We start from the raw sequence: 128,498 nt of genomic DNA, 5'->3' as shown, positions 1-128,498 counted from the left end.
GTGCTTCCTCAAAAATTATCCGGAGTAACCAGCCCTGCTCCTGAAGGTGCGAAGACTTTGCTCGCACGTCCGCCGGTCGCCTGTACACTCCAGCCGTATGCTGAACCATCAGCGATTGCTGAATCTTCCCCAGCACTGCCTCATAATTGACATTGCAACAAGGTGGAACTCCACCCTGCACATGGTTCAGAGGCTGTGCGAACAGAGGCGTGCTTTCACTAATTTGTGGGAGGTGTAGCGTGGCTAAAGGTCATGTGATTAATGGACGGTATGTATCGCAGAGGTGCGTGGCCCTGTGATGGAAGCCTGGGTATGTTTTGCTCAAGCAGATCTACTGCTGAGGGATTTTTTTACATTGGGAAGGCTTCCAAGTGATTGGAGAGATGGGTGGGTTCAGTCACCTACAAACCCACCCTAAGAGGCGTGTTTGAATACCTAAGATGGTTTTGTGTTGAAGGACCTGTGGTGATGTCACACTCACCTGACTGGCCATGTGACAGGTATCTGGGTGTGGTTACACTTATGTAAAGAGGTGTGTGTAGCCCATGTGGTGAGTGTGTTTGGGAGTCTGCAAGAGTGGACAGACTTCCATGTGTCCTGGCTCAACACTGCAGAGTGGCCTGTGTGTTGGACGGTTCCAAGTGGGGACAGACATCCTGAACAGCACACAGAGACCATATTTAGGCTGGAGAGCCTACGTGCTGGACATGGCACAGCCTGTATGTCTACAGGTCTGAGAGAGAGCGGAGCTCTAATATGGACATTGAGGATTCAACTGTCTGAAGTAAGACTGTTTACCTGTTGTTCCTGTTGCTATGTGGTTTATGGAGCAATAAACCTGTGTACTTTTAATGAAACGTGTCATCCACCGCACCTGAGCGAGTACAATCCCTACAGAGGATGCAAATACACAAAAAGGCACTTGGATGGCAGACATGGAGTTGTTTGGTGTGCAGTGATCGAAGCTACAAGACCTCTGTCAAGTCCTTCAGTGTTTTGAGGAATGCACATGGCTGGTAAGTGCAGACAATGCCATCATAAGCATGAGCATCCCACTAATGCGTCTGCTGATGCAACGTTTGACGCACATTAAGGAGCTGGCGTCTGCAGCCGAGGAGGAGTGAAGCCTTGATGACAGTCAGCCATTGTCGGCTCAGGGAACTCTCCTTGGCGAGGTGGTGGATGAAGAGGAGGAGGATGATGGGGATGAATATTTATGGGAGGAGTATGCTTCTCAGGGGCAATACAAACTGGTCAGGTACAGGGTTGTTGCGGTACTCAAGTGATGTTGATTTGCAAGAAAGTGCTCCTGAACCCAGCACAAGCAGTGAATTGACACCTGGAACATTGGCCCACATGGCGGAGTATGCCTTGCATATCCTAAAAAGGGACCCCCGCATTATTAAAATGATGACCGATGACGATTACTGGTTGGCCTGCCTCCTGGATCCACGATATAAAGGAAAATTACAAAATATCATGCCACATGAGAACCTTGAACAAATATTGGCTACCAAACAAGCAACTCTTGTAGACCGTTTGGTTCAGGCATTCCCAGCACACAGCAGCAGTGATGGTTCTCACACAAGCCGTAGGGGGCAACATGACAGATGTGTTAGAGGTGCACAAATCCGAAGGTGAGTTGGACAGAAAGGTTTTATGACCAGTTTGTGGAGTGATTTCGCAATGACCACTGACACAAGAGGTACTGCTGCTTCGGTTCAAAGTGACAGGAGACAGCATTTGTTCAGTATGGTTACAAACTACTTTTCCTCCCTCATCGATGTTCTCCCTCACAGGTCATTCCCCTTTGATTACTGGGCATCTAAAATAGACACCTGGCCTGAATTGGCAGAATATGCAGAATATGCATTACAGGAGCTCGCTTGCCCTGCTGCTAGTGTGCTATCAGAAAGGATCTTCAGTGCTGCTCTTTTAATACTGACCGAAAAAAGGACACGTCTGGCTACCCAGAATGTTGATGATCTAACCTTCATTAAAATGACCCAATCATGGATTTCAAATTATTTTGCCCCACCTTCCCCTGCTGACACGTAGCTTGCCGGAAAAATGTCTTGCTTTTGGCCTCCTCTTACTGACTTCTCCAATTCCTCCATTTGCAGCTGCTGAATGTCCACCATAGGCCATTTTTATACCTTCCTAAATGGGCTGACTCCCCCCATAGTGCCGTGGTCACCACCTGGAGCAAGCACCCGTGCGTGTGCCGTTTGCCTGGACAGGTGGGTGGGCCCACTCTTGGGCAACGGTACTGGCACAGGGTCCCTCATAGTACAATGAAGTGTCTCTGACAGTGGTGGTGCACAACCAACGTTAGACACACTGTCGTAATATGAGGGGCCATGTGCCAGTACCACCGCCCAGGAGAGTGTTCCCCCCCAGCTCAAACAGTGCTCTACCACTTGCAATACTTACCTCTCCCTGCTCCACCACTGTGTAGTCTGTGCTGTTAAATCCTTCAATGGCACTGCCAATACAAATTTGTTGAAATGATAGATGATAATTAAAATATACAGGGGCCCTGGCCTCCATTTAGACCAGTTAATACTTTGCGCCTACTACCACTGTCTGCTACTCAGCAGAGGAGCCCACCCCTGTACCTACCTATGCCACCTGTTTAGTCCTCCATGTAGCCTACTTTATTATTTGGGCCTACTAACTGTGTCTGCCACTCATTACAGTTGTCCTCCACTGAACAAAGCAATGCCGCCTGTTTAATCCTGTTACCAATTTTGAACTGCATTTAGCCTACTTTATTATTTGGGCCTACTAACTGTGTCTGCCAATTATTACAGTTGTCCTCTACTGAACAAAGCAATGCCGCCTGTTTAGTCCCGTTACCAATTTTGAACTGCTTTTAGCCTACTTTATTATTTGGGCCTACTAACTGTGTCTGCCACTCATTACAGTTGTCCTCCACTGAACAAAGCAATGCCGCCTGTTTAGTCCTGTTACCAATTTTGAACTGCATTTAGCCTACTTTATTACTTGGGCCTCCTAACTGTATCTGCCACTCATTACAGTTGTCCTCCACTGAACAAAGCAATGCCACCTGTTTAGTCCTGTTACCAATTTTGAACTGCATTTAGCCTACTTTATTATTTGGGCCTACTAACTGTGTCTGCCACTCATTACAGTTGTCCTCCACTGAACAAAGCAATGCCGCCTGTTTAGTCCTGTTACCAATTTTGAACTGTATTTAGCCTACTTTATTATTTGGGCCTACTAACTGTGTCTGCCACTCATTACAGTTGTCCTCCACTGAACAAAGCAATGCCGCCTCTTTAGTCCTGTTACCAATTTTGAACTGCATTTAGCCTACTTTATTACTTGGGCCTCCTAACTGTATCTGCCACTCATTACAGTTGTCCTCCACTGAACAAAGCAATGCCACCTGTTTAGTCCTGTTACCAATTTTGAACTGCATTTAGCCTACTTTATTATTTGGGCCTACTAACTGTGTCTGCCACTCATTACAGTTGTCCTCCACTGAACAAAGCAATGCCGCCTGTTTAGTCCTGTTACCAATTTTGAACTGCATTTAGCCTACTTTATTATTTGGGCCTATATCTGTGTTTCCGCCTCATCCTGCCCATTGCCCAGCCACTGCTAGATGAGTCTGCTGGTACATTGACCCAGACCACTACATTCCCCTTGCACTGTACACAGCCAGAATCTGACCCTGCTGAAAGTCAAGTTCCCTTCCCGCATACTATACCACCTTACATGGGGACAAAGAGGAAGGTGCAGATGAAAGTGCAGATTCCTTCATCAGGTGGGGGGGGCATACTCGTTGGAGATGTCACAGGCACAGGGCCCCTCATAGTACGCAAAAGTGTCTCTGCCAGTGGGAGGCACCACCCGCCGTCAAACACACCGCCGTACTATGAAGGGCCCTGTGCCAGTGCCACCGAGTGGGCCCCCCCTGCTTGCTCAGGATCACAGCACTTGTAAAGTTGAAATACTTACCTCTCCCTGCTCCATTGCCGTGATGTATTCCGCGTTTCCTGGGCCCACAAAAATCTTGAGCCAGCCCAACCCCCCACAACTTTAGCCAAATGACCACCAGTTTTCAATGCCTAAATATTATTATTAAGTAAATTAAGATTGACAAGCTTAAGTAATAAGAATTGATGTTTTTGGCATTAAAATGGGCACTGTAGGTGTTTTCCTGTCCTCCACTCACTGCCGACTTTGATTCCCCATTGACTTGCATTGGGTTTCGTGCTTCAGTCGGCCCCCGACGTTTCCCAATAATAGGCCGATTTCACCCAATCCGACTTTTGACAAAGTCGTGTTTCGCGAAACCCGACTCGATCCGAAAAAAGTAAAAGTCGCTCAACTCTAGTCGGGACTAGTTGTAATATCAGCCCTTTTCAGGGTAGGTTACAGCAGTTCATAGCACTGTTTGCTAGGCAGGTCTGTGCCAGTACTGTGCAAGTGTTTGTCACAGCATTTGGTGTAATCTAGCTCAGCCAATCCTTTTGGGTTAGTAGCATTGTCAGATAGTCATCTGAGTAGCCCGCCTGTGAAGCTAGCTACACCGCCTGTGTATCTCAATTTTTACTGCACCTAACCCAGTTAATAGTTTTGGGCCTAGGAGCAGTGTCTGCACATCAGCAGAGAAGCCCGCCTGTGAAACTAACTATACCGCCTGTGTATCTCAATTTTTACTGCATCTAATCCAGTTAATATTTTTGGGCCTAGGAGCAGGGTCTGCACGTCAGCAAAGTAGCCCGCCTGTGAAACTAACTATATCGCCTGTGTATCTAAATTTTGACTGCATCTAATCCAGTTAATATTTTTGGGCCTAGGAGCAGTCTCTGCACGTCAGCAGAGTAGCCCGCATGTGAAACTAACTACACCGCCTGTGTATCTCAATTTTTACTGCATCTAACCCACTTAATAGTTTTGGGCCTAGGAGAAGTGTCTGCACGTCAGCAGAGTAGCCCGCCTGTGAAACTAACTATACCGCCTGTGTATCTCACTTTTTACTGCATCTAATCCAGTTAATAGTTTTGGAGCTAGGAGCAGTGTCTGCACGTCAGCAGAGTAGCCCGCCTGTGAAACTAACTACACCGCCTGTGTATCTCAATTTTTACTGCATCTAATCCAGTTAATAGTTTTGGGCCACAGTTTGGCCACTCAGTTCTGCTCGGTTTTCATCCATCGGTTGTTGTGCCAACAACTACAGATACATTGGCTTGCTGTCTGCGGCGTCACAGGGGCTATAAAGGGGCGTTCCCGCCGACCGCCATCTTACTGCTGCTGATCTAAACTTAGGGAGAGGTTGCTGCCGCTTCGTCAGAAGCAGGGATAGCGTTAGGCAGGGTCCATTAACCACCAAACCGCTTGTGCTGTAGCGATTTGCACTGTCCAACACCACCTTCGGTGTGCAGGGACAGTGGAAGCTACATTTTTTTTTTTCTCAGCGCTGTAGCTCATTGGGCTGCCTTAGAAGGCTCCCTGATAGCTGCATTGCTGTGTGTACGCCGCTTTGCAAACCAACTGCTTTTTTCAAAGCACAAATCCTCTTGTTCCTTCCTTTCTGCACAGCTATCTTGTTTGTTTGTCCACACTTTTTATTTAATTTGTGCATCAGTCCACTCCTTATTGCTGCCTGCCATACCTGGCTGAGATTACTGCAGGGAGATAGTAGTTGAAGGACAGTTCCTTTTTTTTTTTTTTTTTTTTTTGTGGGACATTAAGATTGGCATTTCTGCTAGAGTGCCATCCCTGTCTGTGCCATCTCTCACTCAGTGGGCCATAGAAAGCCTATTTATTTTTTTGCTTGATTTGGGTTCTAAAATCTACCTGAAAAAATCACTACATCAATCAGTGGGAGAAAAATATTGGCCTCAGGGCTTGTGTGCCACTCCTGACTCCTGTGTGTGCCATCTCTCAGTCAGTGGGCCATAGAAAGCCTATTTATTTTTTTGCTTGATTTGGGTTCCAAAATCTACCTGAAAAAATCACTACATCAATCAGTGGGAGAAAAATATTGGCCTCAGGGCTTGTGTGCCACTCCTGACTCCTGTGTGCATCATCACTCACGCAGTGGGCAATAGAAAGCCTATTTTTTTTTTTGCTTTATTTGGGTTCTAAATTCTACCTGAAAAAATCAATTAATCAATCAGTGGGAGATTAATATTGGCCTTTGGGCTTGTGTGCCAGTCCTAAGCGTGCCATCTCTCTGACAAATTGTGGGCCATAGAAAGCCTATTTATTTATTTTTTTTTGGTTTTATAAATTCTTCCTGAAAAAAAAAGGGAGATTAATATTGGCCTTTGGGCTTGTGTGCCAGTCCTAAGCGTGCCATCTCTCTCTCTCAGATAGTGGGCCATAGAAAGCCTATTTATTATTTTTTTTATTGGGTTTATAAATTTTCCCTGAAAAAAAAAAAAAAAGTGGGAGATTAATATTGGCCTCTGGGCTTGTGTGCCAGTCCTGAGCGTGCCATCTCTCTCACAAATAGTGGGCCATAGAAAGCCTATTTATTTATTTTTTTTGGTTTTATAAATTCTCCCTGAAAAAAAAAAGGGAGATTAATATTGGCCTTTGGGCTTGTGTGCCAGTCCTAAGCGTGCCATCTCTCTCTCTCAGATAGTGGGCCATAGAAAGCCTATTTATTATTTTTTTTATTGGGTTTATAAATTTTCCCTGGAAAAAAAAAGTGGGAGATTAATATTGGCCTCTGGGCTTGTGTGCCAGTCCTGAGCGTGCCATCTCTCTCACAAATAGTGGGCCATAGAAAGCCTATTTATTTATTTTTTTTTGGTTTTATAAATTCTCCCTGAAAAAAAAAGGGAGATTAATATTGGCCTTTGGGCTTGTGTGCCAGTCCTAAGCGTGCCATCTCTCTCTGTCAGATAGTGGGCCATAGAAAGCCTATTTATTATTTTTTTTATTGGGTTTATAAATTTTCCCTGAAAAAAAAAAAAAAAAAAAAAGTGGGAGATTAATATTGGCCTCTGGGCTTGTGTGCCAGTCCTGAGCGTGCCATCTCTCTCACAAATAGTGGGCCATAGAAAGCCTATTTATTTATTTTTTTTTGTTTTAGAAATTCTCCCTGAAAATAAAAAGGGAGATTAATATTGGCCTTTGGGCTTGTGTGCCAGTCCTAAGCGTGCCATCTCTCTCTCTCAGATAGTGAGCCATAGAAAGCCTATTTATTTTTTTGGTTGATTTGGGTTCTAAATTCTACCTGAAAAAATCAATAAATCAATCAGTGGGAGATAAATATTGGCCTCTGGGCTTGTGTGCCAGTCCTGAGCGTGCCATCTCTCTCACAAATAGTGGGTCATAGAAAGCCTATTTTTGGTTTTATTTGTTTTCTAAATTCTCCCTGAAAAAATAATTTTATTTTATTTGGTTTCTAAATTCTTCCTGAAAAAATCATTTTATTCTAAAATTCTCCCTGAAAAAATAATTTTATTTTATTTGGTTTGTAAATTCTTCCTGAAAAAATCATTTTATACTATTATTTTTTTTTTCTAAAGTCTCCCTGAAAAAAAAAAAAAAATCAGTGGGAGATTAATATTGCCCTTTCTGCTTGTGTGCCAGTCTTGACTCCTGGGTGTGCCATCTCTCTCTCTCTCTCCAATTGTGGGCCATAGAAAGCCTATTATTTTTTTAGCTTGATTTGGGTTCCAAAATCTACCTGAAAAAATCACTACATCAATCAGTGGGAGATAAATATTGGCCTCTGGGCTTGTGTGCCACTCCTGACTCCTGTGTGCGTCATCTCTCACTCAGTGGGCCATAGAAAGCCTTTTTTTGTTTTATTTGTTTTCTAAATTCTCCCTGAAAAAATCATTTTATGTTATTTGGTTTCTAAATTCTTCCTGAAAAAATCATTTTATTCTATTATTTTTTTTTTTCCGAAGTCTCCCTGAAAAAAAAAAAAAAATCAAATCAGTGGGAGATTAATATTGCCCTTTCTGCTTGTGTGCCAGTCTTGACTCCTGGGTGTGCCGTCTCTCTCTCTCTCTCCAATTGTGGGCCATAGAAAGCCTATTATTTTTTTAGCTTGATTTGGGTTCCAAAATCTACCTGAAAAAATCACTACATCAATCACTGGGAGAAAAATATTGGCCTCTGGGCTTGTGTGCCACTCCTGACTCCTGTGTGTGGCATCTCTCACTCAGTGGGGCATAGAAAGCCTTTTTTTTTTTTTTTTATTTGGTTTCTAAATTGTCATTGGAAAAATCATTTTATGTTATTTGGTTTCTAAATTCTTCCTGAAAAAATCATTTTATTTTATTTTGTTTCTAAAGTCTCCCTGAAAAAAAAAATAAAAAAAACAGTGGGAGATTAATATTTACATTTGTGCTTCAGTGACAGTCCTGCGTGTGTGGCATCTCTCTCATTTGGTGCCACCAAAAACAAAGTGTGTAACATTGTGCCTGATTTTCGTTGTGGTCTCACCCACCTGTAAAGGGGTAGCTAAATCATACTGAAGTTATAGCTCACCGTGTAAGTTGTGTGACAGCAACAAATACCGTTAGTTTGGTTACGTTTTTAAAACAATGAGGAAGTCTGGTGGAAGAGGTCGTGGCCGGGGGCGTTCATTGTCAGCTGGTAATGAGGGTAGTGGTAGTGGTGGAGCATCAGGTGGTCGTGGGAAAAAAATATTGCACCTAAGTCTGGAGCTGTGGAGCCAGGTTCGTCGTCTGGCTACACAAGGCCTCGAACGCTCCCTTTTCTGGGAGTAGGAAAACCGCTTTTAAAGCCGGAGCAGCAAGAGCAAGTTTTGGCTTATCTTGCTGACTCAGCCTCTAGCTCTTTTGCCTCCTCTCGTGAAACTGGTAAATGTAAAAGCAGCGCGTCGTTAGTGGATGTTCACGGTCAGGGACAAGTCGCTTCCTTGTCCTCTTCAGCAAAAACAACAACAGAGAAGAATGCAGCAGGCGACACAACGGGTTACTCCATGGAGCTCTTTACACATACCGTCCCTGGCTTAGAAAGTGAAGCAGTTAACAGTCCATTCCCATTACAAGTTGAATCTGACATGGAGTGCACTGATGCACAGCCACAGCCAGACTACTATGCTGGTCCTTTGACTCAGACCACAACATTGCCCTCGCAGGGTAATGATCAAGAATCAGACCCTGATGAGACTATGTTGCCCCATCACGAACGCTATACCACCGACCGCCACGGTGACACAGACGAAGTTGCACACGAGCTACAAGAAGAGGTAATAGATGACCCAGTTCTTGACCCCGATTGGCAGCCATTGGGGGAACAGGGTGCAGGCGGCAGCAGTTCTGAAGCGGAGGAGGAGGGGCCGCAGCAGGCATCAACATCGCAACAGGTTCCATCTGCCGGGCCCGTATCTTGCCCAAAACGCGTGGCAAAGCCAAAACCTGTTGGAGGACAGCGTGGCCATCCGGTTAAAGCTCAGTCTGCAATGCCTGAAAAGGTATCCGATGCTAGAAAGAGTGCAGTCTGGCATTTTTTTAAACAACATCCAATTGATCAGCGCAAAGTCATCTGTCAAAAATGTTCAACTACCTTAAGCAGAGGGCAGAATCTGAAAAGTCTCAATACAAGTTGCATGCATAGACATTTAACCACCATGCATTTGCAAGCTTGGACTAACTACCAAACGTCCCTTAAGGTTGTAGCACCCTCGGCCAATGAAGCTAGTCATCAACGCAACATCCCTTCCAGCAGTGTAGGGCCACCATTTTCCGCACCACCTGCAGTATCTGTGCAGGTTTCTTTGCCAGGCCAAAGCAGTCAGGGTCAGGGAATCACCAGTTTCGTAGTAGGAAACACTGCATCTAGGGCACCGGCGGCAACAATACCATCTCCCACCGTCTCTCAGTCTGCCATGTCCACCGGCCCCCCCGCTAGTTCCACGATCTCCAGCTCTCCAGTCCAGCTCACCCTACATGAGACTATGGTTAGAAAAAGGAAGTACTTAGCCTCGCATCCGCATACACAGGGTTTGAACGCCCACATAGCTAGACTAATCTCGTTAGAGATGATGCCCTACCGGTTAGTTGAAAGCAAAGCTTTCAAAGCCCTGATGGACTACGCTGTACCACGCTACGAGCTACCCAGTCGACACTTTTTTTTCCAGAAAAGCCATCCCAGCCCTCCACCAGCATGTTAAAGAGCGCATCGTCCATGCACTCAGGCAATATGTGAGCACAAAGGTGCACCTGACAACGGATGCATGGACCAGTAGGCATGGCCAGGGACGTTACGTGTCCATCACGGCACACTGGGTGAATGTTGTGGATGCAGGGTCCACAGGGGACAGCAAGTTTGGGACAGTTCTGCCTAGCCCACGGTCTAGGAAACAGTTGGCTGTAGGCGTTCGCACCCCCTCCTCCTCCTCCTCGTCCTCCTGCAGAAGCGAGAGCTCGTCCACAGACCGCAGTCGCACAACCACTCCATCCGCAGCTGCCACTGTTGCACACCAGGTCTCCCATTATGGGGCAGCTACTGGCAAACGTCAGCAGGCTGTACTGTATTGGCTATGAAGTGTTTGGGCGACAACAGACACACCGCGGAAGTTCTGTCCGAGTTCTTGCAGAAAGAAACGCAGTCGTGGCTGGGCACTGTACATCTTGAGGCAGGCAAGGTAGTGAGTGATAACGGAAGGAATTTCATGGCTGCCATCTCCCTTTCCCAACTGAAACACATTCCTTGCCTGGCTCACACCTTAAACCTGGTGGTGCAGTGCTTCCTGAAAAGTTATCCGGGGTTATCCGACCTGCTCCTCAAAGTGCGTGGACTTTGCTCACATATCCGCCGTTCGCCCGTACACTCCAGCCGTATGCAGACCTATCAGCGTTCTTTGAACCTTCCCCAGCATTGCCTAATCATAGACGTTGCAACAAGGTGGAACTCAACACTGCACATGCTTCAGAGACTGTGCGAACAGAGGCGGGCTGTTATGTTTTTGTGGGAGGATACACATACACGGGCAGGCAGTAGGATGGCAGACATGGAGTTGTCAGGTGTGCAGTGGTCGAAGATTCAAGACATGTGTCAAGTCCTTCAGTGTTTTGAGGAATGCATACGGCTGGTTAGTGCAAACAACGCCATAATAAGCATGAGCATCCCCCTAATGCGTCTGCTGATGCAAAGTTTGACGCACATAAAGGATCAGGCGTCTGCAGCTGAGGAAGAGGAAAGCCTTGATGACAGTCAGCCATTGTCTGGCCAGGGCAGTGTACAGGACGAGGTAGCGGGCGAAGAGGAGGAGGAGGACGAGGAGGATGATGGGGATGATTATATTTTTAATGAGGAAGCTTTTCCGGGGCCACTGGAAATTGTTGGCGCGGCAAGGCTGGGTTCTGGTTTTTGGAGGGACACAAGTGACGTGGATTTGCCTGAAACTGCCCCTCAACCAAGCACAACCGCAGATTTGAGAACTGGAACTTTGGCCCACATGGCGGATTATGCCTTACGTATCCTCAAAAGGGACACACGCATTACTAAAATGATGAACGATGACGATTACTGGTTGGCCTGCCTCCTTGATCCTCACTGTAAAGGCAAATTGCAAAATATAATGCCACATGAGAACTTGGAAATAATATTAGCAACCAAACAATCAACTCTTATTGACCGTTTGCTTCTGGCATTCCCTGCACACAGCGCCCGTGATCGTTCTCACACGAGCTGCAGGGGCCAGCAGACCAGAGGTGTTAGAGGGGCAGAAATCAGAAGTGGCGTTGGCCAGAGGGGTTTTCTGACCAGGTTGTGGAGTGATTTTGCTATGACCGCAGACAGGACAGGTACTGCAGCATCAATTCAAAGTGACAGGAGACAACATTTGTCCAGTATGGTTACAAACTATTTTTCATCCCTTATCGACGTTCTCCCTCAACCGTCATTCCCATTTGATTACTGGGCATCCAAATTAGACACCTGGCCAGAATTGGCAGAATATGCATTGCAGGAGCTTGCTTGCCCGGCAGCTAGTGTCCTATCAGAAAGAGTATTCAGTGCTGCAGGTTCAATACTAACAGAAAAAAGGACTCGTCTGGCTACCCAAAATGTAGATGATCTAACCTTTATTAAAATGAACCACAACTGGATTTCGAAATCTTTTGCCCCACCTTGCCCGGCTGACACCTAGCTTTCCTATGAAAAGGTCTTGCCTGTGGACTATTATGAATGACTTTTCCAATATCGTAATTTGCTGCACCTGATTGTCCAGCATACGACATGTTTACACCTCCCTAAATGGCCAAACTCCCCACACGGGGCCGTGGTATCGCCACTTGGCGCCAGCACCCGTGAGAGTGCTGTTTTTTTTCTGAAGAGGTGGGTGTGCCCGCTTTTGGTCGACGGCACTGCCACTGGGTCCCTCATAGTACAATAAAGTGTCTCTGGCGGTGGTGGTGCGCACCCAACGTCAGACACACCGTTGTAATATGAGGGGCCCTGGGCCTGTACCGCCGGCCACAAGACAGTTCCCCCCCCCCAGCTCAAACAGTGCTCTACCACTTGCAAAATTATCTCTCACAGCTCCACCAATGTTTAGTCTATGCGCTGACATCCTTCAATGCCTGGCACTGACAATACCATTGTATTGACATTTTTGTTATGTTAGGCCTTCGAAGCCTGTCTGCGGTCCCTCCTTCCACTAGGCCTCCACTGACCATTGTACTGCTGCCCGTGTACCCCTGGAACCAATTTTAAATTGCCAACAGCCCAATTTTGCTATGTTAGGCCTTTGAAGCCTGTCTGCAGTCCCTTCTTTCTACTACTACTACACTGACCAGACCACTGCTGCCCGTGTACCCCGGGAACCAATGTTAAATTGCCTGCACCCCTATTTTTGTTATGTTAGGCCTTCGAAGCCTGTCTGCGGTCCCTCCTTCCACTAGGCCTCCACTGACCATTGTACTGCTGCCCGTGTACCCCTGGAACCAATTTTAAATTGCCAACAGCCCTATTTTTTTATGTTAGGCCTTCGAAGCCTGTCTGCGGTCCCTCCTTCCACTTGGCCTCCACTGACCATTGTACTGCTGCCCGTGTACCCCTGGAACCAATGTAAAAGTGCCTACAGCCTGTCCAATTTGTTATGTTAGGCCTTTGAAGCCTGTCTGCGGTCCCTTCTTTCTACTACAACTACACTGACCAGACCACTGCCGCCCGTGTACCCCTGTAACCTATTTTAAAGTGCATACAGCCAATTTTTTTTCTCTATTTTACAATTATAAAGCCCAGATGGACTACGCTGTACCACGTTAAGAGCTACCCAGTCGTCACTTCTTTTGCGAGAAAAGCCATCCCAGCACTACAGCATCATGTAAAAATCTGCATTGTCCATGCTCTCTGGCTATCTAATAGTAGAAAGGTGCACCTGACAACAGATGCATGGACCAGTAGTCATGTCCACGGAAGGTTAGATGTCCATTACGGCGCACTGGGTTAATGTTGTGGATGCATGGTCCACAGGGGACAGCCTACAAAGTCTGTCTGCAGTCCCAAATATAAATTGTCCTCCGCTTACCACACCAATGCTGCCTGTGTACCCCTGGAACATTTCATAAACTCCATTGACCAAAATTTGGGGTTGACAGCCTACTACCAGTGTCTGCCGCTCCAAGGTGTTCCCCGGGTTGCCTTTTCTGAGCTTTGATCTTCAGGCTCTTCTTAAGTAGTTGTTGAAAACAACACTGCATTCGGCCTACAAGTTGGGTCTGGGGTGTAGAGATGGTGTGTTCCACTCCAAGGTGTTCCCCAGGTTTCCTCGTCATTGCTGCGATCTTAATGCTCTCGTTTAGTAGTTGTTGGAAACTACAGTGCATTAGGCCTACAAATTGGGTATGGGGTGTAGAGAGATGGTGTGTTCCACTCCAAGGTGTTCCCCAGGTTTCCTCGCCATTGCTGCGATCTTAATGCTCTCGTTTAGTAGTTGTTGGAAACTACAGTGCATTAGGCCTACAAATTGGGTATGGGGTGTAGAGAGATGGTGTGTTCCACTCCAAGGTGTTCCCCAGGTTTCCTCGCCATTGCTGCGATCTTAATGCTCTCGTTTAGTAGTTGTTGGAAACTACAGTGCATTAGGCCTACAAATTGGGTATGGGGTGTAGAGAGATGGTGTGTTCCACTCCAAGGTGTTCCCCAGGTTTCCTCGCCATTGCTGCGATCTTAATGCTCTCGTTTAGTAGTTGTTGGAAACTACAGTGCATTAGGCCTACAAATTGGGTATCGGGTGTAGAGAGATGGTGTGTTCCACTCCAAGGTGTTCCCCAGGTTTCCTCGCCATTGCTGCGATCTTAATGCTCTCGTTTAGTAGTTGTTGGAAACTACAGTGCATTAGGCCTACAAATTGGGTATGGGGTGTAGAGAGATGGTGTGTTCCACTCCAAGGTGTTCCCCAGGTTTCCTCGCCATTGCTGCGATCTTAATGCTCTCGTTTAGTAGTTGTTGGAAACTACAGAGCATTAGGCCTACAAATTGGGTATGGGGTGTAGAGAGATGGTGTGTTCCACTCCAAGGTGTTCCCCAGGTTTCCTCGCCATTGCTTCGATCTTCCTGCTCTCGTTTAGTAGTTGTTGGAAACTACACTGCATTAGGCCTACAAATTGGGTATGGGGTGTAGAGAGACGGTGTGTTACACTCCAAGGTGTTCCCCAGGTTTCCTCTCCATTGCTTCGATCTTCCTGCTCTCGTTTAGTAGTTGTTGGAAACTACAGTGCATTAGGCCTACAAATTGGGTATGGGGTGTAGAGAGATGGTGTGTTCCACTCCAAGGTGTTCCCCAGGTTTCCTCGCCATTGCTTCGATCTTCCTGCTCTCGTTTAGTAGTTGTTGGAAACTACACTGCATTAGGCCTACAAATTGGGTATGGGGTGTAGAGAGACGGTGTGTTACACTCCAAGGTGTTCCCCAGGTTTCCTCGCCATTGCTTCGATCTTCCTGCTCTCGTTTAGTAGTTGTTGGAAACTACAGTGCATTAGGCCTACAAATTGGGTATGGGGTGTAGAGAGATGGTGTGTTCCACTCCAAGGTGTTCCCCAGGTTTCCTCGCCATTGCTTCGATCTTCCTGCTCTCGTTTAGTAGTTGTTGGAAACTACACTGCATTAGGCCTACAAATTGGGTATGGGGTGTAGAGAGACGGTGTGTTACACTCCAAGGTGTTCCCCAGGTTTCCTCTCCATTGCTTCGATCTTCCTGCTCTCGTTTAGTAGTTGTTGGAAACTACAGTGCATTAGGCCTACAAATTGGGTATGGGGTGTAGAGAGATGGTGTGTTCCACTCCAAGGTGTTCCCCAGGTTTCCTCGCCATTGCTGCGATCTTAATGCTCTTGTTTAGTAGTTGTTGGAAACTACAGTGCATTAGGCCTACAAATTGGGTATGGGGTGTAGAGAGATGGTGTGTTCCACTCCAAGGTGTTTCCCAGGTTTCCTCGCCATTGCTGCGATCTTAATGCTCTCGTTTAGTAGTTGTTGGAAACTACAGTGCATTAGGCCTACAAATTGGGTATGGGGTGTAGAGAGATGGTGTGTTCCACTCCAAGGTGTTCCCCAGGTTTCCTCGCCATTGCTGCGATCTTAATGCTCTCGTTTAGTAGTTGTTGGAAACTACAGTGCATTAGGCCTACAAATTGGGTATGGGGTGTAGAGAGATGGTGTGTTCCACTCCAAGGTGTTCCCCAGGTTTCCTCGCCATTGCTTCGATCTTCCTGCTCTCGTTTAGTAGTTGTTGGAAACTACACTGCATTAGGCCTACAAATTGGGTATGGGGTGTAGAGAGATGGTGTGTTACACTACAAGGTGTTCTCCAGGTTGCCTTTCCTGAGCTTCTATCTTCAGGCTCTCATTAAATTGTGGTTAAATGGAACAACTGCATTTGGCGTACTAGTTGGGTTGGGGCCTACTGTCGGTGTCTGCCACTCCTTGCTGTTCTCCTCCACTGAACAAAGCTGTGCCGCCTGTTTACTACGGTTGCCAATTTTGAACTGCATTTCGACTACTTACTGATTTGGGCCTACTCTCTGTGTCAGCCTCTCATTCCAGTTGTCCTCCACTGCAATGCCCCCTGGTTAGTCCTGTGTTACCAATTTTGAACTGCATTTAGCCCACTTTATTCTTTGGGCCTATATCTGTGTTTCCTCCTCATCCTGCCCATTGCCCAGCCAGTGATAGATGAGTCTGCTGGTACATTGACCCATAACGCTAAATTCCCCGTGCACGCTACACAGCAAGATTGTGACCCTGCTGAAAGTCAGGTTCCTCTTCCCGCATACCATACCACCTTACACGGGGACAAAGAGGAAGGTGCAGATGAAAGTGCAGGTTCCTTCATCAGGTGGGGGGAGGAATACTAGTTGGCGACGTCACTGGCACAGGGCCTCTCATAGTACGCAAAAGTGTTGCTGCCGGTGGGAGGCGCCCTCGCCGTGCAAACACACCGCTGTACTTTGAGGGGCCCTGTACCAGTGCCAGTGCCAACGAGTGGGCCCCCCCTGCTTTCTCAGGATCACAGCACTTGCAAAGTTGAAATACTTTCCTCTCCTTGCTCCACTGCCGTGACGCGTTCCAGATTTCCTGGGCCCACTAATTACTTGAACCAGCCCTACCCCCCACAACTTTAGCCAAATGACCCCCAATTTCAAATGCCTTCCAATTATTATAAGCTAAATTACGATTGACAAGCTTCAGTAAAAAGAATGGATGTTTTTGCCATTAAAATGGGCAGTGTAGGTGTTTTCCTGGCCTCCACTCACTGCCGACTATGCTCCCCCATTGACTTGCATTGGGTTTCATGTTTCGGGCGATACCCGACTTTTCACGATAATCGGCCGATTCCACTCGACTCGACTTCTAAGATAGTCGGGTTTCGCGAAACACGACTCGACTCTAAAAAGGTCAAGGTCGCTCAACCCTAATCTGCACTGATTCCCAGAATCTTTGTGAGTCGGATCCAGGCCCAGATGTAGAACGTTCTGAGCATAATGTAGACCCTAGTTCCCAAACTGTATCTCCTGTTGGTGGAGACAATGAGGAAGATGATGATGAGACAGAGATACTTGATTGGAACGAAAACTTGAGTTTTCGGTCAGGGCAGGAAGAGCTTGGCTCTGAGGACGACGGGTGTGAGAACACACAGGATGATGATGATGAGGCTGTAGACCCCACTTACTGTCAACCCCCAGTCCGCCAGTCCATGCGGTCAGCAGAGGAGGTGGAGGAGGATGCTAGTGACGAGTCTGACAACGAGGTAACATTGCGCCTTCCTGGACAGAGACGGAGTACTGGAAGCACATCAACAACTGCATCCTCAACCCCAACTGTGCTTCAGACCAGAAGTCGTGGTGGCTCTTCAGGTCACACAGGCTCTAAGCCTTGCACAGCCTGGGCATTTTTTGACATTGCAAAGGATGACCCAACTCATGTTGTCTACAAGAATTGTCAACAAAATCTCAGTAGAGGACAAAAAATGACTAGCTTGAGTACTTCATGCATGAACCGTCACATGGATATGAGGCATAAGTTGCAGTGGGAAGCTCACTGTGCTACAATGCTGCCTAGTGGGCCGGGTCAACCACCATCTGCCCCATCAAGTGCATCCGCGTCCTCTTCATCCTCTGTGACTGTGGGGACAGCAGTCGCAAATTGTTTTGGATGCAGACCTTACACCTTTTTACCCGCAACAGCCAGTGTGATTGGCAGGTCGTCAAGACATTTGCAAGTGGAAACACCTGCTATTGTTGAGCGCTCTTCGACATCGACACCCCATTTTGATCAATGCAACATAACATCTCCGCCTGCATCTTCCTCATAGACCAGCAGTTTGCCAGGGACACCCTACTCAACTCTGTCTAAGCACGGCAGCCAGCCCTCAGTCCCTCAGATGTGGACAAGTAAAAGACCATTTCCTCCTAGCCATGACAAAGCTAAGAGGTTGAATTTCTCCATCTGCAAGCTGTTGGCTACATAAATGCTGCCTTTCCACCTGGTGGGCACAGAGGATTTTCGAGACCTTATGTCCATCGCAGTGCCCCAGTACCAGATGCCCAGTTGCCACTACTTGTCACAGAAAGCTGTGACTGCACTACACCAGCATGTCGCACATAACATCACCGCTTCCTTGAGAAACTGTGTGTGTGACAGGTTGCATTTCACCACAAACACTTGGACGAGTAGACATGGACAGGGGTGTTACATGTCGGTGACTTGGCACTGGGTAACTATGGCGACATCAGGAGAAGGGGCTGCTGTCAAAGTCTTGCCATTCCCACGAGTTGCTCATCAATCATCTGTATCTAGAAGTTCCTCCACTGCTTCTGCCTCCTCAACCTCCTCTCGGTCCTCCACCTGCACCCAAAGCCTGTCTGGTAATGTCACCCACATTGTAACTACGCAGAAGGAATCCTGCACACCTCCTCACTATGCTGTCACCAGGGCTCAACGGCATCAGGCAGTGTTTACATTGAAATGTCTGGTCAGCTCTGGAGACTGAGTTCCATCAATGGTTGTCTCCACTCAACCTGCAGCCAGAGAAAGCTGTGTGCGACAATGCTGCAAACCTGGGTGCGGCCCTCCGCCGGGGCAATGTCACACACGTGCCTTGTATGGCTGACATTTTGAACCTGGTTGTCCAGCAATTTTTATCCCACTATCCCGGACTAGATGGGCTTTTGTAGAGGGCAGGGTCACTGTGTGCTCACTTCCACCATTCGCATCCCGCAGCTCAACGACTTACATCTCTACAGAAGTCGTTGGGCCTGCCAGTTCACCGGCTGAAATGCGATGTGCCCACACAATGGAATTCAACTCTGCACATGTTGCAGCGACTGTGGCAGCACCAACGAGCCCTGGTGCAATACGTTATGACGTACAGCCTGGGCAAACGAAATCAAGAGGTGGGGCAAATCACGCTGCAGGAGTGGTCTCAGATCAGGGACCTATGCACCCTTCTGCACAGTTTTGAAATAGCAACAAAGATGTTTAGTGCTGATGATGCCATTATCAGCATGACCATTCCGGTGATTTACATGCTGGAGCACACCTTACACAGTGTTCGGAGTCAGGTGGTGGAACAAGAGGAGGAGGAGGAGGAGGAACAGGAGGAGTCGTAAGCGGAAGGGATAATATCTCCAAGGTCAAAAAGGTTGGCAGCACCAAGGCGGCTGGCATTGGAGGTTGGGGGAGAGGGATTACCGAGGGCGCATGGTAGCAGCCAAACTGTTGAGGAAGGTGCAGGAGGTGAGGAAGAAGTGGAGGATGAACTGGCGCTAGGCATGGAAGACTCATCAAATGAGGGAGACCTTGATCAAATTTCTGTTGTGCGAGGTTGGGGGGAGAGGGCAGACGAAGGAAGCATGATTTTCACCTCGCCACCACCAAGACAACAAGGACTTGGTCCTCCTGGATGCGCAAGACACATGAGTGCCTTCTTGCTGCACTACCTGCAACATGACCCTCAGATTGTCAGAATCCGAAGTAATGCCGACTACTGGGTTGCCACACTCTTAGATCCCCGGTACAAAAGCAAATTTGGCAAAATAATTCCTGCCATAGAAAGGGATTCACGCATGCAGGAGTATCAGCAGAGACTGTTACAGAATCTAACATCTGCTTTTCCACAAAACACCAGTGGTGCTCGAAGTAAATCTCTGAGTTCTAACTTGCCAACCGTGGGACTATCGAGTCATCACTCAAACCGTAACAGTAACATCGTATCTGGTGGTAGCAGCAATTTTTTCCAATCGTTTCAAGATTTTTTTAAACCATCCTTTGCAAGGCTACAGGAGACATGAAGTCTGACGCACAGCCAACGCCTAGAGAGGATGGTACAAGAGTATCTCCAAGTAAACATCGATGTCATGACTGTGGAACTGGACCCTTGCTCATTTTGGGCTTCCAATCTTGAAAAATGGCCTGAGCTCGCCACTCATGCCTTGGAGATCTTGTCGTGCCCCGCAGCCAGCGTTCTCTCTGAACATGTGTTCAGCGCTGCTGGTGGTGTGCTGACAGATAAGCGCATGCGGCTGTCCAGTGACAATGTAAACAGATTAACGTTCATCAAGATGAACAAATCCTGGATTCGCAAGGACTTTTTATACCCCTGTGTCATCTTAGGGAGACTAAAAACTTGATGATTGTTGAAAATCACCTCACCAACTGTTTTAAAAAACTCTGGCGAAATTGATGCCACTTAAGTGGTGCCTGTAGCCGATTTTTGGGAAAAAATGGAGACTCTTTATTTAGTCCCCTTGCTGAGTGTTAGATGACGTTGCCATCATCAATTCCAAGTGGGTGGGGTTGCCTGCAGAGTTGTTTACTCATACTATGGCGTGGGATTCAGAGGTCTGCTCCAAAGTTTCAGTGTGTGCTAGAGAGCAGAAAAGCCCAGCCACCCACCGCCTGTTTACCTAAGTACTATTTTTAATGGCATCTGGCCCAGGAAATCCTTTTGGGTCTAGTAGAATTTAGTGCTACTCAGCAGCGTACCCCACCCATGAAGCAAGCTACACCGCCTGTTTACCTAACTACTATTTTGTAACGACATCTAGCCCAGGAAATCCTTTTAGGCCTAGTAGAATTTGGTGCAACTCAGCAGTGTACCCCACCCATGAAGCAAGCTACACCACCTGTATACCTAACTACTATATCATCACAGAGCGGATTTAAATTCAATTCACCGCACGAAGAGATCCATACAATATTAAAAAAACCTTTATTATTGAAATTACAGTATAAAAACATATACAACAGACAGGATTCAATATACACCAAACAAAGTGTCCTACTGGGGGAGAGACTACAACCACATCCACCATTGGATATAACACACTGTAATCAATACATATGAGTACATACAACTCTGACCACCCTAGAGGCTGCTGAAATTTAACAAAGAGGAAGGGATGGGCAAACCAATGCAAATGCCTAGAATAAAGTGCAGGAAGGAAAAATCCAAGGAGGAGCTAAAATTCTCCCACATACCAGCGAAATGTCCTTGTCCAAATACCTAGCACTATGTAACATCCCCAAGTATCCTATCTATGTAGACAGCAGCAAACCATGAATGAGTGGAATGAGTAAATTACCTGATGGTGCGGTGTGTCTTAATTCCCCCAAGCGCCCCGACGCGCGTTTCGCCCAAGCTTCTTCCGGGGGCGTGGTTAATGTGAGGACGTAACTGGCCTTATAAAATGCCCACCACCAATGGCAGCACGGAAGGATAAATAGGGGAAGTGATCACTCTCGACGTGCCGACGTCCCCCTTAAGCGACGGCGCATGCGGCCCTGGTCCACTCCGGATACAGAAACAGGCACTTCCGGGTCAGCGCTCACTGGAACGCAAGCTGAATCGCAAGCGTCTCCAGAGTAGAGCGCACCCGGAATGCACAGAGTGGTAACCATATGGCGCATGCGCACAGCCCCGGGGAACGAGGCAAACTACTAGCGGAGAAGCATAACGTTTATAAGGCTTCATGGAGTAAACGGAGCCATGAAAGAAACAGCAGCCTACCTGTTACTATATAGGAGTCATAGCAATGGAGTAATAAAAATGGGCTCCTAATGACCGACTATTCAAGGTGACATTAATTCCAATGAAATATAATATAAAAAAGAAGAATCATGTATTATTACAATGTGGGACATAAATGAATAATAACCATCTATTTTACAATGTAGGACATCAATAAATAAATATGTCAGCAACTATATTATGGTGAGGGCCAATAGAGAAAAACTGCCAGAGAAGAAACAGATCCATATAGAAAAGAAGTGGTGGCAATACTGCCACTGTGAATAAGCTCTAAAAGAGAACTATATAGAGGATAAAGTGCATATAGGCAAGGTGTATCGCTAAGGATAATACCGTGATAAAAGTGATAAAAAGATCATATGAGCCATTTAAGCTCACTGTAGTGGATAAATACATAATGTATAGATTAATATAAAGTGACGTGAGAATTCATTTTCATGCCACTATCTCAATTAATATAGAAAAAACCGTGAGGACATGACAAAAATAGATACCAACTATAAGTGAACCAGTTAAAACAAGAGGTGTACATTAATAATAAAGTGATGTCTAAAAAGTGAATTGTACAAAATAAATTTTATTATATAAAAGAGTGATGTATGACAGTCCTGTATAAAGTGCCAACGTGCATACATTAGAAAAGTCATAGAATTATCCTAAAGTACGGTTCTAATTCAGACTAAAGCCCTCATATCCCAAGTAGAGAGTTACCAAAAAATAGATATACCCCAAAGATCACAGTAACCATCAATGTCCTAATGCATATACTTAATAACAACATGTGGAATACAGATAAATCCTACCATCAATGTCCTAATGCATATACTTAATAACAACATGTAGAATACAGATAAATCCTACCAGGTCTCCATAGTGAGAATACCACTTCCTTACAGACGAGACCTAAAGAAACCCTCCATATATAGATACAAAACAGACGAAAAAAACACATACAGCGGAAATAACCCTATATATATAGCATATTCTTGTTCTTGTATGGGGCTTCGACTCTTCATATGTGTCTACAGGGAAGGAACTAGTTCCTCTCCATAGTGCTTCATCAGGGGGACAACCATCCTCAGGCTGTAGGGGAAAAGAAAGTGATCATCACACTGCATATCCTATCCGAATTATCTATAATAAAAAGAAGAAATAAGAAGTTAAAAACACATAATATAACATACAATATTAGACGATTAAAAACCTCACTAAAAAGGAATGTCCACATGGAAACAAACTATCGAATAATATATCTAAAGAAATGCCGCAAAACCAAAACTCTCATTAAGGCCCTGTGGACTCATGGCACCCAGGCGATAGATCCACCTACTCTCGAGTTGTGCTAGAGCCCGACTGAGGTCGCCCCCTCTCGTACCCATATATACCTGGTCTATGCCTCTTATTGTCAAATCCCGGCTCGAACAACCATGGTATTTTGTAACGGCATCTAGCCCAGGAAATCCTTTTGGGCCTTGTTGAATTTGGTGCTACTCAGCAGCGCACCCCACCCATGAAGCAAGCTACACTGCCTGTTTACCTAAGTACTATTTTTTAACGGCATCTAGCCCAGGAAATCCTTTTGGGCCTAGTAGAATTTGGTGCAACTCAGCAGCGTACCGCACCCATGAAGCAAGCTACACCGCCTGTTGACCTAAGTACTATTTTGTAACGGCATCTAGCCCAGGAAATCCTTTTGGGCCTTGTAGAATTTGGTGCAACTCAGTAGCGTACCCCACCCATGAAGCAAGCTACACCGCCTGTTTACCTAAGTACTATTTTTTAACGGCATCTAGCCCAAGAAATCCTTTTGGGCCTTGTAGAATTTGGTGCTACTCAGCAGCGTACCCCACCCATGAAGCAAGCTACACCGCCTGTTTACCTTACTACTATTTTGTAATGGCATCTAGCACAGAAAATCCTTTTGGGCCTAATAGAATTTAGTGCTACTCAGCAGCGCACCCCACCCATGAAGCAAGCTACACCGCCTGTTTACCTAAGTACTATTTTTTAATGGCATCTGGCCCAGGAAATCCTTTTGGGCCTAGTAGCAATTTCTGCTACTCAGCAGAGTACCCCACCCATGAAGCAAGCTACACCGCCTTCTTTCTTTCTCAATCTAACCCCTCGGCTCTGGGGTGTCCACTCTCCCTCCAGCTCTCTCCTTCTCACAGGTGGACTATCGCGTGTTTTCAAACTGTGGCATATCTTTTGGGCCCAGGCATAAGAAGTCGCCGAGGTAATTGATAATATGTGCCGCCTTACAAACGTCCATGACAACACATTCGAGGAAGCAACTAAACGCCTCAAATAGTGAGCAGGATATGGAGCACCACATGGGTAAACAGCGATCTATGTAGTATGCTCCTTCACAGAAGCAGCCCAATGGGAGGACACTATTCGGAGGCACAGGTAGTAACCGAAACGCCCCCTCAATGTCTGTTTTGGCCATTAGGGTGCCCCTTACCAACTTCTTGACCCACCTGATTGCCTCCTCAAAGGAGGTACAGTACATAGTACTGTACTTGGTTCCGCGTCGATGTTGTCATTTACTGACCTGCCCCTTGGATATGGCAAATGGTGGATTAGTCTGAAGGTTCATTTTTTGGCACAACTCCCAAAGGGGGTACCACTACATCTTCTAAGGAAAATGTTCTAAATGGACCCACCGCCATTCTACCTAAAGATATTTATTTTATTTTTTTTGTCAAGACGTCTGAGTGTTGGTATAGTGAGTTTAGATTTTTACTCCAGCCTTTCTTGATTTTAGAAGGGCATGACATTCCTATATCTGTGTCTCCTCCTCCTTTTACTCCTCCACCTCTTTTTTTTCGCATGACTATATGTAGTTGTGACTTTTCCACATTTGTTGTGTCTTCTGAGCAGTTTGCCAGCTTTTGGACACCTTTTAAGGTGTTTTCTATGTGTTTTCCATGTGTTTGTATGCGTTTGTGTTTGCCTGCCATTGGTTTCAATGGGGTTCGACGGTGTTCGTCGAACGTTCGACGAACAGTTCGGCGAACACCTCCCTGTTTGACGAACCGAACCGAACCCGAACACTAGGGAGGTGGCTCAACACTACTATTGACATGTATACTGTAGAACCTTCTTTATGTGAAATTTCAATGGTTTGAAAAAAAAAAAAAAAAATTGGCCAGCTACAGGTGTACACTTTATTAATATTTTAATGAAGCCATCCAGTTGTTGCCTTCAAGGATGTATGAATGACCATGCTTCTAATTTTTGACAGGCTTTGCACTGTGCAGAACCTTTATGAGTGGAGGAGTACCACAAGTATACTTTGCTCACAATATTTGAATGAGGTACTGCAGTTGGTGCCTTCAATGTTGTATAGATGACTATGCTTTTTGTCAGGCCTTGCACTTAGTGCATAGCCTTTATGAGTCTAGGAGTACCAGTACATGACAATTTGAACAGAAAGTGTATGAGGCCCTCCTTTATGCCTAATACAGGGTGTATCTGGGTCCCTATTGCATTACATTTATGACAGTTGTTGCTTCTCTCATAAATTACACTGAAATTACCCATTTTTTACTAAAAAATTCAATTTTGGTTTACTTAAACTATTATTTAATACAAATCCTTTATGAATTTTGTCTTATCTAAAAGTAATTATATTATTATCTCACCCAGGTGGATGTACCCAACCTGTTGCAATCTTCTAGCTTGGTTATTTCACTGCCATTATGGCCAAACAATAGCATGTAAGGCATGTACCCAGTTATGGCATGGGCTCGATTGTTGTATATCCACACCAATTCTTGAACAAATTCAGGGTACTTCATCTTCTGATCCTCTTCCAATGTCCTTAACATCTGTAACAATGCTCTTTTGAAGCGTTTGCAGGCTCCATTTCCATGAGAGGGATAGGGCATTGTCCTGAACTTCTTGATGCCATAGAGTCAGTGCAGTTTTTCCTTGACTCTCCCCTGGAACCATGCCTCTTGATCCAAGTGACATCTCTACAGGCACCAATCAAACACCAATCGTAAGATGGCACAACCTGCTGACTCAGCCATCTGATCCAGGGTCGGGTTATGACTGTGAATTATGATAAGTGGTCTAGCATCACCAGGCAATATTCACACCCATTATGGGATGAGCCGATCATGAAGTAATCCACTATTAACACTTCCAGTGGCTCAGATGTTTTTATCACTTGAGTGGCTGCCCTCCGTTCTAGAGGCTTGGCCAACTTACACTGCTGAAACCTCCAACAAACTTCTTCCACCACTCGACCTAGTTGGGACCAATACATGAGCTGTTGCAACAATTGGAACGTCTTTTCCATTCTAAAGTGTGCCCCTCTCATGGACCTCCTTCACCACACTTGCCACCATCCATTTTGGAATCACTACTTGCTGCATATTCAGGGGTAACTGTAACCACCTGTATAACAGGCCATTCTTCATACAGAGCCACTGCCATTGCCCTAGCATATGTAAGGCACGAATATACAAGACTGCCCTCTCTTCTATGTTGGGCTTCTGGCCTAGGGTCATCCCTTTTCGTAACTTTGATAGTTTTGGGTCTGACTGTTCTAGTTGTACCCATTCGTTTCTGGGGCGTCCATGCAAGCATTCAATCGTTGATAGTCCACACAGAACCTCACTGTCATGTCCTTCTTCCTCGCCAACACAATGGGACCAATCCAGACCAACACAGGGGCTCTGGCTTTTCTTATCACTCTGTTCTGTAACATGTGGGCCAACTAATCCTTCACTTCCTTCCTTTCCTTTACAGCCTGCTCACATCACTCTAAAACTGGCTGAATCATGTGATGCAGCCAGATTCTAGCTGGGCTTTTAAATTGCAGCAGAGGCAATGCTGCCTCTATGAGCAAACTAGGATAGAGCAGCACAGTTCAGACTTTATATATGACCATGCCGCAAGTCTGACCTATCTCTTTTCACATGCGCATCACCCCAAACAGGAATCTGAGGGGCAGGAGTGATGCGAGCTCTTGGAACTACATCTCGAGATGACCTGTTTAATAAAGGCCCAATTAATGATCTAATAAAGCAAAGCTGGGCCTACATAGTAATGCAGCTGTGGTGACGCCACGCAGGGGCTTCAGCAATAGTTGGGCTGCACTGAGGGGTGAGTGCAAATCTCTGAATATTGTACGGCTACATATGTAAAAAGTATATTTAAAAATTCTAAACTCAGAAAAGAAAAGCACATATGAATGAACAATATGTTATGGATGCTAAATGAGTAACAAATAGGTGATAAATTCTTTTTTATGTTGTTCACATCTAATGACAGACTGAGTTGTTTTCCTCATATATCTATTTCAGTGGAAATAATTCTGTAAAGTGAAACTAACGCTAACAGGACTGAATCCCAGGGAAGCCAATTATAATGTTTTCATCCTTTCAGTGTATACAATATTATGGCTCCAATAATAAGATGTCCCAGTGGAATATACTTTGTGTATGATTCCGGGACTTCAAGAACAGCTCCTCGGGGAAATTCATTTCTGTTACATTAGTTTTCCAGTTTAGACGGCTGTTTCCTTCAACAGAGACTTTAAACACTTAATGGCCAAAATATTGATGTACATGGCACATTAAAAAATAGCACAGATATTGGGCACTTCCAGTAAAGAAATGTCATGGTGAGAAGTGTTAAATGCACACCTCAAACTCATAATAAAAATTTCTCAATCAATGCTTGACGTTGTTAGGACTGGCGGAACGCACCAAGAGAGATGATATAGATGCGTTCGCAGTCCGGGGTCCACCGTGCAGGTGAAACCTGCTGCTAGGAAATGACAGACAATATGGCGGTATAAAAAAGTATACACGCGTGGGTTAAACCTCACCTAGCGTGAAGAAAGCGATCCTGTTGCGTCACAGGACCGCGGTACCGCACATAGAGCGCGAGCAAGTGGTCAGCGAACTAAACCCCAACAGGGATTGTAGTCCGATTAGACCCTTGCTGGCACTACACCGCAACTGGGTGTGAAAGGAATTATATAATTAAGGCACCGAAGTGCGAACTGTGCCGTGCTAGCAGGCACCACTAAGCACCCAGACGTGGGTCAGGAAGCGCACACTGGCGCGTGGCACCGCACTGGCGGTCACAGCAGTAGACGCTGACACGTGTGTGACACGTTGAGTGATAAGTCGGGCGCTAGATAGCAGCCATACTCCATACGCGAACAATCATACAATAGGGTAGGGGTATTTAAAGAACGACTTGCACTCACAACAAACACACGTATTAAATTGTACACTAGCGCATGGCCGTGCGGTCATGCGCAGTTTACATAGTTGCAGGACAGGAAGCGGCCACAGAAACTTTGCCCTTCCAAGACCTGCCAAGAGGACTAATAGAATGCGCTGCAGAGTCTGAGCACATGACCCTCGATCTCCAATGGGAGATCTTGCCCTGGGCATGCTCAGTGTGCGCAGACAAGGACTTAGTCCCAGAGAAGTCCACTCGCTGCTGACCAGTATAGGCTTTACAGGCAGAAGCTGGAGAAGCAGCAGTAACTCTTCTCACAGTGTCAGACTGAGCGAGACGCTGGGATCGACGTCCCTGCTGAGCAGGCTCCACTGCGGCTGGAGGAGAATGGGAGACCGCAGCGGAGACGGATCGAGATTCCCCCTGTGCAGCAGAGGAAACTCGACTCCTAACAGACATGTGCTCCTTTTTTAATTCTTTGCAGTGTCATTCCTCTGCACCCCAGTCCCTCTTCGTATATATGGCTGCCTGCTTCCTCTATGCAGAAAGTTCTCTGGAGGTCTGAGTAATTCCTCCTCCTATGGTATGATGTATCTCAGATGAACAATGTGTATAGTTGGGCTTCAGATATGCCTCTCTGCACTTAAATGAATTAACTCAGAGCAGGGAAGAGCTTAAACTCCTCATACATTTTAATCTAATGTCAGCTGAACAAGACAATATTGATGGGTTTTGCAAATAATCTAATGTGTATGTGGGGCCTTGGAAGATAATAGCTGGGAAGGATCGGGAATGTCTGCTGATTCTTTTGATAGTTAAAGTTGTCTATCTCCTTGAGAACACAGGAATGTTTGGCAGAGTGAGTGCTACTGTAAGGAGGTGAAAGAAAACAGAGTATAGTGCTGGGAGACATGTGTGAATGGATGAGACCAACTAGAGGCCAAAGACAAAAGAGGTGAGAACCACAAACAGCTTAGGAACCATAGAGAGATAGCTATGTATACAGGAGGGAGCAAGAAGCCAGGTACAGTACACAGAAACATGTGATCTACTGTGTCACAGCAAGAAAATATAAAATCCCATAGCCAGGCCAAGGCCTCAGTCATCACCCAAATTTGTACCAAGCTGAATGTGAAGTGAGAACTGCTCTGGCTTACAGCTGAATGCTAGAAGAGTATGACAAAAGACTAATAACTATCATTGGTAGTGGAGTTGTCCAGGGGTGCAGAGCCTTCTAAAAGAGCAAGGAATTATAGCTGGCCTAATCAAAAGTATGGAACCACCTAACAGTGGGCACTGAAGATTTATGTTGGCAGTGGATTGATTTCTGCACTGTCCAGTCGATCAATAGTGTATATATATTTATCCAGGAACAAAGATAACACAGCTTACAACTGGTATTTCTTATAGCTTGGGATCTTACCATCTTGTCTGTCAGCTTGCAAATTGAAAGTTAGTGAACAGGAACTTCCTGGTTCTATTTTTTTTCATTTTTAACAGTGATTTACACGTAATATTACACTATTGCTGGAGACAGAAGCTCATGCACAATTAAACAATAGTAAATTGTAGTTGATGCAATATATACAACAGTAAGCTGTATTTCAAACCTCCACTCAACAAGACTTATCCAGGTAGGGCCATAGTGGTTCTGAATTTTTCAAATTTGGCTCTCAGAAGAAGCTGTTTTATAACATCGGCTATCATCTGGTCAGTAGAGTTGAGCGACTTTTACTTTTATAGGATCGAGTCGGGTTTCGTGAAACCCGACTTTGTCAAAAGTCGTGTCGGGTGAAATCGGCCGATTATTGCGAAAAGTCGGGGGCCGACCGAAACACGAAACCCAATGCAAGTCAATGGGGAGGGGAATCAAAGTCGGCAGTGAGTGGAGGACAGGAAAACACCTACAGTGCCCATTTTAATGCCCAAAACATCAATTCTTATTACTTAAGCTTGTCAATCTCAATTTACTTTAAAATAATAGTTAGGTTTTCAAAACAGGGGCTCATTTGGCTAAAGTTGTGGGGGGGGGGGGGGGTTAGGGCTGGCTCAAGATTTTCGTGGGCCCAGAAAACGAGGAATACGTGGAGGAGAGAGAGGTAAGTATATCAGCTTTGCAAGTGCTGTGATCCTGAGCAAGCAGAGGGGGCCCACTCGTTGGCGCTTGGCACTGGCACAGGGCCCCTCATAGTACGGCGGTGTGTTTGACGGCGGGTGGCGCCTTTCACTGCCAGAGACACTTTTGCGTACTATGAGGGACCCTGTGCCAGTGATGTCGCCAACAAGTATGCCCCCCCTACCTGATGAAGGAACCTGCACTTTCATCTGCACCTTCCTCTTTGTCCCCGTGTAAGGTGGTATAGTATGCGGGAAGGGGAACCTGACTTTCAGCAGGGTAAGATTCAGGCTGTGTAGAGTGCAAGGGAAATGTAGTGGTCTGGGTCAATGTACCAGCAGACTCATCTAGCAGTGGCTGGGCAATGGGCAGGATGAGGAGGAAACACATATATAGGCCCAAATAATAAAGTAGGCTAAATGCAGTTCAAAATTGGTAACAGGACTAAAAAGGCGACATAGCTTTGTTCAGTGGAGTACAACTGTAATGAGTGGCGCAGACACAGTTAGTAGGCCCAAAATAAAAAAGTAGGCTAAATGCAGTTCAAAATTGGTAACAGGACTAAACAGGCGGCATTGCTTTGTTCAGTGGAGTACAATTGTAATGAGTGGCGCAGACACAGTTAGTAGGCCCAAAATAAAAAAAGTAGGCTAAATGCAGTTTAAAATTGGTAACAGGACTAAACAGGCGGCATAGCTTTGTTCAGTGGAGGACAACTGTAATGAGTGGCGCTGACACAGTTTGTAGGCCCACAATAAAAAAGTAGGCTAAATGCAGTTCAAAATTGGTAACAGGGCTAAACAGGCGGCATAGCTTTGTTCAGTGGAGGACAACTGTAATGAGTGGTGCAGACACAGTTAGTAGGCCCAAAATAAAAAAGTGAGCTAAACTCAGTTCAAAATTGGTAACAGGACTAAACAGGCGGCATAGGTTTGTTCAGTGGAGGACAACTGTAATGAGTGGCACAGACACAGTTTGTAGGCCCACAATAATAAAGTATGCTAAATGCAGTTCAAAATTGGTAACAGGACTAAACAGGCGGCATTGCTTTGTTCAGTGGAGGACAACTGTAATGAGTGTCGCAGACACAGTTTGTAGACCCACAATAAAAAAGTAGGCTAAATGCAGTTCAAAATTGGTAACAGGACTAAACGACTAAACAGTCGGCATAGCTTTGTTCAGTGTAGGACAACTGTAATGAGTGGTGCAGACACAGTTAGTAGGCCCAAAATAAAAAAGTAGGCTAAATGCAGTTCAAAATTGGTAACAGGACTAAACAGGCGGCATAGCTTTCTTCAGTGGAGGACAACTGTAATGAGTAGGGTTGAGCGAAACGGATCGGAAAAATTCAAAAATCGACGACTTTCGACAAAGTCCTAGTGTGGGATCGGCCATGAGGTTGGTGATCTTCGCGCCAAAGTCACGTTTCGTATGACGCTTTCAGCGCCATTTTTCAGCCAATGAAGGAGGACGCAGAGTGTTGGCAGTGTGATGACATAGGTCTCGGTCCCCACCATCTTAGAGAAGGGCATGACAGTGATTGGCTTGCTTTCTGCAGCGTCACAGGGGCTATAAAGGGGCGTGCACGCCAACCGCCATCTTATTTCTGCCGATCATAGCATAGGGAGAGGTTGCCGCAGCTTCATCAGAAGAAGGGATATAGTTAGGGAGGGAAGATTAACCCCTGAAACGGCTTGTGCTGTAGCAATTTCCACTGTCCAACACCACCATTTGTTTGCAGGGACAGTGGAGGCTATATTTTGTGCATCAGCTCTGTAGCTTATTAGGCAGCCTTATAAGGCTCCCTGATAGCTGCATTGCTGTGTGCATGCTGCTGTGCAAACCAACTGCTTTTTTAAAAGCAAAAATCCTGTTGCTCCTTTCTGCACAGATATCTTGTTTATTTGTCCACACTTTTGTGTGCAGCAGTCCTTTTTATTGCTGCCATACTTTTCCTGAGATCATTGTAAGGAGATTGAAATTGTACTACAGTCCTTGTATTTTTTCATATATCTTCCAGCCACTTTCTGCCACTTAGATTGCATTGTTTTATTCACTGGGCCTGAGTTTTGGGTCAGTCTCCCCCCAAAAAAGGGGAGATTCAAATTCTCACAAAGTGGATCGACTGCAGTCCTGTTAGTTTGGTCTATGTCAGCCAGACACTTTCTGCCACTGAGATTGCGTTGTTCTATACACTGGGCCTGACTTTTGGGTCAGTCTCCCCCCCAAAAAAGGGAGTTTCAAATTCTCACAAAGTGGATCTACTGCAGTCCTGTTAGTTTGGTGTATGTCAGCCAGCCACTTTCTGCCACTTAGATGGCGTTGTTTTATACACTGGGCCTGAGTTTTGGGTCAGTCTCCCCCCAAAAAAGGGAGTTTTAAATTCTCACAAAGTGGATCTACTGCAGTCTTGTTAGTTTGGTGTATGTCAGCCAGCCACTTTCTACCACTTAGATTGCGTTGTTTTATACACTGGGCCTGAGTTTTGGGTCAGTATCCCCCCAGAAAATGGAGTTTCAAATTCTCACAAAGTGGATCTACTGCAGTCCTGTTAGTTTGGTGTATGTGAGCCAGCCACTTTCTGCCACTTAGATTGCATTGTTTTTTACATTGGGCCTGAGTTTTGGATCAGTCTCCCCAAAAAAAGGGAGTTTCAAATTCTCACAAAGTGGATCTACTGCAGTCCTGTTAGTTTGGTGTATGTCAGCCAGCCACTTTCTGCCACTTAGATTGCGTTGTTTTATACACTGGGCCTGAGTTTTGGGTCAGTCTCCCCCCAAAAAAAGGAGATTCAAATTCTCAACAAGTTTTTATACACCTTCTACCTTGTTTTACAGTACCATATAACAGTTGTTATTTTGGTTAGATTTTCCAAAAAATGAGGAAGTCTTGTGGAAGAGGCCGTGGGTGGTGGTTGCCAGCTGGTACTGATGGTGGTAGTGGTGGTGCATCTGGTGGTAGTGGCAAAAGCACAATAGTACCTAAGGCTGGAGGTGTTGAGCCAGCATCATCGTCTGGTTACACAAGGCCTCGAAGGCTCCCTTTTCTGGGAGTAGGAAAACGGCTTTTAAAGCCGGAGCAGCAGGAAAAAGTTTTGGCTTTCATTGCTGACTCAGCCTCCAGCTCTTTCGCCTCCTCTTCAGAAAGTTCCAAATATGAAAGCAGCGAGTCGTCAGTGGATGCTCCCGGTCAGGAACAAGACGTTTCCTTGTGTCCTTCACCCAAACCAAAAGAGAAGGATGCGTCAGGCGACTCTACAGGTTACTCCATGGAGCTCTTTACACATACCGTGCCTGGGTTAGAACGGGAAATTGTTAAATGCCCATTACAAGATGAATCGGACATGGAGTGCACTGATGCACAGCCACAGCTAGATTATTATGCTGTTCCATTGACTCTGATCACTACATTGCCCTCACAGTGTACTGAGCCAGAATCTGACCCTGATGAAACTATGGTGCCCCGTCCTGAACGCTATAGCACCTTACACGGTGACACAGAGGAAGGTGCACATGACATTGAAGAGGAGGTGATAGATGACCCAGTTGTTGACTGTTATGACCTGGTGGTTAGGACAATAATGGACCTGGTGGTTAAGAGCACACGGAATGACCTGATAGTTACTAATAATACAGGACAAGCTCTGGGACGTGGGAACTCTGCTGACCGCAATCCCTAATCCTATCACACACACTAGAAATAGCCGTGGATTGCTCCTAATGCTCCCTATGCAACTCGTCACAGCCTAAGGAACTAGCTAGCCCTAAAGATAGAAAAATAAAGCCTACCTTGCCTCAGAGAAATTCCCCTAAGGAAAAGGCAGCCCCCCACATATAATGACTGTGAGTTAAAATGAAAATTACAGACACAGAGATGAAATAGATTTAGCAAAGAGAGGCCTGACTTACTGAACAGACAGAGGATAGGAAAGGTAACTTTGCGGTCAGCACAAAAACTACAAAAAACCACGCAGAGGGCGCAAAAAGACCCTCCGCACCGACTCACGGTGCGGAGGCGCCCCTCTGCATCCCAGAGCTTCCAACAAGCAAGACAAAAATCAAAATAGCAAGCTGGACAGAAAAATAGCAAACAAGAGAAAAACAAGCAGGAACTTAGCTTCTGCTGGGAAGACAGGTCACAAGAACGATCCAGGAGCGAACTAGACCAATACTGGAACATTGACAGGTGGCATGGAGCAATAATCTAAGTGGAGTTAAATAGAGCAGCCAGCTAACGAATTAACTTCGTCACCTGTGGAAGGAAACTCAGAAGCCGCAGCCCCACTCACAACCACCAGAGGAAGCCCATGGAAAGAACCAGCCGAAGTACCATTCATGACCACAGGAGGGAGCTTGACAACAGAATTCACAATAGTTGACCCAGATTGGCAGCCATTGGGGGAAGAGAGTGCCACTGCCAGTAGCTCTGAAGCGGAGGGGGATGATCCACAGCAGCCAACTTCATCGCAACAGCTGTCATCTGGTAGGTCCGTATCAGGCCAAAAACATTTGTCAAAAACAAAAACGGTTTTAGGACAATGTGGCCATCCGGTGAAAGAAGCACAGCGTGCAATGCCTGAAAAGGTATTCCATAGTAGGAAGAGTGCAGTGTGGCAATTTTTTAACCAAGATCTGAATGATCAGTCAAAAGATATCTGTAAGAAATGCTCAAAGACCTTTAGCAGAGGGAAGAATCTTCAAAATTTAAATACAACGTGCATGCTTAGACATTTAACCAGTATGCACTTGCAAGCCTGGACTAGCTACCAAACGTCCCGTACCGTTGGTGCACCTGCTCAGAATGAAGGTAGTCAGCAACGCTACATTGCTTCCCTCTCTGTAAGCCCACCGGTTAGGACACCACCAGCAGCAAATGTGGAGGCATCGTCGCAAGGCCAAAGCAGTCAGGGAATCACAAGGTTATTGGTAGCAAACACTGTATGTAGGCCAACATCGAGAATACCATCACCAACCCTCTTTCAATCCACCATGTCCACCAGCACCACCACCACTAGTTCCACCATATGCACCTCTCCAGTCCAGCTCACCCTACAAGAGACTTGTTAGGAAAAGAAAGTACTCATCCTCTCATCTGCGTACACAGGGTTTGAACGCCCACATTGCTAGACTAATCTCGTTAGAGTTGATGCCCTACCAGTTTGTTGAAAGCGAAGCTTTCAAAGCCCTGATAGCCTACGCAGTACCACGCTATGACCTACTTAGTCAACACTTCTTTGCCAGAAAAGCCATCCCAGCCCTCCACCAGCATGTCAAAGACCGCATTGTCCATGCACTGAGGCAATCAGTCAGTAGAAAGGTGCACCTCACAACAGATGCATGGACCAGTAGGCATGGCCAGGGATGTTATGTATCCATCACGGCACACTTGGTTAATGTGGTGGATGCAGGGTCCACAGGGGACAGCCATAGTGGGACAGCTGTGCCTAGCCCACGGTCTAGGAAACAGTTGGCTGTAGGCGTTCGCAACCCCTCCTCCTCCTCCAGAAGCGAAAGCTCATCCACAGAGTGCAGTTGCACGACCACTCCATCCGCAGCTGCCAGTGTTGCACACGAGGTGTCCCATTATCGAACAGCTAGTCGTAAGCGTCAGCAGGCTTTGTTAGAAATGAAGTGTTTCGGCGACAACAGACACACCACGGAAGTACTGGCCGAGTACTTGCAGCAACAATCTCAGTCATGACTGGGCAGTGAACATCTTGAGGCAGGCTAGGTAGTCAGTGATAACAGAAGGAATTTTATGGCTGCCATAGCCCTTTCAGAACTCAAACACATACCTTGCCTGGCTCACACCTTGAACCTGGTGGTGCAGTGCTTCCTCAAAAATTATCCGGAGTTACCAGCCCTGCTCCTGAAGGTGTGAAGACTTTGCTCGCACATCCGCCAGTCGCCTGTACACTCCACCCGTATGCTGAACCAACAGCGCTCACTGAATCTTCCCCAGCACCGCCTAATAATCGACGTTGCAACAAGGTGGAACTCCACACTGCACATGGTTCAAACGCTGTGCGAACACAGGCGTGCTGATTAATTTGTGGGAGGATACACATACACGGGCAGGCAGTTGGATGGCAGACATGGAGTTGTCTAGTGTGCAGTGGTCAAAGCTCCAAGACCTCTGTCAAGTCCTTCAGTGTTTTGAGGAATGCACACGGCTGGTAAGTGCAGACAACGCCATCATAAGCATGAGCATCCCACTAATACGTCTGCTGATGCAAAGTTTGACGCACATTAAAGAGCTGGGGTCTGCAGCCGAGGAGGAGGGAAGCCTTGATGACAGTCAGCCATTATCTGCTCAGGGAACTCTCCTGGATGAGGTGGCGGATGAAGAGGAGGAGGAGGAGAAGGATGATGGGGATGAATATTTATGGGAGGAGGATGCTTCTCAGGGGGCAATAGAAACTGGTGGCGTTGCAAGGTCAGGTACAGGTTTTTTGTGGGACACAAGTGATGTTGATTTGCTTTATAATAGCTCTCAAAATGTGGTAAAGCAAAAAATATTTTTTGCAATGAAAAGCATATTTCAGTGTGCGTCGGCTGCCAATCATATAAATCCACTAAAAAAAACGCTATAAAAGTACATCAAACCCCCCTTCATCACCCCCTTAGTTAGGGAAAATTTAAAAAATTTAAAAAATTTATTTATTTCCTTTTTCCCATTAGGGTTAGGGCTAGGGTTAGGCTTAGGGTTAGGGCTAGGGTTAGGGCTAGGGTTAGTGTTATGACCTGGTGGTTAGGAGCACCCGGAATGACCTGATAGTTAAACCTCATACAGGATGAGCTCTGGGATGTGGGAGCTCTGCTGACCGCAAGCCATAATCCTATCACACACACTAAAAATAGCCGTGGAGCGCTCCTGACCAGACCTAGGCACCTCGTCACAGCCTAAGAACTATCTAGCCCTAGAGATAGAAAATAAAGCCTACCTTGCCTCAGAGAAATTTCCCAAAGGTAAAGGAAGCCCCCCACATATATTGACTGTGAGTAAAGATGAAAGTCACAAACGCAGAAATGAAACAGGTTTGAGCAAAGGGAGGCCAGACTTACTAAATAGACAGAGGATAGGAAAGGTAACTTTGCGATCAGCATAAAAACCTACAAAAGACCACGCAGAGTGTGCAAAAAAGACCTCCGCACCGACTCACGGTGCGGAGGGGCCACTCTGCATCCCAGAGCTTCCAGCTAGCAAGACAATATCATGAAAACCAGCTGTACATAGTAACATAGTAACATAGTAACATAGTTAGTAAGGCCGAAAAAAGACATTTGTCCATCCAGTTCAGCCTATATTCCATCATAATAAATACCCAGATCTACGTCCTTCTACAGAACCTAATAATTGTATGATACAATATTGTTCTGCTCCAGGAAGACATCCAGGCCTCTCTTGAACCCCTCGACTGAGTTCGCCATCACCACCTCCTCAGGCAAGCAATTCCAGATTCTCACTGCCCTAACAGTAAAGAATCCTCTTCTATGTTGGTGGAAAAACCTTCTCTCCTCCAGACGCAAAGAATGCCCCCTTGTGCCCGTCACCTTCCTTGGTATAAACAGATCCTCAGCGAGATATTTGTATCGTCCCCTTATATACTTATACATGGTTATTAGATCGCCCCTCAGTCGTCTTTTTTCTAGACTAAATAATCCTAATTTCGCTAATCTATCTGGGTATTGTAGTTCTCCCATCCCCTTTATTAATTTTGTTGCCCTCCTTTGTACTCTCTCTAGTTCCATTATATCCTTCCTGAGCACCGGTGCCCAAAACTGGACACAGTACTCCATGTGCGGTCTAACTAGGGATTTGTACAGAGGCAGTATAATGCTCTCATCATGTGTATCCAGACCTCTTTTAATGCACCCCATGATCCTGTTTGCCTTGGCAGCTGCTGCCTGGCACTGGCTGCTCCAGGTAAGTTTATCATTAACTAGGATCCCCAAGTCCTTCTCCCTGTCAGATTTACCCAGTGGTTTCCCATTCAGTGTGTAATGGTGATATTGATTCCCTCTTCCCATGTGTATAACCTTATATTTATCATTGTTAAACCTCATCTGCCACCTTTCAGCCCAAGTTTCCAACTTATCCAGATCCATCTGTAGCAGAATACTATCTTCTCTTGTATTAACTGCTTTACATAGTTTTGTATCATCTGCAAATATCGATATTTTACTGTGTAAACCTTCTACCAGATCATTAATGAATATGTTGAAGAGAACAGGTCCCAATACTGACCCCTGCGGTACCCCACTGGTCACTTCGACCCAGTTAGAGACTATACCATTTATAACCACCCTCTGCTTTCTATCACTAAGCCAGTTACTAACCCATTTACACACATTTTCCCCCAGACCAAGCATTCTCATTTTGTGTACCAACCTCTTGTGCGGCACGGTATCAAACGCTTTGGAAAAATCGAGATATACCACGTCCAATGACTCACCGTGGTCCAGTCTATAGCTTACCTCTTCATAAAAACTGATTAGATTGGTTTGACAGGAGCGATTTCTCATAAACCCATGCTGATATGGAGTTAAACAGTTATTCTCATTGAGATAATCCAGAATAACATCCCTCAGAAACTCTTCAAATATTTTACCAACAATAGAGGTTAGACTTACTGGCCTATAATTTCCAGGTTCACTTTTAGAGCCCTTTTTGAATATTGGCACCACATTTGCTATGCGCCAGTCCTGCGGAACAGACCCTGTTGCTATAGAGTCACTAAAAATAAGAAATAATGGTTTATCTATTACATTACTTAGTTCTCTTAGTACTCGTGGGTGTATGCCATCCGGACCCGGAGATTTATCTATTTTAATCTTATTTAGCCGGTTTCGCACCTCTTCTTGGGTTAGATTGGTGACCCTTAATATAGGGTTTTCATTGTTTCTTGGGATTTCACCTAGCATTTCATTTTCCACCGTGAATACCGTGGAGAAGAAGGTGTTTAATATGTTAGCTTTTTCCTCGTCATCTACAACCATTCTTTCCTCACTATTTTTTAAGGGGCCTACATTTTCAGTTTTTATTCTTTTACTATTGATATAGTTGAAGAACAGTTTGGGATTAGTTTTACTCTCCTTAGCAATGTGCTTCTCTGTTTCCTTTTTGGCAGCTTTAATTAGTTTTTTAGATAAAGTATTTTTCTCCCTATAGTTTTTTAGAGCTTCAATGGTGCCATCCTGCTTTAGTAGTGCAAATGCTTTCTTTTTACTGTTAATTGCCTGTCTTACTTCTTTGTTTAGCCACATTGGGTTTTTCCTATTTCTAGTCCTTTTATTCCCACAAGGTATAAACCGCTTACACTGCCTATTTAGGATGTTCTTAAACATTTCCCATTTATTATCTGTATTCTCATTTCTGAGGATATTGTCCCAGTCTACCAGATTAAGGGCATCTCTAAGCTGTTCAAACTTTGCCTTCCTAAAGTTCAATGTTTTTGTGACTCCCTGACAAGTCCCCCTAGTGAAAGACAGGTGAAACTGCACAATGTTGTGGTCGCTATTTCCTAAATGCCCAACCACCTGCAGATTTGTTATTCTGTCAGGTCTATTAGATAGTATTAGGTCTAAAAGTGCTGCTCCTCTGGTTGGATTCTGCACCAATTGTGAAAGATAATTTTTCTTGGTTAATAGCAGAAACCTGTTGCCTTTATGGGTTTCACAGGTTTCTGTTTCCCAGTTAATATCCGGGTAGTTAAAGTCCCCCATAACCAGGACCTCATTATGGGTTGCAGCTTCATCTATCTGCTTTAGAAATAGACTTTCCATGGTTTCTGTTATATTTGGGGGTTTGTAACAGACCCCAATGAGAATTTTGTTACCATTTTTCCCTCCATGAATTTCGACCCATATGGACTCGACATCCTCATTCCCTTCGCTAATATCCTCCCTTAAAGTGGACTTTAGACAAGACTTTACATAGAGACAAACCCCTCCTCCTCTCCGATTTTTACGATCCTTTCTAAACAGACTGTAACCCTGTAAGTTAACTGCCCAGTCATAGCTTTCATCTAACCATGTCTCGGTTATTCCCACTATGTCAAAGTTACCTGTAGATATTTCTGCTTCTAGTTCTTCCATCTTGTTTGTCAGGCTTCTGGCGTTTGCGAGCATGCAGTTTAGAGGATTTTGTTTTGTTCCAATCTCCTCGCTGTGGATTGTTGTAGAAATGTTCTTACCTCCCTTCTGAGTATGTTTTCCTGGGTCGTCTTTGTTCGAGTCTAATGTTTTTCTTCCCGTCCCCTCTTCTTCTAGTTTAACGCCCTCCTGATGAGTGTAGCGAGTCTTCTGGCGAATGTGTGTTTCCCAGGTTTGTTGAGGTGTAGTCCGTCTCTGGCGAGGAGTCCATCATACCAGTAATTCACACCGTGGTCCAGGAATCCAAATCCTTGTTGTCTGCACCATCGTCTTAGCCAGTTGTTTGCATCAAGGATCCTGTTCCATCTCCTGGTGCCATGCCCGTCTACTGGAAGGATAGAAGAAAAAACTACCTGTGCATCCAGTTCCTTTACTTTCTTCCCCAACTCTTCAAAGTCCTTGCAGATTGTCGGTAGGTCCTTCCTTGCCGTGTCATTGGTGCCAACATGTATCAGAAGAAATGGGTGGACGTCCTTGGAGCTGAAGAGGTTTGGTATCCTATCGGTCACATCCTTGATCATCGCACCTGGAAGGCAGCATACTTCTCTTGCAGTTATGTCCGGTCTGCAGATGGCTGCTTCGGTGCCTCTCAGTAGTGAGTCTCCCACCACCACCACTCTTCGTTGCTTCTTGGCTGTACTTTTTGCTGTCACTTGTTGCTGTGTGCCCTTTTCTTTTTTGCTTGCTGGTATTGCTTCATCCTTAGGTGTGCCATCTTCATCCTCTACAAAGATTTGATATCGGTTCTTCAGTTGTGTGGTTGGTGATTTCTCCATGGTCTTCTTGCTTCTTTTGGTCACATGCTTCCACTCATCTGCTTTTGGAGGTTCTCTGACACTTTTTTCACCTTCTGTGACCAGTAGAGATGCTTCTGTTCTGTCTAGAAAGTCTTCATTCTCTTTGATGAGTTTCAAAGTTGCTATTCTTTCTTCCAGACCCCGCACCTTTTCTTCTAAAAGGGCCACTAGTCTACACTTCTGACAGGTGAAATTGGATTCTTCTTCTGGTCGATCTGTGAACATGTAGCACATGCTGCAGCTCACCATGTAGGTTGTCACATCTGCCATGTTGCTCCTAGATCCTGCTGACTTGCTGTGTGTTTTCCTTCTTGTGTAATCTACTCAGCCAAGCTCTCTTGCAATAATGTCCTACAGGCAAAAATTCGCGCGCCGTAAGGTTTGGTGATGCTTTCGAAGCAGCTGGTCCCGGCTGTACCCAACGATCTTCTAGCTTAGGGAGACTTCGCTTCTCCCAGAAGGCACCTGGAATATGCAAATTAGCCTCCTGAAGCTTGAATCCCTGGTTTGGTGATGCTTTCGAAGCAGCTGGTCCCGGCTGTACCCAACGATCTTCTAGCTTAGGGAGACTTCGCTTCTCCCAGAAGGCACCTGGAATATGCAAATTAGCCTCCTGAAGCTTGAATCCCTGGTTTGGTGATGCTTTCGAAGCAGCTGGTCCCGGCTGTACCCAACGATCTTCTAGCTTAGGGAGACTTCGCTTCTCCCAGAAGGCACCTGGAATATGCAAATTAGCCTCCTGAAGCTTGAATCCCTGGTTTGGTGATGCTTTCGAAGCAGCTGGTCCCGGCTGTACCCAACGATCTTCTAGCTTAGGGAGACTTCGCTTCTCCCAGAAGGCACCTGGAATATGCAAATTAGCCTCCTGAAGCTTGAATCCCTGGTTTGGTGATGCTTTCGAAGCAGCTGGTCCCGGCTGTACCCAACGATCTTCTAGCTTAGGGAGACTTCGCTTCTCCCAGAAGGCACCTGGAATATGCAAATTAGCCTCCTGAAGCTTGAATCCCTGGTTTGGTGATGCTTTCGAAGCAGCTGGTCCCGGCTGTACCCAACGATCTTCTAGCTTAGGGAGACTTCGCTTCTCCCAGAAGGCACCTGGAATATGCAAATTAGCCTCCTGAAGCTTGAATCCCTGGTTTGGTGATGCTTTCGAAGCAGCTGGTCCCGGCTGTACCCAACGATCTTCTAGCTTAGGGAGACTTCGCTTCTCCCAGAAGGCACCTGGAATATGCAAATTAGCCTCCTGAAGCTTGAATCCCTGGTTTGGTGATGCTTTCGAAGCAGCTGGTCCCGGCTGTACCCAACGATCTTCTAGCTTAGGGAGACTTCGCTTCTCCCAGAAGGCACCTGGAATATGCAAATTAGCCTCCTGAAGCTTGAATCCCTGGTTTGGTGATGCTTTCGAAGCAGCTGGTCCCGGCTGTACCCAACGATCAAGAAAACAAGAAAACAATGAACAAATAATGACTATCAGGAACTTAGCTTCAGCAGGAGAAGGCAGGTCACCAGAGAGATCCAGGAGCGAACTGAACCAATGCAAAATCATTGACAGCTGGCATGGAGTAACGATCTGAGAGGAGTTAAATAGAGCAGTCAACCAAAGGATAAACCACGTCACCTGTGCAAGGAACCTCAGAAGCAGCAGCTTCTCTCACAGCCACCAGAGGGAGCCCATAGACAGAACTCGCCGAAGTACCATTCACGACCACAGGAGGGAGTTCGACAACAGAATTCACAACAGTACCCCCCCCTTGAGGAGGGGTCACCGAACCCTCACCAGAGCCCCCAGGCCGATCAGAATGAGCCAAATGAAAGGCACGAACAAGATCGGCAGCATGAACATCAGAGGCAAAATCCCAGGAATTATCTTCCTGACCATAACCCTTCCACTTGACCAGGTACTGGAGTTTCCGTCTCGAAACACGAGAATCCAAAATCTTCTCCACCACATACTCCAACTTCCCCTCGACCAACACCGGGGCAGGAGGATCAATGGAGGGAACCATAGGCGCCACGTATCTCCGCAACAACGACCTATGGAAGACATTATGGATGGCAAAAGAAGCTGGAAGATCCAAACGAAATGACACAGGATTAAGCACTTCAGAAATCTTATATGGTCCAATGAAACGAGGCTTAAACTTAGGAGAGGAAACCTTCATAGGAACGTGACGAGATGACAACCAAACCAAATCCCCAATATGAAGTCGGGGACCAACACAACGCCGGCGGTTAGCGAAATGTTGAGCCTTCTCCTGGGACAATGTCAAATTGTCCACCACGAGTCCAAATCTGCTGCAACCTGTCCACCACCACATCCACACCAGGACAGTCCGAAGGCTCAACCTGCCCTGAAGAGAAACGAGGATGGAAACCAGAATTACAGAAAAAAGGAGAAACCAAAGTAGCCGAGCTGGCCCGATTATTAAGGGCGAACTCAGCCAAAGGCAAGAAAGACACCCAATCATCCTGATCAGCAGAAACAAAGCATCTCAGATATGTCTCCAAAGTCTGATTAGTTCGTTCGGTTTGGCCATTAGTCTGAGGATGGAAAGCCGAAGAAAAAGACAAATCAATGCCCATCTTAGCGCAAAAGGACCGCCAAAACCTCGAAACAAACTGGGAACCTCTGTCCGAGACGATGTTCTCTGGAATGCCATGCAAACGAACCACATGCTGGAAAAACAATGGCACCAAATCAGAGGAGGAAGGCAGTTTAGATAAGGGTACCAAATGGACCATCTTAGAGAAGCGATCACAAACCACCGAAATGACTGACATCTTTTGAGAAACAGGGAGATCAGAAATAAAATCCATGGAAATATGCGTCCAGGGCCTCTTCGGGATTGGCAAGGGCAAAAGCAACCCACTGGCACGAGAACAGCAGGGCTTAGCCCGAGCGCAAATCCCACAGGACTGCACAAAAGAATGCACATCCCGTGACAAAGAAGGCCACCAAAAGGATCTAGCCACCAAATCTCTGGTACCAAAGATTCCAGGATGACCAGCCAATACTGAAAAATGAATCTCCGAGATAACTCTACTAGTCCATCTATCAGGGACAAACAGTTTCTCCGTAGGACAACGGTCAGGTCTATCAGCCTGAAACTTTTGCAGCACACGCCGCAAATCAGGGGAAATGGCAGACAAAATTACCCCTTCTTTAAGAATACCCGCCGGCTCCGGAACACCCGGAGAGTCAGGCACAAAACTCCTTGACAGGGCGTCAGCCTTCACATTCTTAGATCCCGGAAGGTATGAAACCACAAAATGAAAACGGGAGAAAAAGAGCGACCATCGAGCCTGTCTAGGATTCAACCGTTTGGCAGACTCGAGATAAGTCAAATTCTTGTGATCCGTCAAGACCACCACGCGATGTTTAGCTCCTTCAAGCCAATGTCACCACTCCTCGAATGCCCACTTCATGGCCAACAACTCCCGATTGCCCACAATATAATTGCGCTCAGCAGGCGAGAATTTTCTAGAAAAGAAGGCACAGGGTTTCATCACCGAGCCATCAGAACTTCTTTGCGACAAAACAGCCCCTGCTCCAATTTCAGAAGCATCAACCTCCACCTGAAAAGGGAGCGAAACATCTGGCTGGCACAACACAGGGGCAGAAGCAAAACGACGCTTCAACTCCTGAAAAGCCTCTACAGCCGCAGAGGACCAATTGACCACATCAGCACCTTTCTTGGTCAAATCAGTCAACGGTTTAGCAACACTGGAAAAGTTAGCGATGAAGCGACGATAAAAATTAGCAAAGCCCAGGAACTTCTGCAAGCTCTTCACAGATGTCGGCTGAGTCCAATCATAAATGGCCTGAACTTTAACAGGGTCCATCTCGATAGTAGAAGGGGAAAAAATGAAACCCAAAAATGAAACCTTCTGAACTCCAAAGAGACACTTTGACCCCTTCACAAACAAGGAATTCGCACGAAGGACCTGGAACACCATTCTGACCTGCTTCACATGAGATTCCCAATCATCCGAAAAGACCAAAATGTCATCCAAATAAACAATCATGAATCTAATCCAGGTACTCTCGGAAGATGTCATGCATAAAGGACTGAAACACAGATGGAGCATTAGAAAGCCCGAATGGCATAACCAGGTACTCAAAATGGCCCTCGGGCGTATTAAATGCCGTTTTCCATTCATCACCCTGTTTAATTCGCACAAGATTATACGCACCACGAAGATCTATCTTGGTGAACCAACTAGCCCCCTTAATCCGAGCAAATAAATCAGACAGCAGCAGCAAAGGATACTGAAATTTGACTGTGATCTTATTAAGAAGGTGGTAATCAATACAAGGTCTCAAAGAACCATCCTTCTTGGCCACAAAAAAGAACCCTGCTCCCAATGATGACGACGACGGACGAATATGACCCTTCTCCAAGGATTCCTTTATATAACTCCGCATAGCGGTGTGCTCTGGCACAGATAAATTAAACAGACGGCCCTTAGGAAACTTACTACCAGGAATTAAATCAATAGCACAGTCGCAATCCCTATGAGGAGGTAGGGCACCAGATTTGGGCTCTTCAAATACATCCCGGTAATCTGATAAAAACTCAGAGACTTCAGAAGGAGTGGAAGGTGAAATTGAGAGCAATGGAACATCACCATGTACCCCCTGACAACCCCAGCTGGACACAGACATAGATTTCCAATCCAACACTGGATTATGGACCTGTAGCCATGGCAACTCCAAAACGACCACATCATGCAGATTATGCAACACCAAAAAGCGAATATCCTCCTGATGTGCAGGAGCCATGCACATGGTCAAGTGAGTCCAGTACTGAGGCTTATTCTTGGCCAAAGGCATAGCATCAATTCCTCTCAATGGAATAGGATACTGCAAGGGCTCCAAGAAAAAGCCACAGCGCCTGGCAATCTCCAAGTCCATCAAATTCAGGGCAGCGCCTGAATCCACAAATGCCATTACAGAGTAGTACGACAGAGAGCAAATCAGAGTAATGGACAAAAGAAATTTAGACTGTACCGTACCAATGGTGGCAGACCTAGTGAACCGCTTAGTGCGCTTAGGACAATCGGAGATAGCATGAGTGCATTCACCACAGTAAAAACACAGCCCATTCCGACGTCTGTGTTCTTGCCGTTCAGCTCTGGTCAAAGTCCTATCACACTGCATAGGCTCAGGCCCACGCTCAGAGAATACCGCCAGATGGTGCACAGCTTTGCGCTCACGCATGCGCCGATCGATCTGAATGGCCAAAGACAGACTCATTCAGACCAGCAGGCGTGGGAAATCCCACCATGGCATCCTTAAGGGCTTCAGAAAGACCCTTTGTGAAAATTGCCACCAGGGCACATTCATTCCACTGAGTAAGCACCGATTACTTTCTAAACTTCTGACAGTACACCTCTGCTTCATCCTGACCCTGACACAAAGCCAGCAAGATTTTCTCTGCCTGATCCACTGAATTTGGTTCATCATAAAGCAATCCAAGCGCCAGAAAAAACGCATCAACATCACGCAATGCCGGATCTCCTGGCGCAAGGGAAAATGCCCAGTCTTGAGGGTCACCACGCAACAAAGAAATAATGATTTTTACCTATTGAACGGGGTCACCAGAGGAGCGGGGTTTCAAAGCTAGAAACAGTTTACAATTATTTTTGAAATTCAAGAACCTAGATCTATCCCCAGAAAATAAGTCAGGAATAGGAATTTTAGGCTCTAACATAGGATTCTGAACCACAAAATCTTGAATGTTTTGTACCCTTGCAGAGAGATGATCCATACAAGAGGACAGACCTTGAATGTCCATATCTACACCTGTGTCCTGAACCACCCAAAGGTCTAGGGGAAAAGAAAGACAAAACACAGAGCAAAGAAAAAAAAATGGTCTCAGAAGTTCTCTTATCCCTCTATTGAGATGCATTAATACTTTGGGCCAGCTGTACTGTTATGACCTGGTGGTTAGGAGCACCCGGAATGACCTTATAGTTAAACCTCATACAGGACGAGCTCTGGGATGTGGGAGCTCTGCTGACCGCAAGCCATAATCCTATCACACACACTAAAAATAGCCGTGGAGCGCTTCTGACCAGACCTAGGCACCTCGTCACAGCCTAAGAACTATCTAGCCCTAGAGATAGAAAATAAAGCCTACCTTGCCTCAGAGAAATTTCCCAAAGGTAAAGGAAGCCCCCCACATATATTGACTGTGAGTAAAGATGAAAGTCACAAACGCAGAAATGAAACAGGTTTCAGCAAAGGGAGGCCAGACTTACTAAATAGACAGAGGATAGGAAAGGTAACTTTGCGATCAGCACAAAAACCTACAAAAGACCACACAGAGTGTGCAAAAAAGACCTCCGCACCGACTCACGGTGTGGAGGGGCCACTCTGCATCCCAGAGCTTCCAGCTAGCAAGACAATATCATGAAAACCAGCTGGACAAGAAAACAATGAACAAATAATGACTATCAGGAACTTAGCTTCAGCAGGAGAAAGCAGGTCACCAGAGAGATCCAGGAGCGAACTGAACCAATGCAAAAACATTGACAGCTGGCATGGAGTAACGATCTGAGAGGAGTTAAATAGAGCAGTCAACCAAAGGATAAGCCATGTCACCTGTGCAAGGAACCTCAGAAGCAGCAGCTTCACTCACAGCCACCAGAGGGAGCCCATAGGCAGAACTCGCCGAAGTACCATTCACGACCACAAGAGGGAGTTCGACAACAGAATTCACAACAGGTTAGGGCTAGAGTTAGGGTTAGGGCTAGGGTTAGGGTTAGGGCTATAGTTAGGGTTAGGGCTAAGGTTAGGGTTAGGGCTAGGGTTAGGGCTAGGGTTAGGGTTAGGGTTAGGGCTAGGGTTAGGGCTAGAGTTAGGGTTAGGGCTATGGTTAGGGCTAGGGTTAGGGTTAGGGCTAGGGTTAGGGCTAGGGTTAGAGTTGGGGCTAGAGTTAAGGCTACAGTTAGGGTTGGGGCTAAAGTTAGGGTTAGGTTTTGGAATACATTTACGGTTGGGAATAGGGTTGGGATTAGGGTTAGGGGTGTGTCTGGGTTAGAGGTGTGGTTAGGGTTACCGTTGGGATTAGGGTTAGGGGTGTGTTTGGATTAGGATTTCAGTTATAATTGGGGGGTTTCCACTGTTTAGGCACATCAGGAGCTCTTCAAACGCGGGGGTCTAGTTTCCAATATGGGGTCACTTGTGGGGGGTTTCTACTGTTTAGGTACATTAGGGACTCTGCAAACGCAATGTGACGCCTCCAGACCATTCCATCTAAGTCTGCATTCCAAATGACGCTCCTTCCCTTCCGAGCCCTCCCATGCGCCCAAACTATGGTTCCCCCCACATATCGGGTATCAGCGTACTCAGGACAAATTGGCAACAACTTTTGGGGTCCAATTTCTCCTGTTACCCTTGGGAAAATACAAAACTGCGGGCTAAAAAATAATTTTGGGGGGAATTGATTTTTTTTTTATTTTCACGGCTCTGCGTTACTGTATAAACTGTAGTGAAACACTTGGGGGCTCAAATTTCTCACAACACATCTAGATAAGTTCCTTGGGGGGTATAGTTTCCAATATGGGGTCACTTGTGGGGGGTTTCTACTGTTTAGGTACATTAGGGGCTCTGCAAACGCAATGTGATGCCTGCAGACCAATCCATCTAAGTCTGCATTCCAAATGATGCTCCTTCCCTTCCGAGCTCTGCCATGCACTCAAACGGTCGTTCCCCCCCACATATTGGGTATCAGCGTACTCAGGACAAATTGGACAACAATTTTTAGCATCCAATTTCTCCTGTTACCCTTGGAAAAATACAAAACTGGGGGCTAAAATATAATTTTTGTGGAAAAAAATGTTTGTTTTATTTTTAAGGCTCTGCATTATAAACTTCTGTGAAGCCCTTGGTGGGTCAAAGTGCTCACCACACATCTAGATAAGTTCCTTGGGGGGTCTACTTTTTAAAATGGTGTCACTTGTGGGGGGTTTCAATGTTTAGGCACATCAGTGGCTCTCCAAACGTAACATGGCCTCCCATCTTAATTCCAGTCAATTTTGCATTGAAAAGTCAAATGGCGCTCATTCGCTTCCGAGCTCTGTCATGCGCCCAAACAGTGTTTTACCCCCACATATGGGGTATAGGCATACTAAGGACAAAATGTACAACAACATTGGGGGTCCATTTTCTCCTTTTACCCTTGGTAAAATAAAACAAATTGGAGCTGAAGTAAATTTTTTGTGAAAAAAAAGTTAAATGTTCATTTTTATTTAAACATTCCAAAAATTCCTGTGAAACACCTGAAGGGTTAATAAACTTCTTGAATGTGGTTTTGAGCACCTTGAGGGGTGCAGTTTTTAGAATGGTGTCACACTTGGGTATTTTCTATCATATAGACCCCTCAAAATAACTTCAAATGAGATGTGGTCCCTAAAAAACAATGGTGTTGTAAAAATGAGAAATTGCTGGTCAATTTTTAACAATTATAACTCTCTAACAAAAAAAAATTTTGGTTCCAAAATTGTGCTGATGTAAAATAGACATGTGGGAAATGTTACTTATTAAGTTTTTCTTGTGACAAAGCTCTGTGATTTAATTGCATAAAAATTCAAAGTTGGAAAATTGCGAAATTTTCATAATTTTCGCCAAATTTCCGTTTTTTTCACAAATAAATGCAGGTAATGTCAAAGAAATTTTACCACTGTCATGAAATACAATATGTCTTGAGAAAACAATGTCAGAATCACTTGGATCCGTTGAAGCGTTCCAGAGTTATAACCTCATAAAGGGACAGTGGTCAGAATTGTAAAAAATGGCCTGGTCATTAACGTGCAAACCACCCTTGTGGGTAAAGGGGTTAATATTTGGGCCTACTTACTGTGCCTGCCACTCATTACAGTTGTCCTCCACTGAAAAAAGAAATGCCACCTGTTTAGTCCTGTTACCAATTTTGAACTGCATTTAGCCTACTTTATTATTTGGGCCTATATCTGTGTTTCCTCCTCATCCTGCCCATTGCCCAGCCACTGCTAGATAAGTCTGCTGGTACATTGACCCAGACCACTACATTCCCCTTGCACTCTACACAGCCAGAATCTGACCCTGCTGAAAGTAAGGTTCCCTTTCCCGCATACTATATCACCTTACACGGGGACAAAGTGGAAGGCACAGATGAAAGTGCAGGTTCCTTCATCAGGTGGGGGGCATACTCGTTGGCGACGTCACTGGCACAGGGCCCCTCATAGTATGCAAAAGTGTCTCTGCCAGTGGGAGGCACCAACCGTTGTCAAACACACTGCCGTACTATGAGGGGCCCTGTGCCAGTGCCAGCGAGTGGACCCCCCTGCTTGCTCAGGATCACAGCACTTGCAAAGTTGAAATACTTACCTCTCCCTGCTCCTCCGCCGTGACTTATTCCGCGTTTCCTGGGCCCATGAAAATCTTGAGCCAGCCCTACCCCCCACAACTTTAGCCAATGACCCCCAGTTTTCAATGCCTAACTATTATTATAAAGTAAATTAAGATTGACAAGCTTAAGTAATAAGAATTGATGTTTTTGGCATTTAAATGGGCACTGTAGAGGTTTTCCTGGCCTCCACTCACTGCCGACTTTGATTCCCCATTGACTTGCATTGGGTTTCGTGTTTCAGTCAGTCCCCGACTTTTCGCAATAGTCGACTGATTTCACCCGACCTGACTTTTGACAAAGTCGGGTTTCGCGAAACCTGACTCGATCCGCAAAAAGTAAAAGTCGCTCAACTCTAGTGGCTGGCCAATACACTACGTGGGCTGTGCAATATACCACGTGGACATGCATATTCTAGAACACCCGATGCGTTAGAATCGGGCCACCATCTAGTATTCTATAATAATCCTTAATATTTGGTCTTTGCAGAGTGTTTAATTTAAATTTTCATATATTTTATATTTTCACATCTTTATAATTAATAAACTGTTCTATTGTTTATATGTTTAGTCATTAGCAGCATGCGTTCACATATATATTTATATTTATGCATCATTGTTTCACCATCATACATCTTATGGTCTCACATCACATTATCAAAATCTCTTTTCCGTTATTTAATTACTTTTTGTCATGGTTTCACCCTTTATTATTTATTGTGCATGCTACACTTTTCACTTAACATGCCCGAGGTTTCAGGGCATAGAGCTGCACTCTCACGCTCTGCCATTCACCTTGTACTCTCACCATGTCTGATTTATGATCCGCTTCACACAGGCTATGCTTTCACGGTCAGGAAACGTTCAGGATTTGCCATGGATTAGACTCTGCGTACAGCCACAGCGTCCAATCCGCAGTGTGCAGATGTTACAGCATCGTGGAGGGGATTTTATGAAATCCCGTCTCCACTATGCGGCAGGGCCGCATCCGGCGGCCCTGCGTAACCGGACATGCGGCACGTCTTTCCAGACTGCAGCATGGCTATTTATCTTGCAGAGATGCTCCGACTCTGCAAAATAAATAACACAGTCTATCTGTAGGATGCGGTGATTCCGGATGTGTTTAATAAACACATCCGGATTCACCGCGCGTACAACAGGGGGCGGCGCTTTGGGTGATGCAAGGTATCCACTGCGTCCAAAGCACAGAGCTTCCAGACTGTGGATACATACCCTTACCTGGAACTCTTATGATCCCGGACATACTTGTCATTCCAACATGGAATGCACACCGCCGTCACTTCCACCCACGTGATGTGCTTCTTGGAGACGCATCCTGTGGGCTGGATGTGACGTTGGTTATATCATGCATGGCATATCTAATAACCGGCTTCAGCTGTTTGCAATCGACTCCTCTAATATAAACACATGATTGGCTCCCCCTGCTTTAAATATTCCTCTGAACACTCTTCCTTCATCCCCTTGTCAAAGCTCAGGTGAAATGCATCAGGCAGCTGCAGGTTGTATGCGAGATCCACATTACTGGTTTTTGCATCAAGATGTGATTTCTAACCAAATTAAAATGAATACCTCTAATTTTAGTTGTGCATCATCTTTTTAGGTTGTATAATATTCCAGTGGATTCACAACACCTGTATTATTCTTTATGAGTATATCCTAATAGCACATAAACAAGCCACAAATGTTATAATTGCAAGAAAATAACAGCACAGGGAATTTGTTTCCTGTGGGTATAAAACATACAAATCCCCAAGTAGACCTCCTTGATACACATAAGAAAAACACAGTGAAAGGCAACAATATTGATTGTGGTGAATTTCTTGCTACTCTCTATATATTCTCGCTTGTTTGCATATTTTTTTTTTCATTTCAGCATCAATATTTCTAGCGATCAATGCATGTGTTGCTTAAAAGAGTATACAACAATGCACATAACAAATATGACATTTTTACTGGAATGTAAGGATTTAACTGCAGAAAAATATTCTTTATGAAAACACCGTATACAGGATTAACCTGTAATGGTAAGTATAGCGGGAAGAAGCTATGTCTGTCATCCTAAAGATTATTTTTTACCTTTTTTGAACAAGTCCTAGACTAAATTATTAATCATGAACACTTTATCTTTATATGATATAAATTGCCCTTTAGTTATTTCAGTAAATGAAGCCAACAGAATACCCAAGGGCTCATATTCACATGCGAGAAACTCGGATGAGTCTCGCATGTCAATACCCGGCACTGCACCCGGCACTCAGGAGCAGAGCGTGTGGCTGCATGTATTGCTACATGGCCGCATGCTCCGATCCGAGTGCCGGGTGCAGTGCCGGATATTGACGTGCGAGACTCATCCGCACGTTGATCAGCAACCAGTTGTTGAAAATACAGCTTCCAACATATCCTGACAGCAAGTGGATATCAAGAAATGCTGGTTAGGTATGCAACTATTATAGATACATTGGTGGTAATCGCACTCAGACCCTGCAGGCTAAGGGTTCCAAAAGGTCCCTTTGGCTTATATGAAAAACTATTGCTATTAAAGGCCTGCGATAGTTGGCGGCCCTGTTGGAGATATTGCATTGTGTTCTTGATCTTCAAGTGACAACACTGATGCTGGTAGTTGTACAGTAGTTTAACAGCAGTCGGAGTGCTAAAGATTGCTTTAGCGAAGGAAATGAGGATGTCGAGTCCATATGGGTCGAAATTCATGGAGGGAAAAATGGTAACAAAATTCTCATTGGGGTCTGTTACAAACCCCCAAATATAACAGAAACCATGGAAAGTCTACTTCTAAAGCAGATAGATGAAGCTGCAACCCATAATGAGGTCCTGGTTATGGGGGACTTTAACTACCCGGATATTAACTGGGAAACAGAAACCTGTGAAACCCATAAAGGCAACAGGTTTCTGCTAATAACCAAGAAAAATTATCTTTCACAATTGGTGCAGAATCCAACCAGAGGAGCAGCACTTTTAGACCTAATACTATCTAATAGACCTGACAGAATAACAAATCTGCAGGTGGTCGGGCATCTAGGAAATAGCGACCACAATATTGTACAGTTTCACCTGTCTTTCACTAGGGGGACTTGTCAGGGAGTCACAAAAACACTGAACTTTAGGAAGGCAAAGTTTGACCAGCTTAGAGATGCCCTTAATCTGGTAGACTGGGACAATATCCTCAGAAATAAGAATACAGATAATAAATGGGAAATGTTTAAGAACATCCTAAATAGGCAGTGTAAGCGGTTTATACCTTGTGGGAATAAAAGGACTAGAAATAGGAAAAACCCAATGTGGCTAAACAAAGAAGTAAGACAGGCAATTAACAGTAAAAAGAAAGCATTTGCACTACTAAAGCAGGATGGCACCATTGAAGCTCTAAAAAACTATAGGGAGAAAAATACTTTATCTAAAAAACTAATTAAAGCTGCCAAAAAGGAAACAGAGAAGCACATTGCTAAGGAGAGTAAAACTAATCCCAAACTGTTCTTCAACTATATCAATAGTAAAAGAATAAAAACTGAAAATGTAGGCCCCTTAAAAAATAGTGAGGAAAGAATGGTTGTAGATGACGAGGAAAAAGCTAACATATTAAACACCTTCTTCTCCACGGTATTCACGGTGGAAAATGAAATGCTAGGTGAAATCCCAAGAAACAATGAAAACCCTATATTAAGGGTCACCAATCTAACCCAAGAAGAGGTGCGAAACCGGCTAAATAAGATTAAAATAGATAAATCTCCGGGTCCGGATGGCATACACCCACGAGTACTAAGAGAACTAAGTAATGTAATAGATAAACCATTATTTCTTACTTTTAGGGACTCTATAGCGACAGGGTCTGTTCCGCAGGATTGGCGCATAGTAAATGTGGTGCCAATATTCAAAAAGGGCTCTAAAAGTGAACCTGGAAATTATAGGCCAGTAAGTCTAACCTCTATTGTTGGTAAAATATTTGAAGGGTTTCTGAGGGATGTTATTCTGGATTATCTCAATGAGAATAACTGTTTAACTCCATATCAGCATGGGTTTATGAGAAATCGCTCCTGTCAAACCAATCTAATCAGTTTTTATGAAGAGGTAAGCTATAGGCTGGACCACGGTGAGTCATTGGACGTGGTATATCTCGATTTTTCCAAAGCGTTTGATACCGTGCCGCACAAGAGGTTGGTACACAAAATGAGAATGCTTGGTCTGGGGGAAAATGTGTGTAAATGGGTTAGTAACTGGCTTAGTGATAGAAAGCAGAGGGTGGTTATAAATGGTATAGTCTCTAACTGGGTTGCTGTGACCAGTGGGGTACCGCAGGGGTCAGTATTGGGACCTGTTCTCTTCAACATATTCATTAATGATCTGGTAGAAGGTTTACACAGTAAAATATCGATATTTGCAGATGATACAAAACTATGTAAAGCAGTTAATACAAGAGAAGATAGTATTCTGCTACAGATGGATCTGGATAAGTTGGAAACTTGGGCTGAAAGGTGGCAGATGAGGTTTAACAATGATAAATGTAAGGTTATACACATGGGAAGAAGGACTCAATATCACCATTACACACTGAATGGGAAACCACTGGGTAAATCTGACAGGGAGAAGGACTTGGGGATCCTAGTTAATGATAAACTTACCTGGAGCAGCCAGTGCCAGGCAGCAGCTGCCAAGGCAAACAGGATCATGGGGTGCATTAAAAGAGGTCTGGATACACATGATGAGAGCATTATACTGCCTCTGTACAAATCCCTAGTTAGACCGCACATGGAGTACTGTGTCCAGTTTTGGGCACCGGTGCTCAGGAAGGATATAATGGAACTAGAGAGAGTACAAAGGAGGGCAACAAAATTAATAAAGGGGATGGGAGAACTACAATACCCAGATAGATTAGCGAAATTAGGATTATTTAGTCTAGAAAAAAGACGACTGAGGGGCGATCTAATAACCATGTATAAGTATATAAGGGGACAATACAAATATCTCGCTGAGGATCTGTTTATACCAAGGAAGGTGACGGGCACAAGGGGGCATTCTTTGCGTCTGGAGGAGAGAAGGTTTTTCCACCAACATAGAAGAGGATTCTTTACTGTTAGGGCAGTGAGAATCTGGAATTGCTTGCCTGAGGAGGTGGTGATGGCGAACTCAGTCGAGCGGTTCAAGAGAGGCCTTGATGTCTTCCTGGAGCAGAACAATATTGTATCATACAATTAGGTTCTGTAGAAGGACGTAGATCTGGGGATTTATTATGATGGAATATAGGCTGAACTGGATGGACAAATGTCTTTTTTCGGCCTTACTAACTATGTTACTATGTTACTATGTATTGCTTACTTTTACGCTAGGACATAATCAACAACTTTAAACACCTGACTATAGAATACTAGAGTGGCTACTCACACAAACTAAATATGTCTTAATATATGTATATTGGTTCTGTGGATATTTCAGAAAGATTGAGAAGCACAAGTATAGATCATGGTTCCCACCTCCCTCAAAGCATCAGAAAATCAGATGGGGGCTCTACTGGATCTCAGTATTTCATGAATAATCAATTTTTTTTTAATTTTTAGATAAAAAAAGACATGAGCTATTTGAACTATTCCTCAGTGAAAGAGTTTGTCCTCATTGGTCTCCCACACTCTGCAGTTATGAAAACTCCACTTTTCTTGTTTTTTTCTGCTATATACTTGTGTACTCTTCTGGGGAATGTACTCCTAATTACTGTTATAAAAGGTGATTCTCGCCTCCACACACCTATGTACCTCTTTCTTCTTAATTAGAGTTGAGCGACCTTGACCTTTTTAGAGTCGAGCCGGGTTTTGCGAAACCCGACTATGTCCAAAGTCGGGTCGAGTGAAATCGGCCGATTATGACGTAAAGTCGGGATCGACCGAAACACGAAACCCAATGCAAGTCAATGGGGCAGCATAGTCGGCAGTGAGTGGGGGCCAGGAAAACACCTAGAGTGCCCATTTTAATGTCAAAACCATCCATTCTTCTTAATGAAGCTTGTCAAGCGTAATTTACCTTAAAATAATTGGAAGGCATTTGAAATTGGGGGTCATTTGGCTAAAGTTGTGGGGGGTAGGGCTGGTTCAAGTAATTAGTGGGCCCAGTAAATCTGGACCACGTCACGGCAGTGGAGCAGGGAGAGGTAAGTATTTCAACTTTGCAAGTGCTGTGATCCTGAGCAAGCAGGGGGGGCCCACTCGTTGGCATTGGCACTGGCACAGGGCCCCTCAAAGTACAGCGGTGTGTTTGCACGGCGGGGGCGCCTCCCACCGGCAGCAACACTTTTGCGTACTATGAGAGGCCCTGTGCCAGTGACGTCGCCAACTAGTATTCCTCCCCCCACCTGATGAAGGAACCTGCACTTTCATCTGCACCTTCCTCTTTGTCCCCGTGTAAGGTGGTATGGTATGCGGGAAGAGCAACCTGACTTTCAGCAGGGTCACAATGTTGTTGTGTAGCGTGCACGGGGAATGTTGCGTTATGGGTCAATGTACCAGCAGACTCATCTATCACTGGCTGGGCAATGGGCACGATGAAGTGGAAACACAGATATAGGCCCAAAGAATAAAGTGGGCTAAATGCAGTTCAAAATTGGTAACACAGGAATAACCAGGGGGCATTGCAGTGGAGGACAACTGGAATGAGAGGCTGACACAGAGAGTAGGGCCAAATCAGTAAGTAGTCGAAATGCAGTTCAAAATTGGCAACCGTAGTAAACAGGCGGCACAGCTTTGTTCAGTGGAGGAGAACAGCAAGGAGTGGCAGACACCGATAGTAGGCCCCAACCCAACTAGTAGGCCAAATGCAGTCTAACATTAACAACTACTTAACGAGAGGCTGAAAATGGAATTTCAGGACAGGAAACCAGGAGAACAGCAAGGAGTGGCAGACACCGATAGTAGGCCCCAAACCAACTAGTACGCCAAATGCAGTTGTTCCATTTAACCACAATTTAATGAGAGCCTGAAGATAGAAGCTCAGGAAAGGCAACCTGGGGAACACCTTGGAGTGTAACACACCATCTCTCTCCACCCCATACCCATTTTGTAGGCCTAATGCTGTGTACTTTTCTACAACTACTAAACGAGAGTCGGAAGACCGAAGCAATGGCAAGGAAACCTGGGGAACACCTTGGAGTGTAACACACCATCTCTCTCCACCCGATACCCATTTTGTAGGCCTAATGCAGTGTAGTTTTCTACAACTACTAAACGAGAGTCGGAAGATCGAAGCAATGGCGAGGAAACCTGGAGAACACCTTGGAGTGTAACACACCATCTCTCTCCACCCCATTCCCCATTTTTTAGGCCTAATGCAGCCTACTTTCCGACACCTACTAAACGAGAGCATGAAGATCGAAGCTCAGGAAAGGCAACCTGGGGAACACCTTGGAGTGTAACAACAACCTCTCTCTACACCACGGAAGGGCTGATTCTTAGGAAGGAAGGCTGTTGTAAATAAGCATTGCGCGTCCGAGGGTGATTATATTCTTATTCGGTATCTACTCACCCTCGGACGCGCCATGCTTCTTGATTTGTAATTAATGTTTATTTGCAATGTGCTTTTGACTTACTCAATTATTTTTTTAATTATTGATTTTATTAAATTAATAGTTTAACATCTTATTGGAAATAATTTAAAGGAGACGCGACAGGACAACACTCGGTGGATGCCATATCTGTGTTAACAACTCCAAAAAACTTTCAGTTAACTTCTTGCAGGAGAAAGAAATTGTAGCTGTTGGACCTTTGTAGTACAGTTCCAGATATTTGTTGTGTGTTTGTTTTGATTGTTAAAATGTCTGCATTTGAGATCTCAACACGATCTTATTTTTTATAATCAAATTAATTTTTTAAATATTTTATTAGGTTGGTTCAAGGGGTACACGGGCCGCAGTAGACAGGTCAGTGGAGGCCTAGTGGAAGGAGGGACCGCAGATGCGCCACTGTTTCACCCATACACAATTAGTAGGCCTAATGCAGCGTAGTTTCCAACAGCTACTAAACGAGAGCCGGAAGATCGAAGCTCAGGAAAGGCAACCTGGGGAACACCTTGGAGTGTAACAACAACCTCTCTCTACACCACGGAAGGGCTGATTCTTAGGAAGGAAGGCTGTTGTAAATAAGCATTGCGCGTCCGAGGGTGATTATATTCTTATTCGGTATCTACTCACCCTCGGACGCGCCATGCTTCTTGATTTGTAATTAATGTTTATTTGCAATGTGCTTTTGACTTACTCAATTATTTTTTTAATTATTGATTTTATTAAATTAATAGTTTAACATCTTATTGGAAATAATTTAAAGGAGACGCGACAGGACAACACTCGGTGGATGCCATATCTGTGTTAACAACTCCAAAAAACTTTCAGTTAACTTCTTGCAGGAGAAAGAAATTGTAGCTGTTGGACCTTTGTAGTACAGTTCCAGATATTTGTTGTGTGTTTGTTTTGATTGTTAAAATGTCTGCATTTGAGATCTCAACACGATCTTATTTTTTATAATCAAATTAATTTTTTAAATATTTTATTAGGTTGGTTCAAGGGGTACACGGGCCGCAGTAGACAGGTCAGTGGAGGCCTAGTGGAAGGAGGGACCGCAGATGCGCCACTGTTTCACCCATACACAATTAGTAGGCCTAATGCAGCGTAGTTTCCAACAGCTACTAAACGAGAGCCGGAAGATCGAAGCTCAGGAAAGGCAACCTGGGGAACACCTTGGAGTGTAACAACAACCTCTCTCTACACCACGGAAGGGCTGATTCTTAGGAAGGAAGGCTGTTGTAAATAAGCATTGCGCGTCCGAGGGTGATTATATTCTTATTCGGTATCTACTCACCCTCGGACGCGCCATGCTTCTTGATTTGTAATTAATGTTTATTTGCAATGTGCTTTTGACTTACTCAATTATTTTTTTAATTATTGATTTTATTAAATTAATAGTTTAACATCTTATTGGAAATAATTTAAAGGAGACGCGACAGGACAACACTCGGTGGATGCCATATCTGTGTTAACAACTCCAAAAAACTTTCAGTTAACTTCTTGCAGGAGAAAGAAATTGTAGCTGTTGGACCTTTGTAGTACAGTTCCAGATATTTGTTGTGTGTTTGTTTTGATTGTAAAAATGTCTGCATTTGAGATCTCAACACGATCTTATTTTTTATAATCAAATTAATTTTTTAAATATTTTATTAGGTTGGTTCAAGGGGTACACGGGCCGCAGTAGACAGGTCAGTGGAGGCCTAGTGGAAGGAGGGACCGCAGATGCGCCACTGTTTCACCCATACACAATTAGTAGGCCTAATGCAGCGTAGTTTCCAACAGCTACTAAACGAGAGCCGGAAGATCGAAGCTCAGGAAAGGCAACCTGGGGAACACCTTGGAGTGTAACAACAACCTCTCTCTACACCACGGAAGGGCTGATTCTTAGGAAGGAAGGCTGTTGTAAATAAGCATTGCGCGTCCGAGGGTGATTATATTCTTATTCGGTATCTACTCACCCTCGGACGCGCCATGCTTCTTGATTTGTAATTAATGTTTATTTGCAATGTGCTTTTGACTTACTCAATTATTTTTTTAATTATTGATTTTATTAAATTAATAGTTTAACATCTTATTGGAAATAATTTAAAGGAGACGCGACAGGACAACACTCGGTGGATGCCATATCTGTGTTAACAACTCCAAAAAACTTTCAGTTAACTTCTTGCAGGAGAAAGAAATTGTAGCTGTTGGACCTTTGTAGTACAGTTCCAGATATTTGTTGTATGTTTGTTTTGATTGTTAAAATGTTTTTCCTTTGAGATCTCAACACGATCTTATTTTTTATAATCAAATTCATTTTTTAAATATTTTATTAGGTTGGTTCAAGGGGTACACGGGCCGCAGTAGACAGGTCAGTGGAGGCCTAGTGGAAGGAGGGACCGCAGATGCGCCACTGTTTCACCCATACACAATTAGTAGGCCTAATGCAGCGTAGTTTCCAACAGCTACTAAACGAGAGCCGGAAGATCGAAGCTCAGGAAAGGCAACCTGGGGAACACCTTGGAGTGTAACAACAACCTCTCTCTACACCACGGAAGGGCTGATTCTTAGGAAGGAAGGCTGTTGTAAATAAGCATTGCGCGTCCGAGGGTGATTATATTCTTATTCGGTATCTACTCACCCTCGGACGCGCCATGCTTCTTGATTTGTAATTAATGTTTATTTGCAATGTGCTTTTGACTTACTCAATTATTTTTTTAATTATTGATTTTATTAAATTAATAGTTTAACATCTTATTGGAAATAATTTAAAGGAGACGCGACAGGACAACACTCGGTGGATGCCATATCTGTGTTAACAACTCCAAAAAACTTTCAGTTAACTTCTTGCAGGAGAAAGAAATTGTAGCTGTTGGACCTTTGTAGTACAGTTCCAGATATTTGTTGTGTGTTTGTTTTGATTGTTAAAATGTCTGCATTTGAGATCTCAACACGATCTTATTTTTTATAATCAAATTAATTTTTTAAATATTTTATTAGGTTGGTTCAAGGGGTACACGGGCCGCAGTAGACAGGTCAGTGGAGGCCTAGTGGAAGGAGTGACCGCAGACAGGCATCGAAGGCCTAAAATAATCACACATGGCTGTAGGCAATTTTAAATTGGTTCCAGGGGTACACGGGCAGCAGTGGTGTGGTCAGTGGAGGCCTAGTGGAAGGAGTGACCACAGACAGGCATCGAAGGCCTAAAATATTAACACATGGCTGTAGGCAATTTTAAATTGGTTCCAGGGGTACTTGGGCAGCAGTGCCCTGGTCAGTGTAGTAGTAGTTGAAAGAATGGACCGCAGACAGGCATCGAAGGCCTAAAATAAAAAAATTGGGCTGGCTGTAGGCAATTTTAAATTGGTTCCAGGGGTACACGGGCAGCAGTGGTGTGGTCAGTGGAGGCCTAGTGGAAGGAGTGACCGCAGACAGGCATCGAAGGCCTAAAATAATAACACATGACTGTAGGCAATTTTAAATTGGTTCCAGGGTTACACGGGCAGCAGTGGTGTGGTCAGTGGAGGCCTAGTGGAAGGAGTGACCGCAGACAGGCATCGAAGGCCTAAAATAATCACACATGGCTGTAGGCAATTTTAAATTGGTTCCAGGGGTACACGGGCAGCAGTGGTGTGGTCAGTGGAGGCCTAGTGGAAGGAGTGACCACAGACAGGCATCGAAGGCCTAAAATATTAACACATGGCTGTAGGCAATTTTAAATTGGTTCCAGGGGTACTTGGGCAGCAGTGCCCTGGTCAGTGTAGTAGTAGTTGAAAGAATGGACCGCAGACAGGCATCGAAGGCCTAAAATAAAAAAATTGGGCTGGCTGTAGGCAATTTTAAATTGGTTCCAGGGGTACACGGGCAGCAGTGGTGTGGTCAGTGGAGGCCTAGTGGAAGGAGTGACCGCAGACAGGCATCGAAGGCCTAAAATAATCACACATGGCTGTAGGCAATTTTAAATTGGTTCCAGGGGTACACGGGCAGCAGTGGTGTGGTCAGTGGAGGCCTAGTGGAAGGAGTGACCACAGACAGGCATCGAAGGCCTAAAATATTAACACATGGCTGTAGGCAATTTTAAATTGGTTCCAGGGGTACTTGGGCAGCAGTGCCCTGGTCAGTGTAGTAGTAGTTGAAAGAATGGACCGCAGACAGGCATCGAAGGCCTAAAATAAAAAAATTGGGCTGGCTGTAGGCAATTTTAAATTGGTTCCAGGGGTACACGGGCAGCAGTGGTGTGGTCAGTGGAGGCCTAGTGGAAGGAGTGACCGCAGACAGGCATCGAAGGCCTAAAATAATCACACATGGCTGTAGGCAATTTTAAATTGGTTCCAGGGGTACACGGGCAGCAGTGGTGTGGTCAGTGGAGGCCTAGTGGAAGGAGTGACCGCAGACAGGCATCGAAGGCCTAAAATAATAACACATGGCTGTAGGCAATTTTAAATTGGTTCCAGGGTTACACGGGCAGCAGTGGTGTGGTCAGTGGAGGCCTAGTGGAAGGAGTGACCGCAGACAGGCATCGAAGGCCTAAAATAATCACACATGGCTGTAGGCAATTTTAAATTGGTTCCAGGGGTACACGGGCAGCAGTGGTGTGGTCAGTGGAGGCCTAGTGGAAGGAGTGACCACAGACAGGCATCGAAGGCCTAAAATATTAACACATGGCTGTAGGCAATTTTAAATTGGTTCCAGGGGTACACGGGCAGCAGTGGTCTGGTCAGTGGAAGTCTAGTGGAAGGAGTGACCGCAGACAGGCTTCGAAGGCCTAACATAACAAAAATGTCAAAACAATGGTATTGTCAGTGCCAGGCATTGAAGGATGTCAGCGCCTAGACTACACATTGGTGAAGCTGTGAGAGATAATTTTGCTAGTGGTAGAGCACTGTTTGAGCTGGGGGGGGGGGAACTGGCTTGTGGCCGGCGGTACAGGCACAGGGCCCCTCATATTACAACGGTGAGTCTGACGTTGGGTGCGCACCACCACCGCCAGAGACACTTTATTGTACTATGAGGGACCCAGTGGCAGTGCCGTCGACCAAAAGCGGCCACACCCACCTCTTCAGACAAACAGCACTCTCAAGGGTCCAAGCACAAAGTGGCGATAGCACGACCCCGTGTGGGGAGTTTGGCCATTTCGTGAGGTGGAAACATGTCGTATGCTGGACAATCAGGTGAAGAAAATTACGAGATTGGAAAAGTCATTCAGAATAGTCCACAGGCAAGACCTTTTCATAGGAAAGCTAGGTGTCAGCCGGGCAGGGTGGGGCAAAAGATTTTGAAATCCAGTTGTGGTTCATTTTAATGAAGGTTAGATCATCTACATTTTGGGTAGCCAGACGAGTCCTTTTTTCTGTTAGTATTGAACCTGCAGCACTGAATACTCTTTCTGATAGGACACTAGCTGCCGGGCAAGCAAGCTCCTGCAATGCATATTCTGCCAATTCTGGCCAGGTGTCTAATTTGGATGCCCAGTAATCAAATGGGAATGACGGTTGAGGGAGAACGTCGATAAGGGATGAAAAATAGTTTGTAACCATACTGGACAAATGTTGTCTCCTGTCACTTTGAATTGATGCTGCAGTACCTGTCCTGTCTGCGGTCATAGAAAAATCACTCCACAACCTGGTCAGAAAACCCCTCTGGCCAACGCCACTTCTGATTTCTGCCCCTCTAACACCTCTGGTCTGCTGGCCCCTGGAGCTCGTGTGAGAACGATCACGGGCGCTGTGTGCAGGGAATGCCAGAAGCAAACGGTCAACAAGTGTTGATTGTTTTGTTGCTAATATTAGTTCCAAGTTCTCATGTGGCATAATATTTTGCAATTTGCCTTTATAGCGAGGATCAAGGAGGCAGGCCAACCAGTAATCGTCATCGTTCATCATTTTTGTAATGCGTGTGTCCCTTTTGAGGATACGCAAGGCATAATCCGCCATGTGGGCCAAAGTTCCCATTGTCAAATCTGCGGTTGTGCTTGGTTGAGGGGCAGTTGCAGGCAAATCTACGTCACTTGTGTCCCTCAAAAAACCAGAACCCGGCCTTGCCACGCCACCAATTTCCCGTGCCCCCGGGAAAGCTTCCTCATTAAAAATATACTCATCCCCATCATCCTCCTCATCCTCCACCTCCTCTTCGCCCGGTACCTCGTCATGTACACTGCCCTGACCAGACAATCGCTGACTGTCATCAAGGCTTTCCTCTTCCTCTGGTGCAGACGCCTGATCCTTTATGTGCGTCAAACTTTGCATCAGCAGACGCATTAGGGGGATGCTCATGCTTATTATGGCGTTGTCTGCACTAACCAGCCGTGTGCATTCCTCAAAACACTGAAGGACTTGACACATGTCTTGAATCTTCGACCACTGCACACCTGACAACTCCATGTCTGGCATCCTACTGCCTGCCCGTGTATGTGTATCCTCCCACAAAAACATAACAGCCCGCCTCTGTTCGCACAGTCTCTGAAGCATGTGCAGTGTTGAGTTCCACCTTGTTGCAACGTCTATGATTAGGCGATGCTGGGGAAGGTTCAAAGAACGCTGATAGGTCTGCATACGGCTGGAGTGTACAGGCGAACGGCGGATATGTGCGCAAAGTCCACGCACTTTGAGGAGCAGGTCGGATAACCCCGGATAACTTTTCAGAAAGCACTGCACCACCAGGTTTAAGGTGTGAGCCAGGCAAGGAATGTGTTTCAGTTGGGAAAGGGAGATGGCAGCCATGAAATTCCTTCCGTTATCACTCACTACCTTGCCTGCCTCAAGATCTACAGTGCCCAGCCACGACTGCGTTTCTTGCTGCAAGAACTCGGACAGAACTTCCGCGGTGTGTCTATTGTCGCCCAAACACTTCATAGCCAATACAGCCTGCTGACGTATGCCAGTAGCTGCCCCATAATAGGAGACCTGGTGTGCAACAGTGGCAGGTGCGGATGGAGTGTTTGTGCGACTGCGGTCTGTGGACGAGCTCTTGCTTCTGCAGGAGGACGAGGAGGAGGAGGAGGAGGAGGGGGTGCGAACGGCTACAGACAACTGTTTACTAGACCGTGGGCTAGGCAGAACTGTCCCAAACTTGCTGTCCCCTGTGGACCCTGAATCCACCACATTTACCCAGTGTGCCGTGATGGACACGTAACGTCCCTGGCCATGCCTACTGGTCCATGCATCTGTTGTCAGGTGCACCTTTGTGCTCACAGATTGCCTGAGTGCATGGACGATGCGCTCTTTAACATGCTGGTGGAGGGCTGGGATGGCTTTTCTGGAAAAAAAGTGTCGACTGGGTAGCTCGTAGCGTGGTACAGCGTAGTCCATCAGGTCTTTGAAAGCTTCGCTTTCAACTAACCGGTAGGGCATCATCTCTAACGAGATTAGTCTAGCTATGTGGGCGTTCAAACCCTGTGTACGCGGATGCGAGGCTAAGTACTTCCTTTTTCTAACCATAGTCTCATGTAGGGTGAGCTGGACTGGAGAGATGGAGATCGTGGAACTAGCGGGAGTGCCGGTGGACATGGCAGACTGAGAGACGGTGGGAGATGGTATTGTTGCCGCCGGTGCCCTAGATGCAGTGTTTCCTACTACGAAACTGGTGATTCCCTGACCCTGACTGCTTTGGCCTGGCAAAGATACCTGCACAGATACAGCAGGTGGTGCGCTAAATGGTGGTCCTACACTGCCGGAAGGGATGTTGCGTTGATGACTAGCTTCATTGGCCGAGGGTGCAACAACCTTAAGGGACGTTTGGTAGTTAGTCCAAGCTTTCAAATGCATGGTGGTTAAATGTCTATGCATGCAACTAGTATTGAGACTTTTCAGATTCTGACCTCTGCTTAAGGAAGTAGAACATTTTTGACAGATGACTTTGCGCTGATCAATTGGATGTTGTTTAAAAAAATGCCAGACTGCACTCTTTCTAGCATCGGATACCTTTTCAGGCATTGCAGACTGAGCTTTAACCGGATGGCCACGCTGTCCTCCACCAGGTTTTGGCTTTGCCACGCGTTTTGGGCAAGATACGGGCCCGGCAGATGGAACCTGTGGCGATGTTGATGCCTGCTGCGGCCCCTCCTCCTCCTCTGCTTCAGAACTGCTGCCGCCTGCACCCTGTTCCCCCAATGGCTGCCAATCGGGGTCAAGAACTGGGTCATCTAATAACTCTTCTTGTACCTCCTGCGCAACTTCGTCTGTGTCACCGTGTCGTTCGGTGGTATAGCGTTCGTGATGGGGCAACATAGTCTCATCAGGGTCTGATTCTTGATCAGCACCCTGCGAGGGCAATGTTGTGGTCTGAGTCAAAGGACCAGCATAGTAGTCTGGCTGTGGCTGTGCGTCAGTGCACTCCATGTCAGATTCAATTTGTAATGGGCATGGACTGTTAACTGCTTCACTTTCTAAGCCAGGGACGGTATGTGTAAAGAGCTCCATGGAGTAACCCGTTGTGTCGCCTGCTGCATTCTTCTCTGTTGTTGTTTTTGCTGAAGAGGACAAGGAAGTGACTTGTCCCTGACCGTGAACATCCACTAACGACGCGCTGCTTTTACTTTTACCAGTTTCACGAGAGGAGGCAAAAGAGCTAGAGGCTGAGTCAGCAAGATAAGCCAAAACTTGCTCTTGCTGCTCCGGCTTTAAAAGCGGTTTTCCTAATCCCAGAAAAGGGAGCGTTCGAGGCCTTGTGTAGCCGGACGACGAACCTGGCTCCACAGCTCCAGACTTAGGTGCAATATTTTTTTCCCCACGACCACCTGATGCTCCACCACTACCACTACCCTCATTACCAGCTGACAATGAACGCCCCCGGCCACGACCTCTTCCACTAGACTTCCTCATTGTTTTAAAAACGTAACCAAACTAACGTTATTTGTTGCAGTCACACAACTTACACGGTGAGCTATAACTTCAGTATGATTTAGCTACCCCTTTACAGGTTGGTGAGACCACCGCGAAAATCAGGCACAATGTTACACACTCTTTTTTTGGTGGCTGCAAATTAGAGAGATGCCCCACACGCAGGACTGTCACTGAAGCACAAATGTTAATATTAATGTCACACTATTATTTGTTTTTTATTTTTATTTTTTTCAGGAACACTTTAGAAACCCCCCCAAAAAAAAAAAATTGATTTTTGCAGGGAGAATTTAGAAAACAAATGTAACAAACTATATGCTTTCTATGGGCCACTGAGTGAGAGATGACGCACACAGGAATCAGGAGTGGCACACAAGCCCAGAGGCCAATATTTTTCTACCAATGATTGATGGAGTTATTTTCTCTGGTAGATTTTGGAACCCAAATCAAGGAAAAAAAATATAGGCTTTCTATGGACCACAATTGGAGAGAGAGAGAGAGAGAGAGAGAGAGAGAGATGGCACACCCAGGAGTCAAGACTGGCACACAAGCAGAAAGGCCAATATTAATCTCCCACTGTTTTTTTTTTTTTTTTTTTTTTTTCAGGGAGACTTTAGAAAAAAAAAAAATAAAAAAAATATGATTTTATCAGGAAGAATTTAGAAACCAAATAAAATAAAATGATTTTTTCAGGGAGAATTTAGAAAACAAATAAAACCAAAAATAGGCGTTCTATGGCCCACTGACTGAGAGATGACGCACACAGGAATCAGGAGTGGCACACAAGCCCAGAGGCCAATATTTTTCTACCAATGATTGATGGAGTTATTTTCTCTGGTAGATTTTGGAACCCAAATCAAGGAAAAAAAATATAGGCTTTCTATGGACCACAATTGGAGAGAGAGAGAGAGAGAGAGAGAGAGAGATGGCACACCCAGGAGTCAAGACTGGCACACAAGCAGAAAGGCCAATATTAATCTCCCACTGTTTTTTTTTTTTTTTTTTTTTTTTCAGGGAGACTTTAGAAAAAAAAATAATAAAAAAATATGATTTTATCAGGAAGAATTTAGAAACCAAATAAAATAAAATGATTTTTTCAGGGAGAATTTAGAAAACAAATAAAACCAAAAATAGGCGTTCTATGGCCCACTGACTAAGAGATGACGCACACAGGAATCAGGAGTGGCACACAAGCCCAGAGGCCAATATTTTTCTACCAATGATTGATGGAGTTATTTTCTCTGGTAGATTTTGGAACCCAAATCAAGGAAAAAAAATATAGGCTTTCTATGGACCACAATTGGAGAGAGAGAGAGAGAGAGAGAGAGAGAGAGATGGCACACCCAGGAGTCAAGACTGGCACACAAGCAGAAAGGCCAATATTAATCTCCCACTGTTTTTTTTTTTTTTTTTTTTTTTTTCAGGGAGACTTTAGAAAAAAAAATAATAAAAAAAATATGATTTTATCAGGAAGAATTTAGAAACCAAATAAAATAAAATGATTTTTTCAGGGAGAATTTAGAAAACAAATAAAACCAAAAATAGGCGTTCTATGGCCCACTGACTGAGAGATGACGCACACAGGAATCAGGAGTGGCACACAAGCCCAGAGGCCAATATTTTTCTACCAATGATTGATGGAGTTATTTTCTCTGGTAGATTTTGGAACCCAAATCAAGGAAAAAAAATATAGGCTTTCTATGGACCACAATTGGAGAGAGAGAGAGAGAGAGAGAGAGAGAGAGAGAGATGGCACACCCAGGAGTCAAGACTGGCACACAAGCAGAAAGGCCAATATTAATCTCCCACTGTTTTTTTTTTTTTTTTTTTTTTTTCAGGGAGACTTTAGAAAAAAAAATAATAAAAAAAATATGATTTTATCAGGAAGAATTTAGAAACCAAATAAAATAAAATGATTTTTTCAGGGAGAATTTAGAAAACAAATAAAACCAAAAATAGGCGTTCTATGGCCCACTGACTAAGAGAGAGAGAGAGAGATGGAACGCTTAGTACTGGCACACAAGCCCAAAGGGCAATATTAATCTCCCTTTTTTTTTCCAGGGAGAATTTCTAAAACCCCCCCCCAAAAAAAAAATAGGCTTTCTATGGCCCACTATTTGTGAGAGAGATGGGACGCTCAGGACTGGCACAGATGGCACGCTCAGGACTGGCACAGAAGCCCAGAGGCCAATATTAATCTCCCTTTTTTTCTGGGAGAATTTATAAAACCAAAAAAATATTTAAATAGGCTTTCTATGGCCCACTATTTGTGAGAGAGATGGCACGCTCAGGACTGGCACAGATGGCACGCTCACAACTGGCACACAAGCCCAGAGGCCAATATTAATCTCCCTTTTTTCAGGGAAAATTTATAAAACCAAAAAAAAAATTAAATAGGCTTTCTATGGCCCACTATTTGTGAGAGAGATGGCACGCTCAGGACTGGCACAGATGGCACGCTCACAACTGGCACACAAGCCCAGAGGCCAATATTAATCTCCCTTTTTTCAGGGAAAATTTATAAAACCAAAAAAAAAATTAAATAGGCTTTCTATGGCCCACTATTTGTGAGAGAGATGGCACGCTCAGGACTGGCACAGATGGCACGCTCACAACTGGCACACAAGCCCAGAGGCCAATATTAATCTCCCTTTTTTCAGGGAAAATTTATAAAACCAAAAAAAAAATTAAATAGGCTTTCTATGGCCCACTATTTGTGAGAGAGATGGGACGCTCAGGACTGGCACAGATGGCACGCTCAGGACTGGCACAGAAGCCCAGAGGCCAATATTAATCTCCCTTTTTTTCAGGGAGAATTTATAAAACCCAAAAAAAAATAAAATAGGCTTTCTATGGCCCACTATTTGTGAGAGAGATGGCACACTCAGGACTGGCACACAAGCCCAAAGGCCAATATTAATCTCCCACTGTATTTTTATCAGGGAGAATTTATACACCCCACAAAAAAAAATACAGAAAAATGAAAAGGCTTTCTATGGCCCACTATGTGAGAGAGATGGCACACACAGGGATGGCACTCTAGCAGAAATGCCAAATTGCCAATCTTAATCTCCCACCAAAAAAAAAAAAAAAAAAAAAACAGGGAATGTCCTACAATTACTATCTCCCTGCCTGCAGTAATCTCAGCCAGGTATGGCAGGCAGCTACTATCTCCCTGCCTGCAGTAATCTCAGCCAGGTATGGCAGGCAGCAATAAGGAGTGGACTGATGCACAAATGAAATAAAAAGTGTGGACAAACAAAAAAGATAGCTGTGCAGAAAGGAAGGAACAAGAGGATTTGTGCTTTGAAAAAAGCAGTTGGTTTGCACAGCGGCGTACACACAGCAATGCAGCTATCAGGGAGCCTTCTAGGGCAGCCCAATGAGCTACAGCGCTGAGGGAAAAAAAAAAAAAAAAAAACTTCCACTGTCCCTGCACACCGAGGGTGGTGTTGGACAGTGCAAATCGCTGCAGCACAAGCGGTTTTGTGGTTAATGGACCCTGCCTAACGCTATCCCTGCTTCTGACAAAGCGGCAGCAACCTCTCCCTAAGCTCAGATCAGCAGCAGTAAGATGGCGGTCGGCGGGAACGCCTCTTTATAGCCCCTGTGACGTTGCAGACAGCAAGCCAATCACTGCAATGCCCTTCTCTAAGATGGTGGGGACCAGGACCTATGTCATCACGCTGCCCACACTCTGCGTTTACCTTCATTGGCTGAGAAATGGCGCTTTTCGCGTCATTGAAACGCGACTTTGGCGCGAAAGTCGCGTACCGCATGGCCGACCCCGCACAGGGGTCGGATCGGGTTTCATGAAACCCCGACTTAGCCAAAAGTCGGCGACTTTTGAAAATGTTCGACCCGTTTCGCTCAACCCTATTCTTAATCTCTCTTTTTTAGACATCTGGTTGTCCACAGTCACATTGCCCAAAATGTTGACAAACTTTGTACAAGAAGAAACAATCATCTCTTTCCAAGGATGCGTTTGTCAGTTGTATTTCTTCCACTTTTTTGGAAGCACAGAGTGTTTTCTTTACACTGTCATGGCATACGATCGTTTTTTGGCCATTTGTCGGCCATTACATTATCCTAACTTCATGAACTTGAAGCTCTGCAAACAGTTTTCTGCTGGGATTTGGATTACTGGATGTCTTCACTCCATGATACATACTACATTAACTTTCCGTCTCCCCTTTTGTGGGCCCAATAGGATTGACTACTTTTTTTGTGATGTAATCCCTTTGCTAAATCTAGCATGTGCAGACACCACTCTGAACAGAGCAATAATAATAACTAATATTGGAGCTGTTGCCTTAATTTGCTTCATCTTGATTTTAATATCATATGCCAATATAGTAATATCAATCATGAACATAAAAAGTTCTGAAGGCAGACGTAAAACGTTCTCCACATGCGCATCACACATGATTTCTGTGTTTTTCTTCTATGGACCTCCTGTCTTCATTTATTTGAGTCCCAACTCTATGGACTTTGTGATGGAAGAATCTATAGCTGTGTTCTATACTCTTGTAACCCCAATGTTAAATCCCATCATTTACTCTTTGAGAAATAATGATGTGAAGACATCTCTAAATAAAATGTGGTCACAAGCTAGATGAATAATTCTTGTCAACGGTGATTGTATCACCATTTAATCCATACTTTACACTTTCCAAGTGTTCTGTAACCAAATAACCCTAAGGGTATGAGCACAAGTTGCGGATTTTGCTGTGGATCCGCAGCAGACTGGCCACTGTGGATTCGCAGCAGTTTTCCCTGAGGTTACAGTACCATGTACACCTATTGAAAACAAAATCTGCAGTGCACATGCTGCGGAAAAAAAAGCGAGGAAACATAGCGTTGTTTGTTCCGCAGCATGTCAATTCTTTGTGTGCTTTCCACGGAGATTTACACCTACTCCATAATAGGAATCTGCAGGAGTAAAACCGTAGGTGGAATCCACAAAAAAATTACGGTAAATCCACGGTAATTCTGCAGGTAATCCGCAGTGCGGTTTACCTGCGGATTTACCAAAATCAGTCCCGAAAAATCCGCACCACTTTCCGCAACATATGCACGTGGCCTAAAAAATACTGCTTGATTTGCTATTGCGCAATATCAGTAATATATGCCATGGCATGACATGTTTGTTAATGATCTAACTTTACTCTGTATTCCCACTTATAAATAAATTGGAAGAATTGATGACTTTTTATTAGTATTACTATACACCAGAAATCCAGGAAACGCAGCACATTTCCTTTTAATTATGGTTTGGGGTCCTGGCAGCCAGATCTCCGTTGAGTAGGATGTGATGGCATGTGTTGTATGCAATTGCTTAACAAAAAAAGACCTACCTTAGAATGATTTTACAGGATTTTTTGCAGTATGCTTGAATTACAAGTCCTACTCCAAAAATAAGCCCTAGTTACAGTACATTCAAAATCAACATTAGACAGGAGGTGGGATAATTAGGAATTTTCCCAGGGATCCCACTCCCCAGCATTTCTATTCCAAAGTTAAGACTGCTTAAGAACTTTTGGTGACATCACGTTCTTGTGACTATGATGTCACCAAAGATCCTATAAAGTCTAGTCCACACTTTAGAAAATTAGTGTTTCTTATACCTGTTAGGAGCTGTTCAGGAATAAGCACACTAAGCCCTTAGTACTTTTCTGCCTATTTTTATCAGTCTACCAAGTTGAAGAAGGCAGGGAGTAGGGCACGTGGTCATGGGCGTGGAGCAGGGAGAGGACGTGGGGATTCTGTGCCTGCTGCGGGCACCAGTGATTAGGATTGAGCGAAACGGGTCATTCATTTTCATAAGTCGCCGACTTTTGGCAAAGTCGGGTTTCATGAAACCCGACCCGATCCCTGTGTGGGGGTCGGCCATGCGGTGCGCGACTTTTGCGCCAAAGTCGCGTTTCAATGACACGAAAAGCGCCATTTCTCAGCCAATGAAGGTGGACGCAGAGTGTGGGCAGCGTGATGACATAGGTCCGGGTCCCCACCATCTTACAGAAGGTCATTGCAGTGATTGGCTTGCTGTCTGCAGCGTCACAGGGGCTATATGTTACTGCTGCTGATCTGAGCATAGGGAGAGGTTGCTGCCGCTTCGTCAGAAGCATGGATAGCGTTAGGCAGGGTACATTCACCCCCAAACCGCTTGTGCTGTAGCGATCTCCACTGTCCAACACCACCTTTTGTTTGCAGGGACAGTGGAAGCTACATTTTTTTTCCTCAGCGCTGTAGCTCATTGGGCTGCCCTAGAAGGCTCCCTGATAGCTGCAATGCTGTGTGTACGCCGCTGTGCAAACCAACTGCTTTTTTCAAAGCACAAATCCTGTTGTTCCTTCCTTTCTGCACAGCTATCTTGTTTGTTTGTCCACACTTTTGATTTAATTTGTGCAGCAGTCCACTCCTTGTTATTGCTGCCTGCCATACCTTGCTGAGATTACTGCAGGGAGATAGCAATTGTAGGACAGTCCCTGTTTTTTTTTTTTTTTTAATTCTCCCTGAAAAAAAAAAATAGTGGGAGATTAATCTTGGCATTTGTGCTTGAGTGCCAGTCGTGTGTGCCATCTCTCTCCAATTGTGGGGCACAGAAAGCCTAGTGTCTATAATCCATTTTTTTTTTTTTTTTTTTTTAATTCTCCCTAAAAAAAAATTAGTGGGAGATTAAGATTGGCATTTCTGCTAGAGTCCCAGTCCTGTGTGTGCCATCTCTCTCCAATTTTGGGGCACAGAAAACCTAGTGTGTAATACTGGCCCTGATTTCTTGGCAATTCTCCCTAACAAAAAAAAATAGTGGGAGATTAAGATTGGCATTTCTGCTAGAGTGCCAGTCCTGTGTGTGCCATCTCTCTCCAATTTTGGGGCACAGAAAACCTAGTGTGTAATACTGGGCCTGATTTCTTGGCAATTCTCCCTAACAAAAAAAAGTAGTGGGAGATTAAGATTGGCATTTCTGCTAGAGTGCCAGTCCTGTGTGTGTGCCATCTCTCTCCAATTTTGGGGCACAGAAAGCCTAGTGTGTAATACTGGCCCTGATTTCTTGGCAATTCTCCCTAACAAAAAAAGTAGTGGGAGATTAAGATTGGCATTTCTGCTAGAGTGCCAGTCCTGTGTGTGCCATCTCTCTCCAATTTTGGGGCACAGAAAGCCTAGTGTGTAATACTGGCCCTGATTTCTTGGCAATTCTCCCTAACAAAAAAAAGTAGTGGGAGATTAAGATTGGCATTTCTGCTAGAGTGCCAGTCCTGTGTGTGCCATCTCTCTCCAATTTTGGGGCACAGAAAGCCTAGTGTGTAGAGTTGAGCGACCTTGACCTTTTTAGAGTCGAGCCGGGTTTTGCGAAACCCGACTATGTCCAAAGTCGGGTCGAGTGAAATCGGCCGATTATGACGTAAAGTCGGGATCGACCGAAACACGAAACCCAATGCAAGTCAATGGGGCAGCATAGTCGGCAGTGAGTGGGGGCCAGGAAAACACCTAGAGTGGCCATTTTAATGTCAAAACCATCCATTCTTCTTAATGAAGCTTGTCAAGCGTAATTTACCTTATAATAATTGGAAGGCATTTGAAATTGGGGGTCATTTGGCTAAAGTTGTGGGGGGTAGGGCTGGTTCAAGTAATTAGTGGGCCCAGGAAATCTGGACCACGTCACGGCAGTGGAGCAGGGAGAGGTAAGTATTTCAACTTTGCAAGTGCTGTGAACCTGAGCAAGCAGGGGGGGCCCACTCGTTGGCATTGGCACTGGCACAGGGCCCCTCAAAGTACAGCGGTGTGTTTGCACGGCGGGGGCGCCTCCCACCGGCAGCAACACTTTTGCGTACTATGAGAGGCCCTGTGCCAGTGACGTCGCCAACTAGTATTCCTCCCCCCACCTGATGAAGGAACCTGCACTTTCATCTGCACCTTCCTCTTTGTCCCCGTGTAAGGTGGTATGGTATGCGGGAAGAGCAACCTGACTTTCAGCAGGGTCACAATGTTGTTGTGTAGCGTGCACGGGGAATGTTGCGTTATGGGTCAATGTACCAGCAGACTCATCTATCACTGGCTGGGCAATGGGCACGATGAAGTGGAAACACAGATATAGGCCCAAAGAAGAAAGTGGGCTAAATGCAGTTCAAAATTGGTAACACAGGAATAACCAGGGGGCATTGCAGTGGAGGACAACTGGAATGAGAGGCTGACACAGAGAGTAGGGCCAAATCAGTAAGTAGTCGAAATGCAGTTCAAAATTGGCAACCGTAGTAAACAGGCGGCACAGCTTTGTTCAGTGGAGGAGAACAGCAAGGAGTGGCAGACACCGATAGTAGGCCCCAAACCAACTAGTACGCCAAATGCAGTTGTTCCATTTAACCACAATTTAATGAGAGCCTGAAGATAGAAGCTCAGGAAAGGCAACCTGGGGAACACCTTGGAGTGTAACACACCATCTCTCTCCACCCCATACCCATTTTGTATGGCCTAATGCAGTGTACTTTTCTACAACTACTAAACGAGAGTCGGAAGACCGAAGCAATGGCAAGGAAACCTGGGGAACACCTTAGAGTGTAACACACCCTCTCTCTACACCCCATACCCAATTTGAAGGCCTAATGCAGTGTAGTTTCCAAGAACTACTAAACGAGAGCCGGAAGATCGAAGCTCAGGAAAGGCAACCTGGGGAACACCTTGGAGTGTAACACACCCTCTCGCTACACCCCATACCCAATTTGAAGGCCTAATGCAGCGTAGTTTCCAACAACTACTAAACGAGAGCCGGAAGATCGAAGCTCAGGAAAGGCAACCTGGGGAACACCTTGGAGTGTAACAAACCCTCTCTCTACACCCCATACCCAATTTGTAGGCCTAATGCAGCGTAGTTTCCGACAACTACTAAACGAGAGCATGAAGATCGAAGCTCAGGAAAGGCAACCTGGGGAACACCTTGGAGTGTAACACACCCTCTCTCTACACCCCATACCCAATTTGTAGGCCTAATGCAGCGTAGTTTCCGACAACTACTAAACGAGAGCCGGAATATCGAAGCTCAGGAAAGGCAACCTGGGGAACACCTTGGAGTGTAACACACCCTCTCGCTACACCCCATACCCAATTTGAAGGCCTAATGCAGCGTAGTTTCCAACAACTACTAAACGAGAGCCGGAAGATCGAAGCTCAGGAAAGGCAACCTGGGGAACACCTTGGAGTGGAACACACCATCTCTCTACACCCCATACCCAATTTGAAGGCCTAATGCAGAGTAGTTTCCAAGAACTACTAAACGAGAGCCGGAAGATCGAAGCTCAGGAAAGGCAACCTGGGGAACACCTTGGAGTGTAACACAACGTCTCTCTACACGACGGAAGGGCTGATTCTTAGGAAGGAAGGCTGTTGGAAATAAGCATTGCGCGTCCGAGGGTGATTATATTCTTATTAGGTATATACTCACCCTCGGACGCGCCCTGCTTCTTTATTTGGAATGAATGTTTATTTGCAATGTGGTGTTGACTTTCTCTATTATTTTGGTAATTAATGATTTTATTATTTTCATTATTTTGCATCTTCTCGGCAATAATATAAAGAAGACGCGACAGGACAACACTCGGTGGATGCCATATGTGTGTTTTCAATTTAAAAAAACTTTCAGTTAACTACTTGCAGGAGAAAGTAATTGTAGCTGGTGGCCATTTTTAGTACTGTACCAGATTAGAGTTGTGTGTTTGTTTTTAATGTTAAAATGTCTGCATTTGATATCTCACCAGTATTTTCTTTTTTATAAGCAAAATACTTATTTTTATATTTTCTGATGTTGGTTCCAGGGGTACACGGCCAGCAGTGCCCTGGTCAGTGTAGTAGTAGTTGAAAGAATGGACCGCAGACAGGCATCGAAGGCCTAAAATAATAAGACATGGCTGTAGGCAATTTTAAATTGGTTCCAGGGGTACACGGACAGCAGTGGTGTGGTCAGTGGAGGCCTAGTGGAAGGAGTGACCGCAGACAGGCATCGAAGGCCTAAAATAATAACACATGGCTGTAGGCAATTTTAAATTGGTTCCAGGGGTACACGGGCAGCAGTGACCTGGTCAGTGTAGTAGTAGTTGAAAGAATGGACCGCAGACAGGCATCGAAGGCCTAAAATAAAAAAATTGGGCTGGCTGTAGGCAATTTTAAATTGGTTCCAGGGGTACACGGGCAGCAGTGGTGTGGTCAGTGGAGGCCTAGTGGAAGGAGTGACCGCAGACAGGCATCGAAGGCCTAAAATAATAACACATGGCTGTAGGCAATTTTAAATTGGTTCCAGGGGTACACGGGCAGCAGTGACCTGGTCAGTGTAGTAGTAGTTGAAAAAATGGACCGCAGACAGGCATCGAATGCCTAAAATAATAACACATGGCTGTAGGCAATTTTAAATTGGTTCCAGGGGTACACGGGCAGCAGTGACCTGGTCAGTGTAGTAGTAGTTGAAAGAATGGACCGCAGACAGGCATCGAAGGCCTAAAATAAAAAAATTGGGCTGGCTGTAGGCAATTTTAAATTGATTCCAGGGGTACACGGACAGCAGTGGTGTGGTCAGTGGAGGCCTAGTGGAAGGAGTGACCGCAGACAGGCATCGAAGGCCTAAAATAATAACACATGGCTGTAGGCAATTTTAAATTGGTTCCAGGGGTACACGGACAGCAGTGGTGTGGTCAGTGGAGGCCTAGTGGAAGGAGTGACCGCAGACAGGCATCGAAGGCCTAAAATAATAACACATGGCTGTAGGCAATTTTAAATTGGTTCCAGGGGTACACGGACAGCAGTGGTGTGGTCAGTGGAGGCCTAGTGGAAGGAGTGACCGCAGACAGGCATCGAAGGCCTAAAATAATAACACATGGCTGTAGGCAATTTTAAATTGGTTCCAGGGGTACACGGGCAGCAGTGACCTGGTCAGTGTAGTAGTAGTTGAAAGAATGGACCGCAGACAGGCATCGAAGGCCTAAAATAAAAAAATTGGGCTGGCTGTAGGCAATTTTAAATTGGTTCCAGGGGTACACGGGCAGCAGTGGTGTGGTCAGTGGAGGCCTAGTGGAAGGAGTGACCGCAGACAGGCATCGAAGGCCTAAAATAATAACACATGGCTGTAGGCAATTTTAAATTGGTTCCAGGGGTACACGGGCAGCAGTGACCTGGTCAGTGTAGTAGTAGTTGAAAAAATGGACCGCAGACAGGCATCGAATGCCTAAAATAATAACACATGGCTGTAGGCAATTTTAAATTGGTTACAGGGGTACACGGACAGCAGTGACCTGGTCAGTGTAGTAGTAGTTGAAAGAATGGACCGCAGACAGGCATCGAAGGCCTAAAATAAAAAAATTGGGCTGGCTGTAGGCAATTTTAAATTGGTTCCAGGGGTACACGGACAGCAGTGGTGTGGTCAGTGGAGGCCTAGTGGAAGGAGTGACCGCAGACAGGCATCGAAGGCCTAAAATAATAACACATGGCTGTAGGCAATTTTAAATTGTTTCCAGGGGTACACGGACAGCAGTGACCTGGTCAGTGTAGTAGTAGTTGAAAGAATGGACCGCAGACAGGCATCGAAGGCCTAAAATAAAAAAATTGGGCTGGCTGTAGGCAATTTTAAATTGGTTCCAGGGGTACACGGGCAGCAGTGACCTGGTCAGTGTAGTAGTAGTTGAAAGAATGGACCGCAGACAGGCTTAGAAGGCCTAACATAACAAACTTGGGCTGGCTGTAGGCACTTTTAAATTGGTTCCAGGGGTACACGGGCAGCAGTGGTCTGGTCAGTGGAAGTCTAGTGGAAGGAGTGACCGCAGACAGGCTTCCAAGGCCTAACATAACAAACTTGGGCTGGCTGTAGGCACTTTTAAATTGGTTCCAGGGGTACACGGGCAGCAGTGGTCTGGTCAGTGGAAGTCTAGTGGAAGGAGTGACCGCAGACAGGCTTCCAAGGCCTAACATAACAAACTTGGCTGGCTGTAGGCACTTTTAAATTGGTTCCAGGGGTACACGGGCAGCAGTGGTCTGGTCAGTGGAAGTCTAGTGGAAGGAGTGACCGCAGACAGGCTTCCAAGGCCTAACATAACAAACTTGGGCTGGCTGTAGGCACTTTTAAATTGGTTCCAGGGGTACACGGGCAGCAGTGGTCTGGTCAGTGGAAGTCTACTGGAAGGAGTGACCGCAGACAGGCTTCCAAGGCCTAACATAACAAACTTGGGCTGGCTGTAGGCACTTTTAAATTGGTTCCAGGGGTACACGGGCAGCAGTGGTCTGGTCAGTGGAAGTCTAGTGGAAGGAGTGACCGCAGACAGGCTTCGAAGGCCTAACATAACAAAATTGGGCTGGCTGTAGGCACTTTAAATTGGTTCCAGGGGTACATGGGCAGCAGTGTATGGTCAGTGGAAGTCTAGTGGAAGGAGTGACGGCAGACAGTCTTCGAAGGCCTAACATAACAAAATTGGGCTGACTGTAGGCACTTTTAAATTGGTTCCAGGGTAACACGGCCAGCAGTGGCCTGGTCAGTGTAGTAGTTGTAGAAAGAAGGGACCGCAGACAGGCTTCGAAGGCCTAACATAACAAAAATGTCAAAACAATGGTATTGTCAGTGCCAGGCATTGAAGGATGTCAGCGGCTAGACTACACATTGGTGAAGCTGTGAGAGATAATTTTGCTAGTGGTAGAGCACTGTTTGAGCTGGGGGGGGGAACTGTCTTGTGGCCGGCGGTACAGGCACAGGGCCCCTCATATTACAACGGTGTGTCTGACGTTGGGTGCGCACCACCACCGCCAGAGACACTTTATTGTACTATGAGGGACCCAGTGGCAGTGCCGTCGACCAAAAGCGGCCACACCCACCTCTTCAGACAAACAGCACTCTCAAGGGTCCAAGCGCAAAGTGGCGATAGCACGGCCCCGTGTGGGGAGTTTGGCCATTTCGTGAGGTGGAAACATGTCGTATGCTGGACAATCAGGTGAAGAAAATTACGAGATTGGAAAAGTCATTCAGAATAGTCCACAGGCAAGACCTTTTCATAGGAAAGCTAGGTGTCAGCCGGGCAGGGTGGGGCAAAAGATTTTGAAATCCAGTTGTGGTTCATTTTAATGAAGGTTAGATCATCTACATTTTGGGTAGCCAGACGAGTCCTTTTTTCTGTTAGTATTGAACCTGCAGCACTGAATACTCTTTCTGATAGGACACTAGCTGCCGGGCAAGCAAGCTCCTGCAATGCATATTCTGCCAATTCTGGCCAGGTGTCTAATTTGGATGCCCAGTAATCAAATGGGAATGACGGTTGAGGGAGAACGTCGATAAGGGATGAAAAATAGTTTGTAACCATACTGGACAAATGTTGTCTCCTGTCACTTTGAATTGATGCTGCAGTACCTGTCCTGTCTGCGGTCATAGAAAAATCACTCCACAACCTGGTCAGAAAACCCCTCTGTCCAACGCCACTTCTGATTTCTGCCCCTCTAACACCTCTGGTCTGCTGGCCCCTGGAGCTCGTGTGAGAACGATCACGGGCGCTGTGTGCAGGGAATGCCAGAAGCAAACGGTCAACAAGAGTTGATTGTTTTGTTGCTAATATTAGTTCCAAGTTCTCATGTGGCATAATATTTTGCAATTTGCCTTTATAGCGAGGATCAAGGAGGCAGGCCAACCAGTAATCGTCATCGTTCATCATTTTTGTAATGCGTGTGTCCCTTTTGAGGATACGCAAGGCATAATCCGCCATGTGGGCCAAAGTTCCCGTTGTCAAATCTGCGGTTGTGCTTGGTTGAGGGGCAGTTGCAGGCAAATCTACGTCACTTGTGTCCCTCAAAAAACCAGAACCCGGCCTTGCCACGCCACCAATTTCCCGTGCCCCCGGGAAAGCTTCCTCATTAAAAATATACTCATCCCCATCATCCTCCTCATCCTCCACCTCCTCTTCGCCCGGTACCTCGTCATGTACACTGCCCTGACCAGACAATCGCTGACTGTCATCAAGGCTTTCCTCTTCCTCTGGTGCAGACGCCTGATCCTTTATGTGCGTCAAACTTTGCATCAGCAGACGCATTAGGGGGATGCTCATGCTTATTATGGCGTTGTCTGCACTAACCAGCCGTGTGCATTCCTCAAAACACTGAAGGACTTGACACATGTCTTGAATCTTCGACCACTGCACACCTGACAACTCCATGTCTGCCATCCTACTGCCTGCCCGTGTATGTGTATCCTCCCACAAAAACATAACAGCCCGCCTCTGTTCGCACAGTCTCTGAAGCATGTGCAGTGTTGAGTTCCACCTTGTTGCAACGTCTATGATTAGGCGATGCTGGGGAAGGTTCAAAGAACGCTGATAGGTCTGCATACGGCTGGAGTGTACAGGCGAACGGCGGATATGTGCGCAAAGTCCACGCACTTTGAGGAGCAGGTCGGATAACCCCGGATAACTTTTCAGGAAGCACTGCACCACCAGGTTTAAGGTGTGAGCCAGGCAAGGAATGTGTTTCAGTTGGGAAAGGGAGATGGCAGCCATGAAATTCCTTCCGTTATCACTCACTACCTTGCCTGCCTCAAGATCTACAGTGCCCAGCCACGACTGCGTTTCTTGCTGCAAGAACTCGGACAGAACTTCCGCGGTGTGTCTATTGTCGCCCAAACACTTCATAGCCAATACAGCCTGCTGACGTATGCCAGTAGCTGCCCCATAATGGGAGACCTGGTGTGCAACAGTGGCAGGTGCGGATGGAGTGTTTGTGCGACTGCGGTCTGTGGACGAGCTCTTGCTTCTGCAGGAGGACGAGGAGGAGGAGGAGGAGGGGGTGCGAACGGCTACAGACAACTGTTTACTAGACCGTGGGCTAGGCAGAACTGTCCCAAACTTGCTGTCCCCTGTGGACCCTGAATCCACCACATTTACCCAGTGTGCCGTGATGGACACGTAACGTCCCTGGCCATGCCTACTGGTCCATGCATCTGTTGTCAGGTGCACCTTTGTGCTCACAGATTGCCTGAGTGCATGGACGATGCGCTCTTTAACATGCTGGTGGAGGGCTGGGATGGCTTTTCTGGAAAAAAAGTGTCGACTGGGTAGCTCGTAGCGTGGTACAGCGTAGTCCATCAGGTCTTTGAAAGCTTCGCTTTCAACTAACCGGTAGGGCATCATCTCTAACGAGATTAGTCTAGCTATGTGGGCGTTCAAACCCTGTGTACGCGGATGCGAGGCTAAGTATTTCCTTTTTCTAACCATAGTCTCATGTAGGGTGAGCTGGACTGGAGAGCTGGAGATCGTGGAACTAGCGGGGGTGCCGGTGGACATGGCAGACTGAGAGACGGTGGGAGATGGTATTGTTGCCGCCGGTGCCCTAGATGCAGTGTTTCCTACTACGAAACTGGTGATTCCCTGACCCTGACTGCTTTGGCCTGGCAAAGATACCTGCACAGATACAGCAGGTGGTGCGCTAAATGGTGGTCCTACACTGCCGGAAGGGATGTTGCGTTGATGACTAGCTTCATTGGCCGAGGGTGCAACAACCTTAAGGGACGTTTGGTAGTTAGTCCAAGCTTTCAAATGCATGGTGGTTAAATGTCTATGCATGCAACTAGTATTGAGACTTTTCAGATTCTGACCTCTGCTTAAGGAAGTAGAACATTTTTGACAGATGACTTTGCGCTGATCAATTGGATGTTGTTTAAAAAAATGCCAGACTGCACTCTTTCTAGCATCGGATACCTTTTCAGGCATTGCAGACTGAGCTTTAACCGGATGGCCACGCTGTCCTCCACCAGGTTTTGGCTTTGCCACGCGTTTTGGGCAAGATACGGGCCCGGCAGATGGAACCTGTGGCGATGTTGATGCCTGCTGCGGCCCCTCCTCCTCCTCTGCTTCAGAACTGCTGCCGCCTGCACCCTGTTCCCCCAATGGCTGCCAATCGGGGTCAAGAACTGGGTCATCTAATAACTCTTCTTGTACCTCCTGCGCAACTTCGTCTGTGTCACCGTGTCGTTCGGTGGTATAGCGTTCGTGATGGGGCAACATAGTCTCATCAGGGTCTGATTCTTGATCAGCACACTGCGAGGGCAATGTTGTGGTCTGAGTCAAAGGACCAGCATAGTAGTCTGGCTGTGGCTGTGCGTCAGTGCACTCCATGTCAGATTCAATTTGTAATGGGCATGGACTGTTAACTGCTTCACTTTCTAAGCCAGGGACGGTATGTGTAAAGAGCTCCATGGAGTAACCCGTTGTGTCGCCTGCTGCATTCTTCTCTGTTGTTGTTTTTGCTGAAGAGGACAAGGAAGTGACTTGTCCCTGACCGTGAACATCCACTAACGACGCGCTGCTTTTACTTTTACCAGTTTCACGAGATGAGGCAAAAGAGCTAGAGGCTGAGTCAGCAAGATAAGCCAAAACTTGCTCTTGCTGCTCCGGCTTTAAAAGCGGTTTTCCTAATCCCAGAAAAGGGAGCGTTCGAGGCCTTGTGTAGCCGGACGACGAACCTGGCTCCACAGCTCCAGACTTAGGTGCAATATTTTTTCCCCCACGACCACCTGATGCTCCACCACTACCACTACCCTCATTACCAGCTGACAATGAACGCCCCCGGCCACGACCTCTTCCACTAGACTTCCTCATTGTTTTAAAAACGTAACCAAACTAACGTTATTTGTTGCAGTCACACAACTTACACGGTGAGCTATAACTTCAGTATGATTTAGCTACCCCTTTACAGGTTGGTGAGACCACAGCGAAAATCAGGCCCAATGTTACACACTCTTTTTTTGGTGGCTGCAAATTAGAGAGATGCCCCACACGCAGGACTGTCACTGAAGCACAAATGTTAATATTAATGTCACACTATTATTTTTTTTTTATTTTTATTTTTTTCAGGAACACTTTAGAAACCCCCCAAAAAAAAAAAAATAGATTTTTGCAGGGAGAATTTAGAAAACAAATGTAACAAACTATATGCTTTCTATGGGCCACTGAGTGAGAGATGACGCACACAGGAATCAGGAGTGGCACACAAGCCCAGAGGCCAATATTTTTCTACCAATGATTGATGGAGTTATTTTCTCTGGTAGATTTTGGAACCCAAATCAAGGAAAAAAAATGTAGGCTTTCTATGGACCACAATTGGAGAGAGAGAGAGAGAGAGATGGCACACCCAGGAGTCAAGACTGGCACACAAGCAGAAAGGCCAATATTAATCTCCCACTGTTTTTTTTTTTGTTTTTTTTTTTCAGGGAGACTTTAGAAAAAAAAATAATAAAAAAAATATGATTTTATCAGGAAGAATTTAGAAACCAAATAAAATAAAATGATTTTTTCAGGGAGAATTTATAAAACAAATAAAAACAAAAATAGGCGTTCTATGGCCCACTGACTGAGAGATGACGCACCCAGGAGTCAAGACTGGCACACAAGCAGAAAGGCCAATATTAATCTCCCACTGTTTTTTTTGGTTGTTTTTTTTTTTTTTTTTTCAGGGAGACTTTAGAAAAAAAAATAATAAAAAAAATATGATTTTATCAGGAAGAATTTAGAAACCAAATAAAATAAAATGATTTTTTCAGGGAGAATTTATAAAACAAATAAAACCAAAAATAGGCGTTCTATGGCCCACTGACTGAGAGATGACGCACCCAGGAGTCAAGACTGGCACACAAGCAGAAAGGCCAATATTAATCTCCCACTGTTTTTTTTTTTTTTTTTCAGGGAGACTTTAGAAAAAAAAATAATAAAAAAAATATGATTTTATCAGGAAGAATTTAGAAACCAAATAAAATAAAATGATTTTTTCAGGGAGAATTTAGAAAACAAATAAAACCAAAAATAGGCGTTCTATGGCCCACTGACTGAGAGATGACGCACACAGGAGTCAGGAGTGGCACACAAACCCAGAGGCCAATATTTTTCTACCAATGATTGATGTAGTTATTTTCTCTGGTAGATTTTAGAACCCAAATCAAGGAAAAAAAATATAGGCTTTCTATGGACCACAATTGGAGAGAGAGAGAGAGAGAGAGAGAGAGAGAGAGAGATGGCACACCCAGGAGTCAAGACTGGCACACAAGCAGAAAGGCCAATATTAATCTCCCACTGTTTTTTTGGTTGTTTTTTTTTTTTTTTTTTCAGGGAGACTTTAGAAATAAAAATAATAAAAAAAATATGATTTTATCAGGAAGAATTTAGAAACCAAATAAAATAAAATGATTTTTTCAGGGAGAATTTAGAAAACAAATAAAACCAAAAATATGCGTTCTATGGCCCACTGACTGAGAGAGAGAGAGAGATGGAACGCTTAGTACTGGCACACAAGCCCAAAGGGCAATATTAATCTCCCTTTTTTTTTCCAGGGAGAATTTCTGAAACCCAAAAAAAAAATAAAATAGGCTTTCTATGGCCCACTATTTGTGAGAGAGATGGGACGCTCAGGACTGGCACAGATGGCACGCTCAGGACTGGCACAGAAGCCCAGAGGCCAATATTAATCTCCCTTTTTTTCTGGGAGAATTTATAAAACCAAAAAAATATTTAAATAGGCTTTCTATGGCCCACTATTTGTGAGAGAGATGGCACGCTCAGGACTGGCACAGATGGCACGCTCACAACTGGCACACAAGCCCAGAGGCCAATATTAATCTCCCTTTTTTCAGGGAGAATTTCTAAAACCCAAAAAAAAAATAAAATAGGCTTTCTATGGCCCACTATTTGTGAGAGAGATGGGACGCTCAGGACTGGCACAGATGGCACGCTCAGGACTGGCACAGAAGCCCAGAGGCCAATATTAATCTCCCTTTTTTTCTGGGAGAATTTATAAAACCAAAAAAATATTTAAATAGGCTTTCTATGGCCCACTATTTGTGAGAGAGATGGCACGCTCAGGACTGGCACAGATGGCACGCTCACAACTGGCACACAAGCCCAGAGGCCAATATTAATCTCCCTTTTTTCAGGGAAAATTGATAAAACAAAAAAAAAAATTAAATAGGCTTTCTATGGCCCACTATTTGTGAGAGAGATGGCACGCTCAGGGCTGGCTGGCACAGATGGCACGCTCAGGACTGGCACACAAGCCCAGAGGCCAATATTAATCTCCCTTTTTTTCTGGGAGAATTTATAAAACCAAAAAAATATTTAAATAGGCTTTCTATGGCCCACTATTTGTGAGAGAGATGGCACGCTCAGGACTGGCACAGATGGCACGCTCACAACTGGCACACAAGCCCAGAGGCCAATATTAATCTCCCTTTTTTCAGGGAAAATTGATAAAACAAAAAAAAAAATTAAATAGGCTTTCTATGGCCCACTATTTGTGAGAGAGATGGCACGCTCAGGGCTGGCTGGCACAGATGGCACGCTCAGGACTGGCACACAAGCCCAGAGGCCAATATTAATCTCCCTTTTTTTCAGGGAGAATTTATAAAACCAAAAAAAAAAATAAATAGGCTTTCTATGGCCCACTATTTGTGAGAGAGATGGCACACTCAGGACTGGCACACAAGCCCAAAGGCCAATATTAATCTCCCACTGTATTTTTATCAGGGAGAATTTATACACCCCACAAAAAAAAATACAGAAAAATGAAAAGGCTTTCTATGGCCCACTATGTGAGAGAGATGGCACACACAGGGATGGCACTCTAGCAGAAATGCCAAATTGCCAATCTTAATCTCCCACCAAAAAAAAACAAAAAAAAAAAACAGGGAATGTCCTACAATTACTATCTCCCTGCCTGCAGTAATCTCAGCCAGGTATGGCAGGCAGCTACTATCTCCCTGCCTGCAGTAATCTCAGCCAGGTATGGCAGGCAGCAATAAGGAGTGGACTGATGCACAAATGAAATAAAAAGTGTGGACAAACAAAAAAGATAGCTGTGCAGAAAGGAAGGAACAAGAGGATTTGTGCTTTGAAAAAAGCAGTTGGTTTGCACAGCGGCGTACACACAGCAATGCAGCTATCAGGGAGCCTTCTAGGGCAGCCCAATGAGCTACAGCGCTGAGGGGAAAAAAAAAAAAACTTCCACTGTCCCTGCACACCGAGGGTGGTGTTGGACAGTGCAAATCGCTGCAGCACAAGCGGTTTTGTGGTTAATGGACCCTGCCTAACGCTATCCCTGCTTCTGACAAAGCGGCAGCAACCTCTCCCTAAGCTCAGATCAGCAGCAGTAAGATGGCGGTCGGCGGGAACGCCTCTTTATAGCCCCTGTGACGTCGCAGACAGCAAGCCAATCACTGCAATGCCCTTCTCTAAGATGGTGGGGACCAGGACCTATGTCATCACGCTGCCCACACTCTGCGTTTACCTTCATTGGCTGAGAAATGGCGCTTTTCGCGTCATTGAAACGCGACTTTGGCGCGAAAGTCGCGTACCGCATGGCCGACCCCGCACAGGGGTCGGATCGGGTTTCATGAAACCCCGACTTAGCCAAAAGTCGGCGACTTTTGAAAATGTTCGACCCGTTTCGCTCAACCCTACTAGTGTGTAATACTGGACCTGATTTCTTGGCAATTCTCCCTAACAAAAAAAAGTAGTGGGAGATTAAGATTGGCATTTCTACTAGAGTGCCAGTCCTGTGTGTGCCATCTCTCTCCAATTTTGGGGCACATAAAGCCTAGTGTGTAATACTGGGCCGATTTCTTGGCAATTCTCCCTAACAAAAAAAAGTAGTGGGAGATTAAGATTGGCATTTCTGCTAGAGTGCCAGTCCTGTGTGTGCCATCTCTCTCCAATTATGGGGCACAGAAAGCCTAGTGTGTAATACTGGCCCTGATTTGTGGCAATTCTCCCTAACAAAAAAAAGTAGTGGGAGATTAAGATTGGCATTTCTGCTAGAGTGCCAGTCCTGTGTGTGCCATCTCTCTCCAATTTTGGGGCACAGAAAGCCCAGTGTGTAATACTGGCCCTGATTTCTTGGCAATTCTGCCTAACAAAAAAAAGTAGTGGGAGATTAGGATTGGCATTTCTGCTAGAGTGCCAGTCCTGTGTGTGCCATCTCTCTCCAATTTTGGGGCACAGAAAGCCTAGTGTGTAATACTGGCCCTGATTTCTTGGCAATTCTCCCTAACAAAAAAGTAGTGGGAGATTAAGATTGGCATTTCTGCTAGAGTGCCAGTCCTGTGTGTGCCATCTCTCTCCAATTTTGGGGCACAGAAAGCCTAGTGTGTAATACTGGGCCTGATTTCTTGGCAATTCTCCCTAACAAAAAAGTAGTGGGAGATTAAGATTGGCATTTCTGCTAGAGTGCCAGTCCTGTATGTGCCATCTCTCTCCAATTTTGGGGCACAGAAGCCTAGTGTGTAATACTGGGCCTGATTTCTTGGCAATTCTCCCTAACAAAAAAAAGTAGTGGGAGATTAAGATTGGCATTTCTGCTAGAGTGCCAGTCCTGTGTGTGCCATCTCTCTCCAATTTTGGGGCACAGAAAGCCTAGTGTGTAATACTGGGCCTGATTTCTTGACAATTCTCCCAGAAACAAAAAAAAAGTGGGAGATTAAGATTGGCATTTGTGCTTGAGTGACAGTCCTGCGTGTGTGGCATCTCTCTCAAATTGTGGGCCACAGAAAGCCTAGTGTCTGCAATGCTGTTTTTTTGGGGGGGTTTTAATTCTCCCTTAAAAAAAAAAAAAATATGGGAGATTAATATTGGCATTTTTGCTCGATTGACAGTCCTGCGTGTGTGGCATCTCTCTCAAATTGTGGGCCACAGAAAGCCTAGTGTCTGCAATACTGTTTTTTTTTTTTGGTTTTTAATTCTCCCTTTAAAAAAAAATAGGAGATTAATATTGGCATTTGTGCTTGAGTGCCAGTCGTGTGTGCCATCTCTCTCAAATTGTGGGCCACAGAAAGCCTAGTGTTTTTTTATTTTATTTTGGTTTTTAAATTCTCCCTGAAAAAAATAAATAGTGGGAGATTAATATTGGCATTTGTGCTTGAGTGCCAGTCGTGTGTCCCATCTCTCTCAAATTGTGGGCCACAGAAAGCCTAGTGTCTTTTTTTATTTTGGTTTTTAAATTCTCCCTGAAAAAAAATAAATAGTGGGAGATTAATATTGGCATTTGTGCTTCAGTGCCAGTCGTGTGTGCCATCTCTCTCAAATTGTGGGCCACAGAAAGCCTAGTGTCTGCAATACTGTTTTTTTTTTGGTTTTTAATTCTCCCTTTAAAAAAAAAAGGAGATTAATATTGGCATTTGTGCTTGAGTGTCAGTCGTGTGTGCCATCTCTCTCAAATTGTGGGCCACAGAAAGCCTAGTGTTTTTTTATTTTATTTTGGTTTTTAAATTCTCCCTGAAAAAAATAAATAGTGGGAGATTAATATTGGCATTTGTGCTTGAGTGCCAGTCGTGTGTGCCATCTCTCTCAAATTGTGGGCCACATAAAGCCTAGTATCTGTTTTTTTGTTTTTTGTTTTTTAAATTCTCCCTGAAAAAAAATAAATAGTGGGAGATTAATATTGGCATTTGTGCTTCAGTGCCAGTCCTGCGTGTGTGGCATCTGTCTCATTTTGTGCCACAGAAAACCGAGTGTGTAACATTGTGCCTGATTTTCCTTGCAGTCTCACCCACCTATAAAGGGATATCTAAATCCTACGGAAGTTTGAGTTCACCTGTTTTACAGTAACAAATACCGTTACTTTGGTTACGTTTTGCAAACAATGAGGAAGTCTGGTCGAAGAGGTCGTGGCCGTGGGCGTTCATTGCCAGCTGGTAATGATGGTAGTGGTGGTGGAGCATCAGGTGGTCGTGGGAAAAACAATATAGCACCTCAAGCTGTGGAGCCAGGTTCATCGTCTGGCTACACAAGGCCTCGAACGCTCCCTTTTCTGGGAGTAGGAAAACCGATTTTAAAGCCGGAGCAGCAAGAGCAAGTTTTGGCTTTCCTTGCTGACTCAGCCTCTAGCTCTTTTGCCTTCTCTTCTGAAACTGGAAAATGTAAAAGCAGCGCATCGTTGGTGGATGTTCACGCTCAGGGACAAGTCGCTCCATTGTCCTGTTCAGCAAAAACAACAACAGAGAAAGATGCATCAGGCGACACAACGGGTTACTCCATGGAGCTCTTTACACATACCGTTCCTGGGTTAGAAAGTGAAACAGTTAACAGGCCATGCCCATTAGAAGTTGAATCGGACATGGAGTGCACAGATGCACAGCCACAGCCAGATTACTATGCTGTTCCTTTGACTCAGACCAGAACATTGCCCTCGCAGTGTACAAATCCAGAATCAGACCCTGATGAGACTATGTAACATAGTAACATAGTAACATAGTTAGTAAGGCCGAAAAAAGACATTTGTCCATCCAGTTCAGCCTATATTCCATCATAATAAATCCCCAGATCTACGTCCTTCTACAGAACCTAATAATTGTATGATACAATATTGTTCTGCTCCAGGAAGACATCCAGGCCTCTCTTGAACCCCTCGACTGAGTTCGCCATCACCACCTCCTCAGACAAGCAATTCCAGATTCTCACTGCCCTAACAGTAAAGAATCCTCTTCTAAGTTGGTGGAAAAACCTTCTCTCCTCCAGACGCAAAGAATGCCCCCTTGTGCCCGTCACCTTCCTTGGTATAAACAGATCCTCAGCAAGATATTTGTATTGTCCCCTTATATACTTATACATGGTTATTAGATCGCCCCTCAGTCGTCTTTTTTCTAGACTAAATAATCCTAATTTCGCTAATCTATCTGGGTATTGTAGTTCTCCCATCCCCTTTATTAATTTTGTTGCCCTCTTTTGTACTCTCTCTAGTTCCATTATATCCTTCCTGAGCACCGGTGCCCAAAACTGGACACAGTACTCCATGTGCGGTCTAACTAGGGATTTGTACAGAGGCAGTATAATGCTCTCATCATGTGTATCCAGACCTCTTTTAATGCACCCCATGATCCTGTTTGCCTTGGCAGCTGCTGCCTGGCACTGGCTGCTCCAGGTAAGTTTATCATTAACTAGGATCCCCAAGTCCTTCTCCCTGTCAGATTTACCCAGTGGTTTCCCGTTCAGTGTGTAATGGTGATATTGATTCCCTCTTCCCATGTGTATAACCTTACATTTATCATTGTTAAACCTCATCTGCCACCTTTCAGCCCAAGTTTCCAACTTATCCAGATCCATCTGTAGCAGAATACTATCTTCTCTTGTATTAACTGCTTTACATAGTTTTGTATCATCTGCAAATATCGATATTTTACTGTGTAAACCTTCTACCAGATCATTAATGAATATGTTGAAGAGAACAGGTCCCAATACTGACCCCTGCGGTACCCCACTGGTCACAGCGACCCAGTTAGAGACTATACCATTTATAACCACCCTCTGCTTTCTATCACTAAGCCAGTTACTAACCCATTTACACACATTTTCCCCCAGACCAAGCATTCTCATTTTGTGTACCAACCTCTTGTGCGGCACGGTATCAAACGCTTTGGAAAAATCGAGATATACCACGTCCAATGACTCACCGTGGTCCAGCCTATAGCTTACCTCTTCATAAAAACTGATTAGATTGGTTTGACAGGAGCGATTTCTCATAAACCCATGCTGATATGGAGTTAAACAGTTATTCTCATTGAGATAATCCAGAATAACATCCCTCAGAAACCCTTCAAATATTTTACCAACAATAGAGGTTAGACTTACTGGCCTATAATTTCCAGGTTCACTTTTAGAGCCCTTTTTGAATATTGGCACCACATTTGCTATGCGCCAGTCCTGCGGAACAGACCCTGTCGCTATAGAGTCCCTAAAAATAAGAAATAATGGTTTATCTATTACATTACTTAGTTCTCTTAGTACTCGTGGGTGTATGCCATCCGGACCCGGAGATTTATCTATTTTAATCTTATTTAGCCGGTTTCGCACCTCTTCTTGGGTTAGATTGGTGACCCTTAATATAGGGTTTTCATTGTTTCTTGGGATTTCACCTAGCATTTCATTTTCCACCGTGAATACCGTGGAGAAGAAGGTGTTTAATATGTTAGCTTTTTCCTCGTCATCTACAACCATTCTTTCCTCACTATTTTTTAAGGGGCCTACATTTTCAGTTTTTATTCTTTTACTATTGATATAGTTGAAGAACAGTTTGGGATTAGTTTTACTCTCCTTAGCAATGTGCTTCTCTGTTTCCTTTTTGGCAGCTTTAATTAGTTTTTTAGATAAAGTATTTTTCTCCCTATAGTTTTTTAGAGCTTCAATGGTGCCATCCTGCTTTAGTAGTGCAAATGCTTTCTTTTTACTGTTAATTGCCTGTCTTACTTCTTTGTTTAGCCACATTGGGTTTTTCCTATTTCTAGTCCTTTTATTCCCACAAGGTATAAACCGCTTACACTGCCTATTTAGGATGTTCTTAAACATTTCCCATTTATTTTCTGTATTCTCATTTCTGAGGATATTGTCCCAGTCTACCAGATTAAGGGCATCTCTAAGCTGGTCAAACTTTGCCTTCCTAAAGTTCAGTGTTTTTGTGACTCCCTGACAAGTCCCCCTAGTGAAAGACAGGTGAAACTGTACAATATTGTGGTCGCTATTTCCTAAATGCCCAACCACCTGCAGATTTGTTATTCTGTCAGGTCTATTAGATAGTATTAGGTCTAAAAGTGCTGCTCCTCTGGTTGGATTCTGCACCAATTGTGAAAGATAATTTTTCTTGGTTATTAGCAGAAACCTGTTGCCTTTATGGGTTTCACAGGTTTCTGTTTCCCAGTTAATATCCGGGTAGTTAAAGTCCCCCATAACCAGGACCTCATTATGGGTTGCAGCTTCATCTATCTGCTTTAGAAGTAGACTTTCCATGCTTTCTGTTATATTTGGGGGTTTGTAACAGACCCCAATGAGAATTTTGTTACCATTTTTCCCTCCATGAATTTCAACCCATATGGACTCGACATCCTCATTCCCTTCGCTAATATCCTCCCTTAAAGTGGACTTTAGACAAGACTTTACATAGAGACAAACCCCTCCTCCTCTCCGATTTTTACGATCCTTTCTAAACAGACTGTAACCCTGTAAGTTAACTGCCCAGTCATAGCTTTCATCTAACCATGTCTCGGTTATTCCCACTATGTCAAAGTTACCTGTAGATATTTCTGCTTCTAGTTCTTCCATCTTGTTTGTCAGGCTTCTGGCGTTTGCGAGCATGCAGTTTAGAGGATTTTGTTTTGTTCCAATCTCCTCACTGTGGATTGTTTTAGAAATGTTCTTACCTCCCTTCTGAGTATGTTTTCCTGGGTCGTCTTTGTTCGAGTCTAATGTTTTTCTTCCCGTCCCCTCTTCTTCTAGTTTAACGCCCTCCTGATGAGTGTAGCGAGTCTTCTGGCGAATGTGTGTTTCCCAGGTTTGTTGAGGTGTAGTCCGTCTCTGGCGAGGAGTCCATCATACCAGTAATTCACACCGTGGTCCAGGAATCCAAATCCTTGTTGTCTGCACCATCGTCTTAGCCAGTTGTTTGCATCAAGGATCCTGTTCCATCTCCTGGTGCCATGCCCGTCTACTGGAAGGATAGAAGAAAAAACTACCTGTGCATCCAGTTCCTTTACTTTCTTCCCCAACTCTTTAAAGTCCTTGCAGATTGTCGGTAGGTCCTTCCTTGCCGTGTCATTGGTGCCAACATGTATCAGAAGAAATGGGTGGACGTCCTTGGAGCTGAAGAGCTTTGGTATCCTATCGGTCACATCCTTGATCATCGCACCTGGAAGGCAGCATACTTCTCTTGCAGTTATGTCCGGTCTGCAGATGGCTGCTTCTGTGCCTCTCAGTAGTGGTGCCCCTTCACGAACTATGGTGCCCCTTCACGAACGCTATACCTCCGGCTTACACGGTGACACAGATGAAGTTGCCCACGAGATAGAAGAGAAGGTCATAGATGACCCAGTTGTTGACCCCGATTGGCAGCCATTGGGGGAACAGGGTGCAGGCGGCAGTAGTTCTGAAGCGGAGGATGAGGGGCCGCAGCAGGCATCAACTGTTATGATGCGGTGGTCTAGGAGCAACATGGAACGAGCTCTGAAGGAAGTGGTAACTGTACTGACCGCAGTCCCTAAGCTCAACACAACACTAGAAGCAGCCGTGGAATGCTCCTAACTCTCCCTATGCATCTCGTCACATCCTAAGAGCTAACTACCCCTAAAGACAGAAGCAGGAAAACTATCTTGCCTCAGAGAAAATCCCCAAAGGATAGATTAGCCCCCCACAAATAATGACTGTGAGTGGAGAGGGAAAAGACATACACAGAATGAAACCAGGATGAGCACAGGAGGCCAGTCTAGCTTGATAGATATGACAGGATGGAATACTGTGCGGTCAGTATAAAACACTACAAAAATCCACGCAGAGTTTACTAAAAATCTCCACACCTGACTAAAGGTGTGGAGTGTAAATCTGCTTCCCAGAGCTTCCAGCAAGACAGAATTAATTCATACTGATAAGCTGGACAAACATAGAAAGCACAGAACGGATAAGTCCACAATCTGTGAACAGAACAGAGCAAGTAAGAACTTAGCTTTGCTGAACTGGTCAGGAAAACCGGGAAATCCAAAGAGATGTGAATCCAACCAGAAACCATTTACAAGTGGCACTAGCTGAAGGAAAAGTCAGACCTAAATAGCCGAGCAGAAGAGAAGATAAGTGGAGGCAGCTGATGGCAGCTAACTCCAAGGAGCAGCCATACCACTTGAAACCACAAGAGGGAGCCCAAGAGCAGAACTCACAAAAGTGCCACTTACAACCACCGGAGGGAGCCCAAGAGCGGAATTCACAACAGTACCCCCCCTTGAGGAGGGGTCACCGAACCCTCACCAGAGCCCCCAGGCCGATCAGGATGAGCCAAATGAAAAGCACAAACCAAATCGGCGGCTTGGACATCGGAGGCAACAACCCAAGAATTTTCCTCCTGGCCATAACCCCTCCACTTGACAAGATACTGAAGCCTCCGCCTCGAAAAACAAGAATCCAAAATCTTCTCAACCTCATATTCCAACTCTCCCTCAACCAACACCGGGGCAGGAGGGTCAACCGAGGGAACAACGGGCACCACATATCTCCGCAACAAAGATCTATGGAAAACATTATGAATGGCAAAAGAGGCTGGAAGAGCCAAACGATACGACACCGGATTAATAATTTCAGAAATTTTATAAGGACCAATAAACCGAGGCTTAAACTTAGGGGACGAAACCTTCATAGGAACATGACGAGAAGACAACCAAACCAAATCCCCCACACGAAGCCGGGGACCAACACACCGACGGCGGTTAGCAAAACGTTGAGCCCTTTCCTGAGACAACGTCAAATTGTCCACCACATGAGTCCAAATCTGCTGCAGCCTGTCCACCACAGAATCAACACCAGGACAATCAGAAGGCTCAACCTGCCCAGAAGAAAAGCGAGGATGAAAACCAAAATTACAAAAGAAAGGAGAAACCAAAGTAGCCGAACTAGCCCGATTATTAAGGGCAAACTCGGCCAAAGGCAAGAAAGACACCCAATCATCCTGATCAGCAGACACAAAGCATCTCAAATAGGTCTCCAAGGTCTGATTAGTTCGCTCACTTTGGCCATTAGTCTGAGGATGAAACGCTGAAGAAAAAGACAAATCAATGCCCATCCTAGCACAAAAGGACCGCCAAAATCTGGAGACAAACTGAGAACCTCTGTCAGACACAATATTCTCCGGAATGCCATGCAAACGAACCACATGCTGAAAAAACAATGGAACCAGATCTGAGGAGGAAGGCAACTTAGGCAAAGGTACCAGATGGATCATTTTAGAGAACCTGTCACAAACAGCCCAGATAACAGACATCTTCTGGGAAACAGGAAGATCCGAAATAAAATCCATGGAAATATGCATCCAGGGCCTCTCAGGGATCGGCAAAGGCAAAAGCAACCCACTAGCGCGGGAACAACAAGGCTTGGCTCGGGCGCAAGTCCCACAGGATTGCACAAAAGCACGGACATCGAGTGACAAGGACGGCCACCAAAAGGACCTGGCAACCAAATCTCTGGTACCAAAAATCCCAGGATGACCAGCCAACAGTGAACAATGAACCTCAGAAATCACCTTACTTGTCCATCTATCAGGAACAAACAGCTTCCCCACAGGACAGCGGTCAGGCCTATCAGCCTGAAATTCCTGAAGCACCCGCCGCAAATCAGGAGAGATGGCAGAAAGAATCACCCCTTCCTTAAGAATGCCAACCGGCTCAAGGACTCCAGGAGAATCAGGCAAAAAACTCCTAGAGAGGGCATCAGCCTTAACATTCTTAGATCCCGGAAGATACGAGACAACAAAATCAAAATGGGAGAAAAACAGGGACCATCGAGCCTGTCTAGGATTAAGCCGCTTGGCCGACTTGAGGTAAATCAGATTCTTATGATCGGTCAGGACCACAGCGCGGTGCTTAGCTCCCTCAAGCCAATGTCGCCACTCCTCAAACGCCCACTTCATAGCCAACAACTCCCGATTGCCAACATCATAATTGCGTTCCGCAGGCGAAAACTTTCTGGAAAAAAAAGCACACGGTTTCATCAAAGAACCATCAGACTCCCTCTGAGACAAAACGGCCCCTGCCCCAATCTCAGAAGCGTCAACCTCAACCTGAAAAGGAAGAGAAACATCCGGCTGACGCAACACAGGGGCAGAAGTAAATCGGCGTTTAAGCTCCTGAAAGGCCTCAACAGCCGCAGAGGACCAATTCGTCACATCCGCGCCTTTCTTCGTCAAATCAGTAAGGAGCTTAACCACACTGGAAAAGTTGGCAATGAAACGGCGATAGAAATTAGCAAAGCCCAAAAATTTTTGAAGGCCCTTCACAGATGTGGGTTGAATCCAGTCATGAATAGTTTAGACCTTAACAGGATCCATTTCTATAGACGACGGAGAAAAAATAAAACCCAAAAAAGAGACCTTCTGAACTCCGAATAAGCACTTTGATGTTGTGAATTCTGTTTTCGGGCTCCCTCCTGTGGTCATGAATGGTACTTCGGCTGGTTCTGTCCGTGGACTTTCTCTGATGCCTGTGGGTGTTTCTGAGTTTCCTTCTACAGGAGACGAGGCTAATTCGTTAGTGGGCTGCTCTATTTAACTCCACTTGGATCCTTGTCCGATGCCAGCTGTCAATGTTGTAGCATTGGTCTAGTTCGCTCCTGGATCTTCCTGGTTACCTGTTTCCTCCAGCAAAAGCTAAGTTTCGCTTTGCTTTTTTCTTGTTTGCTATTTTTTCTGTCCAGCTTATGCGAATTTTGCCTTGCTTGCTGGAAGCTCTGGGACGCAGAGGGGCGCCTCCGCTCCGTTAGTCGGTGTGGATGGTATTTTTCCCTGCACTCTCTGTGTGGCTTTTTGTAGTGTTTTTTGCTGACTGCCAAGTGACCTTTCCTATCTTCTGTCTGTTTAGTAAGTCGGGCCTCTCTTTGCTAAATCTATTTAATCTCTGTGTTTGTGATTTCATCTTACTCACAGTCAATATATGTGGGGGGCTGCCTTTTCCTTTGGGGAATTTTCTCTGAGGCAAGATAGGCTTATTTTTCCTATCTCTAGGGCTAGCTAGTTCTGAGGCTGTGACGAGGCACCTAGGTCATGATAGGAGTGCTCCACGGTTATTTCTAGTGTGCGTGATAGGATTAGGGATTGCGGTCAGCAGAGGTTCCACTTCCCAGAGCTTGTCCTGTTCTAATGTGCTATCAGGTCTTTTCTGGTGCTCTAACTACCAGGTCCACTATTTGTCCTAACCTCCAGAACATAACAGTACAGCTGGCCAAAAGTATTGATGCATCTCAATAGAGGGATAAGTGAAGCTCTGAGACCATTTTTTTTTCTTTGCAGCGTGTTCTGTCTCACTTTTCCCCTTTACCTCTGGGTGGTTCAGAACACAGGTGTGGACATGGACATTCAAGGTCTGTCCTCTTGGATGGATAATCTCACTACAAGGGTACAAAACATCCAAGATTTTGTGGTTCAGAATCCGATGTCAGAGCCTAAGATTCCAATTCCTGATTTATTTTTTGGTGATAGATCTAAGTTTTTGAATTTCAAAAATAATTGTAAATTGTTTCTAGCTTTGAAACCTCGCTCCTCAGGTGATCCTGCTCAACAAGTAAGGATCATTATTTCTTTGTTTTGTGGTGACCCTCAAGACTGGGCATTTTCCCTTGCGCCAGGAGATCCGGCATTGCGTGATGTGGATGCATTTTTCCTGGCGCTCGGATTGCTTTATGACGAACCTAACTCTGTAGAGCATGCTGAGAAAACACTGTTGGCTCTGTGTCAGGGTCAGGATGAAGCAGAGATATATTGTCAGAAGTTTAGAAAGTGGTCTGTGCTCACTCAGTGGAATGAATGTGCCCTGGCAGCAATCTTCAGAAAGGGTCTCTCTGAAACCCTTAAAGATGTCATGGTGGGATTTCCTATGCCTGATGGTCTGAATGAGTCTATGTCTTTGGCTATTCAGATCGATCGGCGCTTGCGTGAGCGTAAAACTGTGCACCATTTGGCGGTACTATCTGAGCATGGGCCTGAGCCTATGCAGTGTGATAGGACTTTGACCAGAGCTGAACGGCAGGAACACAGACGTCTGAATGGGCTGTGTTTTTACTGTGGGGATTCCACTCATGCTATCTCCGATTGTCCTAAGCGCACTAAGCGATTCGCTAGGTCTGCCACCATTGGTACGGTACAGTCAAAATTTCTATTGTACGTTACTCTGATTTGTTCTTTGTCTTCCTACTCTGTTATGGCATTTGTGGATTCAGGCTGCCCTGAATTTGATGGACTTGGAGTATGCTAGGCGCTGTGGTTTTTTCTTGGAACCCTTGCAGCATCCTATTCCATTGAGAGGAATTGATGCTACGCCTTTGGCCAAGAATAAGCCTCAGTACCGGACCCAATTGACCATGTGCATGACTCCTGCACATCAGGAGGATATCTGTTTTTTGGTGTTACATAATCTGCATGATGTGGTCGTTTTAGGGTTACCATGGCTACAGGTCCATAATCCAGTATTGGACTGGAAATCTATGTCTGTGTCCAGCTGGGGTTGCCAGGGGGTACATGGTGATGTTCCATTTTTGTCAATTTCGTCTTCTACTCCTTCTGAGGTTCCGGAGTTTTTGTCGGATTATCAGGATGTATTTGATGAGCCCAAAGCCAGTGCCCTACCTCCTCATAGGGATTGCGATTGTTCAATTAATTTGATTCCTGGTAGTAAGTTTCCTAAGGGCCGATTGTTCAATTTATCGGTGCCTGAGCACGCCGCTATGCGGAGTTATATAAAGGAATCCTTGGAGAAAGGCCATATTCGCCCATCGTCATCACCGTTGGGAGCAGGGTTCTTTTTTGTGGCCAAGAAGGATGGTTCTTTGAGACCTTGTATTGATTACCGCCTTCTTAATAAAATTACTGTCAAATTTCAGTATCCTTTGCCGTTGCTGTCTGACTTGTTTGCTCGTATTAAAGGGGCTACTTGGTTTACCAAGATAGACCTTCGAGGGACGTATAATCTTGTGCGTATTAAACGGGGCGATGAATGGAAAACAGCATTTAATACGCCCGAGGGCCATTTTGAGTACCTGGTGATGCCATTCGGGCTTTCCAATGCTCCATCAGTATTTCAGTCCTTTATGCATGACATCTTCCGAGAGTACATGGATAAATTCCTGATTGTGTATTTGGATGATATTTTGGTCTTTTCGGATGATTGGGAGTCTCATGTGAAGCAGGTCAGAATGGTGTTCCAGGTCCTTCGTGCTAATTCCTTGTTTGTGAAGGGGTCAAAGTGTCTTTTTGGAGTTCAAAAGGTTTCATTTTTGGGGTTCATTTTTTCCCCTTCTACTATCGAGATGGACCCTGTTAAAGTCCAGGCCATTCATGATTGGACTCAGCCGACAATACAAATATCTCGCTGAGGATCTGTTTATACCAAGGAAGGTGACGGGCACAAGGGGGCATTCTTTGCGTCTGGAGGAGAGAAGGTTTTTCCACCAACATAGAAGAGGATTCTTTACTGTTAGGGCAGTGAGAATCTGGAATTGCTTGCCTGAGGAGGTGGTGATGGCGAACTCAGTCGAGGGGTTCAAGAGAGGCCTGGATGTCTTCCTGGAGCAGAACAATATTGTATCATACAATTATTAGGTTCTGTAGAAGGACGTAGATCTGGGTATTTATTTATTATGATGGAATATAGGCTGAACTGGATGGACAAATGTCTTTTTTCGGCCTTACTAAGAATTTTCTCTGAGGCAAGATAGGCTTATTTTTCCTATCTCTAGGGCTAGCTAGTTTTGAGGCTGTGACGAGGCGCCTAGGTCATGATAGGAGCGCTCCACGGCTATTTCTAGTGTGCGTGATAAGATTAGGGATTGCGGTCAGCAGAGGTTCCACTTCCCAGAGCTTGTCCTGTTCTAATGTGCTATCAGGTCTTTTCTGGTGCTCTAACTACCAGGTCCACTATTTGTCCTAACCACCAGAACATAACACTTAGACCCCTTCACAAACAAAGCATTATCACGAAGGATCTGGAACACCATCCTGACCTGCTTCACATGAGACTCCCAATCATCGGAAAAAATCAAAATATCATCCAAATATACGACTATGAATTTATCAAGATAATTGCGGAAAATATCATGCATGAAAGACTGGAATACAGATGGAGCATTCGAGAGCCCAAATGGCATCACAAGGTATTCAAAATGGCCTTCGGGCGTATTAAATGCAGTTTTCCATTCGTCACCCTGTTTAATACGAACAAGATTATATGCCCCTCGGAGGTCAATCTTAGTAAACCAACTAGCCCCCTTAATCTGAGCAAACAAATCAGTAAGCAAAGGCAAGGGGTATTGGAATTTGACCGTGATCTTATTAAGAAGACGATAATCAATACAGGGTCTCAAGGAGCCATCCTTCTTAGCAACAAAAAAGAAACCCGCTCCCAATGGTGATGAAGAGGGCCGAATATGCCCCTTTTCCAAAGACTCCTTAACATAACTCCGCATGGCGGCATGCTCTGGTACAGACAGATTGAAAAGTCGGCCCTTAGGGAACTTGCAACCAGGAATCAAGTTAATAGCACAATCAGAGTCCCGGTGCGGTGGAAGGGAACTGGACCTGGGCTCATCAAATACATCCTGGAAATCTGACAAAAACTCAGGGACCTCAGAAGAGGGGGAAGAGGAAATTGACATCAAAGGAACGTCACTATGTACCCCTTGACAACCCCAACTAGTCACAGACATAGTTTTCCAATCCAGCACCGGATTATGTTCCTGTAACCATGGAAAACCCAGTACAACAACATCATGCAGGTTATGCAACACCAGAAAACGGCAATCTTCCTGATGTGCTGGAGCCATGTACATAGTCATCTGCGTCCAGTACTGAGGTTTATCCTTGGCCAAGGGTGTAGCATCAATACCCCTCAAAGGAATAGGGCTCTGCAAAGGCTGCAAGGAAAAACCACAGCGCCTGGCGAATTCTAAGTCCATTAAGTTCAGGGCAGCGCCTGAATCCACAAATGCCATGACAGAAAAGGATGACAATGAGCAAATCAGGGTCACAGATAAGAGAAATTTAGGATGTATAGTACTAATGGTAACAGACCTAGCGACTCTCTTAGTACGCTTAGGGCAATCAGAGATAACATGAGCCGAATCACCACAGTAAAAACACAGCCTATTCTGACGTCTGAATTCCTGCCGTTCTGTTCTAGTCAAAATCCTATCACATTGCATAGGTTCAGGACTTTGCTCAGATGACACTGCCATATGGTGCACAGCTTTGCACTCGCGCAGACGCCGATCAATCTGAATGGCTAGAGACATAGATTCGCTCAAACTGGCAGGCGTAGGAAAGCCCACCATGACATCTTTAAGGGCTTCAGAAAGACCTTTTCTGAAAATAGCAGCCAGAGCCTCCTCATTCCATTTAATGAGCACAGAACATTTTCTAAATTTCTGGCAGTATAATTCTGCCACTTCCTGACCTTGACACAAGGCCAACAGGGTTTTTTCTGCATGATCCACAGAATTAGGTTCGTCATACAATAATCCGAGCGCTTGAAAAAATGCGTCTACATTCAATAATGCCGGATCCCCTGTTTCAAGAGAAAAAGCCCAGTCTTGAGGGTCACCACGCAGCAAGGATATGATGATTTTTACTTGCTGAATGGGATCACCAGAAGAACGGGGTTTCAAAGCAAAAAACAATTTGCAGTTATTTTTAAAGTTCAAAATCTTGGATCTGTCCCCAAAAAACAAATCAGGAGTAGGAATTCTAGGCTCTAAAGCCGGAGTCTGAACAACATAATCTTGGATATTCTGTCCTCTTGCAGCAAAACCCTGAACATCCATGCCAGAGCATATATCCTGAACCACCCAGATATCAAGAGGAAAAAAAAAAGAGACAAACTAGAGCACAGAAAAAAAATGGTTCAGAACTTTCTTTTCCTTCTTTTGAGCTGCATTTAATTCATTTTTGGCCACTTGTACTGTTATGATGCGGTGGTCTAGGAGCAACATGGAACGAGCTCTGAAGGAAGTGGTAACTGTACTGACCGCAGTCCCTAAGCTCAACACAACACTAGAAGCAGCCGTGGAATGCTCCTAACTCTCCCTATGCATCTCGTCACAGCCTAAGAGCTAACTACCACTAAAGACAGAAGCAGGAAAACTATCTTGCCTCAGAGAAAATCCCCAAAGGATAGATTAGCCCCCCACAAATAATGACTGTGAGTGGAGAGGGAAAAGACATACACAGAATGAAACCAGGATGAGCACAGGAGGCCAGTCTAGCTTGATAGATAGGACAGGATGGAATACTGTGCGGTCAGTATAAAACACTACAAAAATCCACGCAGAATTTACTAAAAATCTCCACACCTGACTAAAGGTGCGGAGGGTAAATCTGCTTCCCAGAGCTTCCAGCAAGACAGAATTAATTCATACTGATAAGCTGGACAAACATAGAAAGCACAGAACGGATAAGTCCACAATCTGTGAACAGAACAGAGCAAGTAAGAACTTAGCTTTTCTGAACTGGTCAGGAAAACAGGGAAATCCAAAGAGATGTGAATCCAACCAGAAACCATTTACAAGTGGCACTAGCTGAAGGAAAAGCCAGACCTAAATAGCCGAGCAGAAGAGAAGATAAGTGGAGGCAGCTGATGACAGCCAACTCCAAGGAGCAGCCATACAACTTGAAACCACAAGAGGGAGCCCAAGAGCAGAACTCACAAAAGTGCCACTTACAACCACCGGAGGGAGCCCAAGAGCGGAATTCACAACAATCAACATCGCAACAGGTTCCATCTGCCGGGCCCGTTTCTGGCCCAAAACGCGTGGCAAAGCCAAAACCAGTTGGAGGACAGCATGGCCATACGGTTAAAGAAGCTCAGTCTGCAATGCCTGAAAAGGTATCCGATGGTAGAAAGAGTGCAGTCTGGCATTTTTTTAAACAACATCCAAATGATCAGCGCAAAGTCATCTGTCAAAAATGTTCAACTACCTTAAGCAGAGGTCAGAATCTTAAAAGTCTAAATACAAGTTGCATGCGTAGACATTTAACCACCATACATTTGCAAGCCTGGACTCACTACCAAACGTCCCTTAAGGTTGTAGCACCCTCGGCCAATGTAGCTAGTCAGCAACGCTACATCCCTTCCCTCACTGTAAGCCCAACATTTCCCGCACCACCTGCAGTAAATGTGCAGATTTCGTCGCCAGGCCAAAGCAGTCAGGGAATCACCAGTTTCATAGTAGGAAACACTGCATGTAGGGCACCAGCAAGAATACCATCTCCAACCCTCTCTCAGTCTGCCATATCCACCGGCACCCCCGCTAGTTCCACGATCTGCAGCTCTCCAGTCCAGCTCACCCTACATGAGACTCTCGTTAGGAAAAGGAAGTACTCATCCTCGCATCCACGTACACAGGGTTTGAACGCCCACATTGCTAGACTAATCTCATTAGAGATGATGCCCTACCGGTTAGTTGAAAGCAAAGCTTTCAAAGCCCTGATGGACTACGCTGAACCACGCTACGAGCTACCCAGTCGACACTTCTTTTTGAGAAAAGCCATCCCAGCCCTCCACCGACATGTAAAAGACCGCATCGTCCATGCACTCAGGCAATCTGTGGGTACAAAGGTGCACCTGACAACAGATGCATGGACCAGTAGGCATGGCCAGGGACATTACGTGTCCATCACGGCACACTGGGTTAATGTAGTGGATGCAGGGTCCACAGGGGACAGCAATATTGGGACAGTTCTGCCTAGTCCACGGTCTAGGAAACAGTTGGCTGTAGCCGTTTGCCCCCCCTCCTCCTCCTCGTCCTCCTGCAGAAGCGAGAGCTTGTCCACAGACCGCAGTCGCACAAACACTCCATCCGCAGATGCCACTGTTGCACACCAGGTGTCCCATTATGGGGCAGCTACTGGCAAGCGTCAGCAGGCTGTATTGGCAATGAAGTGTTTGGGCGACAACAGACACACCGCGGAAGTTCTGTCCGAGTTCTTGCAGAAAGAAACGCAGTCATGGCTGGGCACTGTACATCTTGAGGCAGGCAAGGTAGTGAGTGATAACAGAAGGAATTTCATGGCTGCCATAGCCCTTTTCCAACTGAAACACATTCCTTGCCTGGCTCACACCTTAAACCTGGTGGTTCAGTGCTTCCTGAAAAGTTATCCGGGGTTATCCGATCTGCTCCTCAAAGTGCGCAGACTTTGCTCGCATATCCGCCGTTCGCCCGTACACTCCAGCCGTATGCAGAACTATCAGCGGTCTTTGAACTGACGTTACAACAAGGTGGAACTCAACACTGCACATGCTTCAGAGACTGTGCGAACAGAGGCGTGCTGTTATGTATTTGTGGGAGGATACACATACATGGGCAGGCAGTTGTATGGCAGACATGAAGTTGTCAGGTGTGCAGTGGTCGAAGGTACAAGACATGTGTCAAGTCCTTCAGTGTTTTGAGGAATGCACACGGCTGGTTAGTGCAGACAACGCCATAATAAGCATCAGCATCCCCCTAATGCGTCTGCTGATGCAAAGTTTGACGCACATAAAGGAGCAGGCGTCTGCAGCAGAGGAAGAGGAAAGCCTTGATGAAAGTCAGCCATTGTCTGGTCAGGGCAGTGTACAGGACGAGGTAGCGGGCGAACAGGAGGAGGAGGACGAGGAGGATGATGGGGATGAGTATTTTTTTAATGAGGAAGCTTCTCCGGGGCCAATGGAAATTGATGGCGTGGCAAGGCCGGGTTCTGGTTTTTTGAGGGACACAAGTGACGTAGATTTGCCTGTAACTGCCCCTCAACCCAGCACAACTGCAGATTTGACAACTGGAACTTTGGCCCACATGGTGGATTATGCCTTACGTATTCTCAAAAGGGACCCACGCATTATTAAAATGATGACCGATGACGATTACTGGTTGGCCTGCCTCCTTGATCCTCGCTATAAAGGCAAATTGCAAAATATTATGCCACATGAGAACCTGGAACAAATATTAGCAACCAAACAATCAACTCTTGTTGACCATTTGATTCAGGCATTCCCAGCACACAGCGACGGTGGGCGTTATCACACGAGCTGCAGGGGGCAGCAGGCCAGAGGTGTTAGAGGTGCACAAATCAGAAGTGGTGTTGGACAGAGGGGTTTCTACAGACTTGTTCACTGTGCAAGTAGCCCATGTGTTTTTGGTTTTATAATTGTTCTCTTGTTTCTACAAGACTAGGGAGTCCACCACTCCTCTGTGGGTCATTTGCATTGTAGCTGTTCCATCTTGCAAGTTCTGCATGGATATTTTCTCTCTGAACCCTGTTCACACAGGTACTATACCGATGATCAGGTTTTTAAATACATCAGATAGGGATTATGTACATTAGACAGGACTGCTCTATTATGGGTATACCTTGGCGATTGGTGGAGCAGCTTAACATACTTTTTTTTGCAAAAAAACGTATTAACTAAATACCCTGTATTTTTTCATTTTTTGACTAGCACTTGCTTATTTACTGTGACTTTTTTACAACAGAGTATTTTTTTACCTCTCTGTGCGCTTTTGTGTCTTCAAGTTCTTTGGTGGTGTGAACAGGTTTCTACAGACTTGTTCACTGTGCAAGTAGCCCATGTGTTTTTGGTTCCTCTGTTACTGGGGTCCAGTAACGCCAGCTGCTCCCCTGCTGCATGTGCGGCATTAACTCAAGTCTGCTCCTCCTGCTTTTCCTGGGCTACATCACCACCAGTTGCTGCTCTGAAGTGCTGTCTGCACAGTCAACAGTTGCTCCTCTGTTGTTGGGGTTCAGTAATGTCAGCTGCTCCCCTGCTGTGTGTGCGGCAATAACTCAAGTCTGCTCCTCCTGCTTTCCCTGGGCTACATCACCGCCAGTTGCTGCTCTGAAGTGCTGTCTGCACAGTCAACAGTTGCTCCTCTGTTATTGGGGTTCAGTAATGCCAGCTGCTCCCCTGCTGTGTGTGCGGCAATGACCCAAGTCTGTTTGTCCTGCTTTCCCTGGGCTCCAACACCGCCAGTAAAGTCGCCCGGGTCGATATCCCTCATGATCCTATCCAGTAACGTTTGAATAGAATCGTGTATGATCTCCAAACTTTGTTCAAAGGATTGTATACGGTCTAAGTTCACAAATCTAAAATGGTCGATATACTGATAGGCGTTGAGGTTACTCATCTCCCTACGAACGCGAAATAAGTGTTCCAAAAACGGCGAATGCTCGCCTATGTCCAGTGTATGAGGCTGTGAAAACTGTGATACCGCTCCTTGGCAGTCTTCGCTCGAGATTTCAACATCAGAGCCTGTAGGTGTCTCCGCCGCTGAATTCTGTGGCGCTTCTGGGAATTGCGAATCTATCGAGGATTCGCGATCTGTCGCCTCAGTGTCGGCGGTCGGTAAAACCTGAAGAGCTGTAGTGTTCTGTGGGGTTAGCGCTTGCGTAACGTGTGTTGAGTGAATAGCAGAGTGTTTTACCCTATTCTTTTGTTTTTTTCGCCTCTTTAACGTACGTTTAGCTGTTGTTGTATTTTTAATACAACGTTTTATGGCGTGTGTTTTATTGAAAAAACCTTTACGTGGGGGCCTGCGTTTCATACCGCGACCTGTCATGCCTAGTCATAATGTACGAGCCCTCGGTAGGTTTTTAACGGCTTCAGTGTACAGAGGCTCTAAAGCCATTATTTCTGAAATGGATGCTCTATCCGGGCGCTGGGAGGACAGTTCTGTACAGCGATCCAGCAGGTAAGCTAAATGATTGTGCGCGTTGAAAAGTGTTATGGTATGACTGTATAGGTTGTCAAATACTCTTTTTACATCTAGGGGCCATTGTTTGTACACTGATATACTATCGCGAGTTTTCAGCTTTTTATGTTTTATTGGAAGTGTTGCGGACGTTTCTGAACTTTATGCTTATGTGTTGTAGCTATAGTGTCAAAACCCTTAATACATTTGGTTCGTTACTTACTGGCCTACCTGAGGTTCCTGCAGCGCGTGTTTCAGAATCATGGGATGTCGAGGTTCCTACATTTAGATTTCCGCTTTTGACAGATCTGCTTTTAGCCTTTGATTGAAATGAGCTGCTAGCGGCTTTTCGCTCTGAGAGTGTCGGAGGGTTTACTTCTTTACGGTGAGTGGATTGATTCCACAGACGTCCCAGCGGTGGCCAATGTTCAAATTCCTTTTTCTCAAAAATAGTTCTGAAGGGTTGTCTGCGCGCTGTGTTTCTCAGAGCGTCTGCGTAAGAAAATGGAGAGCTCGCAATTAATCGACGCCGTGTCCTAACAAAATAGGAAAATGATAGTAAACGTTGCTGTCGCAGATTAGCATGGTTTAAAAACTTACACAGCATGTTGGTAGGTCTCCAGAGCGATTGGGTGGGTGATGAATAAGACGTTGACGGTATTGTATAATTTTGTTCGGTTCTTGTACCGTTGTCGCCCGGTGATGTATCTTCTTTGTCTTTTGTTTTATCGTCTGATCCTGTCAAATCGATGATGGCCTCTGAAATAAATAACCGATGATTTACCACACATCTGCACGCTCTATTGCCGTACACAGCACTATTTGTGGTTGAAATTACCTTCCGTAAATGCTGTCGGGAACGTAGGGCTTCAGGTATCCCGTTCTGTGAATGAATATAGTGGCTGTACCACACAAGCTTCATCGTCGCTGGTGGTGACGGCCGGCAGGTCATCGTCAGAGCCTGTACAGTCTATGAAACTCTCTGAAATAGATGTCAAATTACGGCAAAGCTGCACAAAGTAATGTAGAGTTTTTTGTTACCGGACTTACCATACATAGCTGGGTTATTATGAGGATCTTCGGCTAGCGTGGAATTGTCCTGGCGCCACTCGGCCATCACTTCAGTGTCCAATTGCTGCGATTCGGTCAATAGTTCCTGTGAGTTGGGGTATTGCGAAGCTTCCGCTAACTCTGAATTAATATGACGACCCCAGAGACCGTTTCACGTTGCATTTCAGCCATCAGACAGTGTGGAGCTGCGTGGCATTCCTCTACCATATCAACGTCTAGGAGCATAGCTTTTAAAATAAAATAAAAGCATGTTAGGTATCCCCTCCTATAACTACATTTTCACGCATCCCCTCTAATACTTTGCTTACTTAGTTGGCTGTCCGTGAGTCGCTCTTTGTCGACGACGTGCTCGTTAAAACTAGGGTTCATCTGTAACAAACGCATAACGTCATACAGTATATAGCGACAAAATAGCCACATAAACTATACAATACTTACAATAATTACAATTAAAAATAATATTCAAACCTCAATAATGGTGACAGTCAGACATTCAACATAACGTCGCACAGTATATAGCGACAAAATAGTCGCATAAACTATAAAATACTGTAGGGATTTCACTCACTCAGCTGCGACGGCTGACACTCAGGAGACGTGTTCCTTTAAAGTTCACTGGGTTTATTGCTTCATAAACCATGTGGCAAAACAACAGAAAGCAAAATAGCCTTTGGTTCAGGCAAAGGAAAACAAGTGTCCAGTTCATCCGGCTCAGTCCTGAAGCCGTAACACACTCAGGAGGGTTTCACCTCCACACATATCTCCTGTGTAAAGGATTAGCCAGTCTTATATAGGACTAACCACACCCAGTAATCTATCACATGATTAGCCATGTGGTCTGACATCACCACAGGTCCTGAAACACAAACATATGGTTATATAAAACAACGCAATATTCCGGGCTACATTACAGCAACAAGGCACTTATGTGGCACATACCTCCCATCGACTACACACCCTTTAGCCATGCTACATACCTCCCCCCTCTGCCTAAAGCCGTGGGGCTTGGCACTTTCTCCCACTAAACAAGGGATTCTTGATAGGGCATCCGCATTACCGTGCAGCTTTCCGGCCCGATGTTCCACATGGAAACTGAAGTCCTGCAGGGATAAGAACCAACGGGTGACCCTAGCATTTCTACCCTTCGTTTCCCTCATCCACCTAAGTGGGGCATGGTCGGATATCAGTCTAAATTTACGTCCCAGCAGATAGTACCGTAATGTGTCCACTGCCCATTTTATGGCCAAGCACTCCTTCTCAACGACTGAGTAGTTCTTTTCAGATGAGGACAGCTTCCTACTCAGATAGAGAACAGGATGCTCCTCCCCATGTAGTTCTTGGGAAAGGACTGCTCCCACCCCAACATCTGAGGCATCTGTCTGAAGAATAAACTCTTTCTTGAAGTTTGGGGCCATCAGAACGGGTTGCTTACACAAAGCATTTTTCATTTCTTGGAAGGCTGACTCTGTTTCTTCGGACCACTTAACCATTACTGGTTTTGTCCCTTTTAGCAGGTCAGTCAGAGGCGCAGCCATCGTGGCGAAGTTTGGGATGAACCTCCTGTAATATCCCACGATTCCCAGGAAGGCTTTAACTTGCTTCTTGGAAACTGGTTTTGGCCACGTTTGAATTGCCTCCACTTTACTGATTTGGGGTTTTATTTCTCCGTGACCCACTATGTATCCAAGGTACTTAGCTTCTTCTTTACCCAAGGCACACTTCTTTGGGTTTATAGTAAATCCGGCCTCTCTTATAGCATCCAACACCGCTTGGACTTTCTCCAGATGACTCTCCCAGTCCGGGCTAAAGATGACGATATCATCTAGATACGCAGCAGCGTAGGCCTTATGGGGTGCAAGAACTCTATCCATAGCCCTCTGGAAGGTCGCCGGAGCTCCCTGTAGGCCAAACGGCATCCGGGCATACTGGAAGCATCCATCAGGTGTCGAAAAGGCTGTCTTCTCCTTGGCTTCCTGCGCCATGGGGATCTGCCAATACCCCTTTGTCAGATCCAAGGTGGATATATATCTGGCGTGCCCAAGCCTTTCGATGAGCTCATCAATACGGGGCATGGGATAAGCGTCGAACTTGGAGACCTCATTCAACTTCCGATAGTCGTTGCAAAACCTCCACTCTCCATCAGGTTTTGGGACCAGGACAATTGGGCTTGACCAACCGCTCTTGGATTCCTCAATGACTCCAAGCCTCAACATACGCTCCACTTCCTTGGAGATAACTTCTCGACGAGCCTCAGGAATACGATAAGGTTTCACATTCACCCGCACATGGGGCTCTGTTAGGACCTCGTGCTCTATGACCTTCGTGTATCCTGGCAATTCTGAAAACAGGTCCCTGTTTTTCTGGAGTAACTCCCGGCACTGCTGTTTCTGGGTTTTCGATAGCGTCTCTGCTATAGTAACCGCTCCAACCTCACCTTCTGGGTTGCTTAACAATGACGGAGTAACTGTCGGCTCTCTATCTTGCCACGGCTTGATGAGGTTGACATGGTAGACTTGGAATGGTTTCCGTCTTCCTGGTTGGTGAATTTTATAATTTACCTCACCAAGTTTCTCGACAACCTCATATGGCCCTTGCCATTTGGCCAAGAACTTGCTTTCCACCGTTGGAACTAACACCAGAACTCGGTCTCCCGAATTGAACTGCCTCACTCTTGCAGACCGGTTGTAGACCCTGGCTTGAGCTTCTTGTGCTTGGAGAAGGTGTTCTTTCACGATAGGCATCACCTTTGCAATCCTCTGCTGCATCAGGGCCACATGCTCAATGACGCTTCTGTGGGGCGTGACTTCGGCTTCCCAGGTTTCCTTGGCTATATCCAGGAGTCCTCGTGGATGTCGGCCATATAGAAGCTCAAACGGTGAGAACCCTGTGGAGGCCTGTGGAACTTCACGAATGGAAAACATCAGATAGGGTAAGAGACAATCCCAGTCTCTACCGTCTTTCTCTATAGCTTTTCTCAGCATGCTCTTTAGAGTCTTGTTAAACCTCTCAACAAGACCATCTGACTGGGGATGGTACACCGAGGTCCTCAACTGGGAGATCTTCAGGGCTTTGCATAACTCCCTCATCACCTTGCTCATGAAAGGTGTACCCTGGTCAGTCAGGATCTCCTTTGGCAGACCTGTCCGGGAAAAGACATGGACCAACTCGCGGGCTATGCTCTTTGAGGAAGAATTCCTCAAGGGAATTGCCTCAGGATAGCGTGTGGCATAGTCCAGGATGACTAATATATACTGATGGCCCCGAGCTGATTTAACTAAGGGACCGACCAAGTCCATGGCAATTCTCTCGAACGGTACCTCAATAATGGGCAGTGGCACAAGGGGGTTCCGGAAATGAGGAGTAGGAGCAGTTAGCTGACATGTAGGGCAGGACCTGCAATAGTTCACTATTTCCCGGTGACACCCAGGCCAATAGAACCTCTGCACAACCCGTTCCTGCGTTTTTTCCACCCCTAGGTGTCCACCCAAGATGTGTGAATAGGCCATGTCCAACACTTTCCGTCTATACGGACCCGGCACTATCAACTGCTCTACCAACTCCTCCCTTATTTTCGTGACCCGGTACAACAATTCCCCCCTCAACAGAAAATGGGGAAATCTTTTGTCTGCCCCCGGCTCCTGTACCACCCCATCAATAACTGTGACATTATTAAAGGCTTCCCTCAGAGTGGGGTCCCTATGTTGGGCAGTCCCAAAATTTTCACCGGTAACCTCTAACTCCAGAATGTCAGATGTAGGGGATACTTCCTCCTCATCCCCAACCAGAACACAAAAAGGAAAGCTGTCTGCCTCTGGGTGTGGCGATACCGTTCCAGGGTTCACTGGTTCCCTGCCAGGAAGCTCAGAACCCTTTCCCCACAAATCCCAAAACAAACAGAAATCCCGGCCAATAATTATAGGGTGCAACAAGTCCTGAACTACGCCGACTATGTGGGATTCAGTGCCACATGCCGTTTCAATGTCCACCCTGGCCATAGGGTAGTCCTTTGCATCACCATGTATGCACCGCACTCCGACCTTCTTTCCTGGGAGCAGATGAAGAGGAAAAGTGGCCCTCACCAGGGTCACTAGGCTCCCCGAGTCTAACAGTGCCGTTACTGCTCGACCGTTCACCTTTACGGGACACGCTTGAGGTCCCTCGTTGGATGGAGAGTTCACACTACAGACTGGATACGCATAGTATGAACAACGGCGTCCCATGCTGCAGTCCATCTGCTCAGTGGCTTGGGAACAACGGGCAGCTATATGTCCTGGCTTGTGGCACCTCCAACAAATAACATCACCCGTGGGGACCTTGGGCACCACCTCCCCCGCCCTTTGTGACCTTGGACGCACCACCCCTTTTTGGGACTCAGCTGCCCTCTGGGACCCCCAGTACGGCATGGGCTGCCTCCCAAAGGAGCCTTCCAACCCTTGGTATCTCTCAACCAGTCCGATCAGCTCGTCGGCATTCTGGGGATCACCCTGGGCAACCCAAGACTGTATAGGCCTCGGGAGGGAATGGACAAACCGATCCATCATCACCCGTTCTACCATCTGTGCAGGCGCAGAGGTCTCTGGCTGCAGCCATTTCTGGACCAGGTGCAACAGATCAAACATTTGGGAACGAGGTGGTTTGTCCCGGTGATAGCCCCAGGAGTGAACTCGCTGTGCCCTGACAGTCAGTGTCACCCCCAGACGTGCGAGAATCTCGGCTTTCAATTTGTGATACTCTTTGGCATCCTGCAAGGTCAAACCATAGTACGCCTTCTGGGGTTCTCCCGTCAGGTATGGCGCAAGTACCTCTGCCCACTGCTCTGGCGGAAGTTTTTCCCTCTCAGCGACCCTCTCAAACACCGTCAGGAAGGCCTCAACATCATCCCCGGGAGTCATTTTCTGCAATGCACGTCTTACCGTCTTCCGGACGTGGGTGTCATCAGCCAAACCTGGGGTTGGGGCGCTCGCCTTGCCCTGGATGGCGGTTGCCAGAAGCTGCATCTGCTGCTGATGCTCCTGCTGGCTCTGTTGTAACTGCTGCCGTTGCTCCTGCTGGCTTTGCTGCATCTGCTGCCGTTGCTCCTGCTGGCTCTGTTGTATCTGCTGCTGGCTCTGTTGTATCTGCTGCATCAACAGCCTGTTGGTCTCTTGCTGCCTTTGCTCCTGCTGGACCAAGTGTTTCAGCAGGTCCTCCATTTTCTCCGGCAATGCTTGCTGGCTTGCAACAGCCTTGACCCAGGACATTCAAAAATAAACTCACGTCTCCGCTGGGAACGCTGCTCGCAGGTCTCCACCAATTGTAGGGATTTCACTCACTCAGCTGCGACGGCTGACACTCAGGAGACGTGTTCCTTTAAAGTTCACTGGGTTTATTGCTTCATAAACCATGTGGCAAAACAACAGAAAGCAAAATAGCCTTTGGTTCAGGCAAAGGAAAACAAGTGTCCAGTTCATCCGGCTCAGTCCTGAAGCCGTAACACACTCAGGAGGGTTTCACCTCCACACATATCTCCTGTGTAAAGGATTAGCCAGTCTTATATAGGACTAACCACACCCAGTAATCTATCACATGATTAGCCATGTGGTCTGACATCACCACAGGTCCTGAAACACAAACATATGGTTATATAAAACAATGCAATATTCCGGGCTACATTACAGCAACAAGGCACTTATGTGGCACATACCTCCCATCGACTACACACCCTTTAGCCATGCTACAATACTTACAATAATTACAATTAAAAATAATATTCAAGCCGTAATAATGGTAAGTCGGTGACAATCAGACATTCAACATAACGTCACTCAGTATATAGCAACAAAATAGACGCATAAACTATAAAATACTTACAAAAATTACAATTAAAAATAATATTCAAGCCGCAATAATGGTGACAATCAGACATTCAACATAACGTCACACAGTATATAGCGACAAAATAGACGCTTAAACTATAAAATACTTACACTAATAATTAAAATAATATACAAGCCGCATTAATGGTGCCAATCAGACAACATTCAGTATTAAATAAACATTATACAGCCCATGATACGCTAACAGATACTCACAATGACGGTGTTCAATATCTTGTCACCTCTTCAGCCGGAGCATTCTGATAATCTGCCTGAAGAGCCCGTACCGGTATATATATATATATGCACGGCTGACTATGTCACGTGAGCAGTTTTTTGTTGAGTTATGCAAAAAATTGTACCCTAGGTCAGGAAAAAGTCAAGCCATTACCGGTTTTACCACGTGTAACTCTAATTTGTATTGACTGATGTGACTAGATAATGTTCTTACCCTCAGGATATAGTCCTACTGATTATACCGTACAGTCGCAAAACCACATTCCTATTTGTTTTTGCAGTCCACGGGTTTAAAACAATTATCATTAGATAATCATGTATTCAGTATAAAATAAATATTATACAAACATAATAATAAAAATAAAAATTATGATCTAGGTAATTAAACACACTGTTAGCAATTTTGCAGGAGACCTTTTGTGACGCCGCCTCGGTAAGCGGTTATAATGAAAAGTTGTTAGTTCATTAAGGGATTAATCTAAATCCGATACCTTTTTGTTTTCAAAATGCCTAACGTCGACACTCTGTTGCACAAGCATTATTATACAGCAAAGAGACCCGGTTCCTACGGAGGTGTACAACATCTGTATAATTCCGTTAAGAAATATAGCGTGCCTAGAAAGGATGTCGCAGAGTGGCTTAGCGAGCAAGGAGCATATTCTCTACACAAAGCCGTAAGAAAATGGTTTATTAGAAATCGGATCATAGTTAGCGACGTGGACTGTCTCTGGCAGGCTGATCTCGTCTGCATGAATGACTATGCGAGCGATAACGACGGTTTAAAATATATTTTAATGGTCATAGACGTGCTATCCAAATATGTCTGGATCGTCGGACTGTGGACCAAGACCAGTAAGGAACTTGCAAAAGCTTTTGAGATGATTTTTCAAAGCGAGAGCCGTATCCCGCAAAAAATACAAACGGATCGCGGGAAAGAATTTATGAATAAACCCGTCGCTACGCTTTGTAAAGAGTATAACGTACACCAGTTCTTTACGAATAATGCAGTGAAATCTGCGGTCGTGGAAAAATTTAATCGCACGTTGAAAGAGCGTATGTGGCGCTATTTAACGGCTAATAACACGTTTAGATATATAGACCTATTACCTGATATAGTGCACTCTTACAATAACGCTTATCATCGCACTATAAAATGTATTCCGGCTTCCGTCACGAAAGCTAACTCCATGACCGTATGGCGCCGTGCTTATCAAGACGTCTCCACCGTGAAAAGATTTAAAGCTCCCGGGGGATCACGTCCGGATTGCACGGTATAAGCATGTCTTTTCAAAGGGGTACGAGCATACCTATACGCGGGAAATTTTTGTCATCTCATCCGTAAATACACGCTTCAGAAAACCTCTCTACGCATTAAACGATTTGAGCGGCGAAAGCATAGAAGGATCTTTTTATGAAGACGAACTACAAAAGGTACCGCAAGACGCTAATAGGATTTACAAAGTTGAAAAAGTGTTGAAAAAACGCAGGCGTCGCGGTAGAACTCTTTATTTTGTGAAGTGGCTAGGCTATCCCTATAAATTCAACAGTTGGATAGAAGAAAATCAATTAACGGCCGTATAAAGCATGGAAGGCGATTCGTTTTTCGTCACATTACCCAGCAATTCCTCAATCAAGATCTACCCCGAAAATACCATTTCGAGTTACAATACCAAGTTAGCGAAGGCCGTTCATCTTTCAGGTGCTTATGAAGTGGCGTTAACGGAAATACAATACCCCCATACGTGGAACACGTTTGAAGCTTTTGAAGGGAACTTCTACGCGGCTAAACACAGCAATCCATTACATAGTAACATAGTTAGTAAGGCCGAAAAAAGACATTTGTCCATCCAGTTCAGCCTATATTCCATCATAATAAATCCCCAGATCTACGTCCTTCTACAGAACCTAATAATTGTATGATACAATATTGTTCTGCTCCAGGAAGACATCCAGGCCTCTCTTGAACCCCTCGACATCACCACCTCCTCAGGCAAGCAATTCCAGATTCTCACTGCCCTAACAGTAAAGAATCCTCTTCTATGTTGGTGGAAAAACCTTCTCTCCTCCAGACGCAAAGAATGCCCCCTTAGAACATTATCACGTAAAATCAGGATTTTACTGGAACATTCATAAGCTGGTTGGCGCGGTCAATGCCCGAATAGAAGCGCTGAATTTATCCACGCCTGCCTACAGAATACGGTATGATGAGCTATGTCGAGAGGTGATCCTACCTGACCCAGCCCCTATACAGTTTGCTCTGGGTACTAAGCTAAGATTTATTTTCGGCCTACAGACCGTCGATAACTCCCCCGTTGCTTTAATGCCGTGGAATCGCCGCTTTACCCCGATTCAAAGGCTGGTTTTTATTCGCTTTTTGCATACACTGATATAATTCAACATCAGCTTGTGGGGGACAGCTACGTTCAACTGTTATGAACCGTAGAAGTTAGCGGCGATGATAATGATATTGTCACGGTGCGCTACTCGCGTCCCGATTACATACCGCCGTGCAAACAACACTTTGACTCCATAAACGTTACAGTCATGTCGGACCAGGGTATGCCGGTTAAATTCAGATACGGAAAATGTATAAGTGTAATTACATTTTAGGCCTCGCAAGACTACGCCACGTTAAAATGATGTCTCAAAGAGTTTACGGTGATCCCTCCTTGTATGCACGGTACTATGTAGCTCAAGCGGGTCACAGCTTAGAGGGGTTCCACGGTGATAAATACATGTACGGCGCCGGCCTCGGCGGGCTGTTTAGAAGCCTTTTTAGAAGAGCCATACCACTTTTCAGAAAAGGCCTAGAACTAGTCAAACCGCATGTAAAAATGGCCATAAGAATCATAGCTAAAGACGCGTTCACTAGTATGTCTACAGCCGTAGTGGACAGACTGAATCGCGACGCTAAAAACAATCAAGACGGTGATGGTCTAATTTACGTAGCCACAAAATCGCGTAAAAGAAAAAGAGAAAGAAACACTTTACCGCGAGCGAAAAGACCCCGCTCATCGCGAGTCCCTCATGAATAACACCGCTCGCCGTAAATCGCGCTTTCATAAGAAGACGCTTCACGAGTGACCTCTTCTAATAACCGATCATGGCATTTATTCATGACGCGTCAATAGAGTGCACTAAAAGCGAACTGGATATCTTTACCATGCCACCCACGCAGACAAGCATCGAAAAATCATTTTTTGTCGAGGTGCAACCGACAGCCGCTCTAGCCAATAACGCACCCCTAGAATTTTTCATATCAGGAAGCGGGGAATATTATTACGATTTGAATAATACACTCTTGAACATCCAGTGCCATATCCTGAAACAGGATGGTGCGGCTCTCATGGCCGACACGCGTGTGGGCCTTATCAATTACCCCATAGCCACACTTTTCAATCAAGTGAACATTACTCTGGGGGACCGTTTGATTTCAAAATCTGATAACCTGTATAGTTACCGCGCCTACATTGAAGTGCTTTTAAACTACAGCCCGCAAGTGTTGAGATCGCAATTTACAGCGGGGTTATTCTATAAAGATACGGCCGGACATCGTCAGACCACCGTACTCGACGGCGATAATCAAAATCAAGGGTTCGCATGCAGAGCCCACACGACCCGTCTCTGTGGAACTCGTGGGACCGATCTTCGGTGACATTTTTAATCAACTGAAACTCATTTTGAATGACCTAGATCTTAAGATCAAGTTATCAAGATATGAGGATGCATTTTGCCTTATGACCGCCGAGCAGGAACAGTTTAATGTTCAGATCGTAAAACGCGGCCCTCTATGTAAAAAGAGTACAAGTCTCTCCTGCCATCAGGATCGGTCACAGCCAAGCTCTTCTATCAAGCCCCGTTAAATATGCTCTAGACAGAGCCTGTTTGCAAGTCTATAGCATCCCCGGAGGAACGAGAAATAGTAATCACGAAAATCTTTTTCTGGGACAGATACCAAAAACTGTGATTCTATGCTTTGTGGACAACGAGGCCTTCAGTGGAAGTTATCAGAAAAACCCACTTTGTTTTCTCCACTATCAGATCAATCACGCGGCTCTGTATTTGGACAGGCAGCAGATTCCCGCCAAGCCGTTTCACCCTAATTTTGACGCTGAACATGCTGTGAAGGAATATATGGCGCTCATTCACATCTCCGGAAAACAAAAAGCCGAAGTCGGATTAAGCGTAGACCGTGACGATTTTATGAGCGGCTACACTTTCTTCACGTTCGATTTGTCGCCAGATCAAGTGCTCATTTTTCGCTCATTAAAACAGGTAACCTACGGGCCGAAATTCATTTTGCGGATGCCACACTCCACACAGTAAATATGATTGTTTATGCGGTCAACACTGCTGTACTGGAGATTAACCATCGTCGAGAAGTCCTATACGACTATAATTAAACTTTTGTGTCTCCGCCGCGACCTTCGTCGATAATGAATACCGTGCAACTGACGTGCCTTTTGCTACGAAATTCCATTACTCGAAGTATGTTGCTGGCGTATTTCCCTGCGACCTCTTATGGCGCCGCATTATCCGGCGAAGACCTAGCACCTATATCATCAACGCAGATTATTCGGAAGAACCCGGTATGCATTGGCTGCTTATTATTTTATGCAGGAACAAATCCTTATTTTTTGACAGTTGCAGGTTACAACCTGACGCCGCCGTATTTCCGAAGACGATTATACAATTTTTAAGAAGAAACACATCGTCGTATTGTTATCAGAACCGCCAGCTGCAAGACTCTATCTCAAGTTTTTGCGGTCAGTTTTGTATCACGTCACTGCGGGAATGACATTGAAGAGAGTACTGAAAAAGTTTACAAATGATTTAAAACGTAATGATCGTCTAGTTGCCTCTTTTGTACAAAATCTTTCTAACTCTATCACGATTTTACATACGCCATTATGTGGCTATAATCAGGCTTGCAAACCACCCTGCGCAACATGATCTTGCTCTGTTTCTGTTATATTACTAAAGTGTTTTTATACCATTATTTCATTTTTTGTAATGTGTACTATACATTGCTTAGATCTAATTATTTCTTGTCATTCAGGCTATTTTGGAGTGCCAGTTAATACGACACACTCGTGTCAATAGTTTGTTGAAAAGCTTGTTTAGCTGCGTCTTCTAGCTAAAAAAACACCTGAAGCTATAGAAAGACTTGTTTAGAGTAGTTTTCTAGATAAAAGCTGACCTGAAGGTATAAGACGGTGGGTACTAATAAATAGTTTGCTGAAAACCTGATTATTTGAGTTTTCTAGCTAAAAAACTGGTTGAACGACCCTGGAACTATAACATGAATCCCCTTTTTCATTTCTTTAAATATTAGCTTTGAAATGACTGTATTGGAACCTATAGGATCGTGTGTATAACGCTGTATTTTTAGATCTATTTACAGCTTTTTCATTTCTTGATTGTGTATACCTACAGTTAGGGCCAGAAATATTTGGACAGTGACACAATTTTCGCGAGTTGGGCTCTGCATGCCACCACATTGGATTTGAAATGAAACCTCTACAACAGAATTCAAGTGCAGATTGTAACGTTTAATTTGAAGGGTTGAACAAAAATATCTGATAGAAAATGTAGGAATTGTACACATTTCTTTACAAACACTCCACATTTTAGGAGGTCAAAAGTAATTGGACAAATAAACATAACCCAAACAAAATATTTTTATTTTCAATATTTTGTTGCAAATCCTTTGGAGGCAATCACTGCCTTAAGTCTGGAACCCATGGACATCACCAAACGCTGGGTTTCCTCCTTCTTAATGCTTTGCCAGGCCTTTACAGCCGCAGCCTTCAGGTCTTGCTTGTTTGTGGGTCTTTCCGTCTTAAGTCTGGATTTGAGCAAGTGAAATGCATGCTCAATTGGGTTTAGATCTTGAGATTGACTTGGCCATTGCAGAATGTTCCACTTTTTGGCACTCATGAACTCCTGGGTAGCTTTGGCTGCATGCTTGGGGTCATTGTCCATCTGTACTATGATAGTGAAATATATCGTGGCACTGCTGTGTCGGTGCTCAAGATAGGTTTCCCACACCAGTAAGTAGACTAAGTAAATAACTTGGCACTCAACAGATAATAAGTGATGAAATTAGAACAAAAGGTATTTATTACTTGAATTGCAGTCCAATTATTAAACGTTTCGGTCAAACTTTTGACCTTCTTCAGTAAGCTGCATCATAAATATATAACATAAATAACAATGAGTATATACAAAAATACAAAATAGTAGCAAGGCAAAAAAATAGTTACAAAAAAGATAAATCTCACAAATTTAAGTGATATGTGATGGAGTGGAAGGTAGGAGAGGTAAGGAAGGGAAAAAGGACACTTTTTTTACGTACCCGACTGCTAGTTTCACGGTAGATTTAAGAAATCAAAAAAGGGGAAGGGGGCAGGTCCTATGTTGTAGTATTCTATAGACCTATATAGTGAGACGGATATTATACGTCATGACTGGGGATGAAATATGCAGTGTGAATAATGAGTGTTAAGAAGAAAACAATAAACTAACCTGTCCAACAATGGCGTAAGATCTAATAATTAGATTCAATTGTAGAACTTAGAAAGATAGTCTAAGATATAGATACAAAAAATAAAATAAAAGTAAGTATAGAAGCAAAACGAAAAAGTAAAAGGAAAATATCCCTGCCTCTAGGGAGAATGTAGAGTGTCTCACCTTATGTGCATAATTAGCAGAGGACTAAAGCGTATTTATATTATGGGAGAAAATGCCCAATGAAATACTGGTGGCTGAAAGAGAGGGACATAATGAATAACTATATTGGCATAATAGCCGTACACCCTGAAAATCTACATTAAAGATGTAAGTCTCACCGTGGAATGAATGCACTAAGATATACGCAGGCTAACAGAGCCAAAGTAGTAGTATAATGTCTAAGGGGACAAAAAAAGAAAAGGGGACGAACAGTAAATAAATAAATAAATCAACAAACATGATCCCTCATTCTCTCATATATGTAAGACTGCTATACACCATAAAAGGTAGAATGGCTCACCTAACATGGCAGACTAAAAGGGAGTCTCCAAGAGAATAGGAAAACTGGAAAGAATCACTCCTATAATGGAAAAGAATTATCAGCTGGGTAAAGTAAGGATGAGAATGTCCACTAGATGAGGGGGCTTACCAGTGTAGAAGAAATTGGTAGTGCGCATCAACGCGGTGTCCGCCGCTTGTTGAATGCTCCGTGGACACTCTCATTCCCTATGTAGAGAAAGGCGTCATTGATGAGAAGACACGGGAATACCTGACCAAAAACCATCCGATCACACCGGTCTTCTACATACTTCCCAAAGTACACAAAAACTTGGAACATCCCCCAGGCCGCCCTATAGTGGCCTCTACTGAATCCATACTCTCCCCACTGGCGATCTTTCTTGAAAAAAACCTTAATCCTCTCATACGTACATTACCCTCTTTTCTACTCGACACAGGCGACTTTCTGCTCCAACTACAGACACTTACCGATCTGTTACTGTTCGTCCCCTTTTCTTTTTTTGTCCCCTTAGACATTATACTACTACTTTGGCTCTGTTAGCCTGCGTATATCTTAGTGCATTCATTCCACGGTGAGACTTACATCTTTAATGTAGATTTTCAGGGTGTACGGCTATTATGCCAATATAGTTATTCATTATGTCCCTCTCTTTCAGCCACCAGTATTTCATTGGGCATTTTCTCCCATAATATAAATACGCTTTAGTCCTCTGCTAATTATGCACATAAGGTGAGACACTCTACATTCTCCCTAGAGGCAGGGATATTTTCCTTTTACTTTTTCGTTTTGCTTCTATACTTACTTTTATTTTATTTTTTGTATCTATATCTTAGACTATCTTTCTAAGTTCTACAATTGAATCTAATTATTAGATCTTACGCCATTGTTGGACAGGTTAGTTTATTGTTTTCTTCTTAACACTCATTATTCACACTGCATATTTCATCCCCAGTCATGACGTATAATATCCGTCTCACTATATAGGTCTATAGAATACTACAACATAGGACCTGCCCCCTTCCCCTTTTTTGATTTCTTAAATCTACCGTGAAACTAGCAGTCGGGTACGTAAAAAAAGTGTCCTTTTTCCCTTCCTTACCTCTCCTACCTTCCACTCCATCACATATCACTTAAATTTGTGAGATTTATCTTTTTTGTAACTATTTTTTTGCCTTGCTACTATTTTGTATTTTTGTATATACTCATTGTTATTTATGTTATATATTTATGATGCAGCTTACTGAAGAAGGTCAAAAGTTTGACCGAAACGTTTAATAATTGGACTGCAATTCAAGTAATAAATACCTTTTGTTCTAATTTCATCACTTATTATCTGTTGAGTGCCAAGTTATTTACTTAATCTGTACTATGAAGCGCCGTCCAATCAACTTTGCAGCATTTGGCTGAATCTGGGCTGAAAGTATATCCCGGTACACTTCAGAATTCATCCGGCTACTCTTGTCTGCTCTTATGTCATCAATAAACACAAGTGACCCAGTGCCATTGAAAGCCATGCATGCCCATGCCATCACGTTGCCTCCACCATGTTTTACAGAGGATGTGGTGTGCCTTGGATCATGTGCCGTTCCCTTTCTTCTCCAAACTTTTTTCTTCCCATCATTCTGGTACAGGTTGATCTTTGTCTCATCTGTCCATAGAATATTTTTCCAGAACTGAGCTGGCTTCTTGAGGTGTTTTTCTGCAAATTTAACTCTGGCCTGTCTATTTTTGTTATTGATGAATGGTTTGCATCTAGATGTGAACCCTTTGTATTTACTGTCATGGAGTCTTCTCTTTACTGTTGACTTAGAGACAGATACACCTACTTCACTGAGAGTGTTCTGGACTTCAGTTGATGTTGTGAATGGGTTCTTCTTCACCAAATTAAGTATGCGGCGATCATCCACCACTGTTGTCATCCGTGGATGCCCAGGCCTTTTTGAGTTCCCAAGCTCACCAGTCAATTCCTTTTTTCTCAGAATGTACCCAACTGTTGATTTTGCTACTCCAAGCATGTCTGCTATCTCTCTGATGGATTTTTTCTTTTTTTTCAGCCTCAGGATGTTGTGCTTCACCTCAATTGAAAGTTCCTTTGACCGCATGTTGTCTGCTCACAGCAACAGCTTCCAAATGCAAAACCACACACCTGGAATCCACCCCTGACCTTTTAACTACTTCATTGATTACAGGTTAACGAGGGAGACGCCTTCAGAGTTAATTGCATCCCTTAGAGTCCATTGTCCAATTACTTTTGGTCCCTTGAAAAAGAGGACGCTATGCATTACAGAGCTATGATTCCTAAACCCTTTCTCCGATTTGGATGTGGAAACTATCATATTGCAGCTGGGAGTGTGCACTTTCAGCCCATATTATATATATAATTGTATTTCTGAACATGTTTTTGTAAACAGCTAAAATAACAAAACTTGTGTCACTGTCCAAATATTTCTGGCCCTAACTGTATATGTGATGAAACAATAAATGAATTTTAATTTTTTAAACACTGTTTTTATTACGTCATTATTATTGAAAGCTACAACTGTCGCAGGATCCTGAGACTTCTCACACAAAACATGTCTTGACAAGTTTTCCTACACACCCTGTCATTAACCCTTGGGATCCTGGGACTGCCTTCTCTCACAAAACATGTCAAGACATGTTTTTTCTTACGCTGGAGAGGTTTAGACAGGAAGTGGGGCGGACTTGGTCTCTCCACCTATCAAGAAATACCACATAAGCCCAATCTTACACGCTGGACGGGTTTAGACAGGAAGTGGGGCGGACTTGGCCTCTCCACCTATCAAAGAATGCCACATAAGCCCACAAGATGGGCGGCGAATGGGCGGTCATGGGGGACGTAACAGAGGCTGAACAGGGCGGCTTCCGGGGCGGGCACGGAACTGACATCACAGATAATGACACACAGAGGGGTGGAGAGTGGGCGGCGAATGGGGACGAGAGGGGAGGAGTTTAGACCGGAAGTTGGGCGGGCTTAGTGTTAGACGGTGTCAAAAGGGGGTGGGGCACCTGTCAAAAACCGGAAATGGGTGTTTTGACGAGAGCTGGGTGCTCCTTACTACTCTGGGGTATGGAAAACTGAATGCTGCGCTGGGACAAGGACATTGACGTGCTTGATGATGGTGCTAGTTGAGAGTGTGCAACAACAGGTGCAGGGCAGGAGGCATCATTGCAGGCACCATAGACATGGGATTGGCCTCCATGCACAGCAGTGGAATTAGCAGTGGTGTCACCCGCAGACACTGTTCCTGGACCCTGGGGTTCGGCCCACAAGGTCGGGTGCTTTGCTGCCATGTGCTTGATCATGATGGTGGTGGTCAGGCTGGTAGTTTTTCTGCCCCTGCTGATATGGGCATGGCAAGTGGTGCAAATGGCCTGTTTGAGGTTACCGGCAGAGTCTTTGAAAAACAACTTAACTCAGGAAGACCTAACAGTTGGACTGGCAGCGTCCGTCTGTTGGTGTTACGGGGAATGGTTGCTCGCCTTCTGTCTGCGGCCAACACAATGCTTCTTCCTGCTTGTTGGGGTGCTACACCTCCCTCCCCCTGTGTGCTGCTGTCCTCGCTCTGCATGTCCTCCTGCCAGGTTGGGCCAGTTACTAAATCGTCCACCATCTCGTCTTCAATTTCCACACCTTGATCCTCCTCAAGACTTTCTGGAAATTGTGTCTCATCATTGTCCACCTCTTGTAACACATTCCCACTATCGACTTTGTGTGGCCGTGGCTGCTCATATAATTGGGCATCGCTACCTGTAATCTCATCTTGCCCCGCTTCAAGCGGAGCAGGTGAGAGGCCCTAATATAAATGGAAGAGTGAACAGTTCTTTGGATTATCCAAGTGTAGGATCAGTTGTCTGGGCACTCGGCATGGTGGGAGGAAGGACGATCAGGGTGAGAAATATGTGGTCCAGACTCATGGGTACTCAAACTTGTTAAATATTAATTATTACCGTAATTGAATTATTCTTATTCTGTACTGAGCACATTGCTTCTTGCTGACACTACCAAAAGCTATTTCTGTGTATGTAGCTCAGAGTATAAGTTAACTCCATATACAGAGAACAAGTGATCTGTGGGACATATAAATAACTTCTCTTAGGAGGGTGGGGGGCTTTTTTGTCACATGGGGGCTGTCACCTCCTGCCTTCACCATCATTCTCCATGGACATGAGACAAGTCACAAGGAACAACAGCTGGTAGCCATGCCATGATTCTACTCCATGCCATGATGACTTCAGAGTTCACACAGACAGACGGTTTTACCATTCAGGACTTTGGGAAAGATGAGTAACAAGACAAGCGTTGATATTTACACATGGACAATCTGTTCGTAACTATTTCATCTATTTTTATGTTTTGCTGCAATGTGGTTTTTCTGTGGACAATTCAATAAACCACTATACTTTTTATGAGAATACCATGACATTTTTCTTTAAGAGTAAGCACCTGGTGAATAATCCTGATTAAATAAATGTGCAAAATAACCATATTTTAACAAAACTTGACTGTGTGGAAGACAGTGCTGGGTTAGTGGTGGCAAAGTGACTGGAAATATCCGCTATCCAACCAACAACCTTTTGATATTGCTCTGGGTTCAATAGTGGTGTTCTGCAGTTCCCTAGTAATTCGGACAGGAAGGTTGGGCGAGAAGATGTGGGTAGTTGTTGTGGCACAATTTCAGCTTGCCCACGGCCTCTGCATGCACCATCACCATCACATCCACTTCACCGTCCCTTACCATGCGCCTTGTCCATTTTGAACGGACTACAATATTTTCCACGTTCACTACAAATGGCTAAATTTGGAGCGATCTTATATGTGACCACAGTTTAAAATAAGTGGACTGTAGGTAGCAATATTTTATAATAACTAGGGTAAGACACAGCAAAAACAGTTGAATGGAGGCCTGAAATGCCACAATTTGTAGGCTACAGACAGATAAGGCGTCTGACAGAGATACCACACTATTAACACCTTAACAACCAGGGGTATTTTTGGTTTTGCATTTTCATTTTTTGCTCCCCTTTTTCCCAGAGCTATAACTTTTTTATTTTTTGGTCAAAATGGTCATATGAGGGCTTGTTTTTTTGCGGGACGAGTTGTACTTTGGAACAACACCATTGGTTTTATTATGTCGTGTAACAGAACACGGGAAAAAAATTCCAAGTGTAATAGCCGACCCATATACCCCATGAACCTGGAGAAATGTCGGCATTCTGGAGCATTATATCTGCACCATCCCGGGAACCACATGTCATAGCCTTTCAGAATTCTGGACACCAAATAATATGAACGCTGCCAAGGTTGCACATTTTTACAAGACGTACTGGGACTATGTGGTTGAGCCTTTTCCCCTTGCTTTTATTTTCATCTGTGTTATAATACTCGTGCTTCCTCATTGGGTCCAGGTTGGCATTTGTGTGCAATCTGGCCCTGGTACTTGAGTCCCTATTGATGGACACATATCCTTCTCAGGTGCAACCTTCTTCGTTCGTATGTATTGTCGGTATCTCTGATTTTCACTTAATATATGGATAAGCTTCTTTTGGGTAATCTGCCTCAGGATTTTTTTTTTTTTTTCTTCGGTATAGCCTCACCTAGTGGGGCTTCATTACTTATCTTGCTCTGGCTTATTTAACATTCTGTGGACGGTGTTATGCCAGTTTTCCTCCTCTAATCAAATGTTATTCCATTATTATATGAATGCCAGTTCACTTTTGGAACCACCGCATTATGATTTTTCTCTTTGATTCATTGTTTTCCCAATATATGTTACAGGTTTCTACATTATGTCATCCTATTTCTTATTTTCAAACATGCACTGACTGAGCATCTATGGTCTGCATGCATTTATCTGGACCTAGATTCCTTTTTTTTTTTTTTCACCTGCGGCTTCCATTATGCAGGGATTTCTGCGCATGCGCCTATGTCTCCCCCTAGTGTTGCCGTCTCGCATGTGCATCTGTACCATGACGATGGTGTACACTTCCTGGCTATAGCCATTTCCTGCATTTCCTGCACACTCCATGCGGCGGCCTCCAGTGAGCGTCTCGTCAGAACTACACACCGGTTAGTACTTGACTCATTTCTATCATTATCGCATCTATATATACCTCAGAACAGGCAGATTATTTATTTATTAATTATTATTTATTGTTATAGCGCCATTTATTCCATGGCGCTTTACATGTGAGGAGGGTCTTTAACTTCCCCTGACGAAGCTGCGTCCGCAGCGATACGCGTGGGGCTCTCGCCTCACCCCTTAAGCCTGTCTCCTGTCTCCATTAGGCATCTGGGCCCATGGTATACCATTGTTCAGTGTTCATGCTGTTCCTTTGGAACATTTTTTCCTCTCTTTACTCCCCCCATTTTTTCTTACATCTTGGCACCCATTGGGTTATTATTTGATTGCAATGGGAGCACCAGTGTATGCCTATTCGAGGCTTTCTGGCACATGCTTGTAGCCCGCATTTATATATCTATCTTGGTACTGCCATCATCTTGGCTAAACAGCATGCTGATATAACACTTTATATTGTTATATACCAAACACTGAATTGCAGTAATTTGCTAGATTATCTGTCAGTGTATGACTACAGGTGTTAGGAGTCGAGTTTCCTCTGCTGCACAGGGGGAATCTCGATCCGTGTCTGCTGCGGTTTCCCATTCTGCTTCGGCAGCAGTGGGCTCTGCTCAGCGGAGGCGTCGCTCCCAGCGTCTTGCTGGGACTGATTCTGTGCAAAGGGTTACTGCTGCCTTTTCTGGCTCTCCTGTTGTACCCTGCACTGATCTGCGGCGAGCTGGCTTCTCTGGGACTAAGTCCTTATTTGCACACACTGAGCATGCCCAGGGCAAGATCTCCCATTGGAGATCGAGGGTCACATGCTCAGGTACTGCAGCACATCCCATTGGTCCTCTTGGCAGGTCCTGAAAGGGCAAAACTTCTGGAGCTGCTTCCTGTGCTGCAACTATATAAACTGCGCATGACCGCACGGCCATGCGCTAGTATTGTCTTGATATTATGTGTGTGTGTAGATGGATGTATGTCGATGGATGAAAGCTCCTAAGTATCCCTCCCTAGTGTTGTTGACTGCTCGCGGATGATGGTAGCTATCTAGCGCCCGACTAGCCATCTGCACGTAACACACATCACAGCGTCCAGTTGCTGTGTCCGCCAGTACATCGCCATGCGCTTCCTCTGCGCTTTCCTTACCCAAGCCTGGGTGGTTAGTGGCGTCTGTCAGTGCGGCACCGCATGCACTCTCGTGCCTTCATACTCTATTTTATTAGTTTCCTTACACACCCAGTTGCGGTGTTGTGCCTGCAAGTGGTCTAATCGGACTTCAATCCTGAGTTGGGGTTGTGTTCGCTGACTTCTTGCTCGCGCTCTATGTGCGGTACCGCGGTCCTGTGACTCAACAGGATCGCTTCCTTCACGCAGGGTGAAGTTAACCCATGCGTGTATACTTATAGTACTGCCATATAGTCCATCTTACTAGCAGCAGGGTTTTT

At 45.1% G+C, this 128,498-nt stretch overlaps 1 protein-coding gene and 1 long non-coding RNA gene across 2 annotated transcripts; one reads left to right on the top strand and one right to left on the bottom strand.

Moving 5' to 3' along the window:
* Positions 1-22,060: 22,060 nt before the first annotated feature.
* Positions 22,061-107,526, bottom strand: LOC138657795 (uncharacterized). Its single transcript, XR_011317189.1, has 3 exons — positions 107,372-107,526; positions 106,995-107,263; positions 22,061-22,637 (listed from the first exon to the last, which is right to left on the bottom strand). It is a non-coding gene; the product is annotated as an uncharacterized lncRNA (long non-coding RNA).
* Positions 52,189-71,182, top strand: LOC138672897 (olfactory receptor 10G7-like). The gene is made up of 3 exons (XM_069761339.1): positions 52,189-52,216; positions 55,760-55,958; positions 70,443-71,182. The coding sequence occupies exons 1-3, from the start codon at positions 52,214-52,216 to the stop codon at positions 71,180-71,182; spliced, it is 942 nt and encodes a 313-aa protein (XP_069617440.1). The 5' UTR covers positions 52,189-52,213.
* Positions 107,527-128,498: the final 20,972 nt, after the last annotated feature.

The sequence above is a fragment of the Ranitomeya imitator genome, chromosome 1, assembly GCF_032444005.1.
Source record: "Ranitomeya imitator isolate aRanImi1 chromosome 1, aRanImi1.pri, whole genome shotgun sequence".
Lineage (NCBI taxonomy): Eukaryota > Metazoa > Chordata > Amphibia > Anura > Dendrobatidae > Ranitomeya > Ranitomeya imitator.
This window is presented reverse-complemented; position numbering and strand designations above follow the sequence as displayed.

Bases quoted from the DNA above. Each gene is read 5' to 3' on its own strand.
- LOC138672897 (XM_069761339.1), top strand. The intron at 55,959-70,442 runs TTCTTAATTAGA...CGCTCAACCCTA, and splicing joins CACACCTATGTACCTCTTTC to TTCTTAATCTCTCTTTTTTA.